This window comes from Labrus bergylta, chromosome 3, assembly GCF_963930695.1.
Source record: "Labrus bergylta chromosome 3, fLabBer1.1, whole genome shotgun sequence".
Lineage (NCBI taxonomy): Eukaryota > Metazoa > Chordata > Actinopteri > Labriformes > Labridae > Labrus > Labrus bergylta.
This window is the reverse complement of record NC_089197.1, coordinates 11,361,721-11,505,899: the sequence shown is the minus strand read 5'-3', so window position 1 is coordinate 11,505,899 and position 144,179 is coordinate 11,361,721. Positions and strand designations below refer to the sequence as shown.

The 144,179-nt window shown below is 39.6% G+C and overlaps 2 protein-coding genes across 2 annotated transcripts; both read right to left on the bottom strand.

The window, feature by feature from the left end:
* Positions 1-32,343: 32,343 nt before the first annotated feature.
* On the bottom strand, positions 32,344-83,913 carry lrrc4cb (leucine rich repeat containing 4C, genome duplicate b). Its single transcript, XM_065952662.1, has 2 exons — positions 82,882-83,913; positions 32,344-37,261 (listed from the first exon to the last, which is right to left on the bottom strand). Exon 2 carries the CDS (start codon positions 37,232-37,234, stop codon positions 35,339-35,341), a length of 1,896 nt encoding a protein of 631 aa, XP_065808734.1. The 5' UTR covers positions 37,235-37,261; positions 82,882-83,913; the 3' UTR covers positions 32,344-35,338.
* Positions 83,914-122,007: 38,094 nt separating this feature from the next.
* On the bottom strand, positions 122,008-137,026 carry apip (APAF1 interacting protein). The gene is made up of 8 exons (XM_020647630.3): positions 136,878-137,026; positions 131,279-131,347; positions 129,795-129,895; positions 127,631-127,679; positions 127,398-127,515; positions 126,779-126,914; positions 122,635-122,802; positions 122,008-122,496 (listed from the first exon to the last, which is right to left on the bottom strand). Exons 2-8 carry the CDS (start codon positions 131,342-131,344, stop codon positions 122,397-122,399), a joined length of 738 nt encoding a protein of 245 aa, XP_020503286.1. The 5' UTR covers positions 131,345-131,347; positions 136,878-137,026; the 3' UTR covers positions 122,008-122,396.
* Between the last annotated feature and the right edge of the window lie 7,153 nt (positions 137,027-144,179).

Below are 144,179 nucleotides of genomic sequence, written 5' to 3'. Positions count from 1 at the left end.
CTTTACCTCTCTCTGTCAGTCTCTCTCCATCACATCTCTTTATACTATTTTCTTTAAGAGTATATCTTCTTGTCCCCACAGTGGATGGTATTATATTACTTTTGGAATTGGTAGTCTCTTGACCAGCACAGCTGATCTGATGCAGAATGCAGCATGAATACCAAAGATGATGTGTGGTTAAAAAAAAAAAACTTACTGCCAATGAAAAAGGGCTTTCTGACAGCATGGTGTGAACATCTTTAAACTCCAGCTTTCACCAGGGGTTTGCATGAACCAAACATTTTTGGAACAATGAGAGAAAAAGCTGAAGGCTGTCTGTCATTTTGACTGGTTAGAACATGGAGGGCATGCTTATGATAGGGGATATTTCTGCACAGAATTACAATACTTACCATGCCAACAAATAACACACTGCAATTGTTTGCACAGTTGCATACAGTATCTGGCTGGAGAGGCTGCATCAGTCTGAATCCCTAGGGTGCCAGCTCACTTTCTCCACAACACACACACACACGCACGCACGCACGCACACACACACACACACACATTAAGGCAGGTGTGGAGTAAAAAAAGGAAGGGACTCAAGGGACCACTGTAGCCAACATTAACCCACATTCCAGCTTTACGGCTTTTTGTCCACAAATTAACTTTGCTTAATGTCTATAAGGTTCAGTAAAACTACAGCAAGGCAACTTATAATGTCTACGGTTCAAGTGTGTTTGTGCCCAGCACAGATTTATTGCATTTTAATCTGAGTTCGAGTAAACACCCCTATCCAGTAGGGCTGTGCGTCTTCACTGGTCTTACGATTTAATTTGTTTACAGTTATCCTGTCAATGATTTGAGTATTCGATTGGATATCATGATGAATACTCAGTTTTCTATATAACTGCACATGGCTACTTTTCCATCAATGAAGACAAGCAGTCAGATAAATACCAACTCCATTTTTGTACATTTACAAAGTGCTTCAGAAACCACAGTTAAAATAAATGTCTTTACATTGTAAAGCAAAATCAATTAATTATAAAGGTCCCGCCTCAGCCGGGAAATCCACAAGCAACCAGTATCAACAAGCAGTATCATAATGTAATGGCTTATAACATTATAATCAGGGCTTATAGTAAACAAGTAAACGGCTATTTGATGAAGATAAATGTTTCAACTATTAAAGGAAAAGCATACCCCTTGTCTCAAACAGAAACACATTTAATATTAGAGTTATATTAGTTTATTATTTTGAGGCTGGTTAAATTTTCCACTGCAGTCATAGATGTGACCTTGACGAAGAGGCAAGATCATCAATCCTATCGAACCCTCCTATCCTATCGAACATTCACTCCATCACAGAGGAAGGTATTTTACTTTTATATGAAGTTGTTAAATTGCTTCGGTCAGCAAGTCTGCAATGTATGAAAACTATTTAAACATATTGATCTAATTAGCTATGATGCATGTTATTATTAGAAGCCAGAGGTATAAAGTAGGCCCAGTAAAAATCAGCTCCATATTTAGAAGTCTACACAGTTTTGCATCAATCATGATAATCTAGTGTTATGAAATACATCATTCTGAAATAGCCTATTCTTCTCAATGAGCAGGCTTATGTTACTAAGGGTAGAATTTTGATTCTAATAATATGAACCTGTCAAAATGTCAGGGAGAAAGTCGAATGCAACCTCTGGCTTACAATTACAGTGATACTATCTCTATCAGTTGTTAAAAATATGATATGCGGGACGCTCGACAGCCTAGCAGTTATATCGCTTGTCACAGCGACTGTCAGCTGTCCTATCCAATAATAATGCCCCCCCCCCAAAAAAAACAAAAAAAAACAAAACAACAACAACAAAATCCTCCAAAAATATGATTTGCTGTAAACCTTGACTGTTGGTATTTCCAAACAGGCTCTGTGCTGACCTGTGTTTTTACTGTTGATAATACACTGACTCTACCTCATACCTCATATGGCCACACTTTACTTTAACTCAAAGCAACTTATCTGCCATCCCTTATTCATCTGCCATTCCTGACAAGGCTGCTTTGCAATCTCATATAACCTTGCATCTCGATTTCCCATATGCCTTCACACCAGATCTTTGATCTGCACACCATTTCCCATCACATTCTAGTGCTGTGTTCAATCTCCGTCGTGTTGAGACAATATAACAGTACAGACATACAGATGATTGCCTAACCCTACAGACGCAGCAGGCTATTGACTGTGTTTTAGGTCTGCATACCGACAAGCCTACATAATAGTTTCCTCTGTGTCTCTGCAGAGTGCTTTGATTCTTTCTGTAACATGCCTTAGGTCCCAACTGTATTTTTTGGAAAGACACTCATGCTCATGGGTAAATATCTAATAATGAAAATGCCAGAAGATTCTCAGCAAACAAAAAGAAGAGATGGAACATGAACAGCTTTGTACCAAAACATACATCTGCCTTGCCAAAAATCAAATCTGTTTTCCCCCAAAGTATTTTAATGCCATGCAAATTGTCAAAGTGCGCCTGCACTCCGTCGCATGACAAAAAGCATTATTTCCAGTTTCCCTCGCTGTCCTCTGAGTGCAATGAATGGAGCAGCCTTGTGAGTGAGTGACTCCCTGAGTTTCACACTTACCCGTTAAATCACATCTTCTGGCTTGGAGCTTACTCCACTCATCTCTTGGAAGTCAGCCATTTTCAACATTATATCCTTATCTTAGTTAGTGGAGCCCACCAGGAAAAGCTCAGACTGGCTCTTTTAGGCCATGGAGACTGCTGCAGTCAGATGTAAACTCCTCATTCATGAAGCTTTGACATCCTTTGGCTCCAAAATGTTTATTTCATCCCAATGTATTTTATTCTGCAAACTTATGCAAAATACTTTTCCTCCAATTTTGGACTGCGTCTCAGTACAGCCCTCTATTCCCTCGGCTGTTTAAAGTTAAGTAACAAACGGTTTCCAATGTCCCCAAACATAAAAGGCAAAAATGCTGAGTTTGGCTGACATTGTTGACTGAGGGAGAGCATCTCAGCAAAGTGCTGATTTTGTATCATTTAGAAAAAAACAATGATATATTTTCTTTACTTCAGAAGAGCAAAGCAAAAATCTACAAACTTTTTCATAATCCCTGATGTAAAGTCACAAGATTCAACAAACAAAGATTCAAATAATTACCCGCTAATGCATGTGGCTGAATGGAACATACCATCTAGCCACATGCTAGATGCTATATTTTTATACATTAAAAAAACATGAATATCTTCATAAACTAAGACAATACAAAATGCCTTCTGACATAAAGAAATGAAGGTAAAAAAGACTTTTAGTTTCTTCAAATTTGTCATATACAGTATCTAGCTTCTATCCAGAGGTACTTGTTGCGTTGCTGGCATTAAAGGAAGAATGTGACTTTTTGATCCAGTAGATGTCGCCCTTGAGCATCAGAATTAAACCAAAACTAACTGCTGTTTAGCGACACCTCCACTATTCTGAAGCCTCCGCTCTCCTCCAGCGGCAAACCTCCAACCCCTCTTCACTCACGTTCACATGAAGGAGTTATGAATTAGAACGCACCATAATTAAGCACCATTGCTGTAAGTGCAAGCAGTGGTCAGAATTGTCCTTTGCTCGAACTGCAATTGCCTGTGTCCTGCATTGTTGTGTTAGCAGGCTAATGTTAGCATTCTTTGGTTAACTCATAGCTGCATATTGCACATAAATTGACACAGAATGACCGTGATCTAAAGACACTTACGTGACATCCAAATAAGCAGTGAGTATTTTCTTCTTCTTTTCTCTCGTCCATGACTAAAACAGCTTTATACACAAGGCCGTCCCATGATGTAAACACGACTCTGACAACAGTAGAGCGGGTGGGACTCGAGCTTCTCACTCATTGTAGACAGTCATGACTCAGAGAGACATTTACACAGGATATACTTGATTTCTGCTGTGTTTATGAGTAAAATGTTGCACATTCATCCTTTAAGGACTAGTCATAAGCTGATGAATGCATTCTAATAAGTATTAAAAGCAAAATGCTAATTGCTATACAGCAAGCTGTACAGAGTCAGCAGGTCAATGAAATATAATATCATCCACGTAAAGATGAAGTTGTGATCCTCTCAATTTTAAGAGCTTGAAGTAAATAGTCTTTGTTTGATGGTGAATCAGACAACAAATCAAATCAGGAGTGTTACACTCTATTAAACTGATTTCATTAAAGTTATTTTTCATATATTTTTGCCCATCATGTCAAACACTCTTTGTTGTTAGTCCCAGCACTTCACATAGACTCTTTTCACACTGGCAGATGATTATAGTCAGTTTAAGTGTCCACTGTGTCCGTTTAGATTCTGTTTTTGGGTCCATCTGTTCTCTGTTATTAAACTCTGGAGATGTTGATACATTACAATGAAGTCTGATCCGCTGCAGTGTCCAGTCAATGAGTGTCTGTGAGAGCAGACGTCACAGAAGTCTCCTCACTCATCACACCTTGTCTTGTCTTTCTCCAAGATCCTCTCTCCCCTACAAACAACTTTTAGAGCTTTGGGACAATCTTTAACCTGGCGTGGTCAGGAACTACATCCAGTTTGAGCGAGGAGCGAGGAGACATTGTTTAAGAGACATGAAATGCACAAAAAATGATTCTCCTCATAATGTACAAAAAATGCAGAGCGCGCTGAAAAAAGATGCTGGGCACTGCACATTGTTTCTCTCTTCATGTGTTTCATTGGGCATAAGCAACATGACTATGTAAAGGAATCTTTAAACTGCAGAGGTGGCTAAGGTGCTGAATACATGTCAGGTTATTGAGTGAAATGTAATTTTTGCTTTGTATGAGAAAGTATGAAAGGTAGGCACGTACCGCTGAGCTTTATTTTTTTTATAAATTTGATATTAAATGTCACAACACCACTTTGGAAGGGAAGTGATTTGAAACATAAAGTGCATTAAGAGGTTAATCATGTACATGAGTTGTTAACAGATGTTCCTGTCAGATGACCTCTGGAGGTTTTAAATGGTGCAGCATTAATAAAAGGAACACAGGGAAAAAAGGCACAGAAATTGCACTGTTTGAAATGAAAAGATTCAGACGGCAGTAATGCATTGCAGTAATTAGTCAGCAGCAGCACAGCAGGTATGTATGCCTCTTCAAACCACAGCTGTCCCTTCTGCCTGTCTGTAAATGTGTCTTACATCACAAAGCAGCTGAGTCTCATCTGCAAACAGAGGAAAGTGTTAAGAAACATTTACTTCTGGGCCATTTGGACCAACGATTGACAGAGATTTTTTCGGATTTTTGTTTTATCCTGACAGTCTTTATTGTGTGAAGACAGATTGCTGTATCGGTGATTTATTAATGAAAATTGTGTTTTTAATTAACGTAACTGTGATAATACCAATGTTTCTTACGCAAACGTGTACACCACAGGAAAAAAAAGTGCTGTACAGAAGGAAGCATACAAACACAATCACAGAAAAGGGCACGCAAACATCCTCAGAAACAAATGACAGGCAGTTGTTATTGAGTCCAGAGTTAAAGGATTTGTAACTCAGACACATAGCGTTTAAAGTGGGTACTACTGTCCAAATTCAAAACATTATAGAGAGGTGTCTCCCCCTGAAATGAAGCTTCAGTGTTTAGCCAGCTCTCCATCTTGAAATCTTTCTTTGTTCTAACCTCTCTCCATTTTTCAAAAGCATCATCATATTTATCCTAGTTTTACCACGTTAAGGCCGTAGAGCTTATTATGAAAACAAGGCTTTTTAGGTCGGGTAGAATCAGTTCTATCTGAACCAGTTCGCTTGCCCACTTCTAACGCTGCGACGCCTGTTGGTTTGTCGTTTGCCTGGCAAACCGAGGGGCAGAACTGAAATGTGGGGGTGCCCTGAAACCGCCTACTTCTCTGTTCAAAATAAATACAGAGCAGGAAGGAGGACATACTGTCTGCTGCATTGTTGTCAGAGAAGATGGCACTTCAACATAGCATGATTCCTTAAAGTCTGGTGATATAGTCAGGTTATTATATGATTTTATTCAGTAGATATCTTACATATTGCTCCTTTAGGGTATAGAATTGTATTTTGAGTCATTGTACACATGCACTCTTTTTGTTCTAAGTACTTACAAGTGTGAGATAATCCAATTGAAAAAAATCAGGAACAAGTGCGGTATCAAGTACTATTTGCTTAAAGCTGCAGTCCCCAACTGTTGTTTTCATCTGAAGATAGACGGGGCTTAGCTCTGTGCCCCAAACAGAAGTGACAGACCGAATTACACACAGTAGCAATCACAGACTCTAAAATATTCCCTGCCTTTTTGACTTGAAAAGAGTACAACCATTCTCTGGTGTGGCATCAGAGAAACAGTTTGCATTTGCATATCAAATACATTGATTGTTCTAACATGCATTCTGTGTATGATACCACAGCAAACTGTAAGACTGAGGTTGATACTTCAATACTTTTCGATACCATTTGCGTAAAAATAATATGACCTCCATAATTTTTATGTTCAATAGTACCAAAAACAACCAAAGCTTAGAGAGAGAGAGCCATAGAGATAGCAGTGGTGGTTAAGCATCATTGATATAAAGCGGAGATGGCGAGCGCCACTACTACCACCAAAGTGGTGCATCATGGGGTTCTGAAGTTATTCTGCTCACTGGATGTGTCTCTGCTCTGCCCTCGATCACAATCAATACAGAGCTAACTGTTCTTACTCTTAGGTCATTTATTTTAGTCCTTCCAGCATCTCAAAAGTGTACAGGTTACATGAATGTCTGGACAGAAGAGGGGAGAGACAGCGCTGTTACCTGCATGTTTATAGTTCCAACCTGTGTACTCTTGAGTTTACCACCATGGCATGAACCCTGACAAATGTTTAATGTCCTAAAGAAGAAAATAGGAAAATACAGAGAGCTAAATCACTTTATTAATGATGTTTCAAAAAAAATTTAAAGTGATTTTTAGGAAAATGTTCCTTGAATAAAAGCAAATTTTAAGCATGCAGGGCAACTGAAACCAGACCTCATAGTCTCTACCTAGGGAAGCGGATGTTCCATGAGACAACTTTTCCTAGCAACCTAAGCACAAGTCAGACGCACTCTGCAATTCCCTTTAATGCACACAAGCCCTTAGGCCCTAACTATTTCGTTAAGTTTAACAAAAAAAAGAATTGTTAACTGTGTTACATGCGAGCTGCATCCTCCGGTCTTGAAGTGCAAAATCTTGAAGTTCGTCGAGTGTCCAGTTGAGGCTGGCTCCAGGAACACAGGAAGTGACTTACACACAACAGGCAAAAAAAACAAACAGTTTTACAGCATAAATTAACATGTTTACAGCCTGGTACAAAAAAAAAAAAACTAGGTCTGGTTAGTCATTGTCATCACTGGCACACACTGTACGGGGTCTGAACTTTTTAACGGCTCTGTTTTAATTTTATGAACCGTACATGTTATCCATAGTTAGGCACATAGCTGACCTGATTGACAGGTGGGTGGGATGTAACGGTTTGTCAAGAGGCTTAAAACCTGCCTCAGCTCCAGCTCTCAGTTTGTCGTTAGGTTGACTGAAAGTTAGATTGAGACAGGATTTCCAGCATGGCGGCTGCTGCTGATGACACTCTGGAGCCCCCTGCAGGAACAGATGGCTGATGTCACTCAGGCTTCGTCCAGTAATATTTACTGTCTATGGTAACATGCCATAATATTACTTCACTTTATAGAAGCATAATTACAACAGTCAAGTTGTCACCTAACTACTAATCAAATTAAAATAAGCTGCATGCATTACATGATTCTTCATTTTCCTTTTAATTAAATACCTCCTTGATGTCATATTTCTCGGATATTTCTTTTTTTGTATCATGACAAATTATTGTGACAGGTATTTTGCCTATAGGACTGTATATCCATGATATACTATGTAGCTACACGAAGGTCAAATGAACACAATGTTGAACCAGTCACTCTTACTCTCGACCCATGGCCACATTAAAGCAGAGTTTGAAAAGATACAGAAAAAATATCTTCAAAAAGCCTTTTGAGACGCCCAGTGCAAGGTCTTCTGCTTTAAGTGCTTTAAACTCATGCTCTATAAATATATTTCTAAGAGGCAACTCCTCACCTTGTTTTACCTTGAAGATTTGTACATTATGAGGAGAATCATTTGAGAGCAACATGCATGGTTCAGCCCACAGCGATGCCCTTAAATTGATTTTCACCTTCAGTCTGCGTCTAGCCGCCCGTGAGGACACTATTAACCTCTAATCACCATTGTGTTATACTCCGACCTCTAGTGAAGGTGCCCATTTAACATACATTAAGCACACTCCCCTCTTTAATGAACACATATATCTCTGTTTTATTTATCTTTGTCAAGTAAGGCAAGGTTATTTTTTTTTCTCAAGCCTGTTACTCATTCCAACAAACTTTTCTAAACAAAGTCCTCCTACGTAGATGTTCTTCCCCAGCCTGCATCTCTGCTCAGGAAATGTGGAACAGGGCAAAGGTGCAAAACTGTAAAACATGGTTCATCTGAGTACATTAAAAAAAATGTAATTGACTCAGAGGCTTTATAACATCAATTATTGGCATCATATCATTGTTAATTTGATGAAAATGTAAGCACATTTATTCCCCCTTTGTTTTATTGTTGGTAGCTTATAGAACAAGTTGAAGAGATCAGTGAAGATCTCCCCCGCACACTCTGAGGTATTGTACACTTTTAGTGGAGGGTGCCACCTCACAGTTCGCCACTCACATCATGATGCACTGCAGTTTTCTCTCAGATTTGGCAGAGGCAGTGGGGGATCCGGGCAGTTATGAAGGAGGTGGTGATTGATTGGACAATATTGGCTGTGTAGAATTACACCACTATAATATCCCTGAAGAGGGCGGACCTCAGCGCCGGCAGGAGGTACATACACTGTATCCTCTGCAGGATCTCCTCTGCATATGAAAGTGATGTTAACTACAAGTGAGAAAGGGTCTGCTGAGAATTTCAGAGGTCTGTGACTTCGTTAAATCCAGATACTTCTTGGATATTGAGAGACTTGACAGCAACATTTTAACTGGACGAGCAGGTCACACTTTTAGTATAGGGGAAACCATTAACCTATGTCTCTTGTGTTGCCTCAGATGACCTGTGCTGCAGCATCCCACTCACAGAACACCAGTGAGGTAAGCATCGCCAGGCAACTTGAGAGAAACAGCAAGTTTCTACCAAGAACAAACAAAAGAAAAAGCAGACACCTCTGTTAAATTCTGCCATATGGGAATGTGTCAATGTAAAAATAAGTTAATAGGCTGCATCCCTTATGTAATATAATGGTATTAGCTGGTGAATCCTGTAGCCAATCAGGATGCTTTTGTCGGGTGTATGAAAATTAAGTTTTGATGTCTGTTTAGCCACAGAGTTTTGTAGTTAGGACTTAATCCACACAGTTCTTTAGCTGTTGCGTCTGATTTAAATACACAATCTAAAGGCTTAACACGCGAACAAAGTTAAATATACCCCAGTGTTTCCCCAACATACAGCAGACGATACTCAGATGGGCCGCCCATGTTTATTTACCTTTTTTATCTGTATAATCTTCAATTTTCCGCCACATACGCAGATCACCTGACATCATCATACACCATGCATTTGTTGTATTGTGTATCTGTTATTTGCAAAATGTAACTGTGCTCTGGCCCGGTTAGTCCTGGAGCAGTGTGAGTGCATGCCAGCAGGGGAAAGGGGAGGAGGGGGGAGGGGGGCAATCGTGCTTGAGCACAGTACGAAACAACTTTGTCTAGTGCGAGTGTGCCCTAAAAAAATAGGGCATGGAGAGAGAAAGTCCATGCCATATCCCTTTCCAGAGGGGGGCTTGGTCAGACACAGCTCATTTGCATTTAAAGGTACAGACACAGAAGGACTGAAATAGAGGGGTTTACAGGCATGATAACATACAGGATCAGAGTGGATTCTTAGCAAAAAACTTCTAAGACATGTTTTGGGGACCTCTGTGACTTATTTAAAGTTGTTGAAAAGGACTGTATAATATCTGACCTTTAAGTAAAAATCCCATGTTCGTTTCAGCCATGCACACTAGGAACCCCCCCCATCCCCCGCACAGGCCATCGTCCTATGTATTTCTCCAGTCAATAAATGCAACTAAGGGTTTGCCTTAATGGAAAGATGTTTATTAACATCTAACTGGTAGATAATAATAATCACATACTACATTGTATCTACACTCCTAACTGATAACCGCATATTTATTGGCTCATAACAGCCAAACATAACATCAAAACATAACACCAAAGTCCAAATCAGCTGTTTCCATGTTGTTGTCGGACAATATCAGGATTAATTGAATATTTTACGTGACCTACCTTACCTGTAAACTCAATCTAAGTTTTTTAATGCTTTACCAGAGCCTAGAAATAGCTCTCAATATTACTTTTATGGTTTATATTGTTTGTCTCTTCAAATTCTTCATCTAGTTTTATTGTACTCCAGTCTCCCGGAGATCAACTTGGAACCGTAAAAACCTAATTTTAAGGCTTCAATTGAATTTCACTTAAGTTTTTCATGGTGATTATTTTGACTTCTTTACTTTAAGGTGGGATAATGTCAACAGACTGGAAACAAAGAGATACAGGTAGTGGGGTATGATATTGAATGTGGGTCCTATAGTCCCAGAGCACACTGATCATGATGCAGTAACATGTTTTTATTTTTGGGTACATGAGTCACCTTTAAGCATATGATTATAAATCTGATTTAAAGTGTTTAATTTGTCAAAGCACTTTGACTTTGGATCTCTTTTTATTTTTAACATAATTATCTGGGACCTCTAAAAAGTCTGAGTGACAGAGTCTTAATAATAATATTTTTCAAGGATGCTTGTAAGTCTTGTGCAGGTGTTGCCACTTCAGTCCAGCCTCTCGAACAAAAACAGCATGTTTTGAGTTATACTTAAAAATCACTTTAGAAAAAATCATCTTCTCCTCTAATTGCTAATTTTTTCATGTGCTCTGCTTAAAACCAAGCTTGTTATTTATGTGGGTTTTTTTTCAAGCTTTTATCACACAAGCTATGTTGATCCTTGTTGGATCCCTCTTCAGGTGTTAATTATGTTCTCACTGCAGGCAAACATTGTTCGTGGTAGCGCTTCCAAGTTAAAACATGGGGACTTTAAGCATAAGAGACTGAAGGCTTTTGAAAACCTTTATGGACACTTGTGGCGGTGTCATAGATTTCTGCACCTGTGGGGCTCAGACGGCACATTCAGCGGCGAGTCAAGTGAAGTGAAGTGCTTGTTAACTGGTTCCAACTTGCTGTATTATTTGCATACGAGCTCTTTGGAAACTGCAGTACGACATTTAATTAATTCTGTGGAGAAATCTCTCATATCGTGCACTTCAAGTTTGTAACTTTCATGTGCTGATTTGCATGAGAGAAAAAGGGAAAATCTCAGTTATGATGGCAAATGAAGTTCTGGTCCCATGCAGTCCAGAATACAACTGTAAAAAACATGAAAGCATGATTGCATTTTGATTATCATGACAAAACACTTAGCAAACAGCACACAATGTGAAAGAAACACATGATTACAAAGCACTTAACCGCTGCCTATGATTGGAAATGTAAAATGAAAGACATAATAATTATTACGTACAGTTTATCATCTCATTGCACATCAGCGGTGAAAGCAGCATGCCAGGCTGTTTTTACTTACACTAACTGGGTGCACCCTGATGTGTGCACCATGCTATGACAGTCAACCACTTGTGATGATTATTATCTCGCCAACAATGCCTCAGTACCCCGTGATTTCCTCCAATCTTTTTATCGGAACATGAGGACAAAGCATTTTAGAAACAAGGCTCAGTTAGGTGCAGGAGTGCGATTAAATAACCTTGATAAAAGATAATGATGACATACGTAGTTAGGAAATTTTAAAGTCAAAACACATGTATCAAACAGCCTAGAAACAATATCTGAAGCCTTTTAGAATGCATTATTTAGCTTGCATTAAACAAACAATGTAGTACACTTTCCTCTGCAAAGCATTGTTCGAGCTGCCGATGAGGGCAGTCAGATTTGTATAAAATCTATGATATAGCGTGAATATGGGTAAAGTGGGACACTTTTTAATCATGATTTATTTGTCAAATCCCCTCATATTATACTATTCTAAATAGCTTAAGAACTCTACTATACTATAGAGAAGACAAAATAGATAGATATTAAACACAGGACAGATGGCTCTTACTCAAACAAATATTGACCCGAAACAAAAATTTCCCTGGGACTATTGGCAAAGTGGGACACCTATAATTTGTAAACTGGGACACTTAAAACACATTCAGTTTTTTCAATTAAAAGCACAATAATAATATCAATAACAACAATTATCACTTTTAAAATAATTTGATATTAAAATCAAATAAGGAATCTTCATAAAAAATCTCAGATAATTAATTACACATGCTGAATTTAATAGCAAACACAGGCAGCAAACAGTCATCAGCCTATGGTGAACATAAACATCTGGTGTGGAGTCAAAGGAAGCAATGTGGAAAAGCGAGAAAACTTGTAGACCAAACTAGGATCCACAACTAATTCAAAGTTAAGTTTGATAGGACACACCAGCGGAAAAGCTTGAGACAAAATTAATTTGACTTTGTTTGATAGCCTAAGTCACTTATCGAAACAACCATGGCATCCTGACATTTTGTTTTATTTTGATTCTCTTCTGCCTCCTTGCCCTTCTTATTTCTACCATTGGATTCTAAAATATTATCATCATAGTAATCATTAGTATGTCACCCTGAAGTTGCTAAATTGACTATGTTAACCTATAGCAATTTATTTTTATATCTGTATGCTACTTTTGCATGTTAGCAGTTAGCAATTAGCATTAAAGTAAATACAAATTTAAGTAAATCATTCGTTTTACTTTTAAGACCTTAACATCATCCATCTCAAAATGCTATGTCATTGTTCTTTCCATCGCTGGTTCACTGCTAGCTTGTTGAATATGGTGTGCCACGCCCCAGGAAGGGATGTCATACCCACATAAACTTTATCTTTTAATCACATGCTTCCTTATGATTAGCTCAGTGTTGATTTTTTAGTTATGGATGTATTTACATGTAAAGATAAACATGATTAATCTTAACTGTCCCACTTTACCCATATTCACCCTATATATATAATTAATGAGTTGAACTGAGGGCTAGTGTTGTAGTCAAGACCACACTGACTGAGACCAAGACATACCCAAGACCAGAGTGCTCCGAGACAAGACCAAGACATTTAGGGATCAAGATTGAGTCAAGACCAAGTCCAAGGCAGGGCGATTCCGAGAAGAGACCAAGACCTTCAAAAACTTCCATTATCCTTCAAAGATGACGATATCGATGACAAAAATGTCAACACGATAACATTAAATTGACGGTGGCAGCTCAGTTAGCAGCCCCCTCACTAAACAGCATCAGAGACACTGATTTGATTCAGTGTTCTTCAAACAGGTTGTTTGTGAATCAGAGACCTCTGCAAAAATATAGCTCATTTTAAAACCCAATTATACAAACTAAATTCTTTGTCCAGATTCAAGCTAACCTGCTTTAAATAGGCCGAGCTAATGTTAGCAGTAGCTCAGGTTGCAGCCTCTCTAAATTAGCCATGTCTGCAGAAAACCACCAGAAAGTCACAGATTATATCTCATGATAAATTACTTCTCCTTCTTTTTTTTTATTAGTTTTACTTAGTATTTAAAAATGCAGCCAGAAAAACTGGATAGAACATTTTGGTGCAAAATTAATGATCTGGCTGGTTCCCTCACACATCTGTCATTGTCGGGACACAAGTCAAACTGGCAGCGTGAAGTTATATATCTTTATAAATGTGGAAATGATAGAATAATTATCACGTTCATATTTTTCAAAATTCCTAGTCCTGCACAAGAGACCATCAGTCCATCCCTGTACTTACAGACATGATTAAGAGCTGTGTCAAGAACAGTCACTACTAACAGTTTCTATTGTTAGACACTACTTAGCTTAACTCTTCCTGTAAGACTGCACAAATGTATATTTTATCCATAGTGGCTTCCCACAGGCTAAACGTTTTCCCTGTTCCCGTCTCACAGATGATGAAAATTGCTTCTTACTAAGATCTGCAGGAGTCGAGGTCAACTGAGAAATCATACAAGCAGATTCAGAACGTGATATTTTCTTGAATGCATTTCATGTTTGGATAATATTTCCTCCATTGTGCTCTTTGTCTATCAGTGTGTTGTTTTATTTGTTACGCCCCACCCTAAGGCAGCCCTATGGGGAGAACCATAATCCACATCCTGACCTAAATTAAATATAACAAACACCTTAAAACACTCAAAGGGGATTTATTATTCATAGACAAACAAAGAACTAAATCATCAAATCTACTTTAACAAAACACAACAGCACACATCCCTGACTGAGAGGCAACAGAACGCAGAAGTCTCCACTTCCAAAGTGTCTGCTTTAGAAGTCAACACTGTGTTTTTAAGCACCGAGGACAGGTGCAACCTGATGAGCAAGCAGGGAGGGGCTGGAGACTACAGGAGGGGAGAAGGGACAAACAGCACACGGACAACATACAGGGTGCGTTCGAATTGTCCCTCCTATCTCCTTTCACTATCCACTTTACCTTAACCCCGGAAGCATTTAAGTGGCGGCCATGATTAAGAGCCGTTAGAATTCTCTAAAAGTTAAGGAAAGGTGGGTCAATGCTTCCTTTATAACCTCCTTTAGCATAGGATAAACTGGACCATCCTTTACCAAAGGAGATGAGATATGCCGCCCCACAATTCCTTTCGGCCGCAACATTTAAAGCGAGTCGCGCATCCGACCGTTCACGGAAATGAACGATGATCGTAAAGTGACACAGATGATGTTTTATTCATGTTTAAGAATGCTGTGCAGTTGTACATTTGTATGTTTAAAACATTTTGTGTAGGTTATATCTTGCAGAAATGTAACATTTAATTTCATACAATCATATTTACTTTGATGTTGATTTCTAAGTGGACAGGAAGCTGATGGTTTCACTGTTGTTACCTGTAGCCTGGTAGTCTATATTGCTTTTATTTCAATCCCAACCTTGTGGTAATCAGGATTATTTCACCGGTAAGAAGGCACAGGGGAAAGTTTTTTAGATGCGTTTTTTGTAGTCCATTTTCAGAACATTGTAGTTTCAACACGGCAGACCCCACGTCATTAACCTCCGCCGGCCCGTCACATTTAATGACGTCGCCTAGTGAAAAATGCGGTCGGATTGTCGGAGCAACGAGATTGCCTTTCCCTAAGTCCTTTATGAATTCTCCTAACATCTTTCCTTGACCTCATGACGTTTTCGCGGGGTTAAGGTAAAGTGGATAGTGAAACGAGATAGGAGGGACAATTCGAACGCACCCACAGCCTTAACACACTTTTCAAACAATGACCAAATAATGTCACACCATCCTCAATCTATCATTTCAATACTACACGAATGTGGCATACTTCATTTAATAGTATGATATTATCCATTCATTGAATTAAAATGCAATTTGTTTTGTTTAAACCCTTCATAATCGTAATCATCTTCATCAACAGCTCCTTAAAAAAAAAATAATAATAATAATAATCTTGGCCGTGTGATTTCATCTACAGTCACAGGAAGCAAATATCTCAGTTTTGCTAATCTTAAACATTGTACCAAAATAATTAACTGGAGGACTACCAACCATCCATCAAAAAGATAACCAGACGCACACACACACACACACACACACACACACACACACACACACACACACACACACACATAGAGGGCAAAGGTCCCATAAATTACAATGCTGGTGTGTCTTTTGGACCAGTGGGGATGAACAAGGCACGCCTTTCAATTATGCTTCCTCCTCCCCCCTCCAGCAGCACACAGTGATTTCTCATGACTCAACATGAAGTGCCAAAAATGAAGAGTAAGGCTCTGAGTTGTTTTTCCTCTCACACAGGAGATCATCCCTGCTGTCAACTCACCTGCGTACTTTCTCCCACTGCTGCGTCATTCCCAAATATTGATATTTCTTTCTCCTTTTTTTACACATACAGAACATTTATACATTTAATCCACATCCATGTTCGTTTTCAACACTTTAGCAGCTTGTTCAGTAATAGATGATTAAGGTTATCAGTTGCTGGCAGTGTATGTGAGCCACAATAAGCAGTTTCACATATTTTCGACCTGCAGACATTTCCATAGAGTCTTTTTTTTATGAGGCAGCTCGATATAGAAAGGTAAACACACTTTATTTTTACAGAGTTTTCTCCTATATTTGTTGCAAATGCAAAATGTATAGATATACAGTGTGTCTAATAGGGATGCAACAATCCTCGATATAATATTGAACTGTTCATTATAGCATCCACGGTTGTTGTTTGGTTTTGTGTACAACTAGCCTCCATTGCGTTGTATTTCTCTCTGAATTGGCTCTGTTTGTGTGTGCCTGTGAGTCCACGCACTGGGATAAAGAAACCCCTTTCCCACGAGTTAATATCCAATCATTATGCGCTAAAATTGGGGGGTAGCTGACTGCAGCAGGCTGTAGCATTACTAACATGAATCTGCTGATTGTTACTGATACCCGCTGTTACCTGCATGATGCAGACGGGGTGAGAGTGAACAGAGAAGAGAGGAGGCAGTGTTTCAAACTAAGTGTACACAATTACATGTCAATGCTTTATGACCGGTTTCTTCTTCTGTTGTTTAGAAACAGAAACAGGTTGCTGTTCCTGTAAAAAAAATAGCTTAAAACTCAAGAGAATAGAATACCAAAAATAACACTCAGAAAAAAAGCCGAGGTACTTATTGAACTGTGGGCTTACTGCATTGTTGCATCGCTAGAGTCATGTAGGCCAACCCTACAAGGAAAAAGTGCCACAAAAGAAGAAGAATAAATTGCAATTTCACTGCTCATACTTTCTCTGGTGTCATGCATCAAATGTTTTGAAAAATTGTCATGAGTTTAAAGTCGCACCAAACTATTTTTATGGTAATCGATTCATCTTTCTTCCTTTGAATGATTAATCAATGTTTTTTTTTTGTCTGAAATGTCATCAGAAAGTTGTGAAAAATGCTCATCACTATTTCCACAGCCCAGAAATGTGCTCGCAAATCAGCATTTGTCAAATCAACAGTCCAAAAATCCAAGACTTTTCATTAACATACCTAGAGCATAAAAAATCTCACATTTTAAAAAGCTGGAACCAGAAAATTACCAAAATGATCAAAATACTTTCAAAATATGTTTCGAATGTTTTCCTTTTGACGGATTGATTAATTCACTGTTGCTTCAGCTCTGGAGGAATTGTGAAAAATGTCATTTTGAAATGCACAAACTCAGAGCAAATTCCGTCGAATTGGCCTGTAGGCTTGTCTGAAAAACATGAAAGATGTGATTTGTATTTCCATTTTTTTCCCTAGCAGTTATTGATTTTCATGCACCAGTGGTATCCACACACAAAAAAATTCCTGGTCCTTGGCTTGTTACCTTCCTCCCAACCAAATTTCATTAAGACTTCTTACAAACTGACAAACACATGGAAATGGAAACAGTTTGACATCCCAGTGGCAATAAAACAGAAGCACACCCAACCTGCCTGCTAATAACCATCCGCTTACTAACAAGTAACTATCTTACAGTGAAGCTTTAGCTCTGCTAAGTGAATTGTAGAATTGAAGCCACGGAGTATATTTGTTCCCAGACTCCTAAAGGGCCATGAATGCATCACAGTAGAGTTGTCCCAAGGTGATCACGCTCAAGCTCAGCTTTGCATGTGCACTTGGCAGGAAACAAAACCACTAAGAAAGCAGGGGAGATGTAATTTGTATGTATACAAATGTCAAAATGTCAAGGCATGTAATCCTTTCAAGAGGTGCTGAGGTCTTTGGTTAGAGCTTGGCTCCGCTCCAGACTTAAACACCACAAAAGTGCTTACTCCAAGTTCTGGAGGTGAGCCCTGAGTTGTGATCCCACTTACCTCTCTTCTCACTCTCCTGTGCACTCTCTCTCTCTCTCTTTGGCTTTGAAGGGATTATTTTGATATCAGTACGTATGGATTTACAGTAGGAGTGTACAGTACATCCTGAGTGGCATTTTCCATTTTATTTAATGCTGCAGCACAATTTAAAGCATGTTTTGCATGATGTTTTGGGGACTGTGGTGTAGGTTATAAAAGCTTGCAGTAAAAAGTCATATCACTGCAAATCCTCAACCCTTTTACCCATGATGCATTTCCCTCTTGATAGTTGGTTGCATCACTCACATACATCCAGGTGAATAGCTGAGTCATAGTAATGTGATCCAAGACATTGTACGGTAGACTGTTGAAAGCCTTTTTAAAGAGTATTTTTTCTCTCTAAATGTCAAAGTAAATATTAACATTTTTGAAAATGTTCTCAAAAGTGTGACATTCATATTTACTAAATGTGTTTTTTATGTCTAAGAAGAAGTAATGATGTTTTAAACGCACAGTATGTAAATTCAAACGATGATGTCGAGGCTGGTGTGGAATTGTGGAAGTGTTTCTCCCTGCTACCCACCCTGATGAAAATGGACTATGAGTTGACCGTAGTCAAGACGAACCGGTGAAACAGATCTGAGGAAGAGAATATGTTTAGCGATGATGTATCCAAGTATAATTTACAGCACGTTTTTATCACAGCAGCACATCCATATCTTTGACATAACATCCAATGTTTCCATGGCAACGATAAACATGTCGTGTCTGTCAAGGCAGCTCTGTCATGAGGTCGCCACAGCAAGACCATGTCCCGTTACAACGAGAATATTATGGATTTCTCTGGCTTTGATATCTGTTGGAAATATTTAAGGTAATATAAGTATTCAACAAAAAATGTATATTTCATAGATTTATTTAATTTTTGATGATTTAAATATTTTTGTGGAAACATTCTTATCATATTCTAGGCCTACATATTGTACGTTTGAATCAACATTAATTCAAGAAGAACGTTATTCTGTTTCACTTAATGTTCTATTTCATGAAGTTCCTATTGTGCTCAGACTGGAGGCTTTAAAGACAAATGTACATTTGTGATCACTACCGGAGGTGAAAATAGAAAATAAATTCCATCATATATTTAACAATTGCTTTCGTCTTTTCCTTGTGTTTGGAGTTTTAAATTTCCCCTCTAATAAATCCCTTTCGGTGTTTCAACCCACAGTTGTTCCTCCTTTTCAAAATATCCCTGATAAAGTGAACACTTGATTTGATATTCTATGTATTCCTCCACTGCCTTTTAAATATTCTGTCCAACGTCTGTCCTCCCACCACTCCTCTGTCTTCTTCTACTTACAGCAGCTGTTGCCTAGCAACAGCTCGTGGCTCCATTAGGATATTAATATTTACATAAAAACAATATTTGATAGTCTGTGAAAAGGCTATTAGATATATAGGTTGTACTGTGGAGTAATAAAGTGACATTTCAGTGTGTAGTGTCTGTCAAGGACATTACAAGTTCACCAAATGTACATTTCTATCAAAACCTAAATAGTCACCTTTTAAACTGTTTTTCACTGTGAATATATTACAATTCATTCAGCAATGTTGTAAAAAATGGTTGTAAAAAAAGTGATTGCAGCACTACATTTCTTAAATTAAACTGTCTTGGAAATAATGTACACTGTAAAATGTGTTGTTTTGTCTTTGTCTAGAAAATGGAGAAACACAAAGTAAAGTTTAATAAATGTTCCTAAGTAATAAAAGTTGACAGGATTCAGCAACAATATGTAACTTTTTTCCATTTTTTTCACAGTTTTAAAGTACAATAACATTAACTAACAGGGAGAATGGTGGCCATTCAATTTCCAGAGCACCTTGGTCACTTTGGCATCGTGCTGCGGTTCTCTATGGAGGAGTTTGTACGGCTCACACACCAGCCTTCTGCTAAAAAAGAAGCCTGTTAGCCCATATAGGTACTATTTGAGACAACGACTGACGCTATAAGACGGATGAGGACGGTGACAGATGACGCTAAGAAGGGAAAAAATAAGGGCGACAGAGCAAGAAGCTGGAACAGAGTAAATATTGGACATGCCTCACATTGGGGAGAGCTTCATGAAAAAGTAGCCAAGATAGCTATACCAATACACTGTTTTACAACAATGCAGTTGCACTCAGAGACCTGTGGTGGGCGCCAAATTGCAAAATCAAATCAACTTCGTAGATGCCCTGCAATCTTTTACACTGACTACTCAATGTTAAACTTTATAGAGGAAAATGCATACAAAGGCTCCTTTGGACTGCAAGATGTGTAGTGCTTTGTCGGAATTCAACTCTGCAGTGGGTTAAAAGTTTTATTCAACTATTATATAGATATAAAGTATGTTTGAGGAAAGTGTCCGGTTTGCTTTTGCAGGTCATATGGAGTAATATTGATGAAGTAAAGTCTTTTTAAAAACCAGTTAAACACTTCACAGTGAGCTTAAGATTATAATATCCGTAATTAACTAGCAACTTTGAAGAAGTTTTGTTCCCTATAGCGCCCCCTGTGACCATAAATGGTTATTGCAGGTGTTTTTTGGACCTCAGCGATGTTGTAAGTTCACTCTTAATTGTGTGAAAGTTGTGAAAACTCGTGATGTTTAACACATTTGAGTGTTTGAGATCATATATGTTGTGTTATCTTTTCTTACCCTCTTACCCTGGCAGACCAGCCGCATGCTGTCTCATGAGAAAACAAATCACTTACTGCTCTTCTCTTGAGCTTTGCCTTGGAATTTCGTAATATGACACCAAGTTTGTAAAAATGCAAATGCAAGGGCTTCTCTCAGTGGGCCACGGGCTCAATCACATCCCAGTTATGGCATTCGGAGAGAGATAGTGACTTAATTGACAGTTATTTTAATGGAAATCTTGGAGATTATTACTTTAAGTGTAATATGTGAAGCCAGATTGATCTGCTAAAAGGCTGATTCAGCCATGTTTTTTTTAACAACCCAAGAATAGTACAACGATTATTTTTATCTCGGCAATGTTCGACATCCAGTGAAGCTTTATATGGATATCATCTTGTCTTTACTGCTGTAATCCTCTCTTCTCCGTCCCACCTGCTGTGCTCTAGCTGTAGATTGTGGAGCACGCTCATCACAGCGTCACATTAGCTCTGTCCTCCGTCTGAACACTGGCTGCCTGTCAGTTCTTCAATAGATTTCTGAGATTTCATAGATTCCTCTAAAGTCTCGACAAGGATGGGCAATTTCTCCAATGTTTTTATTCCCTTAAAAGACCGCCTGTGATCTGAGATTGTCAGGCTGCCCCTCCCCCCCCCCCCCCCCCCTGGACATTTTAAATTCCTGGCATCAGTCTATGTACAGTAAAGGTGATTGGGCTTTTGCCATTAGGGCCAAATGAAGTCCTGCCAGGGGAGTGAAAAAACATCTTTAAACTCTTACATTAGAACAGATATTCAGAATTTTAATCCTTTTAATGTCCTTTGTGTCTTTCTCTTTTTTTTTAGTTTGAGCTTTTCTGCAGTTTTAATTAGAATCTCATTATTTCTTTTTTCATTTGGTTTGTCTTTCTGAGTGGTTTCCTGTGAATCTTTCATGTTCTAATTCCACCTTTGAACATTAACAATTTGGAAAAACATTGCATGATACAATATTAGTATTACTAATATTAATACTGAATAGTGACTTCCACAAATGGACTCCAGCATTCAGCACTGCAGCAGACTTTGCCTGTGCTCGGGGGGGTTGTAAGTCAGCGTTTGTGTTCTTCTGTTTCTAACCCAGCATGTGACCTTATTGGTATACAGCTTACTGAACCAATACTCAGCCATTTATCAAGTATGTAAGAGCAGGAGAGCTGATCAATAATTCATTTTGTCTTTGCAGTTATAACGATATAAGCAATTGGGGATCTGCGCGGTCTTTGCCGCTACATTAGCGCTCTTACACTGCAGGAGCCAGAGCGAGGAAGCAGCCTGTCATTTGAATGGCTGAACAGTCAGGTAGTCGGCTTCCAGCTCATCAAAGCATGGAAAAGGGCAGAGACTGTCGCTGACACTGCCAGCGGTCCCTGCCAACGCAGGTAACCACATGTTTAGCATAAGACACTTGTGGTGCATTTGAGCTCACAGCAGCAACAGACACACTCCTCTGACTATGTACGACTCTTAAAACCACAACACTAACGTCCAGGGCATTTGTTCAAATGCATACATAAGGCTGCAGACATGTTGGACAAGTAAAGGCTTATTCTAAAAAGAAAATGCTACATTTGTCATACCTCACAATACTGTTAAAAATCGATTAAAATAATGTACAATGTGAACGATGAGACAAAATATTACAGGAAGTGTCATGTGCATTTTATCCCATCTCTCCCCCTATCCCTTTCCAAGCCCGGCGCAGTCTAGGCCTGTGAAGGCTGTTTTGTCATGAGCCGGGGATCCGGCCGAAGATTTCTGCTTTTTATTAAGGCAGTTTTTTCTTAGCACTGTAACTTTTACTGCTTTGCTAAAGTGCTCATGATGGATAGGCCGGGTCTTTGTAATATAGCAATAAGTAAGGTCTTTTACCTGCTCTTTGTAAAATAACAATGAGTGAGGTCTTTTACCTGCTTTTTGTAACATAACAATGAGTATGGCCTTTTTACCTGCTCTTTTGTAAAGTGTCTCGAGATAACACTTGTTATGAGTTGATGCTATACAAATGAAAATTGATTGAAAATGTTTTGATTGATTGATGTGTTCGACGTTGAAGCTGAAAAAGAGAGGCGTAAGCAAGTGAAGATTTTGAAGTGCCACCGTCTTTGTTATTTCACGCAGTGGTGTTTTATGGATTCAGGCTGACATTCAACAGGTTAGAGTCAGATGTAATGACCTCAATTTTCAAAAAACGGGAATGAAAACATATTAAAGGGGACACAGAGTCACATGTTGAGAAAATTCAGTGTCTTTTAAAAGCTGCTTCAAACACAGACTCCACCTCTTGTTTATTTAAACAGATGGTCCTTGTTTCTGTTAGACAAGAAAGTAAGTTTGGGATTTGTTTTAAATTCATTTGATTAATTTCAATACAAATAAAAAAATATCTTTTGTAAGATGCTATCAGTGTCACTTAAAAAAAAAAAAAAGGAAAAATCATTTCTGTGCAATTACAAAAATAATTCTATTGGTAGAAATGCATATGTTTCTAACTTTAACCTAGCTTCAAACGTACCAGAAACAGGGCTAGTGGTTGGGGCGTGCTCCCGATGTACGGAGGCTATGGTCCTCCAAGCGGACGTCCTGGGTTTGAATCCGACCTGCGGCTCCTTTCCCCCAATTTCCGACTCCATCCACTGTCTTATCTCGCTATAATAAAGGCACAAAAATCCCAACAATAAATCTTTAAAAAAACCCTCTTACTAGCTTCACCCTGTTGTAGCCTGCCAATACCCACACCATAATTTAGGCTGTATTGGAGTCTTCATACTCATACTGGTTTTGGTATTTGAACATCTCCAAAGAAATTCCCATCACAGTTCATCAGGGCCAAAAGTGAAGGCCTAAAAAAAAGGTAGTTTTCTTTAAATATTAATTTGACATTTCAAGACAAAACAGAATAAAACTACAAATAGTCTTTACTTAGAAATGTTCTTTTGGCTGCATTGGTAACAGTTACTCACCCTCCCACCTCCATACACTGCTGTTATTTATCTGCACTCTTCCTCTGCAGCTTTCCCGACATGTCAACCTGGATGCACAGTGCACTTTAATGACAGTGCCAGCGCTGCTTGACACTCTGCCAGGGCTGCAACACCAGCACAATGAGACTTATTTCAGTCCTGCCTGTATACGCTACCCTGGATGTGTTTGTGTTTAATCTGCTTCTTGTGCACAACAGATGAGGTCCTGTAACGGTTTGTCCTTCGCCTAATGTGACAATCTTGTCTTGTAAAAGTCGCACCCAATTTTTCAGCACCAATTAACCAGGTCACACTGCTTCTGCTTGCTTGCTCTCTGTGAGATAAAGCAATTCTGATTTCAATACAAACCGGGGAAATAACTGTGCTCGATGGGCCATTTAACATTATGCATTGTTTGTTTCGTTGGCTTGCATATACAGATTGAGAAAGAGCTGACGTAAAATGTATATTTAGAATGTATTAAAAGTCACAAGAAATGAAGAAAGATTTGTAGGAAAACATTTGTAGCACAATATCTAACAATCTGTAAAAACTGTCATCTGTCTTCCCCCTCCTTTGGAGTTCACTTTGTGCTATCACTTAAAAGAGCTTAATAAATAAAATAATTATTTTTTCATCAGATGATTCTCAGCTTGTCAGAATTTGCCTGCTGGTGGTTTTTGTGGGAACAACCACACAGAGTACTACAGATTAAGGAAAGCAGATGTCTTCTTCCACCCCAAAGGGCAACATTGGCTGACATCAGCATGTCGTTTTATAAGCCGTCTCTCTCAAGGAGAGCTCGTTTCTGGAGCTGCAACACATATTTAAGATTTCCAGCCCACATGAGTCGAGCAGGCATGTTGAGCGTGTATCACATTCACGCAGAAACCACATGCCGCCCGCTGCTCCTGCCAGTTTGCTGCAATCCCACGTTTGGAATGTTTGCTGTAGCACCGGTTGCCTTGCAGTAGGTGGATGTTGATTTGCTTCTGTCAAGGCAACATGGAGCAATTCGTTTTGCCATGTAATTGCCCCTTCATAGAGACAACCATCATGACTGCATTTAGAGACCATATATGTTCCATTTATAGATCCCTGAGTTGTTTTTTTTACCCCTTCTCTGAGCAGCTTCTGTGACGATAACAGCAATAATGTACTCCATTTTTTTCAGATGTTAGTGAACAAACTTTCCCATGTAGCATACAAACGGTACACCTCAAACTCTTTGCTGTGACATGAGCCTTTTGAAGTCGGAATGCTGTCATCCTTTAATCTGTTTTTGTTTCTCACACAGTTTTTCAGCTGTTTGCTCCTGTCAGATATTGTGATAAATTATCCATTAACTAGCATATTAATCAAACCAAATAAAAAAAAGCATCTGGTAGCGCTCTCTCTCACACACACACAAACTACACACAGTAACAGAGTGAGCAATGAGGCCACATGAATGTTTTCCTCCACTCCTCTCCATAAAATCATAAGACACTTGGCTCCTTTTCTTATCCAGCCTGTGCAGACAAATGTCTGTAGCTTCTTTGGGCTTAAAAGCTGCCAAAACTGTGAGAGATGCCAAACTATACTGAGAGGAAACTATCAGAGCCCGGAAACACAATTTTAGGCCTTGGCCTACATCTGTTTCACTCTGACTCTCACTGATAGAACTTCAATAACCGAATACGGAACAAGATATTTTGTGAAAATGGCAGCGATAATATTTGAGAGATGCCGAGATGAATGATGTGGGTTTTTATGTTATTTAAACACGCAGAACTTCTCTCACTATAGGATATACTTGATTTCTATTATATTGTATATCATATATAATATCTATTATAAGTGTGAAAAATCGCATATTAAGCCTTTAAACCTGCATCTTTACTGATGGCCAGCAGTGGGAACTAGTTATTAAAAATAATTCAATTGCATTAAATAATACGGAAAAACTACTCCTCTCCTCCGAAATGTTTTTCCTCAGAAAACATTTTATTAATAAGTAATTAGTTTCAATCACTTGTTTAGATTCTCCCCCTCAAGAGATGTCAGTTTCGTTGATTTTGGTCCCATTTGGACTTAATCAACGATAGAGCGGAGTAAGCTTTAGGGCTTGGTTACCTGTGACAGCTCCTCACGGTGGCCTGCCAACCTGGATAGAGACATAATGATGAGTATTCACCCTGTTGTCCAATTTCACTCACTTCTGATTCCAAAGAACAAGATGGCGATGGCCAAAATGAAACTCTCCAGGCTGCAAAAGGGGTTCACAAAATAATTGTTACTTCAATGGTGGCAGTTTGCACGTCTGTTAAGCACTTTACATCACCTGAGAAAAAGGATGCATATTCCCCAAAACAGGGTCATTTGAAATCACATCAAAATAAGAGGTTTTACTGGGCTTGTAAGAGTCCCTCTGATTCTATAGTACTTATGTCCAACATCATTTTTCAAATATTTGTATCAGATACTGTAAAAGAGAGAGGGAGTGCAGAGAGCAGCCAAGCTCCTAAGCCTGATAACCCCCAAGATGCTGCAGTGACATGGTTAGTGCTTTAGGCAGAAGTTACCCTTTTTGGATGAGTTTTTCTCCATCAAAACCTTTTTGGTCAGTGCGTCCTACAGGTCTGCAACCTCTCCTCAACGTGTCCGCCTTTCATATGTGTTACAGGTGTTATTAGATGCTTGATTATAGACAACAGCAGTCAAGTGAGTAACCATCTGTTTCACAGCTTGCTCGTGGGCCGTTTAACCTAGGTCACACTCCTCTTAGATCTAGACTCCCTGAACAGAGCTTTTTCTTCAAGGGGACATTTGCACTTGTGACTAAATAGGCCTTAAACTCAGAGCATCTGGCTCGGGTGTTATTGTTCTTTTTAAACACAGTGGTACGCTGTGATGGCCCCATGCCTGGTCTGCTTGTGTGCTGAGTCAGTATCTGTATTCGGTGTGCATGTCTTCAGAGTCCCAGAGGAGCCTGGTTGCAGTGTTGGCCACATCTAGAGCACCTGAGCCCAGCTAGCATATATAAGTCCTGGCTTCAAGAGCAGCTCTTTCTTCCCTGCTAGTGCCTGAGACCCCCTTTGACATTGCTTTGCTTTTTCTTTTTTTCTCTGAACATCACCTCACTTTACACTTCACACACATTCCCATTTACACTACTGTTGTTTTGGATGGACACACCGGCATGCAAATTTACCTCTGTTTATTTTCTTCACGACAGTAAATAACGTGTTGGCCTTTTCATATCCTTTGCAGATATTCCCATGGGCTGGGTAATGACAATACATTTGAACAAAAGAGGAAGCAGCAGCAGGATAAAATATTTACATATTTTGTATCCTGTTATGCACTCTTGGATTGGAACGATGAATTCTGCATTTCTTCTTCTTGGACACTTTGGAGCGATGTTCAAGAAACACAGCTGTCGCTTTAAGGGGATTTCACTGACAACCTGACAAGGCGCTGTATGTGCAAGTACAAAGAGAATACTGTACCTTTGCCAGGTTTAACCCTCTAGTGTTGTAATTCTGCCCTAAAGTAGAATGGGGTGCCGTGTGAGATTTTAAAGTTTGATAAGACCTCAAACTGGACTCACTAAGTCTTTACCTGAACTATGAGGCAATGCCCAAACTAATACAGCAGTAGTTTTCTCTTGCTGTTTACTTTATGTAACATACTGTAGACCTGAGAACAGATCTCCTGTAGCATCATGCATTGGAAAAACACAGAGAAGCATTTTCACGAACAATGCTTCAAATTGTTTGAATGAAGAAGAAAATAAGAAAATAGCCTTTAAAAACTCCAGCAGTGCGAAACAGTTTGTGACAGAAATTACTCTTTGTTGCTTACTTTCATCCAAAGGAAAAAAACAGAAATAATTTTAACTTTCTTCTTCATTGATTGCTTTAACTTTCAGCAGGTTTTTCTGCAGATAAAAATGGCAGGCTCCCTTTCAGTGAAACATTGCTTTAGAGAAGCTGGAAATGTGTCCAAGGAGAAAAGTCATTTATGTTTATTGTTTGTGCGGTGTTGTCAGAGGATTACATGGAGCCAAGGTTAAGGAGGACATTAGGATTTATTGCATAGTGTAGAGATATTGTAGTCATACACTGACCTTTTAATATGAATCCAAATGCTTTAAGCAACATGCATGTTTCTAATTAGTACAGTGAATTTTGAGCACAATTTTGGAAGAAATCCAAATTAGAAATGTTTCCATTAACTGGTTCGGAGCCAATAAGGTAGATTCATTAACAGTCAAAGTTTCATCAGAACTCGGGGTTACATTATGGCTTCAATCTGGCAGAAACAAGAAAGGAGCAAAGTTTGCAAACTGGAAACATACAAACCTTCTTGGCCAACAAAACCATCTACCTGGGACAAATTGACAGAGGTGCTGATGCATTGCAAATTTGTTTCTGTTCTGCAATTTTCAATGATCTGTCATGTCAGCTCATGTCGGCCAATTTTTATGCTTTTTCAAATGTAAAACAATTTAAAGTTATAATTTGAATGCACCCATCAAAGGTCAGCCCATTTGAGCTTCCATACAAATTAAATGTGCTTTGCCAAGGATGTTCCCGTATCTCATTCAGCACATCTTTTTACAGAGCGAAAAAAAAACACTAAAATCGAGTGTCAAGTTTTTTGCAAATTGAGTTGTATGGAATTTTGAATTTTCCATTCAAATGTTTCCAATGCCATACTTCACAATACTTGTGTAAAACAGCTGTAGAACAACTTGTTCTTAGTATAGTGCGTTTTTTCCTCATAAAAGGTTAAATAATGTATTTATCAAATTTTCCAGCCTTGGTAGGAAAGAATGAAGAAGAATGTGTGATTTTTTGATCCAGTAGATGAGCACCAGTATTAAACCAAAACAAAATGCTATTTGGGGACACCTCTGCTATTCTGAAGCCTCCGCTCTCCCCCAGCGACACTCCTCCAAGCTCGGTGGCGGCGGACAAAATTGTCCTTTGCTCGAGCTACAATTGCCTGTGTCCTGCATTGTTGTGTCAGCAGGCTAATGTTAGCACACTTTGGTTTGCTCATAGCTTCATGTTGCACATAAATTGACACAGAATGACCGTAATCATTGATTAAAACAGCGTTATACGCAAGGTCGTCCTGTCCATGTAAACATGATGCAAACACGGCTCAGACAACAATACAGCTAGCGGGACTCCGGCGTCTCACTCATTGTAGACAGTCATGACTCAGAGAGACATAGACAAAGGATATACTTGATTTCTGCTGTATTTATGTGTAAAATGTTGCACATTCTTCCATTCATGTTTTTGTATACTTAATTTGACTGTGAAAGAGAAGTTCCAAATTCTACTGAGCGATGCTGGGACAAAAATGGTATCATATTAAAAATGCATCAGAATATGTATTTTAACCCTGCGACTTGTTTCACTCGCTCAGAGAGACAGATAAAAACACACCTCATTGAGGGATTGCACTGAGTTGCAAAAACTAGTGGAACAGATGTCAGGCTTTGTGTAAATGTTCAAGTATGTAGGCTATACAAGATTCTGTTCTTTCTGTTTACCTGTTCCCTGTAGCAACGCGGGCACACTAATGCAGTGTTGCTGTTTGCTGCTCTGTCTGAAAAGCCTTGGTTTTCCTTTCATCTGCTTTGAAAGTACACTCATGTCTTTGTGATGCTGACACTTGATGTGGTTGTGCATTAATGTACCATTGGAACCTCAAACATCCAAGGCTTGAATGATAAACAGCAGTTTTCAAAATTGCAGTGATGGTAAAAAAATAACCAAACTCAAAATAAAGAAAGAAAGAAAGAAAGAAAGAAATGCGTCCACATCTGATGTTCTGAGATGATTTCTACGTTTTAGATGACCAGTGCTTCATTCAGGCCCATGACTGTACCACAAACAGCAGCCCAGCCAGCCAGAGAGAAGCAGTTTGGGTTCTTTATGCTTTTCTTTCCTTTCTTCCCACATTGTCAGATTATACTCACAGAAAAATGGGGCTTGCTTTTTCTGGATGCAGCGCTGGAGCAGAGTATGACGTACCAACACTGACGCAAGACAAGCGTGCTGAAAAATAAGGGAATGTGAAATGATGTGCACATTCAATTTTAAACCTACACCTTGTCCCACAAATCATCTGAATCACCGCCTGTGGAGAATACCTCCATCTCCTACATACAGCATAAATATACTTTAACTGCCTGGAAAAATGGAGATTACTGTTCAGTCTCACAATTGAATCCAGCGTCATCTCATTGAAGCTAAGTACGTCACCTCCTGAATGAATTGATCAGTTAGAAAATGAATTAATGATCCCTTTGTTGGAATGGACAATCTAGGACTCTAGATTGACCATGCAAACCAATAAATGCGTGAATAAAGCCTTCACCAATTGCCTGAAAACATTTCGCTGGGCAGCCATTAAGTACTTTGTGGGTGAAATGAAGCAATCTCAAAGGCAATTGTGACTGTGGCCATTTTTTGGTCCTGGATGTCATAGTGACAAGCAGCCTCTTGAATGTAGAGTTGTAATTTTGACACGAATTGTGATTGTTTCCAGCAGAGATTCATTTTAATTTGTAGGTGCATTGACCAGCTGGTGACCGGAATCAAGATGACTTTTCACCCTCTTTGACTGTGATCGATGACCTACTAGTTCTTGCAAATATATTCAACTCTGGGCCGATCTCAGATTAACACACACTAGCTGAAGGTTTTATGCCAACAGAACAGCTTACATGTCGGCAGTGGGCGGACGTGATGGGCCCATAAGCAGAGACAAGAAAGCTTTGGCCTACTGAAGGAAAACCAAAGAACATTTCCCAGCACTTGCCCCTCTTGCTCATTAGTACCTCTACCAGATTTGTTTTTCATCTGCGCTGACCATTCGTATGTGTGCGCGATCTCTCTCTTTGTCTCTTGCTCCTCAAGAGCAGGGGAAACAGATCAATGCATATGGATCATTGATGGATAGAAAACTAGATCAAATCCATTTGCAGTCGCTAATACCGTTCACTAAGGCAGCGAAAAAAGAAAGATGCAGACATGTAAGAGACTGCAATCAGTCTCCAAATTTCAAAGCAAATGTTACAGTCTGCAATGGTAGTTATTTGATGGGTAATTAAGAGTTATTTCAGGAATCAGGGAAGCAGGTAAGACTTAAGCCACAAGACCTACATTGTACGATTTTAGGTGAAATTATACTTGATTTTTGAGTCGCACACCTCTTAAGTCTGGCCAAATCTCTGCACGCCATTAATTGGTGTTCACTGAGGCACAATGGGCTGATCAGCTGCTCCCATCCAGGCAGATCATTCTCTGGCATGTTTGGGTCGTACAACTGCACACACTCACACAGGGAGAGCAGAGCCACGAGCAGATTCCCAAAATTGTTTACTGTTTGTGTCTGCACAAACTGACAGACAGCGTCTGAAATCACCATGGCAACAGAACCTGTTAAATCTCTCATCCCTCCCTGCGGACCTCCAGCTGACGGGGAATAATTATTATGATTTAGCTGCTAGTAAGCTTGTGTTTAAAGCTGATTCATTGAGTGTGTGTGTGTGTGTGAGCAAATGGGAACATTTTTGTCAGTCTGTGTATTTGAGCCATGCATATGAGACAACTGAAATACACTGATCTGACTCCAGCATCTTTGGGAGTGCTCTATTGACGATTGTGAATGCTCCATCTCAATTGTACTCGTTCAGTTTGAGCTCTCATGAGGTTGAGCCCAACAATCCGGTCGTACAGTGTGAGCACACAAATTGTGAGCTTTGGTCGTGTGTTGTAACAATTCAGTCGTACAGTGTGAGATGACACCATGACTTTATCAACAATCCTACAGTGTCCACATGGCCTTTCCTGATAATGAGAGATGGTCATGTAACCTGGTGCAGTTTTGATTAATAAACATTACATAAATGAATATTGAATATTTGTTTAATAACCAGTTAGCTTACTTAATTCACTTTTTTATTTCCATTACAGTAAGTTTGCAAGAAATGTTTGTTTTTCTGCTGTCAATCATAATTATTTTAAGAAAGAAAAACAGAATCTGACAAACTCCGAATCGGCCTTGAAGTCAGACCTTGGAAATTGGAAATGGCCAAAGAAACTGCCAAAGAAATGGCCTAAGAAACTGCAATCTGGGCATGGCTCGTTAAATTGATTCAATATTTAATACATTTTGAAATTTGGATTGTGTCCTCTATTAGACTTGTCATTTTCTGCCTTCAGCAATTCTCTCCAATGTACTGTAAGGCTCTTTGTTCATCGTATGTAGTCAGTGGAGACAGGGTTTTTTGTGCGGTTGGTTATTAAAATTCTCAGGATTGCAGCCGAATGAATCAAATGATTCTCTCAGACAGATGGAGTGATTCAAATGCGATAAAAGAATCCAGCTTCCCGTGTTTAATACAAAAAAGATCACTTCCTTTTCCTCTTTTAGAGATCCACTTCCCTCCTTTGACCTCATAAAATAAGCGACATTGCATTTCTTCACAGTGTGTTCCTCTCAGTTCAGCATTCAGAGAGCTGCTTAGTAATCCTCTTTTCTTTGAATATTTCTATGCATGTGCAAACAGGACAAAGATGATAAAACTGTGACAACACCTCCGTGAATAAACCATTCTATTAAATCTAATGGAAAAAAAGAATTGCAATTTTTATTTGTATTCATGTACAGTATGAACTACAATCTCAGGTATCAATATTTGAACATCATCCTCAGAGAAATTAGTTGGACTCCTTACAAGCACAGTCTCTTGTGTTTTTTTTTTTCTTCTTTTTTGTTTTTTGTTTTTCGTCATTTTTTTTAACAATTGAAGCACATGTAAAATTATGATCTGAAGATTTTTTTTTTTGCATTATGTTTTTGAAAATATTTTTTTTTGTAGAAATTTATCCATTTGATGATTATTCTCTCCAAAAATGAGAGAGGATGTTCCCCACATACAGTAACCCTCCCCACCCCACCTCCCCCATACATAGACAGTTGGCAGAATAACACACAAGAATTTGATCACCTTGGCTTCGGGTTTTTGCACGAAAATCAAGCTCACTCTGCTGGTATTTCAAGTCCCACCTCCCGCAGCTCCATCTTAATTTCATTCTGGCATTCAAATATCTCGCCCGAATAAAGCCATCCTGCTCAATACCAAAACAGAGATATTCCATTCATTCTGAATCAACTCACAAACCTCATCCCCAAATATATATATATATATATATAAAAAATCTCAACCTTTTTTTCCACTGTAGCCAGCATCAACATTGAATCATTAAGCCACCAAAAGCATTGAAAAGGAATTGAGCATTGAAAAAGTAGTGGAAAGGGAAAGAATGGTTTACTCATTAAAGTCACCATTGATATTCTCGTCATTCAAGTCATTCAGTGACAGGCATACGCACAAAACGTTTCTGTCAGTTGTTGCTGCTCCACTTACAGCCTCGTCTTACATGATCACTGTTATATTTTGTATGTTTTGCTTTGACCGTCTTTGCTCAGCCCGCTATTTTTCATTGTACAAAATGAAAAAAAGTACATTTGAGAGACGAAGAACAGGAGTACAATTTTGTGTGTGACAACGCTCGAATGTGCTCGTGCTAAAAGCTATGGCGGCTGTCTTCACAGAGATGGAAATCAATAAGGCGAGGAGAACTACTGGACAGTAAAATTACAAAATGTTTCAGTCCATGTGGTGATTTATTTCATTTAAGCAACCGAAACAGTGCGCTTCTCCGCAAAGGTGACGTCATTCTTCTGTCCAGTCTCATCAAAACCCTTTGTTTCTATACATTCCACATGAGAGTGTTATTGATAAAGGTCCACATTTGTGAAATCGCCTATGGGAAATTAAAAAGGCCTGTTGCACAGAGACCAAAGCGACAGGCATATCCACCTCTTCTTACTTTCTGCACAAGGTCACTGTTTCCATGGCGACAGTCTGATGGCTAGTTTTGCCTCCTTATTCCTTATCTTTTTTTTCTCTCCTCTGCCTTCATATCTGCAATATCTCTGTTTGAAGACCCCTCATGACCGTTGTGAGCCTGGCTGCACCCCCTCCCCCCCCCCTCCTCCTCCTCACCCACTGTTCTTCACTTTTCATCCTTGCCTCCCCCTTCCTTAAGCCTCCCTCTTTGAAAGGACTAAATGAAAAAGCAGAGCGTAAACAGACTACAGGAGAGACAATTTTTTGATGGCCTATAAATGATGCAACATCAAAGTGTGTGTGTTTTCTCTGACAAAAATGAGACTGTGCAGGGGTCGCTTCAATATCAAAGGCCTCTATCCCCTGTTAGATGTTAGGCACACGGAGAGTGGAAAAGTCTCACGCTGTTTTGTTATCAGCTTTCCTCTGTTAGTCTGCAAATGAACTGCTGATACAGATTAATGAGCTATAACCCATCTCCCCTTATTTTGTTGCAGGATCCTCACTGCTTCACTGGCTATGTTAGCCCCGTCTGCGTTAGCCTGACAGGGTCACACTACATTACAAAGCAGCCTCATTTGCCTCTTTATCTGTATAACAGATGGACTATCAGCGACCAAGCCCGTGTGACCCTGGGGTGATGGCAAGGTAACGCGACACTGAGTGGACGTAGATCATTACTGGGTTAACAGGGAGGCTACGGACCGCAGCCTTATGCTCCCCTTCATTTTCTCAAGCAATATTCTGTAGTCTTGCGGCACATGCCGGCGGATAAAGCGAGACAAATGAGACATGGCGAGGGGTGAGGAACGTGCCCGAGCTAAGTGACAAGGAGGCAATCAAAGACACAGGGAGGACACGCAAGAAAAGGAGAGTGGAGATAAAGCAGAGGGAGGGTAGACAAGGATGATGGAGGATTCAGAGAGAGAGGAGGAGAAGGAGAAGGAGAGAAGCAGTAAAGGCAGAAGAGTATAGGGTAGGTAGGAGGAGTGGAAGCAAGAACTTAGTCTTAATTAAAAAGAGGGATGTATGGCTGTTTAGGAGCCACAGGGGAAATGCACATTTGCTCATTTGGCTGCTTTGCTCCTCAGGCATGCTGGCTTCACTGCGATATCATCCAGAGCAGTGTCATTAAAAGATCTCATTTGGGTTGAATGACAGCTAGAATATGATGGCAATGAGAACAAACCCAATTTGTGTTTTTTGTTTTTCATAAACCTCTGCCCAAAAAGGACAGGATATTTTTCCAGCAAAACGCATGTAAATGTTGATAAATAATACAGCAATGCCCTTCAACAGAGTATTATCTTTAAGAAAAATAATTATAATAAAAGCATTGCATTGATTTTTGTATTAAGTACTTGAGCTGCATGTGATGCATTCTATATTACCCTTTAGTAAACCATTCTTTCCCTTGTGCAGTATTACACAGATAGAGAGAAATAAAATGAGCTAAAAAGCTATCACAAATTGTTTTTCTTCATTTAGCCACTAGACATACTTTTAATAAATAATCTTTGTTTTTGTAAAGACACTTGTTTAAGTATCATATGTCGTCCCTTTGCCAAATGCTGTATTATCGACATTATTGACATCAACTGTGTCAAGTCAATGTCACTTTGATTTATTTTATTTTCATGTTTTGGTCCATTGTACTCCAAGTATGAAACTGCTGATACTGTATATTAAGTCAAATTCAAGATCAGATTTGGGTCTCTTGTACATTGTCTTTTGAGCAGGCTTGAATCAGTAAAGGTTCCTGTGTCGCTGAGCTGTGTATGGTACTGAGCATGGGAGGGTGGTGGTAAGTGCTCTTGTAGGTGTTGTAGTGGTTGTAGTGCTCTAGAGGGGGCAGAGATAGGTGTCTCTCCATGGCAGCGACACCTGCAAGCTCTTCTTCAACAGTGATAACCTCCATGGAGGAGGCAGGCCCATCAGGATCCTGCTGGTTATGCTGCTTCCTCATTTTGTAGAAAATAACCAGCAATACAGCAGCCATAAGCGTGATGGCCACAAAGCAGCCAATGATAATCTTGGTGGTTTTCATCACCTCATCCAGGCCATTGAGGGCTCCCTCGCCATCCAGATCAAGAACTGGAATGGTATAAGTCCGCTCTGTGGTCCTTGTGGAAACAGGAGTACCTTTTGTCGTTGATGATGATACCCAGCCAAATGGGGGAAGCGGCGTTTGGCTATCATCTCCTGGGGTCTCAATGGTCTCCACTGTGACTGTGGTAAAATAGGTCACCCCGCTGTTTTCCACAGAAGTGACGTTAAGCACAGCAGAGGCAGAAATGTTGCCTGCTGTGTTGCTTACCATACAAGTGTAAGTCCCAGTGTCCTGCATTGAGACGCTCGTAAAGTTCAGTGTCCCATCGTTGAGTACAGATAAACGCACCTTATAAGCCCCGTGTGTCACCAACGAACCATTTGGTGTCAGCCAGCTGATGGATGTCAGTGAGCTTGTACGACATTTAAGCTCTGCCCCCATGCCTTCAGTCACATTCAAGTCAGTTGGTGGCTCGACGATGACAGGAATATCACATTGGAAGTAGCTGTGATCCAATTCCCCAATATAGCGACCTTTAAAGGCTGTAGGAGCATGACAACGGGCGCAGCAGCTGGTGTTGGCAGGTACTGCCTCCTTCAGCCACCAGCTGAGCCACAAGATATCACAGTTGCAGTTCCAAGGGTTGTGGTGAAGGTGGACCCGCTCTAGGCGATGCAACGGGGTGAAGAGGTCATGTGGTAGAAAGGTCAGATTGTTGTGTGCCAGGTTGAGCTCCACAAGTGACTGAAGGTCATCAAAAGAATTCCTCTCAATAGTTTGGATCTGAGCATGCATCATCCACAGCTTCTGGAGGTTAGCTAATCCTGTAAAGGAGCTGGGCTTGATAACAGTGATCAGGTTTCCTGACATTTCGAGCTCTTCAAGCCTGACCAAAGGTAAGATATTTGGGATCTCCTTGAGGTTGCACATTCCCAGATTCAGGTAGCGCAAGTTGCTCAAGTCCTTAAAGGCCCCATCAGAAATATAGGAGAGACGTTTGAGCTCACCTAGATCCAGCCTTCGAAGCGAGGGGACTCGGTTGAAGGCATAAGATGGTATACTTTCAATAGGGTTGTTCCGTAACCACAATTCCTTCAGCTTGGACAGGTACTCAAATGCGCCATTGGGGATTGTCGTGAGCCGATTATCAAAGAGCTCCAAGGTGTTAAGACTGGCCAGTCCATTAAAAGCGCCAATTTCAATGCTGCGGATGTGATTCTTGCTCAGCTGGAGTATCTCCAGATGGCGCAGATGTTTGAAACTGTCTACTTTGATGACCTGGATTAGGTTGTCCTGTAGGTTCAGGTAGCGAGTGTTGGTGGAAATGCCATCGGGGACGTCCCGTAGACTGCGGCGGGTGCATATGACTTTACTGAACTGGTTACTGCATGAGCAAACAGAAGGACATGTCTGAGCACGAACCAGCCCAGCCACCACCAGGATCTGAAGGGCCAAGAGCAGCACAAAGAGGGGGTTGGACAGCGCCCCCTTCAGCCTACGACCTCTCATTGTCTGGCGCAGGAGGGAGGAGATCATTGTGTTCAGCATTCATAGTTCATCTGCTGGTTGTGTTCTCTGCAACAAGAAGAAAAAGGGAAAATAATATTTAGTATCTAATAGCAACGGATTGTTGGTGGTAAGCAAAAAAAAGTTTGTGTCAGTTTCTCATCTGTGCCCAGCAGCTGCTTTTGTACATTTTGGATTATTGTAAAATGGGATATTTTTGGCACTTTGATTATTGGTGAGATAAAACAAACCATTTGGAGATCAAAATTTGAGCTCAGGGAATTAAAGAATGGCAGTTTTCTAAGCATTTTAGTAATTATTATTGACACAACTACACAATAATAATCAAGCGATTAATTGATAATCAAAATGTGCATCTGTAGTAGAGTATCCAAGAGGATGCCAAAAGAACAAGAACAAGATTAATTAACAGCTTCAATTAATTGTCAGTAATGCCCATCTGTGGAATTTAACAAGCTTTTTGTTAACTCCCTAACCCTGGATTGTCCCAGATTTCCAGACTTCACAGAAGCTGATGCATCTACTCTAGAGACTGAAAATGAAAAACAAAAAATAAGCATCTGCCACCCGGTTGCGCAGGACCTGTGATTTCCTCATAAGCCACTTACTCATTGGAATCCTGACCCTGGATGTATTAAATACATGAAGCCCTATAGAAGTAGTGCAATCTGTTGATGTCATTTGGACCTATTTTTTGAGGGCAAGAAAAGTCCCTGACACCAAAGCACTACTCTCAGCAAGTGACCCTCTGCAATGCCTCTGAGTGCCAATGAGAGACTTGTACAGAGAACAATCCCTTGCTATCGACATGGCATATAGCTATCTAACCCATGAATAACTTCCACTGGCAATTAAAGAGAAAGATCAACTATCCTTGCCTAATTATGCTATAGCTTATCTTGATGTAAAACACAGCAATTTATCAAAAAAAGTCACTGATTAATGGTACTTGCTGATAACACAATAAGGGTTATCTCAACTTATTACCAAAATATTGTCTTCTTCTTGACACTTTTGATCTGTGATTAATTTCCTGTTGATTTATTGATTCACGATTAATGCTTGTTTTGGTCACAGCATTGCTTTTTACTATTTTATCAAAATCCAATTCATCATCACGTCAAAATCCCTGACATTGTGTGATTCTAGTGTGAGAAGAGGTCAGTTATTGTCCTTGCGCAACTTTAGCACAATTCATTAGTTCCCAAGTCAAGTGGCTAACAAGAATATCATTGCCCAGTTATCTTAGATTAGATTAGATTAGCTCATGCAGCCAAAGTGTTTAGGAATATGCTTGTGTGCTCAAGATAAAAATAGACCAAGACATTCATCCACATACAGTACAGCCTGTACCTCCCACATCCACACATCAGTTTTTACGTGTTGCTGTCAACTCTCATTATTTTCTGGCCACAAAGACGGTAACATAAAAATGTATCAATAGATACTACATATCAAAGATACCATGTATACTGTAAAGTTATAAAACATGGCAGCATTGGGTCATGCCCTGTTGTTAAGTAATGCAGACACCCGTCTTGGGTGCATTCAATGCCTTTGCCAAGAGCAAAGCACTCTTGCTGAGCGCAAAGAGCATTCCCCTCGCCCCCTGAGTCCTTAGTTTTAAGTATTCTCTGTCTCTTTTCAACTCTTCCAGCTCAAGTAATCCGTTAATCATCTCTCTCTGTCAACCTAAGAGCAAGAGGACAGAGTATATTATGACAGGTGTTTTCTAAACTGTGAAAATTGTTAACTGAGGCGGAAATGTTTTCCGTGGAGGAAGAGTAACTGACTTAATCAGTAGAAATGATTCTACATGTGGCTTGGGTTTGCACCAGCCCCTCTGCAACATCGTCAGTGATGTAGGCTGCTGAGAGACAAGCTTCTGCTGGGGAATTAGATTGAATGAAGCACCCTCCCCCCCCCCCCCCCCCCCCTCCGGCAGGAACACATTTTGTCTGGATTGATTTACAGCATTACAACAACCTCGTGCTTCCACCCAAAGAAAGGAAGTTCATTTTCAAGCATGACAGACACACTAGTAGAGATCATTAGCTGTACAGAAAATGTACAGCTGATGTACATGAGATGTAGGTCTCCCTAGCAGTATATAGTTTTGGCCATATGCATTTCTCATTTTAGAAATTTGAATACATTTAACCTCATTACATAAACGGATGGCAAATATTTTGAAAGACAAAATTAGCATCAAACATCATATTTTCCCTTTGCTGGTGCAACACAGTGTGGATTTATCCATCTATGCAAACTCCACATGTTATCATAGCCACTGAAAGCGGTAGCTGCTTACATCTAAAAATCCTGCCAGCCAAATAAAAAACACACCCAACCATTCGTTATTTTCAGCTACTGCACCGGCATCCACTGGCATTATGTCTGACACCACTGTGATTTGCCAAATTCATTTGTTATAATGAGTTTGTTGGGGGGAATGCTGGGGTAACATATGTCTCAATCAGAGGCTGCATAGCAAGGAGAGTGTTGTATAAAGCAGAGTGTTTCAGAGCACTTAACTTGCAATGTCAGAAGATTAGAGTCTTGTCAGTGTTGTGCAACGCTAGCAATGACGTTCTCCTCCGACTAGCAGAATGTGTTAGCTTTTACATTCCCAAACAACAGAGAAACAAACTTGGCATTCAACAACTTACAGTACAAAGGCCTGAATAACAGAAGGTTTATCAATCAAGAAACGAACACCTCTAAAAACACAAAGAATCTCAATTTGAAAATCTCATGATATAATTATGAGAAGGCTATGTCAACACTGCTCCAAACAAGTCCAATTTGAGGAGGATGAGACATCAGTGAGGATGAAACAAAACAAGAATGTTGCATTATTGAACAGCTTGTTTTGCAGTCACATTTTGATTTTAATATTTGTCAAAGCTTGTTGGCATATTTTGCATGTCTCCACAGAGATCTGACAATGAAACTGAACTGTTTTATTAACATTATTCCAACCTATTGACAAAAGGTCCAACATCTCAATTTTCACTTCAATTTTCTGACAGTAACGTTAAGCACAAAGCATGGCTATCTCATATGCGGCACCAGATTCTTATTATAGCGTTGTGTCATGATTTACGAATATTCAGAGAGACATTAACTATTTAAAAAAATTAAAGTATTCATGCAACTTTTATCTTATATTAAAAAAATAATAATAATAATAAAATTAGTTCCCTGCGGTTGGTTAAAATGCGGTAACACCACCAGATGGTGTTGTGATAGAACATTTTTCTGACCGCCATACAAACAAAAGAAGAAGAAAGCCCAAGTGTCAGGCTCCACAGCTGTAGTGTTACAGACTGTAACCAATTTGGCATCAACTAAAATAAAAATCTATTTGACTTAACTATGTTAAGTAAATTCTTTTAAAAAATACACATTTACTTAACGTCAAGTTAAAATTACAGCAATGCTAAATGAGTTAGCTCGTTAATGGGGATTTCCTATTATATGTTAGAATCAAGTGAACAAACTGAGATCTACATCCTGGTCCATGTGTTTCAAAAGTAACTTTTGAATATTAATTTGACTTGATATGCAAATTAGTAACTCCTCAACTGATAGTACTATTTTACACTCACTGCTTAATAAGCGCCTGAAAAGAAGGAGAAGTATATGATAAATTTGAGCTTGTATTTCTTGTCTTCCAACTACTCAAAGCGCTTTTACACCACATTTCAAACCTACTCATTCACACACTGATGACAGAGGTTACAATGTAAAGTGTCCATCAGCATTTACTAATCCCATTCTTACACATTTATACGCCTCCAACGCAGAAGTGGACAAAACTTGGGGTTAAGTGTCTTGCCTGAGAACACATCGGACATCAGGCTTAAGGAGCTGGGGATTGAACCCCTAACCTTTGGGTTAAGAGACGGCTGACTCTACCACTAAGCCATATCAGACCTAAATCCATAGTCTCATTAAATTAAATTAAAGACGATGTTAAACAGTGACGTCCCTGTAAAGAACAGCAAACAAAGAGGTCACACTTTTTGTAATAATTGGGGTTTGGAAAAAACCTCTCATCAAAAGTCACATGTTTATTAGAAACTGACTGATCTCAGCCATTTGCTGCTCATCCCATGAGTGTGAAATTGATAGAGTGGCTGATATGATATCTGGCATCCCTGTCAAAACAATAGAGAAAGAAGCCTGTGGCCTCTAAGAGGGCTGTGTGATGAACGGAATGTCATCTGGCTAATTCAGTTCACACATTACTGATTCATTACATTTGCATACGTTTGCAGCATGTCTTTTTTTTTTTTTTTTTTTTAACCTCGTTTGTGCTGATGTTGTAACCTCACGGGCCATCTGGGTCTTCCAAAGTCTGCTCAGACACAATATGGCTCAGAGACACAGATGGATAACAGGTTGGTTGTGTCTGTGTTTGACATAAGAGCTAATTCATGCATACGCATCTACAGTGTAGACAATGGATAGGGACCACTTCTATACTTATCAGACATCACAAGGCAAGAAAGTCTGTCAAAGGATAAGACTGTGGTGGGTTTCTAGATTGTAATTCTAGATTATTAAAATGGTTAATCTCTCAATTTCCCTACGTCCCACATGGCCACTTTAATGCCGCTGCTTTATTGAAAATAACTAGTTTGCGGATTCTGATGTTTTTTCTTTTACTCCTTTGTAATTCTTTGTGTGCATTTAGCCTGTTCAAATAAGATATATTATGGGATGCATTTAAATAGTTGTTAGTTGTTCCTCTTAAAATGTCACAGGAACATGTCTTACAAACTGCATGTCACTGATATTTCACAGAGACGCTGTGAGACGCCCATAATGTTGACACTTTCCCGTATGTTTGACTCTAAAAAACAAATCAGAGTTTGTCCAACAAGTGGCTTCTTCTCTGAATCAGCAACTAACCGGTTGATGTTTGTGAACAGGGTTGATATCGGCCCATACTGATGTTCAACATACATCATACATCGGTGTAAACTTACTCCATATTATTGCCATATATGGGGAGCCGGTAGCGCAGTGGATAGTACGCTCCATGTACTGAGGCTATAGTCTTCCAAACGGGCAGCCCAGGTTCAAATCCCACTTGTGGCTCCTTTCCAGCATGTTATTCCCCCCTGATTTACAACTCTATCCACTGTCACATCTCTACAATAAAGGCACTAAACCTGTACTGTAAAAAAAATATATATATATATTCCCATACAGCTCGAAGCTGCAGTTAACTTTCACACAATTCATACGTAAAGGGCAATGCTGTGGCCTATTCATGTTTTCATATGGAATAATGGTGCTAATACACGCTCATTGCTTGATTAAAGGATGGAGTGATTGTTTGGCATTGTAGGGTATGTTGATCCAACAGAAAATCCTAGAGTCATGACATCCTGGAGCTAATGATAGATGGTTTGGGGAATATCGAAATGAAGCTTATAGTTAAATAATTTAATTATAAAATGCAGAACATTGTGTGAAGCTCCAGCTTCTCAAACGTGACTTGATTTTATTGGTTTTTATTTCACTTTGTCAAATGTGATATTAAAACAGATATTTTTGGGTTCATTGACTGTTGAGCATTTAAGAAAATGGCTTTTTAACATGTCACCTTTGGCTGTACAATTGGTAATGTAATATTATGAAGAACACAATCGTCTTCATGATAAAAACGGTTAATGAATTGTTAATGAAACAAACAGAAGGTAATGCGGCTCAGACAAAAGCTGATTAAACTAACAAGTACAATGTCATTTTTCATTCTAATAAACAGCAGTCTTGCATTGAGGAAATTGTTATTTGTGGCCTGATAGGATGAATGAACTTTCATGCTCCAGTATAATTACAATGATGAAGAAAATAATCTGTTCAATTAAACAGCTGCATTTCCATAGAGTGGTCTTACAATACAGTATGTGCTTTGATTAAAAAAACAGAATTTGTATGTGCAGGCTGTATGCTGGACTTTTGTTTTGCTCTTTAGTCATTACCTCGTTAGTAGTCTACATGTATGTAAACATCTGAACCATAATTACTTCATTTGTTACGTCTGTAATTTGATTCCATGCCTGTGAACTCCCTTTTGTTTTGCACCAAGAAAAACTAAGACTTTAAATACAACACTTAAAAAATGCGACCTCTTTGTTGCACTGATTGAGCGTGATTGCATGCGTGTAAGCGTGTGTCTCGGGGGGGGTATCAGGGGGTGGCAGTGTTAAAATCTTGCACTTGGGCACATCATAACCAGCGGCCACCGCTGCTACTGTCTCATTCTGACATGCAGTCGGGGAGCGGGCCTCACTCTCTCCGGCTCTGCTACACCTGAAAAAAACAAAAAGGGCAATTCCCCTCCCCCATCTTGGCCTCAGTGCGCAGAGTGCTGGTGTGAGGGAAATAAATCTCGGTGGCTGCTGGTTGCTGCTGACTTATCAGCTGAAGTCTATTCTTTTAACGGGAACAGGAATGATGGCCTTTTTTTTGTTGACCGGACGAGCCCCAGAACAGCTAAAACAAAGTGTTTTTTTTTTTCCCCCTCTTCTTAGGCTCTTTGCGAAGGTGTTGTCCAAAATATATATTTTTTTAGTAGTCACAGACGTGCTTGTTGCAGCCAATTTTAAACTGTGCCTGTAGCTAAGGTAAAATCAGGATGATAAGAGTACTACTCTGTATCTCGTATGTGCAACATAATATAAGAACTGCAGAGATTTATCAACAACAAAAAAATCACCAACTAACGGGGACGGTGCCAGGATTTTATTTCTCCCAGTGCTGAGGTGGAGCTTTACTAATATTTTGGGGTGCTATGAAAAGTAAATTTTCATGAATGCATAGTTACTTTTTAAGTTCTCTCTTTTTTTTTTGTCTTCAAATAATAGCAGACATACGTGAGGGGTCTTAACCGGGACTAGACAGATTTGTGATGAGGCTATAGCGCCTCTAGGTTAAAAATAATTTTGTCAGATAGGCATAACTTCTGTGGGCTCTGTGAAATAGTGATTTTCTTTAAAAAAAACATATTCATATACTTTAAGGTTGAAAAATGATTCATATTCTTCGTTGATGAAAAGAAGTCATTTGCAGCCTCACTCGGTATATTGTCAAGTTAGAAGTGATTGTGTGATCACGTCTGTCATCTCCTCTAGCTGTTAACACCTGAAATATATTCCTATTTGCTTTGACTTTGTATCGTGTGGTGTGGTTGGGAGCATTGTTGTAGAAAAGATGCTTTGAAACAAAAGGCTTTTGGCAGAAGTCACATTTAGTGAGTGTTTGTAACAAGGTGTGTTGGCAGCGTGGCCTCTCTTTGCTCGGCTCTCCTCTGTGAGAAGAATGACAGGCTGCTGCTGCTGCAGTGCTCAGTGGTGTAGGTCACACACAGGAAAAAAAAAAAGATGAAAAGATGACGCAAACCATCTTTTCTGTGTGTGTTTATTTCTTTAGCTACTCCCTGTGACATAGTGGCATACCCAACGAAAAATGGAGAAACATAATTTCATCTCTGAATGAAACCAAATTTAAATAATTTCTCTGGCCTCGATGCCATCATTCAGGCTCAAGTGACGGCAGCCACAATATTTCATCTTCAAGGTAATGAATGTACTATGGGCATCCTGGCAAAAATTGCTGAAATTGAACAGTGTGGAGCCGCACTATTTCATTTTCAGTAGATGCAAGGTAACATATCCTGATTGTACGGGAGACAAAAGCCATGAAACGTTCTATCACGCCATGTTGAAAGGCGTCTGCACGGGGGGGGAGGGGGGGGGGGGCAAAAACAAACGTTTAAGCGAGGTCATGCTATGCTGGAGTGTTTTCTCTCATCTCTGTGAAGATAAAGTGCTTCATGAATGGCTGGCTGCCAAGGGCGTCAGTGTTAGGTGGAATGGATCTCAGCTATAGGGTACATAATGCTATGACAACTGCAAGGACACGAGTGAGAGTATGTGTTAATATTTCATATTTTCATATGCTACATTTTATGCAATTTCCGAGTCATTTTCTCCAGTTCAATAGAACATTGTACTAGAACAATGTAATTGGATTTCTCTCAATGCGCTCAAAGAATGGCTCCATTGGGTCTTTTTAATTTTAAAGCTGCGTTTATTGATTTCTTTGGACACTAGGGGGCACAAAAACAAGCTGACTGATATATTGACCCAAGCATACAGAAAATACTGTTTGCTTGCTATAAGATTGGAAACAATGAGCTCGAAGGGGCTGAAAAAGATTTTTGGAATTGCAGAGTCGGCCATAAATACTCGGTGATCTCTGCCCTGTCTAAGTGTTCGTTTTCATTTTTACAAAGAGTCGTTTCATTTAATGTTAGTTTAAAAATATATTGATACATTTTAAGGGTTGACATGGTTTATATTCCAAAGGTTTAAAGCCTCATAAAGAATATTTATAAAACTTGCACATTAATCCATTTTCCTCAACCATAAAGAATCCCCACAGCCATTTTACACAAAGTATTCCTGGTCATTTATTTCCCAAATTATTCTGATTCTTCTGCTGAGCTTGAGGATAAAAAAAAATGGATCAATTATGATCTTTGACAATTAGAGGAGGAAAGACAGCAATCACTTCCTCCTCATCATGGACCGTGAGAAAAGAGATGGTACGGTTGACCCTCCGACACTGAGCTTGACCTCTTCCATCCCCTCGGGGCAGCAGCGCTCCCAGATGGTACGATCATATTATTGAAAATCATCACAATTTTAGATGACCAGGCCTCATTTTCCTCCAGCCTGCGATGGAATTAGATTAAATTAAAAAGAGAGGCAAAATTGAAAGCAATCAAACTGCCATCTGGAGTTATGTTCATTCAGACAATCAAACCTATAGACACATTTTCATTTGCGATAAGGCAATAAGCTACAGTATGACGTTTGAAAGCAATACAATAGACATTACCGTTAATGAATCCCTTGTTTCTGGTGAGAAATGTAACGTTATTATCATCCATCCAGCCCATTTAACCCACACCATGACCATTCCAATCTTTACTATGAATTCTGTCAACTCTACTTTGTTTGCTCTTGTTTAATGAATGGCTTGGAAATGGCCATCACACTTTGACTCACTTGTGGTAAGTTGTTTAACAGTTAAATATGCAACATTTTAAACATTAATACAATAGAATATATCCTACCTGAATACATGTTTGAGTCATGAGTAAAAAAAAAAAAAATTGACATCTGGGTTTGTTGTTCTCAGCGCTGTGTTCACACTGACTGGACGACTTGTTTATGTTTTTCTCTGAGGCTCAACAACAAGTTTCTTACGTGCGTTTTTTTATCCCTCCATTACCAACCGTTAGCCCTACAACCACATGGGGGGTTAAATTGGGCTGCAGTAGCTCAGTCCGTATGGACTTGGGTCAGGAACCGAAAGGTCACCGGTTCAAGTCCCTGATGATGAGGAGGACGTGATTGCTTTTTTTCCTCCTCTAATTGTTCAAGTCCCGATGCGGATCATAATATGGAAGTTGGTCTGGTAGCTGGAGAGGTGCCAGGGAATTTCCCGAGCACTGCAGAGGTGCCCTTGAGCAAGGCACTGAATACCCAACAGCTCTGGTGTACTCGCTGTGTAGCAGCCCCACTCTCCACTAATGCATGACCAAAGGTCCTGTTTGTGCATGTGTGTATTTCAGTTCTATGTGTGTGTGAGAAGCATGTCTCTCAATAACAGAGGGTAAAAACAGAATTTCCCCTAAGGGATTAATAAAATAAATACAATTCAAAAATTCAGAGGTGCCGTATGTATTGGCGGAGTTTTGTTGCAAGTGTAGAAATGAAGGAGAACCTAAAGACTTTTCAAATTGCAGGGAGTACTTTGTTTGGTCTAAAATACTTTTAATAAAGAACTGAATCATCTTTGGGTTGCATATTTTAGAATAGAGATCAGTCCTACAAATAGCTGCACTCGACGCTGTGATGAGTGGGTTATGTTTTGGTCTGAGAGACAGGTGCTACAGTGCGTCACCTACTGGATTGAAATTAGCATATTGCACTAAAAAACTGGGCTGTAAAAGCCCTTGAAGTAAAGGTTTTAAGTGAAATGATTACTAAATAAAACACATTGCAGCTCTATGACCTAATGTATTTTTGATAAGCATGTATTTTTAAGATAACATAATAATGATTTACAAATACATTCATTTATAAAGCACTTTTAATCAATGTGCTATTTGCAAACATCTGTGGGAGTTGGGATTTGTTGAGTAGGTTTAGCTAGCGTCAAAGCAGGCCTGGGTGCAACATTTAGTTTTTTAAAGGAAAAGCACTTGTATTACCTCTTGTGTTATGGTGTTAAACATTATCGCATTATAGAAGTGTAGAGTTCCTGCATGCTATTTCATGTGCTTTAATTTCAAGGTAAGCAGAGGAAGGTTGCTATCTTGTGCCAATACCGGAGAGAGGGAGAGCGGGAGGGTAAGGAGACACCTTTCAAGTGATAATTCAATTCCTGTTCACGTATTACCTTATGCTGCCTCCATTATGATAATTGCATGGGCTAAATAATCTGCAGGGACCTCCATGTTCAAATGCACTCTGCTCTGCCAAGGCTCTGTCTGCTCTCTGCAAAGGGATTAAGACAGGATGCCCTGGGTGGCAGGCTGACTGAATGCGAGGGCGCTCTTAGTATTCGTGTCACTTGTGTAGCTAACCAATCTGCTCCTATGACTGCGTTTCCTAAAAAGAGATGTGCAAGATCGTCCAATCCTGCAGTGTTGAAGGTTATCACGGCAGAGTGGAGGCTATAGTTGGACTGAAACGCTGCACGGGGAAATCTGGTTGCATGGGGGGGAAATATTAGTAATTGGTTACACAGATAATGACTAATGCTCTCACTGCAAAAACCTGTTCTGTTTTGGTGATTTGAAAACTGTGAAAACACATTCATTGCATAAAGCAGGTGGCAGCTCAGGCTTAGGGAGGTGAGTACACACAGCCAGCAGCAGAGGCAGAATAATGAGCTGCACAGACCCCATAAGCTGCCTTCCTACACTAGTCAAACAGATCCCTGCTTTAGCTGAGGACTTGTGTGATGCGTGAAGTAGGTGAGCAAGCAGCTGTGCGCCAACGTTGCACTGCCAGCGTAAGATTCTGAACGAACTTGTGACACTCATCTTGTTTGAAAGGTTCATTATTAAATATTTAATTAAACAAAAAAAAAAAAAAAGGTTCCACAACCACCGTGATGCCCCTGTTACATTTTATGCCTCATCAGTGGGCCTCTGCTCTTTCCAAATGTGTTAACATATTAGGTAATTTCTTTCAGGTTCACAGGCTGTAGAGAGTGGGCCAGGGAGTCATGTTTTAATGATATCACACGTGAATTTCACATTTTTATGGTTGGGGATAAAAACTAGTTTAGAATGCAATTTGGAGAAGCCATTTATATTTCTGCCCTCCTGTGGCCTATCACTGGCATGTTGGTAATACCTCCAAAAGGCCAAAATGCTGCCATTCATTGTTCATATAGAGAAAGACAACAGTGCTGCATTAAAAAACGACACAATAGCTATGTAGCTTCAATGGCCAGTGTTGGCAGGTTGCCGCTCCCTGCAAAATGCAGAGTGCTCGAAGGGATTAGTTCACTGGAGTGTCCCCTGTTCAGTCACAGCTATTTGCCAATGAATTCTGGCCATTCTAGTTTGCAAATTGACTGAATAGAAGAAGTTGGAGGCGGTTCTCTCCTGAGCTTTTGTTGCTCACGTTGGGGTGACGGGATACTGACAACAGATGGCACCATACGTGGTGGAGTCTTTTGTTCTTTTGTTTAAGGTTGCTGCCCACCAGAGTGCCTCTGTCTCTCACTGGAAATCCGCCCTCTGGATTCTGCCCCTAAGACTATCAGTATGTGAGAAGTCATTAACACATACATACAGTACTAAAGCGTGTGATGCCAAAACCATGTGTCAAGTCTTTAATCCCTGTGTCGACACTGTAAAATGTAGATGCTGTCAACAAAGATTACATGTGTGAAAAAAACAATTTAAAGGTGTATGTGATGTGTAATTATTGTGACATGTGTGTTTTGTCTTGTTAAAAAAATAGGTGATGTTCATTTCTACAATGGTTGGAGCTTTGGCTGTGTTTTTTGTGAAAGTGCCTGGAAAGCTTTGAAAAGGTTTTTTTTTTTTCAGTTATTTGAAGATTGTATTTATACTTGAGCAGAAGTTACAGCAGAAATAAATCAAATAAATACTCCTACACACCCACAAACTTTTCAAATCAATACATGCAAACAGGTACAGCAAGAGTGAAAAGATGTAGGAAGATTATTCTTCACCAAATCCAATCCAAATAAAAACTAGTGAAACGATCAAGTATTGACTGGTCTGGGAAGAAAAACGAAAGTTGACAAGCCGCCCCTACTGCGGTGGCATCTCCCTTCAACAGCTGTGGGTTTGAATGCGAGCCGTCCTAAAAAGTCGAAATGTGTCTACTTTTAACATCATTTTCTATGTCACTCCACCTTTTAGAACAATGTGAAGGACTTCAGGAATAACCTGTGAAGTTTTACAGTCTGAAAAAACCTTAACTCAGTGAAATAACGGGGAGTGCACAACACATTACACACATTGCCTGTGCCGACTGAGATATTCTTCAGAGGTGGATCGAGACCAGACTTTAATAATCATAAGTCGTTCCTGTCCTGGCTAAGTGATTTGTAGGTGGTGCTCAGTGGTTAATCACCAGGTGATTGATGATCTCATATATAACGTGTTAATCGTGTAATCATCACTGACCAGCTGCATTAGCTAAAGAAAATTTGCTTAATAAATATCTACAGAAAGGTATTTCACAATGCAACTAGTCTGTGAGGACTCAAATCTGCAGTTAATGGATGAAGCTAGCCAGCTTGTAGATTGTGACAGCAACCTAGCTCTTTAAAAAAATGGAAAGGGATCTGTTATCTGTGGCTGTCGAAGCTCTGAAATAGTCTGCCAGTCATGACGTTTGAAGTGAGTGAAATGATTAGATGGCTGACCTGTTTCCCTACCTGCCCGCATACCTTCATGTGCACACAAGCTAATACTGGTATTAGTACTGGTAATAAGGTATAGTTAGTCACAGAATAGAATGGCAGAGAAAGGGAGTTAGCGATGGCAACCATCACTGCAATTATGTGCTTCACGCTTTATTTCCGTCTCCTCCTGCTCCATAAGTGAGACATTGCATGTGTGTTTGTTTTGGACAGCGTAGCTTTGACATTTTTCTGATTATATAGTGGCATATTCTCACTGGTTGTTGCAAAGTTTCCCACCCAGGCTTGAGCTAACATTGGCTTTTCTGGGGGCAGGCGGTAGTGAGTGTGTGGGGGGGGGGGAGAGGAGGTGGGTACTGAAGGGGGTTGTAGAAGCAATAAAAATAAATAAAAGCAAAGGAGAAACTCCTCCTGTCTTTCCTCGCCATGCCTGGAGCAGCGTCCTGACTTCTCCTGACTGTTAGCATTAATTTATAATGGTGAGCTTCTTTAATTTAAAACTGGACGCTACTGTCTCGATGCAACAGTGATGGATTACAAAGCTTGAGACGCCAGGTTGAGTTCAGATGTGTATCGACTCTGAGGCCGGGCTCCAGCTCTCATAATCTTGTTTGGAGTCTGAAAAAAGCTGAACAGAAAAAAAAAAAAAGAAGAACAATAGATGAAAGCTGAAAGAAAACCTAGCCTTTGTGTAGTTAATGGTCCTCACCGTATGAATTGGCCTATATAGTCTGAAAGCACACAGCATCTAGTTATGCTTCTATAAGTGTGCACCTGTGAGAATATAAGTAGGCTGTTCATGCATAATTGCTTTTATGCAAACATCAACTGAAAGCATTAAAATATGCACTAAGAAATACAATGCACTCACATGAATTAATATGCCATTCTGCTTTGTAAATGGAGCACAAGGAGACAAGATTTTTTTTTAAATATTGTTCAACTTCTAAAACATAAATACTCTGCAGCAAAATAAGGTCTAAGGTGGAACTGTTAATTACAATTTAAACTGTGAAATGAACACACATATACTCCCATTAGGATTATATTTAATCCTGCAGTAGCAACACACAGAGTAAGAATTGCGTACAGTAGAAGGCTTCATATCTTGCCAAAGGATTAAATGCAGGCTAAACCCTTCTTTCCCAAATCGCTTAACCGACTTGAAAAAAGTGATAACGATATGATACTCCTATTGATCCCTGCAGTGAAACTCTCTTTTTACTTTGCTCCCTCCAGGGAGGTCAGAGTGATGGGTCATCTTCACACAGCGCGTCCCCTGAGCTCTGCAGTGAGTCAGTGGGGAATCACTGACTTGCTCAAGGGCAGGACAAGAGCAACGTGCACATTACAAGCGCTTTCCTGTGTGCCTACAATGGGAGGCTCTGAAATGTCTCCTACTTAGAATATCTTCAAAAGAAATGTCCAACGTAAGACACAAAGCCTCGAGAAGTAGGAAAAGATTTTTTATTTGAAGGGGATGTAAGGAGAGTGCCATTAGGCTGTCCCACTTGTAAAGGCAATCTTTTCACCTATTTCTTATATAGAGCAGAAAGAACAATGGGTACTTTTCAACTACTCTTCTTGAACTTTATCCCTGCCAGGTTATGGGGGGTCTGAGGAGCGTGCCACCGAGGAGGTTTGGCAAAGCGTTTAAGTGTGTGAACGTGCATGTGTGTAATCTGACATTGATAGACACAGAGTCCGACTCAGACTCCTCTTATCCCAAAACTTTGAGAACTCCTGGGAAGAGCTTCATCTGTTTGTAACATGCAGAAAGCAGAACTCAGCTTTCACATCTCAGCAATGCAGTTGACTGTCTCTATGTGACGGACGTGCCTGTTTGTTTAGCTTGTAGTCTAACATCAGAGAGTTGTCTGAAATCGACGTCATCAAGGGGCGAGCTCAAGGCAAATTTACTGCATGTGCTGAATGTAGGCTGCCAAACCCAATCACAAGGTGTAAACTGTACCAGCATTCCGGAAATGGATTTCTTAATTGGCTGAACAGGACAGTGACAGATGCACAGATATAACATAAAGTGAAGAAATAAAGGACATTTATGCGTTTCTTTTGGAGTGGCGGGAGGTGTATGGTAGGGGAAACACTGGGTGATGTCACAGTGGCTACATCCATGGTGTGCCCTTCACCTCAGCTGGAGCTTGGCTTCTGTGCAGCATGAGTTACGGTTGCGATCTACCAGCTATACTAGCCAGCTTAGACAGAGAATGCGTGACATGGAAAACTCTGGGTTTAGGTTTAGTGTGCCTGAGTTACTCAATAAGCCTTCAAAGTACACACCTCTGAAGCCACTAGAGGTAGGAAGTGTCTTATAAAGAGCAATAGTAGAACCTTAGCAATGCTCCACTCTATGTATTTCGCTCGCCAACTGTTGATATTATAGGACATTATACATTCTTTTCATAATGCACTTAGTCCATCCCACTGCACAGATTCACAGGGAGAAAATTAAATTCCTTTCGACCAGATTACTATAATTATCTACCTCCACATGAAGGGTGAGCAGAGGATTAAGGCCTGTGTAAAAATAACCACTATCAAATATATTTGGACTCGATAAATGAAAGCCGTAGAGGAGACATTTTCTCAGCGGTGTGATTTAGATTTTTTTTATTTTCCTCCTCCCCTCCTCTTTTCTTTTTTTTTTTTTTTCTTTTTTTCCCTCTGTCTGTTAATCTGCTTTGATACTCCAGCAGCCAATGCATGACGCTCGGTGGGAGAGCGTCTTAAAGTCAGTCAGAAATCAAAGCAGAGGAAATGCAATTATACAAGTGGCAGTCAACAATTTAGAAAAAAGATGGATGAACACTGTAAACACGGTCTCTCATAAAGGCTTAGATCTACCAAGAGGATCACAAATCATCACTCTGAGCCATCTTGTTCTGCTCGCGCAAAGGTCGTTCGGTAGGCCTAGAATTTGTTGCAACACGGCCGTTATGGTCTTCTCTAACTTTGTGTTGCACATTGATGATGATAATGATGATCCTTATGTCTTAACAGGATGCTGTTGGTGGAAAATTGTATTATCTTTTATCATCTGCCAACTGCTGAGCTGACTAGCACCGGCTGTGCTAGGTACGGGGGTCGTGTTCGTTTTCTCGCCGCTGATGGCTGATTGATTGCTTCCATCCAGTGTTGACAGCTTACAGTAGGTAGTCTATCTTGTTTTTCTTTCATGTTAATGGCGAGAAGTCTCAGCTGGCATGCTAATAAACTGTTAAGGATTGGTGTTTCGCCAAGTAATGTTTTCAGCTCAAAAAATGTTTTCAGCTCAAAAAATGTGCCAGTCGGCTTGTCCTTGTTTTGTCCTTGGGTTTTTATTTTGTACGTTGTATTTTTTTTTAAGGTTTTACACTTCACAAGCAAATTATAATTCAAGACAACAACAGTAGTATATTGTTATACCACAATAAATCAAATACTAGTATCACCCTTGTGCAGAACACAGGATGACATTGAATAAGCTGCTTCCTGAGGCATTAAAAAAACAAACATTTTTCGTCATTTTAAAAGATGGCAATATGAATTTCATCCAGGAAACAGTCAATTCTGATGTAATTGTTGCATATTGAAACATTTTAGGGAGGAATTAACTTTGAGCACTCAAGCAGCAGCCTCCATCTAACATGTGAGCTTTCTTGTCTAACTTTCAAATCTCGCCAGCTGTTTTCCATTTAAAAAAAAAAATAAAACAAGGTCACTCATTTTACCTTTGTGAATCGTGCTGTGGTTGTAAATGTGCATTAAATCCGCTGCTCCACGCTCCACCCATCCTGCTGCACTGCATGTTTGTTTTCACAGTTGAACCTGTTAACCTTAGGCTCTAATCCGGAGTTAACATTACCCCGGGTTATCGTTACATGTTTGACACTGTTTATATTTAGTCGTGGTTCGCCTGAGGCGGAGCTGTCCGGACACTATGCTGCTTATTATTGTTCGTCTTCGGTTGCTATTGTTTTCTCCCCTTTCACAAACAATTATTCACGTCAGACGTTGAGCTTGTTTGACACCAGGCCGTGTATTTTTATTTGTTCACTAATGTGCACTTTATAGAGTCAATTATTACTGAATATGTGCACAAAATTACACGTTTATTTTGGCCCTAAGCGAATATCAGTCAGCCTATTGTGTTCAAGTTGTCCTACATATGAGGAATGTGTGAGACATTATGTAAATTTCCTGTGTGGCTTCATGAATCGATTATGTCTTTTCATACTAATGCTAGCTGAAACACATTTGTAAACATGAAAGCGTTGTGTTTATGGTTGTTTAATGTCAAATGTGCTGCAAGGGGAGGCTGCAGCTTCCTAATGTTGCAGCTTCTTTGGTTATCAGTACAAATATTCTGTTCATGCTCTTTTACAGTTCATTGAATGCTTTAACATGCATGTGTGTTTTACCCTTTTTTTCAGGCTGTCTACTCCTTTTTTCAAACGGTCTAAATGAAGCTGAAGGCGTCAAAGGTAAGATGATTTTGTCCAGCTGTTACACTTGTTCATCAAAATACCTCATAGTTGGGCTGATATGAACTCTGTTGGGTAAGAAGGTCTACCTACTTCCAACTAAATGAGATCAATCAATCAATCAATCTTACATAGTATCTCAAGAAACTTTACAAAAAGAGCACATGTGCGTCGTACTCTTAGTTATATTATTTACAAAGACCTGACATTAATGCAGCCTGAGCTCAGCACTAAGCAACATTTAGCAAAACTACAGTTACATGTATTTTTTATGTACTTATTATTTAAGTGAGTCAATACATAAAATAATCCTGATCCAAAAGAAGTTGCAGCATTGTGAAAATGTAAGGAGAAAGAAATACATCTTTGGCATCTAGTCATCTAGTCATGTTAAACAGCACCTGGCAGGATAGGAGGCAGCTGAATGGTTGCAGCACTTTGAGTCTAAGACAAATGTCTCCAAGGGGACAATGAAGTGTATCGACTTTATTACCGGTAATAAGACAAAAAGAAATGTTGGTTTTGTAAATATGCACTCATGCAGAATTTGATGCTTTCACATTTTATTTTATCACTTTGTTTTAAATACCTTTTTTTGAATTGGGGTTGTATCTTGCTGTCCTGTTAAACCCAAGATAAATGGCTGATTTTTATGAAACTACCCAAACACCCCTGGATGATGTTGCGTGACACTATAAGGTAATCCATTGCTACATGTTATTCTCCACCAATAATGTAACTTTTTTTTTAGACCAGCAATTGTAATACCTTGGGGCTAGCAGTAACTAGCTATGAAACAACATTGGCATAATATCACCTTTCTCAAATCATGACATTGTGAAAAAGCATTGGTAATGTATACATCTAACAAATAAGAAGCCAAAATATCTGTGTCAGGGTGCAGGTTGACCCTCTGGTAAGTTTGGGGCGTCCCCTGTACAGAGGCTAACCTCTGGTTTGAGTTTGAGCCTTGGTTCCTTTCCCCCATCATGTCATTCCCCACTCTCTCTTTCTACCAGACTTCCTACTTCGCAAAATAGATTATCTCGTCAATGCACACTACATGACAAGTTCATCAGCTATTGCACACATATATAAATCATGGTAGCTTTAAATAATGGAATACACATGACACAATGTATAGTGATACTGTCAACAAATGCATTTTTTATTTGGTACTTGTTGCATTCAGTGCCTTGGGGGCCTTGCGCCTTTCCCATCATGCACTGGGTGAGAACCATCCTAGACAGGTCACCAATATGTCACCGCGCTAACACATATAGACAGGCAAACACATTCACACCTACGGGCACTTCCACTTCATCTAACCTGCCGTGTTTGCACTGAGGGAGGAGAGAGGAGCCAATGGGACATAATGCAGACACAAGGCTCATATGTAGAGAAAAAAAAAATCCACCAAGAGCCTTTATATTTTCTCCCAAGGTGGCTAGAAAGATGAATCACTCAGCCATATGCTTGTAGTATTACATATATTTCCCCATATTTGTAGATTTTTGCCCTCACTCCATGGAATTTGAAGTTGTACACAGAGAGTACACACAGTACATTGTGTCACTCCATCTCACTTTGCATGTCTGCAGCTCCACTGCACCTTAATCCTCCAGCTTTTTCACTCTTCTTTTTTTTTTTTTTTTTTCCTCGAAGCACCTTTCTCCTTCCTCTCCCTCCTCGCTCCCCTGAGAACCGCTATCTGTCTACCCCTCTATCCCGGAGCCTTTCTCTGTCCCCGGCTCGTTCTCGACTCTCATCACTAAATAATTCCTTACAGAGGAAAATCTAATCAAATCTCAGGGAGAGTGAGAAAAAGCAGATGTGGGAAAGAAATTGTGTGTGTGAATCAGACTTGGAAAGGAGGAGAGGAGGAGGCGGGGGGGGGGGGGGGGGGGGGGGACTAAAAAAAGACAGAATCAGAAAGCAACATTGGCAGTTCAGTGTGTGTGTGTGTGTGTGAGGGGGTAAGAGTGAGGGAGAGAATTGCAAGTGCATTAGCAGTCAGAGCACTTAGTGTGAGGAATCCATTCATTATTCATTAGCTAATTCACCATGTATAGTAATTAAAATCAGGGCCTGCTCCAAAATGGAAAGAGCAATGATAGACCGGTTTTCTGTGTATAATATTTAGGAGGCTTGTTTTTCAGAACTCATGCTTCAGGTTTTTATAAATCGTGTTTATGTGTTTAAAGTGTGCAACTTGCTGTCAGGAGTCTTCTGGTGCGGTAAGCACATGGGGTGAGATCTTTCTGACACCGGAATGAATCCCAAATAGAATTATGCAAATGAGAACCATGACCTATAAATAAACAAGAAAGAGTTGCATATTTATCAAACTCTATATGCGGGGGAAATGGCTAATTAGTAGGATATACATCTAATAATCAAAGCTAAGGTTGCACATTTGCATACTTTCTAGAAAGATTTTCACTTGTTGTATTGCACCCGGTTTATAAATTCAGACAGACTGAGCCTGCAACTTAAACAGTGCACACAAACTCATCACTCCCTGTTTAAAAAAAAACAAACAGGGGCATATTCATTTGATCCTGGAAACGCCACAGGAGCAAAAAAAAAAATGTCATGTCAATTAATTACAAACTAAAATAGGCCGTGCTGATCATCCCCCTGTTCAGTCTGGGGAGAGAGAGAGAGAGAGAGAGAAAAAAAAAGGTGGTTGTTTGAGCTATATTTGAACAACAAAGTTGCTTGTTTTGGCCTTGTTCTGACAGCAGTGGGAAAGGTTGGAGTCAGAGTAATTCCGGAGTTTGTGTGTGTCTGTGATGTGCCTGTTTATTCCAACCAATAGACTAATTGTCTCCCTGGCAGGTGGTGCTGATCAATGGCTATAACCTCCAGCTTCTTTTTCTCCCATTATATCTGTTTACTACAGTTAAAAAATCTCTCTCTGGGTAGCTTGTGTGTGTGTGTGAGGGAGATATTATTCAGGCTCCTTATTTATAAAACAAGACAGATCGTGTGTGAGAATCAATCCTGGATCAGAGCAGAATACAGATGTGAAATGAGCACCATTTAAGAGACTTGAATCATTTCAACCACCTGCACCTACGAAATGTACCTTCATCTATAACTTAATGGCCTTATAATACAAAAGCAGCTTGCATTAAGTCAATATCACCCTCTGATTTCCGGCTTAGACGATACTTAAAACCAAACAGACATTAGCAAAGTCTACTGAACACCATTTCCGTTCACTACAGAGACACGAGCGTATATCCAGGTCATTAAAAGTTTTGCATTTTGCTGCTCTAAGCACTCAGCGTCTCGAAGGTCTTTTAGAAAACTAAAACTCCTGTTCAGCACAGAAAAGGATGCTTCTGCTCTCCTTGGTGTGCAGAGGCAGCAGCAGGTTTGAGCTAAACCTGGACATATAGCGTGAGCACCAACAAGCTAACATGACTGAACGAACTCCCACTGATGAATTCGTCCAACGCAAAGCGATCGGACATGAAAACATAAATTACTTAAGATGAAAATAACTGTCTGCAAGCCAAAGGCAGAGTGAACACTGGTATAGTCTTCCAAAGATAAAAAGCACTTAAGAATGAAGGGGCACAACAATACAGTCTGGACTCTTTTTTTTTTTTTTTTTTTTTTGGACAAAGTACTGATCATTTGTCTTTCAAGCTGCCGCCAATATAAACTGAAAAAAATCTCATCACATTTAGACACACAAAGTGTCTCCTTAAGAGGAGCATGTGGCTGACGTGTCAACAGAAAGCTGTATTTCACAGCATTACACCTTCTGCCGCCTAAGCTCGTCTCGCATCGATAACAGACAGAGAGTACAAACAAATCCTTTACGTCTGAACGAGTGACAGCAGTTTGTGTATGGCTGCATCATCCGGATCTGCATAATGGATCATTTACTATTCCAGTGATGACAGGTGTCGCACCTATTTCCCACTCCTGAACGGTTTCCAACCTTCGCCCCTGTTATTAATGTCACTGCCACCACCACATCTCGCCCTGAGGAGCAGCAGGGAAACAACGGTGTGTGTGAGTGTGTGTGTGTGTGTGTGTGTGTGTGTGTGTGTGTGTGTGTGTGTGTGTGTGTGTGTGAGAGAGAGGCTTCATGTGATCGCACACAGGCACTTTGAAATCCAAGTGGGCTCGTCTTTTCTTCACAATTTGTTTCAGATTTTGATTGTCAGACCAAACGTTTTCATCTTGTGTCTGACGATGTGATGATAAAAGGTCAAGACAGAAATCAAAGTAGAGGGACGAATCTCTGCAGCAAGTTTGATCCAAATCTATCCAGAGTCTCTCAGACACGTGATGCAACATTTTTTGCAAGCTTTCTTTAAAAACTCTGACATCATCTCTGTTAAATGCTCGGGTGCTTGTTACTTTATTTCTCCTAAGAAAATAAAACGGTCAATTTAACAGCTTCTCTGATGTCACCGTCCCAATATTAAAGCAGACAACCCTATGCTAATAATCAAGCTAGCATCTAGAAGCTAATGCTAGTTCTGCTCTAAAGGCAAAAAAAAAATATTCCAAGCAAAATGAGGTTCACACACATTTATAGAATAGTATACACAAGGGCTGCTGCAACGAAGGATTCTTTGGTTGTCTGTTGATGTTTGGTTTGGAAAGTCAAATTAGTAACAATGAAAGCTTGTAAAGCTAATCTTTAAAATGTTAAGATTACGTATGACGGAGCTTTATTGTCATTATGCTGATGTGCTACAACAGTTAGAAAAAAATGCAGTTGCACCCCATGAGTTAGATATAAGCTGACACTTCTAAACAAGAAGATGATAGTTTGGGTTGACCAAAAAGGTGCAAAAAATTGAGCAAGAAAAAAAACATAAAAACAATTTAAGAAACAGAGCAACACAATTCTCGTAGTCAAGGAGCTGGAAGAAATCAAAAGATAATCTGAGCACATTCCTCCAACATGATTATTGAAAGATTTGAATAGTTATAAGAGTAGCAGAAGATTTTCCTGTGTTCTGACTTCTGATTGCAGCTCTACACAGTGAACTCCATCTCTGACACAAAACGTTGAGGCCACACAAACGTTTAGAAATTTCTAGATAACAAAAAAAACGTGATGTTCACTTGACACAACTCGTCGTCCCATGTGAGGTTGAAATGTAAAACATACCATTTTAGATTTTTATGTTCACGTTACTGAAATGTAGAAAGCCAATATAGCCTTGTTATATATTAATACAAGCCCAGTTGATAACATAATGACCGTGCACTCAGCGTGTATTATGATGGACGGATCAACTTAAAGATTCTACTGTCAAAATGTTTTTTTGTTTTTTTAAATCTCCATTTGACTAGCAGTCGCTTTGTTTTTTTTGACACCTTGATTCAAAAAGCTTCTTTCTCTTTTTTAAACAAGAGTACAGAAAAGTAACATCACTGCCAGACAGTTTGAATTTTACATTTTCTGCCTAAGCTTATTTAGTATCAATAACCAAGAGTACAAACAAATCCTTTACGTCTGAACGAGTGACAGCAGTTTGTGTATGGCTGCATCATCTGGACCTGCATAATGGATCATTTACTATTCCAGTGATGACAGGTGTCGCACCTATTTCCCACTCCTGAGCGGTTTCCAACCTTCGCCCCTGTTATTAATGTCACTTCCACCACATTTTGAAGGTTTTTTTTTTTTTTTAAACAATAGTACAGAACAGTTACATCACTGCCGGGCAGTATGCATTTTACAGTTTCCAGATAAAATCCCAAAATATAGATAACAGACACAGTGTCTGCTGACAGCATTCTGTAACATGCATGCTCTGACAGTTTAAGGGACTTTTCACCTTCATGTACTGGAATCTCAGACCTAACATTTCCATCTTTGATTAAATATTGAAACATCCATTTCTCCATGGACATTGCCTGTGTGGACTTTCTATTCTAAATCTCTCGTTGCGTTTGATTGAACTCACTTCATCAAGGGGGAAGGAACAGATGATTTACTAAGCGTTTTGTATCAACAGCCAATCATTGTTCAGTTTTGTCACAGTTCATGTTCCATGTTCACAAACGCTTTTATCCTTCACATTCATTCTGAAGAGTGAGCTGTTTCTTTCAATTAACATATCCGGTCTTGTGTCACGATTTGTAAGTGGATGAAAGCGGACTAGCGGATGAGTGAATGAAAGATAGAGGGGAAGCGACAGATGTTGGCTGAAGTCGCTTGCTGCTCCTCTCTCTCTGCCCTGGTGTAAAAGTGGGTGTTCATCCCCTGAATACAGATGGCATTACACAAGCAATCCTCTAAACGGCTGAGACACGCTAACATGCTGGTGTCTGGGATGGCCTGCGTCTATCTGCAGCGCCTCTGCAATGCCAAACACCTTCGTTAATCGCACGGCAAAACGCCTCCGATTAGAGTATGGCTCAGAAGACATTTCATATTACCTTTGACTCCACAGTAAATGTGTCCCTTTGCTTTTTCTCTTTTCTGTGATGTCAGTGAAGAAGGGGACAAGCAGCTACTTCGGTAAAAAAACCGAGGCAACTCTTTGAAGCTGCCTGACGGTGGCCTCCACAGCAGGATTGATGCTTTTAAGAAAATATAGCTTGAATGCACAATAATCTTAATAAAATGTAAGTTTTTTTTAGTGTAGCATCTCTGCTCTGGTCTCCTCCCTCGTGCAGTGCTTGTAGATGGGCCTGAACGTATGACAATTAACCTTGAACCCCGCAAGGGGAAAGCGTAGGAAGGTGCCTGCAAGATTTTCAATAATTAAATTATCCCTCCTGTTGCACATTTCCGAGTCCACTGCCACATTCTCTGCCTCCATAGTTACTGATGGATCAGGTCTTTGTTGTGCAAATTTCTCTTCATTGTATCTTACCTCACAATGCAGAGCTCCTAATGAATATGCAATGACTTAATAATTAAATAAATCTGACATCCTAAGTGAGTAGTTATCCATTGTTCCACTACAGAATCAAGCAAAGGCAGCAGCACAGTAAGCACACATTTCAGGGTGAGCTGCATGTGTGAATGGAGACAGACACATTTTACCCATCGTCCTTACCCCGACTTTTTCCTGCCAGCCAGTTTGTAAAACTTTTTGCATGACGTCAGGGTGAGCCAATGTGTGAACAAAGCAGGAAATATTCAGGAAAATTCACTGCGAGCGAGTGGGCGGGGATGATGAAGTTCATATCACGACCAGCGCGATCTTCATGCCCATGATGAGGCAGTTTTATACTCTTCTCTCCTAGCGAGTTTGTTCCTTTCAACTCGGTCGTTGAAGCTGAGTGCTTCTAATTACATGTAGCATTGAAATAAAGGCAGGAAACTGTTACTTGGTCTGCCATCTTTGATATCCACAGCATCTTTTTTTATGTAACGTCTAACTTCCTTAAACCCTCTCCAGTCAGAAAGGAACACTTCCCCGCTGTGAGGGACATATAAGCAATATAAGCTGTGAATAAGCAATTTGGGAATATGCCAGGGGTAGACTGTCCTGAAATTATCTAGAATTTTCAGGAGTGCTCCTTGAAAACATCTTATGATTGTATGTCTGTGCATGACATCTAAAATCTGATGCACATTGATATTAAGGAGACTATATATGAGACCCTTCTCGTTTGAATTTTTAGCCAATGCTAATGCCTTTGATCTAAATATTTGATTATACTCTGTCTTAAAATGAAACTGTCTTAGTGGCACATTACTATTGAACACATAAGATGACCTGTTGCAGGAAATGGTCTAAAGCCTGTGCTACGTCATTGAACTGTATCCATGGTGCTGCTATTCTGACAGCTTGAATGTTTTGCTAATTTCGCTCCCTGTGAAGTAATTAAAGTGAATGTTTTCCACACCACTAATGGCGTCGCAGTCGGAATAGTGTGACAGTCGCAGTGGAAGTGTGAAAGAAAGTCAACACCAAATGAGACATAACTCAACCTGACCGAATACAACACTTCAGTGGAGAAAAAAGACTGGCGTGCAAACGGACAAATGATGACGTCTTTCTATCAAAAAGTGTGAAATGGGTAGTGGAAATGAGCAAAAGCCATGAATTGTCACCCACGTTTATTTTATTTTTTTGTTCAAATGACTTTGACATTTTATGTCAGACTGGATCCATGTAATACAAATCATCAGCTTCAACTCAATTATGTGATTTTTTTTCTTTCCTTGACCTTTTTATAAGCATCTTCAAAAACATTGAGGAAGTTGCTTCTAGTTTTCTGTCCCCACTGTTGATGGGTAAAAGATAACGTCATCTTTATCTCTTAGGCTAATGTACCACAGCCATAGACTGTATATAAAAGTGGACATCGCCTTGGGTTTCCAATGTGAAGTCAATATGGAAGTGCCTTAAACCTGGTACTTTTAAATGGCCAGCAGTGGGACACTCCACTGGGTGCAATTCACTGGGTGAATTGATGGTCAAGCAGGGTATGCTTTAAGGTGTGCATACCTGTTATGGACAAGTTGCTACCACAGTATCCTGTCAACAAGAGTAAAGAAGTTATATTGCAAAAATAGTCACCTCCGACTCCAAAAAAAAACAAAAGGGGGATTCACTAACCCTGGGGGTGGATACTTTCTTTTCATTTATACAGTCTAAATGCAAAGGTGCAAGTTTAAGCAGGAAGCTGGTCTTCATGACTCATTCATTCACATCGTGCTCTCTCTCTCTCTCTCTCTCTCTTTATCGCTCTGTTTCTTCCTGCTTCTTTAACCTGCTGATGAATGCTGTTCACCCCTTCAGATAAACCAGTCAGATTTCTCCACAATTTTCTTTAGCCAAACACCTTGCATGCTGTCGGCCCTCATCTCAGTCCAGAATGTTACGACCCTCATCCATCCAATTTACCTCCAGTTCATCACATCTATAAACTAGGTTGAGCTCTCAGAAGTACACCCCTCAGGACATCAAACATCCTTCCATTACCACCACTAACAACACCACCACCAGCAACAGTGTCTAGACAACATCTGGGGCATCCTATACCCCAGACGGCTTCACTAACTGCCTAAGAAACACAGGACGACATGTGATGGAGTTTATGTCATACATATAAAAATGTATGACATTTCTCAGCTTTAAAATGCACATTTTAGCTACAGGTTGATGATGGAGATTTAAACCCAGACCCTACTCATGAGCCTTTACCTCATAACAGGTCTAACAGATTCAGAATGAAGTTAAACTCTCTAATTCTTGGTTTGTTAATGTATTTGATTGATCTAAACCACAAAAAAGCAGAGGCTAGTTAGGGACCAGTGGCATGTGGCGCCATTTAGTTAAATGAGAAGTGACTGGAATAATGGTAAATCCAGAAGTATTTGTTAGAAGACTTTTGATATTTAGGGGGTCAAACTTGATAAATAGGGACTACATGCAAATGATTAATGGTAATGCATTGGTCCAAATATAAGACAGGGTAAAAAAATACATCCAAAAACGGTTTACGATCTAGCCCTTTAATGTCAATATACGCTCACAACAGGAAATGCGCTGCTTATCCGTAAAGCAAGGGTACCACTAAACACAGGCTAGTCGTTACTCACAACTACAGAGCCATGGGGGGTGAAAGCTAAAGAGAGACACGGTTATCGTCTTGAACAACCTGGCTCTGAAATACACTGAGTTCACTCACAACTGAGACAGAGTTATGATGCCATTTTTAAGTAAATGGTAATCAATACAGTAGAGTCATTAAACACCTGTCAGCCAGCTAAGAAATAAGGAGTTACAGAGCGTGAAGTTGGCCTATAATAAACACAAAAATAAACAACATCTTCAAAAAGCTAAGAGTCACTGAAACCATGGGCATAAAACGGCCACTTCAAAAGGATGAACAGGAGAGTGTGTCAGTATTTTACTAAGGTGCAGAACCTGCGTTCAGACTTTAGAAAACCTACTGTCTTTTCAGTGCTATATGATCAACATGAGGAAAAAAATACTCCTATCCCCTGGATCAGATGGGTAACACTGACCAAACACCTTTAAATTATTTAAAGCCAACATCTGTCACTGTACACAAGGAAGTGGATATATATCCTTAAGAAGACTGTCAATGATTTAATAATGAATTTATTCAATGTGACAATTTAATCTAAAAGATATTGAAACATGTTTTTATTAAACAGGGGATAAAAGCAACATCACACCTTGTTTTATTCAATATGATTTGTTTTTCATTAGTATTTGAAATTGTAATCTTTATAATAAAAAAAAAAAGATTTGATCTTCAGAAATTGTTTTCAAAAGATGAATCTTAAAAAATGGGTGTTTTCCAATGTTCAGTGTGGTCTTATATTTGGACCAATAAGGTAATGACTTGGGCAAAGGTTTCGGTCAGTGGCCCTTTTTGCTGTGAGCTGAGTTGACCCCCTCAAACTGATTTTGATGGCTCATCCAGCGCCGCAGAATAGCTGTTTTTAAAAATTCGAGAGTCATAAGCACTTAGCAATGACAGCTCAGTGAGTGGCACGTTCATTCATTCAGTCTGAGGAGTGTGTTGGCTCAGTCAGGTGAAGCAGAGGTTCGTGTTGATGTCTGAGTGAAGCAGAGAACTGCCAGTCACTCTCTGAACAACCTACTTGACAAAACACTCGTCTCAATCTAATGCCTATTGATCACCATGAGCAAGGCAAAATTGTGGGCCATGCTGGCATAGATCCACTCTGAGGGAAACAAACCATTACAGTACAACAACACAACAAACGCTGGAGGTGGCTGACTCCAAGTCTGCATCCAAATACACTCCTGTTGTGGTATTGGTGAGTTTTATTTCTTGGAATTGTATCATGTTTGAATAGAAAAATAATCCAGAAAATGGATGATGCAGTTTGCAAAGTAGAAGAGTCCAAAGTCTGAAGTGAAATTTGTATGAAGCAAAGAAACTTAGTTCTTAAGGTTATTATTCTGTGTACATGCAATACGTTTAATCTTAGAATAATGGAAGGGGTCCCTGTTAGCTGCAGTTGTTGTAATGACTAAATATAGCTGCCCTGTTTATGCACTGCATTATGTAATGCAGGTTTTGTCCTACATATTGTCGTGATTTAATATTGTCCTCTTCTCGTATGTTGGATGATTTTATCTGACCATTTCTTATGTAACGTTTTCTCACTTGTGAAAAATGTCTTAATATGACTTTTCTGAGGGGGTGGAGGATTGGGAGTGGAACCTGTGGTCGATGAGTGGAGGACTGTAGTCTCGATGGAGTTCCCGTTGTACAGACTGAGCAAAGTGCCACATTAATGTGAGTATACTGTCAAATAAACAGTTTCCACCAATGGTGATGCCAGAAAGCCTTAAAAATGGACTAAAACAGGGTCACCGGTGGCTGAGTGGTTAGGGTTTGGGCTTGGGCCCCATTTACAGAAGCTGTAGTCCGCAAAGCGGGCAGCCAAGGTTCAAATCCGACCTTTGGTTCCTTTGCCACATGTCATTCCCCACTCTCTCTGTTCCTGATTTCCGACTCCATCCACTGTCCTATCTCTACAATAAAGGCAGAAAAAAGCCCAAAATGAGCAGGTACACCAAAAGTTGCAATTCAATAATTTATTGGCTAAGTTTACTTATTTTTCTTTTCTCCTAAACGGAGGGCTTTGCAGCAGACATGTATGTTATGTCTTCCACCAGCCATTAATGTTGTAGAATTAAAAGAAGCCTTTTAAGGGGAACAGTGAAGTCCTAGCATGGAGAGTATTGAGCAAAATAAATGTAGGCTAACTAGTATATTCCTGCCACATATACTAGGCTCTTCATTAAAAAAAATAATTAAAGGTCACTCAAATTGGTTAAAACAAAAAAAAATAAAGCAGTCTCATTGTTAAAAGTCAGGTTTCTTCAACACTCTTCAGCAAACAGGACTTCAGGAGGAGCCTGAAGCTGAGCTGCTGCTAATGTTAGTTTAGCTGTAAGTTAAGATTCCTTCAGTGTACTGAGCCAGGCTACACAACACAAACAGGGATCACATTAAATCATGACAGAGTTTACAGTGTACAACTGTTATAGTAAATATTAACTTTCTTATCATACTCAAATGTTTAGGTATCTGTAACATGTAGGAAACGCTGGTCCCAGAACATCTTAAGATGTATATGGATGTGTTTTTGCAAAATTAGACTGCATACTGTACCCTCACAGTACAAACCTGCAAAACCATTGTCTGCAAATAATTTCCAAATAATAAAGTTACTGCACTATGAATTTCATATTTTTGTCAGTTACCAATTTTGCTGCCAATCGTAGACCAAGTATCTGTTCAAATAGATTCCAGGTGCACAAAGTCATTGAATTGTGAGTGTGACCTTCAGGTGAGGGATCAACTCTGGTGTAGATAAGACCCAGTTTAGTGTACGACCCTGATCTCTGAAAGGGAAAACTATTCTATAAATTGAAACCATTACAGTGATTGCCCACCCGCATTGTAATCTAAAAAAATGACTGTAGATTCCCATTTGGCTAATGTAAATGAGGTGCTTTTTAATTTGATTGTTAAATGGAGTCAAAGGTAATTTCCAGCTACGCTGAGCTGACTGTATTTATAATGGCTCAGACTGACAGTATTCTGTTTTTGGGTTAATGTTTTTTTTTAATTCTTTCTATTGACGTCATAGATTATTTCCTGTTCAGAAAGCAGACTGGATGCTATTTACACAGTACACCTTCTCAAATCAGTAAATCTAACATGATTCCATTGTTCTTTCTGTTTCCCCCCATGTCTTCACTTAAAAAAATCATTGAAGGTTGGAAGGTTAACAAGGTTTTCTCCCATCCTGCACACTGTTTACACACACAAACACACACACACACACAGGCACACACTCGGTTACACGTGTTCAGGTGTCTCATGGGGCCTCCTTGCGGTGTTGCACTTTCCACTGGATATGCTCAAACAGAATATATGAGCTCGAGGGCTTGGATGCGGGCCAGGCTCGTTGCCTCGATTTTGGGTCATAAACGCGGCCTCTGCCCAAGGACTGCAGGGCCTTTTAAAACAGGGCTCAGCTTGATTGGACACACTTCTGTTGCTCCGTCCCGACTGCTAGCAAGCCAGCTGATCAGAGAGGCTGAACAAAGCCGCTCTCTTACAAGCCACACTCTCAACCTCTCGTACAGTAAACAGAAAATATCTTTGCTGTCTTAGCTTCACCGCTTGCTTGCAGATGCCTTGAACCTCTTTGAGGACACTGGCACAATATTAAGTACCTGAAGAAATGCAAAAGTGTGGGATATGTGGAGCTACATTAGCTCATTGCAACAGAAAAATGCAATATCAGGATCAGTGATGGAAAGGATAAACACTGGCATTCATGTATCTGACGAGGAAAACTTGGATGATTATTTTAGGTTTAAGTTGGATATTTGAGTCATCCTGCACACGGCCTCGCTCACACTGGTGTTTTTGAACGTCTAATTTGTTCATGAATAATACAACGTGAACCATTTGGCTCATGAATATGAAATAGATGGAACCACAGGCTCTCCCCATAATCAACAGTCTACACACACAGTCCATCGTCAGCTCTCTAGCTCTGCAGCAGCATTTCCTCTGGTTGGTGCATTTAGCCAATCACTGCTGATCATAGCCTTAGCAGAATGTTAGCGTTGGTACAAACTGTCCGTGAATAATGTGTGAATACAGTGTCTTGCGTCGCCAAGGATATTAGTGGATCACACAAGCACTCTCCCTCGCCTTCTGTCTCTCTCTCCTGCATGCACTGACAAACGGTATTTACAGTGCGACAGCCCTAATTCCCCAGAACACCAAGTTTCTCTAACATGGAGCAAAAAAAAAAAAAAACATGATTGCAATGTTTTATTTACTGCAGTTGGATAAACAGTGCACTCGCTGTAGAGACAACAGTGAAACATGATGCGGAGTCGAACAGCTAATGCACCAGCAATGTCTGCCCATCCGTTTACCCCGCCTTAAGCCGCATGGCTCGGCTCCAAAATGGCCATATGCCCCTCAGCCCTGCTGCTCCACACAATATTAAATGACTCATGGTACATAGTCTACATGTCATCACCCGAAGATGACAAAACAGAACAAGGGGACACTGGCAGAAACTCTAGTGAGTAGGAATATCAATGCTTGCCTTGGTTAACTCATCGTTTCTATGAAAATGCATGACGGCAGCTGGTAAAACAGCCATTTTTTTAGCATCCTCAGGTCATATTTCCATTTTTTGTGATGAACTGGTAAAAGACATCATGCAAAAAGACTCATCACAATATCCAGAGCCATTAAATGGAGTCCTCAAAATGCTTATTTCGTCTGACCAACATTTTTGTAAACCCGCAAAAATTCCATTTTCAATAAAGCATGGTATTATGTTGCAACCAATGAATGCTTGGCACTTTTGGTCAGCTGGTAAAATAAGAGAAATCAATGTTTTTTGTTTGTCTAATTATGCCTCCATGCCAGCCAAAGCAATGGCTCGAAGCAGTTAGTTTTCAGGTTGACCTTCCGTCTGTTCATCTCTCTGAACATCCGTCCGTCTGCTCATCTCATTATTGTGCACGTGGTTTCTCATTTTTTGTTGCCATCGTTTATTCGGTGTCATAATTTGCTAATTAATGCTGGAGCTGAGGCGGGTTTTAAGCCACTAGACGAACAGTTGCATCGCGCCCACCTGTCAATGAGGTCAGCTACGTGCCTAACTATGGATAACAGAAAATCAAAACTAAGCCGTTTTTTGTACCTTGATGTAAACATGTTAATTTATGCTGTAAAAACGTATTTTTGCCTGTTCTGTGTATGATGATATGACTTCCGGTGATCCTTGAGCCAGCCTCAAGCAGACACTCGACGAACTACATGATTTTGCACATCCACAGTGGCTTAATTTTTCAAGATTGGAGGTTGCCACTTGATTACTTCACATTTTCCATCTACCAATAGTCCCCACATCCTGTCCAGTAAACTGAATATATTTGAACTACTGCCAATAAGTAGTGTATGACGATATCCCCTTGGGCTTAAAGTTTAAGACACAAATATCAAATACATAGAAATATCATAGGACGATAAGTGTGTGTGTGTACATCAACCACAAAATATTTAATATTACAAGTACATGTTTTGCTGCCATTTTTTTAAATAGAATCTGTTGGGAATACATTATGACAACAGCATGCTACTGTATCATTTCTGTTCCTTTTGGTTCACGTGAGAGGGTGCACGCTTCTCTCTGAGTTGGGTTGAACTTTTTTTTCCCCTTTAAAAGCATTTCCAAACCCATTATATTGACACAACAATATGTGGCAGCCGAGGCTCTTTCTTTTCCTTTTTTTTCTTTTCAGAAGCCTGAAAGTTGACATTTAGGAGAAGCCAAGTTTTCTTTTAAAACCGCAGTCGGTTTCTATTTTTAGAATCCGGCATAATGGAACTAAATTTTGTCTGACCTGGCTGTCCCTCTCGTTCGTACGCTGTCAGAGAGGAAAGAAAAAAGAAAAAAAAAAGACCGACTCTGCAGCCTGATGGAACGCTGAAACAATGTGTGTTTTTCTGTATCCAGGACAGTGATGCATCCTTATCCAATCAGACGGCAGGAGCTGCTAATTACAAACACTGCACCACAAGTGGTAGGTAGGTTAGGCAAGCAGTGCTACAGTCTCTAACATTATTAACTGGCCCTTATCATTCGTCGTTTTCATTACTGAGGTGTGAAAGAGGTAAAGACTTGGGACTCCCCCTCTGTTTGTGTCCGTGTTCCCCGCCTGGATAATTAAAGTCCGAGCAGCAGGTGCTGGTTTCGCGTGCTTGCAAATTTGAGCTTCAGCTGTGTGTTCTCGGGACATTTCAAAGAAACGCACAATGCTCGACTGAGTTTCAAGCGTTAGAACGAATAAGGGAGAGGCTTTTACCGTTTCATGTTTTCTTTAGAGCTCGGTCTTCATCTTATGATTACTCTTATTATTGATGTGAAGATTACTCTCTTGATCGATGAATTGTTGGAAGAAAAGAGTGAAATCCCAGAAACATCCAAACAAAAAACACACATTTATGTATTTAAAAAGATGTGAGAAGTAGATACAGGATAACTTTTGTGAGTTTTGAGAAGAAATTTACTATAAGACTTGTCAATCTGCAGAATTCTCCGTTCATACTGATGAAATTCTCGATTTCGCAGATTGTATCTATTTATTAAACTATTTATTCAATCACTTCATACAAGCATTATTACATCATGCACACAATTTAGGATACAAATGATGTGACAGGGTTTGAAGTTGTCTTCCTTTTTGTGTTTTCTGCAGCCAGCCAGTAAAATTACGATGAATGGAGTATCACTTGTAGCGTTGAATAATTACATGGTCTAAATAGTGCTGTCTTTTTTCATAAATGATTTTCTTAGTCTGAATAATCTACAGATGTATCCTATTTTCATATTGGGACAACTGATATCTTAATGTTTTGGGCTTTTTATAATTCATGGCACTATTCAGTTAGATATGAAGTACTCTACAGTCTAGTCAGTAGTGGGAGAGCATTCTTACATCATTTTGTAGGAAATAACTTTTATTTTATGATATGAGCTACAATGTGCATACAACTGCACATGAAAAACATAACAAATAGGGGCACTTTCAAGCAGCAATCTCCTATCTTGAAAAATGAAGCCAATGCGGAAGTGCACAATCCTCCAGGAACACCGGAAGTCACATACACATGACTGGCAAAAAAAACAATTTTTACAGCATAGATAAACATGTTTCCAGCTTGGCACAAACAACAAAATTGTCAACGCTGTCAATGTCATCACTGGCACACACTGTCGGGGGGTGAATATTTAAAAAAAAGCTCTGTTTTGATTTTATGAATGATACGTGTTGTCCATAGTAAGTTGCGTAGCTGACATGAGTGGCAGGTGGGCGTGATGTAACGACTCGTCAAGAGGTTTAAAACCCACCTCAGCTCCAGCTCCCAGCCTGTCGTTAGTTTGACTGAGAGGATTTCCAACATGGCGGCTGCTGCGGATGAGCCTCCGGAGCCCCCTGCAGGAACAGATGGGTGACGTCACTCAGGCTTCGACCATTAATATTTACAGTCAATGGGCACTATTTAAGTATTTTGTATTATGATTAAAAGTTACAATTTCCACCAACCCACTATCATAGAAGTTCAAAATTTACAATCAGACTACAAACTAATTCAGTGTAGCCTTTGAATGTTCTCGTGCAGGATGGAGTTTATGCACTACTAACATTTAAGGTGTTGCACCAGAAGAGATAGCTTCAACGTAGGCATATGTTACAACGTCATTCACCTAATGTGAGCTATACACCTATAGCTCACATTAGGTGTAAAGTCCTCCATTAAACACAGTTGCCATGGTGATCGTTTTAAAAGCTAGGACAACTTGAAAGGAGAGGAGGAGCAGAGGGTTTGACCGACTGTAGCTGTTGCAGAACAAAACATTTTCTCTGTAATTACAACAAATCCTGTTCAAACGACTGTTTGCTGTCCAAAGTGCATTTTCCGAGATAGATTACATCCCCTGGATATGTATGATGACTTTGTTTTGTATAACCACTGTTGTTTTCCCTTAGTGGAGATAGTTTCATCTGTACAAAAGGGGAATACTGCGAATGATCTTTTCTTTTCATTAAACATTTCACCTCTTTATGTCACATCTTCTTTACATATTTAACACTAGCTGCAGATTGTCATAGACTTTGGTTATCACCTTATCATAATACTTTGTCATATTTTACATGATGCTGTTTGTGGACTGATGGAAGTTAACAGAAGTTATTTTCAGCCGTTGGTCTCTTAAGAGATGTTAGGCACAAGACGCAACACTAACAAACACTGCACTGAGATAAATGCTTTTGACTTTCTCACATGAAGACAAAACATCAATTTCTGCAACGATATTTGGTTAGTTTTGACTTTGCACTGTACTAGTGGTGCAACCAAATCCTGACATAACTTAATTTGCAAAGATACTAATTTTTTACTTAACTAGGCCCATTAGGTTGAAAGTCTTTTTAAGGTCAGCAACAGGGGTTCCTAAATGTGATTCTGGCAACACTCAGAAAGAGATCTGCTGCATGACAGTGAGTTGGACATTTTTGTTATGTCAAACTGTGCTGCAACTGTCCTTTAAGTATCTGGTACTTGGCTAAAATTTTAATAGATTTAATAGCAAATGAAAGGGACTTTTAAAAAATATATATTGTTATTGTTATGAAATTATTGTTATTGAGGATACTAGACACACAAACAAAAGAATTGATCATAAAAGCTTTTCTCTTGCTGTTCCTTTGAAATCAAAGGACAAAATGCTCCTGTGGCAAACAATGACGTTCACCAATAATGTATTGGTGCATGGCAACAAGGGAACAAGATGTTCTAACAACCTTGCTGAAGCCCAGAAAACACTGTGGTTAAAGAAAAGTGTTGTCATAAAGAGGAAATTTGTAGCAGAGGCACTCTGAGCCACACACTAAAGAGGCAATCGTGTCAGCTTTACAAGATTCTCTTCTCGGTTTAGTAGTGTTTGACTTGGCGCCAGTTTCCGGGGTTTCATCTTTGCCAATTAAGCCAATCTAACGTATTCCAGCATCTAGAATTTGAACTGTTTGCCAAAGCATTAATGAACTAGATATTAATTCTTACACTGATCCGGTGGCTCCCTTCATTGTATCATGAGTCACTGTTCTTTGTAAGCTGCAACATGAAAGTCCACACATGCATGCCTCTTAGCAATGTTAAGAAAATGACATCAAAGCCATCAGAGAATAAAGTGAACTGGCAGGAGATAAAATGTATATTAATATGTGGGGAATTCGATAAATAGAGGGAAGCTGGAGAGACGGAGAAAGAAAGGGAGGCATTGAACATGACAGAGATAGAGACTCATCATGACTATCATCACTTTTCTTATTATCCCTAATTCTCTAAGGGAATATCTCAGTAAGGCGGAGTAAATTTAAGGCTGATAAGCAGACAATGAGGTTTGCCCGGGCTTTGAGGCAAAGCCTTTCCAAGGGCTTGCTTTCACCTACACTAGGTTTGTACTTGACACATCAAATGGCAGCACACTCACATGGCTCTCTTTGGTGTCGATTGGACTCTGCTGTGTGGTTGTGTTCTGGAGCCGCATAGGCAGGTTGGTGGGTGGTTTACAATATAGAATCATTGTGCTGCACGTTTAAGCAGCCTGTGGTCCTTGCAGGGAAAGGATTTCTTTCTCTTTTTCTTTGCCATCTGTGAGTCTCTAATTAGGGCTTAAAGTCAAACCACAAAAAAGTTTACGGGAGAATAGTTAACATCGGGACTTCCTCCAGGAAATTCCTCATCCTCATGAAGCTGTTTTTTATTCAAAGAGAATGTAGAAAAATCATGGCATGAATTGAAGGTGTACAGTTTTGTTTTTTTTGCTATGGTTGCAAGATTGCCTCTACGAATGCTTGAGAACTCTGTCTCAGTTGGAAGAGACTGAAATATCTCATCAGTCAATTGGATGGATTGACATTTTGTCAACATCAAACTTTCACTCCAACATGCCGTGTGGGTCCTAACAATAACTAGACTAACTTGGTACAGATATCCTCTTTGCCATAGAGATGATTCCTAATGCAACATTTCTGGGGAGGACATTTCTACATACTTCAATAGAATGGTATTTTTTTCCTGTAGAAATGAATGGTTTCCAGATTATGAATCCTACCTTTTTGAACTTTTGACTTTTCCTCGAGCATTATCATGAGCTTTATAACTGTGGATTATGTGTAATGCCTTGACAACTACACAGATGACTAAGCATACTGTATAATGCAGACAGTCCTGCTTTGCCAAGAATGAACTGCCCTTAGCGCAAAACTGAAGGCTGATTTTTTTTTTTTCTATCTTTGCAGGTACCAATTTACCTGACAGTAGCACAAGTTTAAGCTTTACTGTCCGTAGTGCTGCTCATCACTTTGCTGAGATAATTAGCTAAAATGAGAGTTGACCATGCTGCGCATTGTCCCTGCTACAAACTGTCATCCTAGCGTTGCTACTGTGAGCTTTTAAGTTTGTTGCATTTTGTCTGTGTAGGTTCTCAGTCATCCAGGTCATGGTAAATCCAAAGCTCGCAACTGGACTGGTTGAAGCTCTTGAAGACGTTTCACCTCTCCTCCAATGGGCTTCTTCAGTTCTAAACTTTCTGGTGGACGGAGCTAGAAATGTAAGCCTCTGTGGATCATTAGTATGCTAATGTTGCATTTTGTTTTTTAGCACACCATAACCCAATGCCCTTTAATATAGCCTTAAAGGGATGCTAGCATGGTTTTACTGTGGTCTCTTGGTTAATGGCTGTTAATGGTTTTAAATTATATGTGGTTAAACATTGCATCTCTTGGAGAAATGTGTTCTTCTCCCCTCTGGTTGGAGGTACAGGCTGCTGAGGCCCAAGAGCAACAGATACACAGTTTTGTATGTTCCTTGTGCAATTAATGCCCTTCATTTTCTTTAAATGTTGACTGCACTTTCCAGCAGCACTACAGCACTTTATTTTTTTACTGCTACCATTACAGTGGAATTTTTAACGAACAGTTACGATTTTCTTTTCGTGGTTGTAATTCCATCAGGTTGTGTTGCACTGTCCTCTGTCTTTTTATATGTTGTGTTTTACCCACTGCTGTAAATCAAATTTACCAGGCACAGGGACAACAAAGGTCTGAGCTGAACTATATGTTGACTTCAGTTAAAGCTGTTTGTATCCCAATAATGTAGACCCTAGGCCTAGGGCTGTGTTCTAATGTATTCTTTGGACTGGAGCTTCATCCGTCATCAGTATTGAAGACTGATCTTATACTGTGACCATTTTTCCTTTAGAAAGAAGGAGAAAGACATTTCCTAAGAATGGCACAAAAGGACAACAGGTTGCGGATATTTATGTGCATTTGTCTTGACAGAGTGATAGAGTACACTAAAAAATCAGTAGTGTCCCTGAAAAGGTTAATTTATCTGTTGATTTGGACCACAGACTAGGTTTAGTTGCTTTAACAACGTTGATGTGGATAGCTTTTGATGTTAAAACTAAGCATCAGATTGTCTCCTGCAACATGACTTTCTCCGTCCATTCATATCCTCATTATGTTCCAAACTGCTGCTAGCTTCATATTCTGGCTTCATATTTGACTGTTTGGAACATACTGACCATACAGATGGACAGAGGAAAAACAGATTATGCCGCACGAGTTTTGAAGTCTCGACAGACATTTTGATACTTTTTCCCTCCATTACTCTGTTTTTTTATTTTTCATTTATTTAATCGTTGTACCAGCTGTGAAGCCAAGCTGCTGTCCTCCGTGACGGAGTTAAGAGTCACCTTTATCCTACACTGGGGCGCTGTTTGATTTTCCACCAAAGGTTAATGATTCAATTATCATCCAAGATGAAAAGAAGTAGCACTAGGTGGTGAAATATACTATTATATGAAATCACTTACTGCCCTTGATTTGAAATTAAATTTTCTGGATATTATATGGTTATAGTCGTATATCTTTAACTCACCTTGAGTCATTTTCTTGTTTGTGTTTGCGAGATAAAAAGCTCCTGAAACTCAAACTTCCAGATATCAACAGATTTTTTTAAAGAAACGATCAAGATTCAGATAAAAATGCTTTTGAATTTCAACTTGAACAACTTAATATTTAAACTTGTTTTATTGACATACTGCATAACATATTAGGTGTAAAATTACAGCGACCACATTTTGTCATACATTAGGTAATATTAAGTTTGGTTAATTGTAGAGCCAGACCGATTAATCGCTCAGCTGGTACTATCGGCTGATAATAGCATATCAAGTGACTATCGGCTACCTTTATCGCAGATATATTGTGCCGATATGACTGGATTGATTCACCATTCAAATAGCATTTCATTTTAGCATCATCATATGGATTACTACAACATTATCTCTCTCCAGAGTGCCAAGCGGGGATGCACGTACATGCACAGTTAGATAACTGCATTTGAGAGATCAATGCAAAAAATGTGTACGTCTATATTTATCTATCTATACAGATCGAACAGAAATAAAAGAAAGATATTGGCCAATTTATCCATATCTGATTTTTTTTTCTCTCCCCTATGTTGCTATCAGCCCCAAAAATCCCAAATCGATCGGGCCCTTTTTAGTAACAGAAATTGTAATAATAAAACAATCAATACAAGATAGTAAAATCAAAGAGGAAGACTATTATTCAGTATCAAATCTCTTGTTTTTCCATATTATTTACATTTCACTGAAAGTCCATTTGTTGATTTTCAGGTCAAAAGACAGTTGGGTCAAATATTTACGTTTTCTGAGTTGTCTGGGTAACGTTGAGTTGTTGTTTCTGGGACATTTGTGTAACTATTTACCAGCATGTGTCTAAGACTTGATTTACAATATGCTATAGCCATACTTTCAATGTAAAGCCAAATGTAGCTTTAACTTGGAAGTGTAAACACCTTTTGAGGCAACTTGCTATTGTGTTACATGTTTGTATTTTTCTAATAGATTTTCTGAATTCATGATTATACCTATTCCAAATGTATTTACTATTTTGCTTACAAAAGAAAGTGATTAAGTTACCAACAGCTTTGTTTGATTCTGAACTCAGAGTGTTTTATCGACTTGAGATCAGATGCGAAACCCAACCAGCATCCTACACTTTCTCAGGAATAACTCCCATGATGCACAGCTTTCCGAGCTTTCCTGTGAACTGTGGCAACATGCTGTGCATGCCTTCAATTTTATTCACATTCACTGTAAAGACTATCTTAAAATGGTACAAAAAGGCAGTGAAAGTGTTGTATAAATGGCGTGATTGCCTTTAGGACATTGCTTACTGTGATTATGCATTCTTGGGAGCAGTGGGCGGTACTCAGCTGTGTCTCACATCACAGCACCACTATACCTATAATCACAGAAAATAATGTTGACTGGAGCATTATTGCTAAAGTGTGGATGTGTAGGTTGTTGGGAATCTGTAGAGGAATCTATAAAGGGCATTATGGCATTTGCAGAATAAGGCTGGTTGCAGAAGTGGCAGAAACTCAGCACCCATAGCCTTAACATACTCTCCCTATCAGACCCTCTCACTGGATTTGATGGCTGGTTTTAGCTGCAGGCCACAGCAGACACATAGTACACAGCACAGATGGTGAAATAAGGCACCAACGGCTGCAGTCAAAACAGTGAATGTGTCATGATGACATTTGTGCCATAAGTTATGATTTTTTGGAGGCATCTACGCTGTCAGTCTAGATAAGACACACAGCGGTAATGAACAGGGGTAGGCACACACAGGCAGAGTCAGCCTCTTCATACATCACTACATTAATATTTGTTGATTTAGAAATGCCGACTTGTGAATGACACAGAGCAGGATTCGCTGAATAATCCCCTTTCTGGTGCACAAAGGCATAACTTAAGCTGCCACAGTGAATACTAAGTCTCTCCAGCCTGGCATGCATTGGTCTCTTTCACACCCGAGCAGTTCAACTCGTTCAGATGGGCCCCGTTTCTTGACTCGACACAAACACATGTTTCGCGGAGGTACTACTGGAAAGATACGACGCGCTATCTATCAAAATGGAGCCGGCTGGAAGTCGCTCTAATCTCAAGCTGCTTCCCACTCGCTTGTTTCTTTTTGTCACACAGACACATACAGGACGTATACATGCAGAAAAGCACACAACAGCTTCTGTTTTAGTTCAGATAAAAAAAAAAAAAGCACACGCCTGGATGGACTGAGTTGTTATCCTGACACAACCTCAGCTGTAATTTATCGCCACTCCTAACACCAATACCCATATCACACAGAGAAGTATGCAGAAGGCCGAGGCGACAGTATAAATTGATGAAACAACAAAACGGTGCCCCCGTATGGTAAAGCATATCCCTCAAAAACACTGACTGCCCCCATCAATCACCTAAAGCATAAGTGCAATAGAGAAGATAGTGATTTGAAAATGAATCAGCATTTTTGCAGATAACAGGTCGAAATCCAAGGCTTTCAAAAATGGACATTTATCTACACAAGTACATATTTCCGGAAATAAAGATCCACTGCAGTTTAACGAACACCATCATTATATAAGAAGGGTTTAGACGTGTCAGAAGGTTACTCAGTCATCACTAAACAGAAAGAAGAAGCTGAAAACTGAGGAAAATATTTGGATCATTGGACACAGACACACTTTCAATAAACTGGATGAAAGATGTTTACAAAGGTATAGCTAAAGCACTTAATGACATGTACATGTCTTCAAATACTGGCAGTAGCATCACAACCTGACACTGAACATACTGGAATTCTAAGCTCAAATCAGGATCTGTTTTTTCTTGTCACTCTGAAATCAGGCTGACACTTGGCTGCAGCAAAACTGAACTCTGTTTGACCGATAACCCGAGGAGTGTAGGAAATAAATAATGAATCCTTTTCCTGACTGAGAAGGTCACTTAGCATTTTGAAGAAAAAAAAAGAAACGGTTTATTCTAGGGTTGTATCCAACTCTTAATTTTTTGCGATTCAGATTCGACTATTCTTTACGTTTCAACTCATTATTCCCTTATGGTCAGTCTAGCTCCAAACCAAACCTATACCATTTTGGACGAGACGTTAAACAACATTAGCAAACTACTTTCCTTGTTACAACACTATCGCTTTGGCCTTTATAACTGAACCAGATGAATGATAGTAGTCAGCTAAAGAGAAAGTTGGGGATTGCAGGCACCCCGAGATCACAGGAGAAACAATGTTTTAAACATAAAAAGGGCTTCCTTCAATGTTTTCATCAGCTTTGATTTCAGGTTCTGTTTGTTTTGGAGTGGATTAGACCTCTGCGGATATTTGGGCTACCACTAATAACCTTGTAAACAAAATATAATGAAGAAGTCATAACCTCAAAACAAGCCTGGCGTGTACAAACAAGCCGGCAGCAGCTCAGCGCCCCTCCTGACTCCTGTTTTAATGAATATTATTAGGGACTCTGATTTTGACATGAAACTGCTTAATTCACTGTTTCTAGTGTTTATGATCACGGGGCACTTTTGTTTTTGGAAGGTGGATGTCTCTGTGAATAATTTGTTTTTTTGGTGAAAACCTTGGGAACAATGTCTACTACAGAGTCATTTAGAGGCTGTCGCTGTTTTACGTACGATGACACGGCCACAAAACGAAAGAGCAGAGATCGAATAATCGAAACGCAAATTGACTCAAGGCCTTCTCCAATGATAATTCTATGGCCGTTGTTTGTTCCACAGAGGTGTTTTGCTGTTCCCCGAAATTACTCAGTAATTAACATCCCATTTTGCTTTGTGTGCTGTGTAAAATCTTAGGCAGAGCTCATTTCCTATTACTTTGGCTCCTGTGGCTCAAATAAAAATAAAAAAAGCAGTGACTTATAAGGAGGGCAGATTGATGATGATGATTGGAGGGTGTTGCTACGGTGATAATGGCATGAAAAATATGTAGAAGCTACAAACAAAGAACAGGTGCATGTAATCGCCTTATGTGAGATTTGTGCATTATTTTGAGGAGACAGCTAAAACAGACACTGCATTTTAAATGAGCTCACTACACATGTGTGTCTGAGGTGTTGGAGGCAGTTTGAACTGGAGATATTTAGGGAGCAATATTATGAAGGAATTGCATCTCGTAATGCTCTTATTATAGGTAAATTACCTCCTATTCGTAGCAGAACAAAAGCAGTTCCGTGAAGTGGAAATATCCTGGATGGTTAGATGAGTCACCGTCCACCCTGTTCTGAACCAGTGGTTGAGTACACGGGTGTCACGCATGAAAAGAAATGTATTCGCCCAAGTGCTTATTTCCCACAGTGAAGGCTTCTGTCAGAGCTGTTCTGGTGAGTGGTCCTGGCACGGTTCACATCCATTCAGGCCCTCATCAGACAGGTAAGTGCCAAAACCTACCACGCCTGTCAGGGTGATCACATTCCTTCTGCTTTGTGTTTCTGTCCTGCTGACCCAGGAATATTACAAGGTGACAAATTCAAAATCCACAGGACATGACAGGTCTCCGAGCTGCATGGAAATCATGTTTACAAGTCCGGCAGCAATGGTTACCAGTTTTAAAACAAGCAGAGCGACATGCTTATTTTACAAACACTGTTGCTGACCAGCTTTTTAAGTTTTAATAGTGTTGCTGTGTGGGAAAGTATGATTTCTTTGACTACAAAAAAAAAGTAGAATTTTGTGACCGATAAATTTGCTTTTCATTCCTTAGTGTCTCCCCAATGATTCAATTAAATGTCAGAAACTTGGGAAAAATGTTTATCACAATTCCACAGAGGCAAAATTGACATCTTCAAATAGCTTCTTCTGGAAAATAAATTGTTAAAAAACCAAAGACTTTTCTGTCACATCATTACAAAGAAAAACAAATCCTCACATTTGAGAAGCTGGAACCAGCAAATGTTTCACACATTTACTTGAAAAATCACTAAACAATTTATGGGTAATAAAGAAAACAAAAAAAACATGGGCTCATCTTTCTTTACTTTCCTTGCAGCATTAATCACATTCATTTATTTGAGCTCGAGTTTTTTTCAGAATCTGAGCGCTTAGTGTAGCAGCTCAGGTGGCTCAGGTTGACCCAATGCCCTATTGAGACACTTATTGGTGTGTGGCCTTAATGTCTGCAGTAACCAGCCCGGTACAGTGCTCTGAAATAGACCTAGGACCTAATGTAATGACAGTTTGGAGATTTAAATGTAAATCTAACCGCTAAAGGGCAGCAGGAAATGAATAATAAAACAGCAGTTTATTAAAGGTTCCAATATGCTGTATATTTGTTTTAAAATACACCATATGTTGGTCAGAGCACCGATATTAACTTAATTTAGGACAACTTAACTCTGCACTGTCAGACATTTTACCGATACTAAGAAATAATGGCTGATGTGTAACAGACACTATCCTTCCCACTATTCACTGAACCTTTTGCTGAAATGTCTGTGTAGAATTTAATTCCCAACCCAATCAAGCAGGCAATAGGTGAAATATAATGGGTAGATTTAATCTTATAGGTTCAAAAATTCTAACCAACCCTGAATGCCAGACCTATTCTCAAACCCTCCAACCGTGTCCTTCATTTTACAGGCAGGTAGTAAAATTGCCAGATGTGAATATGAAAGTGTTCACTTGAGGACAAAACTGGTCCAGGTTTAAGTGTAAAATGCTTTTTGGCTGCAGCAGAACTGAGCAATTTCAGATGTGATGTCTGCTCCAAAATGTAGCTCCCTCTGCCCACTTCAGCCAACACACAAGTATTTTCAGCATCAGGGCATTTCAGCACCTCCCACTGATGGACAGCTCCTATTCACATTCTTTTTCAAAAGGCAAAAGCAACAACTGTAGATCTCTTTTTTAAAATGCTTCCTATATCCTTCTTGTGTGCCTTCTCAAGCTGTGGTAGAGGGGACATGACAACCTCATTTCTGTGTATCACCCTTGGGTGGCATTGCTGGGGGGGTTTGCAGACATACTGGGTCAACATGCAGGAAGAAGCAAATAGGGAGAGATAGAGAGGGGGGGGGGGGGGGGGGGGGTGGTGCACGAGGTGTGTGCATGAGCATTTTCTGTAAACTAAAGCTTGACCTGAAGATTCTTCTGTGCCACATTTCCAACTCAAAGCGCCCTTCCTGTGAGCCAGCGTGCCCACCTGGCCAATCCGGCGCTCTTTTTGCTGCAAACGTGTATGCTGAGAATACCTGAACTGAATTTGAATTACCATATGACGTAGGCCCTTTTCTAGCAGTAGTGTCCTGCTGGCAACAGGGACTACCACAGACCATACAGTCCTCCAGCAAGCGCTCAAACACACAATTTGTTGCACCAGTCACCCCCTTACACCTCCTCAACCCCCTTTCTGCTCCTGTCTATCTTTATCTCCATCTATATCTGTCTCCATATATCTCCCACACACATTCAGACACTCACACACGCGCTCACACACGGGGAGAGGATGCGACAGATATCATAGTCTAACTATAAAGAGGAAAAGGGACATATCAAAAAAGAGAAAAGTATATTTCTGTGCATTGAAGTCTGTGAGCCAAGCGCGTATCACAAGCGGTTAAACGGCAATGAATAATCGCTCAACATGGGACTATACAGCAGAAATTCACGCCAAATTGGCTCAAATGGACTGAATTAAATGAAATACTTACGCATTTTCTCGAATCAAAGGTATCGGGGTTGAGAGCAGTGAAGGAAAAACCAGCAGGGCCCCGGTCCCCGTATTTAAGATTTGCAGTACGACCGAGGCACAAATCTCCATGTGAAAAGGAGGCTGCTGCAGTCCGCGTCTCTCTCGATCACAAGTCAAGATGCTCGCCTGCGAAAAAACGCCAAACATTCAGAAAGAGTTGCGTGGATGTGCGGTGCGGGCACCATTCCCTCGGATGTAATGAGCGCCGATGAAAACCCCCTCAGAGGAACCAGCAGTGTAACCCCCCTGGACTTGGAAGATATTCCTCTGGAGTGAGGAGGAGGAAATCCTGCAGAGTTTTTGATGGTGGTGGTGGGGGGGTGGGGGGGGGGGGGATCAAGTCTGTATCAGGCCCCCAAACCAGTCACAGTCCAGATTTTTGACTCCCACCGGTGGTCTCCCTCAAAATCGAACCAAAAGAACAAACCAAAGTGGACAAATATCTGGTGGATTTTTGGTGTTTTTGCGAGTATTTCCCCCTCCTTAAAAACAAATGAACAGGATCAGAAGACAGACATGACATTTAACAATTACCTATTTAAAGCATTGTTAAGGTCAGTGTAGAAAGAGGGTGCACAAGCGTCCTACAAAAAAAAACCCGGAGAACGCCTATTGGATAAAAATTAAGTATATCCGTCCCACTGCAACCATCACACGCGTCGCATCAGGACGAGCGGATTGCCATAGGCTGCTCTAAAAATCGCAGAGCATATGGCACATACAGTATCTTCAACCAAGTAGAAAGGGAAGAATCCTCGGGATGCTATATCCCCCAAAAAGCAATCCGTTTGTATTGATTACATAAACGCAGCTATTAGTAATAATTCCTCCTGTCAGGGAGCGTGTGTCCGATCCGGGTGGTGTGGCAGCAGCAGCGGCATCGTCCGTGTGTTGCAAATAAAGCGGGTTTTTGCCACCGGCTCCTAATGGTTCCCCCGCTCGCTGCAGTCCATGACTTGAATAGCGAGCACGTTGAAATCACGGTCTCCAGGCACAGATCTGCAAGCGCGCGCGCTTCTGGTTGCGCGTGTGGCTACGTGTAGGTACTGTAGGCGCGCGCGTGCGTAGGCGTGAGCGTGCTCCCGCAAACGCCCAGGGACCACTTTAACTTTGACCACTTTGCCTGCGCGTCCATCTGCCCATTTAAATCACCCAGCGGTCGTTAATTATCAGGGATCAATAGCGTTAACGCATAAAGCCCATATCTGATGTCTCTGAGTGTGTGTGTGTTTGTGCGTGTGTTTGTGCGCGTGCGGGGATGACTCAATTGTTGATGAGGTATGGTTGCCACCTACAGGCGTTAGTCTCTCTCTAGTCATCCAAAACAGACCATTTCCACACACTGCATCCACAAATAAATCCACATTCAACATGTCGAGGTTTTTCAGATCTCCCTGCACAGATAGAATAAGTCCACCATATAAAAATCAGCTGAAAAGAAATTACGATTAATGCTTAAGGCATGCACTATTATGTCAACCTGCTATTTCCAACAAGCATGTTCACCTGCAGCCAAATAATTCATTTTACCAATACTGTCAGAGGTGGACAAAAGTAACCTAGGCAACCTCTGTGTGGCTGAAACCTGCTTACTGGTTTTCCCTGCTGGTCATAGAAAAGAGAAGCTTTATCCAGTGCAAAGACAAGTGTGGCAGACAAATAAGAAAAGTTATTTGCATAGCACTTTTTAAAAGACAACAAAGTGCTTTCAATAAAATTACAATAATAAAGGAAAACAATAAAATAATTGATGGGTAAAATGTGAGGTAGGCGGGTAAAACTCAAACACATGGACAGTACAAATAGAAAATTCAGAGTTTGCTAAAATGTAAAATAAATCATACTAAAAGATGTTTAGACAAAAGCCTGTTCATCAAAATGCCTTTTTTTTTTAAAGATAAGACAGGAGGAGTGGTGACTTTGAGACCTGCAGATAGACAAGTGAGTGTGCATTCTTTTAATCTGAGACCAACAGCGCGTCTCATTGGATGACATAATGGAGCAAAGTGGGTTTTGTGACAGAGTGGCTCCTGGTCACCAGGGTCATGCTGCTTTATGAGATGGAGAAAGACAGACAGAGAATAAGAGGGACCAAAGATGAATATAAATCAGTCATAATGGTAATGCATTACATGTTTTGATTGTATAAAACATCTAATGGGAGCAGTGTGAGAGCCTGTGAAGTACCCAGAGCGAGTGATTACAGATAATCTGCAGAAGTGTGATAGGAAACACCTGGGTCTGTTATTAGGGAAACGTAAAACAATGAACACAGATGTTACCATGCTGAGCAGGAGGGTCACTGAATTAATGTGATGAATGAGAATGATCTGAAACATAATAATATAGCCATGACAGTTACCAGATATCAATGCCTTTTATATGTATGGAATATTTTAGGGATTATGTTTAAAATAATGCTTCCAACCACCACCATCTTTAACCCACAACTGCTCTCAATATATTTTTAATTAATCCCTTTTGACGTAAAATATCAGAAACTAGAGCTCAATATCAGAATTCCCCAAAGCTCGAGATGATTTTTATCAAAATATTAGTTCAGTCTGGCCAGCGGAGAATATAAAAGTAGATATGGAAAACCAGCAAACCGAAATGCAAATAATTTACCAGTAACATTTCTGGCACTTTTTAAGAGAGATCATAACTCGAGTAACATAACAGTTTTCCAAGGCTTCAATGGTCATTGTAAAAAAGCCTAAATTGCTCACCCAGAGGGTGAAAACAGGTTAAACAGGCACGCCTGCTGTTGCGATAGTGTTTTCAGACATTGTCTGTCCGTTTGTGCAGGCACAATGCAAGTGCAAGTGTGCGCAGTCGTACGACCTCCAAATATCAGTCATGCCAGAAAGTTATCACACCTGTCGGAAGCAGCTGATCGTTCCATGATCAGCCCTCATGTCTCAAATGTACACTGTACGACTAACGAGGCGTGATCAGGCCAAAATTCGACCCCCCATTTCAAAATCAGTCGTACGATGATCAGGTCTTAATCTGCGTTAAATCATACAGTGTACACCCCCGGCTTTAGATAACCGAAAAATGGAAATTATTGAAATTACCTGGAATTTTGATGTGCTGTTGGTGCAACATGAGTCAAGGAGGACCAACACATTTCTTTAAAACCAGCGATGTCTTTACCAAATTGCATTGCAAGTTGCTGGGACATTTCCCTCAAAACCACAAACATCAAATCTTCTGGTGGTACTATGAAACCCACCAGGCCTGAGAATTTCAGAGACATTTGGCAGTTCTATTCAACTGAGTCTTGGTGAAAAAGCCTACAGTAATCAATATTCTTTGTGTTTCAAGAAAGCAGCTTGGCGCAGCTGCGATTTCTGTTGTTTGTTTTGGCAGCAGCCCGGTTGTTTGAGGTAGTTTTTGGCCTAAAACAATTGAAGGAGTTTTTTAAAAGCTTTCTCCTCTGCCTACACTTATAATGCAAATAAGCTACCAAGATTTGTGACTTATAGCCAAAACCAAGCTAGAAACAGCAGAAAAAACAATAAAGTGTCCAAATATTGGTACAGAGGTTGCTCTTTAAAGACGGAAATATTTACCCTTTTTGGCCGTTTAGGTTTTCAACTAAACTCATGCCAGCCAGAGCAGAAAAAGAAGAAAGGCAGAGGAGCAAGGCAGAAGCTGTTAGCACACAATGTATTCTGGTTTCTGAACACACCAAGGAATTTTTTGCTTCAATTTTCTACCATCAACCTTGATTGGACGTCCATTTGAAACATGGCAAACAGTCCTTGTAATGTAGGCGTTTAGATCTTTACAATCTGTTACTCCAGTTCAAACCAAGTAGCAGACCAACAGACTGATATTTACATCCCTTCAACTGCACAGCTTGCATTGCTGAACTGACTTCAGTGATTAATGGGTTTTCAAAATTCAACTGCAGATTAAATTTTCTTTTGAACGACTCATCAATTAATCAAAATACTGTACAGTTAAAGATCTCAACATCTTACTGTAACCAGTTTTTCCCTCTCAGTTTGTTATCTATTAATACAATACTCCCATTCAAAGACATGATGTTATCTGTATAGAGATAAACAGTGACTGCCCTTTTTTTTGGCTGCTTTGGTTCCAGATATAAATTTCCCCATTCAAATCCTCCATCGACATTTTAGAAAAATTGTTATACCAATAATTTAAATCCTGGAGCCAAGCCACCCAGCCACCTGTATACGCGTGACTATAAAACATTTGATTCAGCTCAAAAACACATTTGGAAAAAGGCAACAAGACTGGGTACATAATTATCCAAGGAATGAACTTCACATCCCACAATCCATTGCAATTATAATTCAATGTAGTTTGTGTATGTATAGTGTGTTGAATTTCTGGAAACTCCAGTTGTAGCAGCCAACAGCCGAAGTTCCCGGGGCATGTAAACATTTCCATGGTAACATCGGGCTCAGCCAATCAGAGAGGTTGCTGTGAGACTATGGATTGTTGGTAGTAGTTCTTTTCCCCAAGAATGTGAATAATCCATGTTTAAAAAAAAAAACAAGGTTGATATCATACAAACGTGTGTCTTCTACAGGAGCATATACCTTCATTTCATGCTCAGGTTGCTGGTGGTAAGTCTACCTTGGATGGTTATGACATTGTGGCTAATAATGAAATCCATTATGGAGAAAATGAATGGGATTGTTTACTTCCAGAAGCACACTGTTGAGCACTTTAATAATCCTCCTACACTAGTGTTTTCTTTTCAGCTGCATATAAAACTTTATGAAAGACAAAGGTTTTTGATATGCAATGGACTTTATTTCTAAAAATCCGAGTTTTATGTACAGCTGTGATGAAAAGTGTGTGTGGGAGGTTTATTGTAGAGACCTTAGAAATTTGATTTCTGTCTGAATCCAAGTCTCCACTAAAGCTCAGCTGCCCTTGAGTGTGTTTTGTTAAAACTCTCTATTGAGAGTCCTCCAAACAAAAATCATCAATATAGAGAGAAAGACGTATTATATGTGAGCAGGTCTGCAGTGACGAACAAAGTTGGTCAAAATGTCCTGATTTCATGGACAACAATTTATTTTTTCATTTTTTAAAATCCTCTCTTTTCATCCGATTAAATTCAAGTTTTAGTGCCTTGAACTGGAAAATTCCCCACATTCTCAAAGAACATTATCGTGCTTTTCCACACATCTGTGAAAGTCAGAACTCTCTTCCTCTCATGCATAACTAAAAGGGTATCTTGTCAAAACACAAGCCAATTTCACATAGATTAAATATAATCCTGCTTTCAGAGGCTAAATCAGTGGAAATCTCATCTGAGTGAGTTTTCATCGCCTTGGATGGAGTCTGTTCCAGGTGTACAGAGCAGAACCTCTGTAGGTTTCACATTACATACACTGAGGCCTAATTGGACTTTACTGCATGAAGATTTTTCATACTCTGCACTTATATTAATGAGATAACAGTTACATAACAGAAAAAAAGACTTTCACAGTCTCTCCTACAAACACTACAGATGCATTTGATGTATTTCCTGTAATCAGCATTTTTTTCACGCTTTGATGAAATATGAATTTTAATTCCTCGACATCTCCTGAGCAGGAAAATTAAAAATAAAAGCGCACAGAACAAGGGGAGGGGATACACAGCCTGCGTTGCTGTAAACGGAAGCCTCAGCAGATCTGCACCATCAAATCAACGTCAACCGCATGCTGCTTCAACAAAGCACTCCCTCATTACAATGTTTGTCATACAAGGACAATATAAATATACTGTATGTCTTATTTAGCCCCATTTGAAGCCATACAACAGCAATACTCAGTGTCACTGCCAAAGATTTTCAGCCCACAAATGACTTCTGGGTGGTAAAAGATTTTTGACAGCTTGACAGCTTCCATTACGTCTTTTTCAATGCAAGAGGCAAAGTTGGAAATGGTTTGGACCAGGCTTTTATTTCTTTACTTTTTCCATCAAATATGCTAGCTTGAAGCTTGTATGATGGACTGAATCTTTGTGCATTCATGTAACATTTTTGACGAGATGACCGTAAAAATCGAGTGACTAAAGATGCACTTCTAATACCTTTTTTTTTTTCATCCAAAAGTGGGCTGCGTCCTACATACCCGTGCAACCAATATACCAAAATGTGCCCACACTCAATTGCTTCACTGCACAATATATCCATAGCAATGCAGTCCATGCTTGTGGCGCCACATTTTGAAAAAAGAACCCCAACCAGAATTTACATTTTTAGACAGTTCAAATCCATTATCACCCCTTTACCTTTTACTGAAGATTGTTTCATTTTTAATAAAGATGGAAATGGAAATAAGAGGAGCAAAGTGTACTGTTTCATACTGAAACATTTAGAAGTGACACAAAACCGGTCTTCCCAGGATCCTGCAACTCGCTGTAAATCGGTGTGGGCTGTGGGTCCAACAACTATCAGTGTTGCAGTGTAGGCTGAGAGCTCATATACCGCATGGGTAGCTAGCAGGAATGCAAATGCCTCATGGCTTAAAAAAACAGATGGTACTAGACACAGCTGAACAGAAACATCACGTTTGCTGAACGCAATGGAAATCCTCACGCAGGAACCCAGTTTAAACCCTTTTTCCCTCTGGGTGACTCCAAGAGACAGGCTGAGTCTTATACACTGGTGTGACTAATATTCCTGAATTTACAGTCATTTGAAAGCAGTGTGATGGATGGATGGATGTCGACTTTATTCAATGAGACGAATGAGCAGAAAACAGTTCAAATGATCAACAAATGTCCAGATTTCTCATTCTGTACTTTGGTCTTCTAAATGCAAATGCAGGCGGATGAATTTTAGCTCTGAAGCATTTTTTTTTTTTTTTTTTTGTCAAAGGCTTTTTTCATGATTGACAAAAAACACAATATCTATCATAACTTTTTCTATTCTCCGCTGAAAGGCTTGAGACGTGGTAAATATGAGTGAGAATATTGAAAAGTCTGCGCTGCTTTGTGCTCCATTCAGATGTTGGAGGGAAAGGTTCTTCTTCACTGACTTATTCAGACATCTTGGCTCAAAAGCATGTGAGACAAATTGAAGGACACACATGGGGAAAGCTATATTAAAAGTGTTTAACAAATTATGGGCAGAGATGGCTTCAGTTGATTCTTTTTATCTGTCATTTTGGTCTGTCGCCACTTTTCTGTCAAAATGGATTCCCATCAGCCTATTGGGATGGTTGGATCTACTGCTGTGGTAGCACATGTCCCAGACTGCTTTCTGGGACAAACTTCAAGAAGCCGTGCTGGGGAAGAAAAGATGGAAGAGAAAATACGGTGGAGAGAGAGATAGATAGATAGATAGAAGAGAGAGAGGATCCCCTAGCACGACAGAGCCTCTTCAATTATTCAAATGGCCGCTGTCCCTCTGCACTTGTTCTCTCTGCTTGGTTTGAATATTAAAATGGCCGCCCCCAAAGAGACAGATATCCAGAAGATGAAGCCCACGCAGAGAGCAAAGGCTGAGTGCGCTTGACTCCTTTGCATCCCCATCACAGCAGTCGATGAACGGGAGACTATCTGTGCAACTGACTGCATGACTTTGAAGAGGGAAGTATTCCTGTCACGTTTGGCCTAAATACCATTAAAGACAGGCTGAGGGACTGCGCTATGAGCATCTAGAGGAGCACGGTACCTGTATCTCAACAGGCTGGGAAGGCCCACTCCTCTCTGAAGTGCGCTGTGGGCTTGCTCTCCAAAGTATGATGAGATCGTGTGACATAATTTACTATGAGAGATTATAATCCTTCTCCATTTACCTTGAAAGATTGCTTGAATTTGGGCACCTTTTTGTGGTAAGATTGTGGTCATATAATTCTAATAAATAATTATAAACGTAGGGCATAAAGTCCCCTCATTCTTGTCCGATGAGAGCGGCTGTAACGCAGGGGTAGAGCAGTCTGGTCATAAATGTTAGGGAGGGCTGATATGGAATAAAACTATAGTATTTATATGAAGTACTTTAATCAAAGTGGCCATAAAGCAATATGAAATCCTCAGTAGTGAAGTTTTAAAGTCCTTCATTTGAAACCTTCAGCATTAATGCTTCGATCAGTATTTGATTTTTGCACATTATAGGACTGTGTTATAAAAGATTTCTCTCAAATCTGGTGAGCAAAATGCACTTTTAATATCACATTTCTTAATCTAAAAAATGGACCGTGTCCTCTATACCAGAGCTTTCAACATACTAGTATAAAATGTGGAGACATGCAGCGTCATGACCTCATATGCAGCTGCCACCATCACGCAGTACAAGCCCCCTGGCGTGATTGAAAAATTGCCACCCTTCATAATGAATAGCAAGCAGCTGCTTAGTTTAGCAAAACATGCTAGGATACATAACGCGGACAAGGCTGGTTGCACCATTATTTAACAGCCTTTCTTCTCATAATGTCATAGTCATGCATTTAAAGAAAACAGTGGTATATTGTTAAGTACATAAACCTGGTGGCGTGCTAATTATGGAAGAGACTACTCACTCGAAGACAACAAGTGACCATTGGCGGTGGACAGCGCGACTCTAGGCAAATTAGTTGCAGGCTGTGATTCTCGACTATCAACATTACAGTAGGCTGAGAGCTCAGCTACCAACTCCCCATGGTGAAAACAGATAGTACTAGGAAGGGCACGCAGCTGCATAGAAACTTCACGTGGTGGACTTATTTGCTGAACGCAATGGAAATTGGCACGCAGGAAAAGAGTTTACCCGCTGTGAGACCCACAAAAAAAGACGATTATATACTGGTGCAATTTATGTTCCGGGTTTTACATAAGCGATGAATTAGTGTGAAGGACAAATGTTCCCATTGAAGGCATTGCAGTGGTACAGATTAAAGCAATAAAAGAATACTAAGCTTTTCCTCAAATGATGTATTATAGACCCAAGTGAAAATATTATCTTTTATTACCACTCATAATCCAGGAGACATGTTTGGTACTGTCTGTATATTTTGTTATTAGCATTTAATTTCCTGACTATCACTACATTAAATGGTAAATGGACTTGAGCTTGTGTAGTGCTTTTCTTGTCTTCTGACTCCTCAAAGCGCTATTACACCACAGTCACACCTACTCGTTCAAACCCATTCACACCAGAAGTAACTAATCCCATTCATACACATTTATAAGCTGCAGCAGGAGCAATTATGTATTTAGTGTCTTGCCCAAGGACACAATGGGCATGTTGTTGCAGGAGCTGGGGATCGAACCCTCAACCTTCCGGTTGAGAGATGACAAACTAAACCAACTGAGCCACAGCCGCCCCAATAGAGACGTTCAATCCTTGTGTTCACCTATCAATGTGTCCAAGAGACTGAGCTGGGACCTATTACACCAGGACGTTAGACTTGCTAAATTTTGATTTATTAATGGTATTAAATGAAGTTCTTATAATAGGAAAACAACAAGAATACTCTTAGGTCTAAGCAACAATAAGAAACCAGCAGGTTTTTAGTGCACATTGATGTTAAGTGTCTGTACCTCTATAGGAGTAAAACACTGTTAATCAAAAAGATAGGTGGATGGGAGTGTGTCTGTACAGATTAGTCCCAAATTGGTCCCCACTGATTAATTCAAAGAATGGGGCAAATTTTCTGCCAGAATGACATGCAGTACGAAGAGAGGAGTCATGGTGTCTGCTTAATTGCCTGAATGAACAACAATTTGGCTCTTGGATGGTTGGATGACTTTCTGCATATCATGCATTTTGGTCAGTCTTCCAGTTTGATAGTTTAATGGTCGGGTAGTCCCTCAAGGCTGCTGTGAAATAAATCTGTTCCGACCTGAACTGGGCTTTTTTTTAACATTACTAGTAGTTGTACAATTTATTTGGTTACATTTCTTTTTCAGTTTTGATCAAAACTGCTGGGATGCTAACCTGAAATGAACTGCAGAAAAATACAGAATGTTCTCTTAATTCTGCAGCTTTCTAAAGCCTCATAATTTCTATTTGTCTTACTTTCATTTCATCAGAGGGTCACACAAAATAACACCGTCTAACTGCCAAATTTCACATAGTCCGGACGTGCTGCGTTCTGTTGCTCTGTTCCATTGACGCACGCCATGCCCCATTAGGTCTGTTTCTGGCGACTGAGCACAGCCATGATCATCTGTACACACGATTTCACAAGATCACCGGAGAACTACAAGATCACACGGGAATAAAGAGAACAACGTGCAAACAACAGGTTTGTCTATCGTTGGTCGCTTTGTTGTTCGTTTGATGCCTGTTTGGATGTAATGTTAAATAAAGAGATGGGATATACCATTGGGAGTCAGTACATTGTGTTTTATTTTGAAATTGCGTTTCTGTGTCTGTTTTCCTGTCTGTTCTTCTCGGGCTTGACGCGTGCTTGCAGCGAGCTTAGCGGAAAAAGGACTCGGCGCATATTTGAAACAGAGCAGAGCGGAGTGGCGCTATACTGGCAGGATCAGGAGACCAACTAAAGCGCATTCGGTGGAAACAGGAGCATTGAATCGAGTGGGAGCGAACAACGCTGACTTACCGCGGCAGTTATTCCCCTTTTGTAGAACACGGTTGTCTTGTCACCTTGGAGTTTGAAGCTTTCATTCAGCATTAAAAATAACTGGTGGTGTCTGTCTGAGAGTGTGAAAGTGGTTGGAAAATTTCCCAAAGGTGCTCATGGGTTGAAATTGGGTGACAGTCAATGTCCCCACATTGCCTTTACAGAAGCGTTTCAATTCTGTATTCTTCGCTCATTTATTCATGTCACCTCTCTATATATGGATGCAGAGTCTTCAGGAGGGCAGGGAGCTGTATACTACCGTAAAAGTAATTTGTTATTTTTGTGCGTGTGACTCAATCAACACTCCCCAAGAGACACCACCAAGGCTTTTTTCTGTTCTTTTCTATTTCAGAGTTGTTGTTTTTTTTTTTACTTCATTGTTTGTTGTTAGTACTCAGTGATCACAGTAAGCTGCGTAGGAAGATGAACTTTAATGGACCGTGTTTCCTCTCATTACTGCAGTTCCAGATAATTGAAGTGGCATTTCTGCATATGCATATTACACTAAAGCCCCTTTGTGGATTAAAGAGAAAAAAAAAAAAAAAACTCAAATGGCGAAATGGCTGCAATGGCTGTAAATGTTTCAGCTCTGATGTAAATGTGAAAGGTTTCTAATTACTACTTCAGTGTTTCACTAGTGTCACAATCAGACTATCTGGAGTACGTGTGCAGTTCACATGAGCATGATGAGCATATCTTGAATATTTTTTCCTTTCTTACAAAGGCTCCAGAGTAATCTGTATGTAGGTCAGAGAGAATCATCTCTTTACATGCTTTGCCATTAACGTGGGGCACAGCTTCCATATTGACTTTTTGACCTTCCTATGCTTGGCTTCAAAAGCCTTATTCCAGCTGATCATTTCTTTTATGCATTGAATGAAATTGAAGTGAAGATAAGGGGCCAACCTGAATAAGAATATATCTGTACATCAAGCCTTGACAGCTTAAGTCAAAACTCTTCTCACAGTACCTATGCTCTGTGAATTAATGATATTGACAGCGAGGCATGATTCAGAGGAAAATATTTAACCATTAACTTCCACTTTGGTTATACATTTAGAAATATTGGACTCTTTGGCCTTCCATGTGAGTACTTTACTAACAATGGAAACTTTGATGCAAATTATTCTGAAATTAAGCTCTACAATGAACAAAAAGTGAGGATTAAGAAGAACTTCTCTTAACTCCTTTCAAACATGCACTCTTGTACATTTTTTTAGAAAATTTCAGGACCGACTGCCCCTGAAATCTTCTTGCGTTGCCTCTTTATTTAGCCTGTACAGCTCACAGTGGGAGACTTTCCTAGTTGGACGTTCAGGATGCCGGACATCAGACGTGGACATCCAAATGGCAAAAGAAACGTCAGAGTCCGAATCTATTATACAAATTTAGCTTTTATGTCAACGCCACCTGTTGTTTGAAATAGTCACAGTGTCAACAAATGAGTGAAAAATAATATAATGCCAAGCAGAAAAGAGTAAGAAGCGTATCTGCGAAACCATCAATCAGTCAATCAATCTTTATTTGTACAGCACCAATTTATAAGAAATGTTATCTCAAGACACTTTACAAAAAGCAGGTAAAAGACCTTAATCATTGTTCTATTATCTAGAAAGACCCAACATTAATCCATCATGAGCACTGAGCAACATTTAGCAAAGTTACAGTGGCAAGAAAAAACTCCTTTTAAGAGGCTTGGGCAAAACTAGACTCATGATGAACAGCCATCTGCTGAAACTGTGCTGGGCTTGAAGAATGGGATAGAAGGAGATGCAGAAAGAAGGATACAAACAGAGGGGGGTGGGGGTCCATAGCAGCAGGTCGTCCCCACCAACGATCCAGAGAAACCTTGGAGAAAAGAGAGCTCAGGAGCTCCCAGGAAAATATGACACACCAAGTGCTGACCACAGAATCCCTTTTGCTCCTGGTTAGTTTTCCTGAATATATCCTGCTGCTAACCTCGACTTCACAAGAAAATATTACTACAGGGATAGCGGGAATAAGCCAGGGAGATACATTTAGCCGTCTGCATTCACACATGCAGCTCACCCTGACAATTTAGGGAGTTTTGTGTATGTGTAAAAAAAACATTGAACCATGAAGCCCTTTAAATAAGTTTTTAAACCAAATGTAAAGTCCAGAGAAACAAAGAATAAGTCAAGGCTGCTCCCACATCTATGCCAATATTGGTAATTCAGGATGTAGTAAAGGAAGTGATGATCCAGAGGCAAACCATTATCGCTGACTTTTATATTCACTTTAAATGTGGCAATATCTAACTTTTAAGTCTGCCTGTTGAGTTTCTACATGAAGCCAAAGGCCATTATGGGAAATCTTGTGATGTTTTTGACCCATTGTGAAGAGAAAGCACCATAAAGAATAAAAAAAAGTGAGGATAAAATAATATCAAGGGCCTTCCAGATTGTTATGGCTGCAGATAAACTATAAAGACTTATTTAAATCTGTTTCCCCTTCCATGCCAATATGAAAATGTTGGCATAGAGTCAAATACTCTCTCCTCTTTGTTGAACGCTGCTGTTCAATGGGCCTTGTTTCTACAGAATACATTATTTTGATTAATTACACCGGGTCCCAACTCGATTTGAATGACCTCCAAAAAGAGCAAACCAACTCCTGGTCTTGTGACTTCCTGCGCAGGCCTACATTTCTGTAAAGCATCATAATGAGCTTCATTAGCATAAACATGAAGACGGAGGAAGGCTTCTAAAAATGTGCTGAGGTGCTTCTATCATGTAGCTTCCTCGACAGTTTTACCACGCCATATGAGCCTCAAGCAGGGCTCAATGCATGGAGATGGTGATTAATGCAAATGCTTTAGGCAGTGAGGAGTGCACAGGGACAGCAGTTAAGGTAAATTTAGTGTGTCCTGTTATTTTGACATAAACGCTGCAGCGTGTCACGATAAAGCAAAGCAGATCCCGCTGAGTTATGATGCTTCCCTGTGTGCTCAGCTCACACAGGCAGCGAAAAACCACTAAACGAGCTCATTACATGCTCGCTGTCATATTTAATCTACAGAGTGCACTCCCAAGCCTGATGTATAAAACATTTTTACAGCAAGGAATGCTCTCAATGGTTAAAGGTATTAGAAATGATAACGGAAAGCGGTTTAGTTATACTTCAAATGATTTGATAGGTACTGGATTTCAGATACGTGATACGATATATGTGTACATATATCAGTCTGGTAGGTTTTATTATTATGCCTTCACTGGTTGGAGAAGTCCAATATCCAGTATCATTCACAAGGAGGAAATTTCCTTCCAGAGTCATTAGAGTCAAAGGCCCATGTGTATTTGTCACAGTAAGGGCGGAGCCGTAGGTTAAGATACTGCCGGTGCTCCTGCGGTGGCAGTTCAATGTCTTTCTTAATCAGAATGGACACTGGGTGTCGTAAAGCACCCAAAGCAGTGACCTTCCATTTGTAGGATTGCCTCTAACAACCCAGAGCCAGTCTCCTGCAACATCGATCACTCACCCATGTGTCGAATTCAGAATCATATCTTTCAGCAAAAATCATCCTGAATGCCAGACACATTTGTAAAATCAATGTTTAGGGAAAAAGGAATACATCTAGCGCGCTTTCCCGATAAAATTGTCTCCTTTACAAGAGCGTTTTTCTCTCCTTTGAAATCCTATAAAATGGTTGATGGGTGACATATATGATCAGGTGGTTGCATTAATCAATACATGGGATCTGATGTTACAGTCTTTTGTGCCATAATCCTGCAGCAGGAGCCTGGTTCAGATGTCAGAAGAAGGATATACTCAGCTACAAACGGCGGCTGCAACATAAATCTATGTGACAATCAAACGGGCGGCGCGATTCATCGTGTAACCAACTAATCTAACTGCTCCATTCACCAGCCAACTAATTTGATTAATAGAGGTTGCGTCTCCTGGGTAACTCTAACCCTTCTTGATCAGTATTTCTCTCCGTCGGCCGGTAGGTGAGGTTTGTGGAATGACTAAAGACCACCTGGAGGCCTCTTCACAAATCAATACCAACCTCATAGTCGACGTTATCTCCTAAGGAGGGGAGTTAAGATTGATTGTCGTTAAGCACTTTACAGGATGGAAAGAGGATGAGGACGGATCATAAAACGCCCACGCACCACCTACCCATCTCTCTCAGCGGCAACAGAGTGCAGCCAATCGATAAGAGCAGGATCAGCGAAAAAATAAAGAAATAAAAAAACAGGGGGGAGAAATAAATATCTAAATAAACAGAGAAGCAAGAGTAAAAAAGAGTATTTCATAGGAATAACATCCAAACCGCGACGGGTAAAATTGATGAAAAAGCACATTTAAGGATCTATGGGAGGAAAAAAACTTGTTTGAAATGCTGTTAAGTAAATTCTAACTGATCCTTTTAGGATCGATTTGGCACTTTTATCAGTTCATGTAACCAGCTGAGAGAAAACAGGTGATAGGCCATGGCTCGCTGTAGAGCTAACTTGTGTGTAGTTCTGACATTAAAAAGAGGAAATGTCCGGTCTTCAAATTAAATAAATGTGGCCTTCTGCCTGCAGATTAATAAGGGCAAAGGGGGAGGATAAATCACTCAGGTGGTTACAAAATGATTATTAGAAAGCATGAGAAGGATTATGATATCAAACTGAAGATAGTTCTGTACACACTTTAAATCTGAGGACCTCAGACGTCAGGTTAATTCAATATAGTGACATTTAGTCTATTTAACTACATATTTCTGTCAATTTGCACAATTTCCATTACTTTTTCTTGACATTTCTGCTCATTTGTTTTCTGCATCGGTTGTTTTAAGTGGCTGGAATTATTCACATTAGTAATTGAGAGTTTTATTTGAGGAATATACTGTATGTCTCACTTTGCTGAAACACCTGAAGAGTCAAGATTACATAACCGCACCACCTGATACTCCTCCTGCAGTCGCTGTGCATCACTCCTCACACATCCCCAGTAAACACAACTGTTTAAATACTCCTTCTCTCAGTCATGATCTCAAGCTGATATTTAATTAGGTGTCATCTTGGAAGGGAGCCAGCTGAGTTCTAAGTCAGTCCCAGTCACGGCTGCGTATCAGTCATTTATTTACATACAGATTTTAATTTCATGACGCTGATGTTTTCATTAAGCCAGAGCAACGGCTTACTCCACTTGGTACATTAATATTTATTATATCAGGCAAGTCGTTTTCAACTTCCTCGCTCATGACTTTGTTAAATAAAACGAGGTGATGCTGATTTAAAAACCATGTCACAGCATACAGATGCAAACTGTGAAACATTTCTTACCAACAGGGGCTGTATCCATTTACTTTTCTAATTAAGTATTCCACTAAGAAAGAAAGCACTTCATTCAGTCTAGAGCATTTCATCAATGAAAGAAAACTCTAATCATAGAAATCTGATCACCACTTTGCAATAATAGGATGAAGAGGATTCAGTTATGGGATGTTAAACATTCACATTAAAATAAAAAATTCTTTCTCGTTTGTCTTGTAAATTAATTGTCTGATTTTAGTCTGATTTTTTTTAGCTCCTAAGGGTCCCTTAGAAGTACTAATGCTGACAATTAAAAAGACACAATACAGAGAAAAGTTTGATTCTTGGACAAAAATAAGGCACCGATGTGTACCTGCCCCCTGTAGAATATTTGATAAAACCTTTGTCGATATTTCTAGGTATGTGCGTAATAGGCAAACCAAACAACTAAATTCAGCTCCCTCTCTAGTCAGTGCCATGTTACTTGTCAGTTGAACTGATTATTGTTATTTTTATGAGTTCTGTCCTGCAATGCCGGTGAAATGCTGTCAACACTGTAATGCAACCTCCCGCCACAAGCAAGGGGTAAGGCTCCCGTAGCTACAGCCATACTGCAATAGTTCTCTACTACCTGGATGTAAACAAGCAGTGAACGGTGAGCATCATATAGAGATTAAACTGGCATTCAACCACTTTAACAAAACAATGTGTAACCAGCAGGCATTTGGATGCTAACCTCATAAGGGACCGGAGGCTGGTAGTGCTAGCAATAACATGAGCAATACTCTGCAAACCAGTTTGACATTGATTACATATAGACACTAAGATCCTGTGTCAGCCATATTGGATACATTTAGCTACATTTTGGCTGATTTTGGAGTGTTTTTCCGAACTTGATTTTTGAATTTAAATTTGCATTGAATCAACAACAGAATAAGTTGCTAAAAACATCCCTCAATTTTTCAGACTGGTTCTTACTTCCTTAATGGACAGCTGTTCTACTTTTTGTTATTTTTAAATTAAATTCGAAGTCTTTTTGATATCAAGCTATCAAGACTCAATTTTCAAGACTTTGATTTGTGCTCTGGGAAATTGTGATTGGCCTTTATCACAACTTCCAGATGCTTTAGAGTAAACAAGTAGTTCACTGATTGTAAAATATCTGAAAATAACTGTAATCTCCATCCCTATAAGTCAGTTAGTCATACAATAATTTGTAATACTGAAAGGCTAAAAAAAACAGTGTGATTATGAAAAAAGCTTCCATGAGGTTTTGTGTGTTTTGCTGTTTTCCGCTGTTTCTCCTCTGCACTGCCTCGTGTAGAAGACAAACAGTCCTTTGAATGAATAAATCCACAGATTTAATATTTCATCACCTCAGGATGCAATGAGATGCCTCTAATGTAAAATGTGGATGCTTGCCATTCTGTTTCCCTTATTATCAAGTGATTATTCCAACTCTTTGGACGCACAGTCAAACCTGTGGTCAGATGCTTTTGCTGTTTTTCAGAATGTCCTCACCAGAAAAATAGCAGTTCTGGTTGTTGGACCTAAGAAGTAAAGAGGAAGACTGATTCTGATTCTGATTCTGATAAATGTCAATGTTAATATTCTTCTTTAGGATTCAGTGGCTGTGGATGTTCAGTTTTGTTTTGCTACAAATAAGCCATAGACTAATCATGGTGTTTTTCTTCTTTAAGGATTATCGAATGTTATTTTGTTTAAAAGCATGCCATTTATTTTTCTGTCAGTGTGGTCAATAAATGTGTTCTGTAGCCGACACCTTCTTTTATTGTGCCTAATAGAGGTGGGAAAGTAAATTGTTTTATATAAAAGTCGAGATTCTTCTTTTCTAAGATTTAAAATTGATTCATAACGTCCAAAAATCTTAGGCTAGCTCTTTGGGCTAATCAGTCACTCCCTGCTAAGTGCTAAGGCTAGCGTTTTATCTCATTAGAATGCCAAATAGAGCAACAAGAAATTCATCCAGTCATCTGTGATCCTGAAGTATGTACTAATTCTATAATAAATAGACTTTGAATCCATGGATCATTGAATCCAGAATCGTTTTGAATCGAAAATCGATTCTGAAATTAATTGTGACCCCAAGAATTTAAATGGAATTGAATCGTGAGACACCCAAAGATACCCAGCACGAGTGCCTATGTCTCCTCCTCGCTACAGTAACAGCAGCTACCCGTGCGTAACACTGTGATCCTGGATTAGCACCTTCCTTTTCGAAGGTGTAAAATACAGACACCGTCACAATCAACACAATTTTTCTAGGCTTGTTCTAAATTAACTTGTTTGCTTTTTCTCCTCCCAGTATTTTGCACACTCGGGTAGAAAGGCCCCATATTGGATATTCATTAAGGCAAACGCACTTAATGGACAATGCGTGTCGTCTTCCACATTTAAAGACGCAATCCTCAGTGCGCACTGTTAGTACATCAGTTTGCACATTGGTTTGCGGGTGATATCAACATAATACACGTTTCAACACACGCAAGCCTTCCACAGTCCACACACTGCTTCAGGCATGCTGCCTTCTACGCACTCAGCACCATTCCACCTCCTGCATATATTTATTGTGTAAATGAGAAACATCTGGATACTGAGCCTGGACAGCCATCACACCATCATGACATATCCTCATATTCAGTCGTTGTGCAGACATGATTAAACCAACAAGTTGAAGCCAGTGGTCGCCGATCAAACTTCTGTTTAAGAAGATCCTAGAGATAGGCAGACTGCTCATTGACCTTAACCCTGTGTCATAATCAAGAAATCAGTGTGAGTCCTGTAAACATATAAACAGGGCGGTGAAACTCATGCGTGGATGTTTTGGCACTGCAGGAGGACTACATTATTGCAGCAGCAACATGCTGCCACTCAACAAACCAACAAACATGTTGTCTAACCGCCCTTTCATTCAATATGACTCTCCACTGGAAACCTTTGACCTGACTGCTCATTCCTCTGTATTTTCATTCATGAGGTGGTTTGCTTCGACCGTTGATTGTTCAATGTGGGCGTGTTGATGGCGGAATACGAGGCTGATCCATGCGCACATATTCCCAGGTGGATTGTGATTGGTAAAGGAGGTTTTTTCGTGTACTGCTTGCAGTCCAACTATTATCATCCACAAACATTTCAGCTGGCATCGGATGCACCCAGAAAAACAATCCATGTGGAGAGTGAAAGGGGCACAACAGGATTGTAATGAAATTCTGGAACTTATCAGCAGTCATCTAATAATGATTTGACTTAAATGTCTAAACAGATATCTGGTGCAGCTTACAACCGGATTCTGAAAAATCAAAAGTTATGTTGTACATGGCACTTAAAAGAAGTCAACACTGACTGCTTCAACAAAGGAGGCAAATTCTGATATCTGGGATCAAATTATGTGTTTGGGGGTGCAAGCGGCCCAGTGGTTGGTTTGCGTGCCCCATGTTCAGGGGCTGTGGTCCTCGGAGAGGGCGACCGGGGTTTGAGTCCGACCTGTGGCTGCTTTCCCGTGTGTCGTTCCCTCTCTTTCTCTCTCTTCCTTTCGCTTCCTCTCTCTCGCTCTCTCTGATTTCTGACTCTGTTCACTTCCCTGTCACTCCAATGAAGGCACAAAAACCCCCAAATTAAACAAAAAAGAAAATGTGTTTGTTAGAAGTTTTTCAAGTTTCAAAGTCGTGCCAATTGACTCATCTACAGAAACAGCACATGTTGAATAATTTAACATTACTAGACCACTTTTGCTGGAGCTTCTCATGGTCATATTATCACTTCTTCTTCTTCAATTACATTTACAATTAGCTGTAAATTCTGCTAGTGAGAGGAAAATATCAAACACATCAAAAATAACAGGTTTGACATTTGACAAACTGAGAACTGTAAAGTGACTATAAAGACCATTTAATGCACATTTCCCTGAAAGCAAAACCCAGACACAGTTAAAACAATGATAACAAAGTGAATAACACTGCTGCTTCAGAGCCAAACAATAACAGAAGTCGTCTTGACAGTTTGACAGTGCTTAGGAGGGTAATGTACAAAAGCTTTCAAGACTATAAAGTACCAGAATACTGGCCATTTTCACTTTTTTTATTCAAAGACAGAAGGATCCTAAATATTTTAGACAGTCATTGTCCTGAACTCGTCTAAACTCAACAGTATTAAACTCAGTCAAGAGCGTACGCTTCCACGGATAAATTCACGACAGATTACAGTCAAATACTGTAACTGTGATGCAGATCTCATTGTGACTCACTATTTTTAACTTTTCTATTCTCATGCCGGAAGGAACATTTAAATATGCTAATACATGTTTTTCCGCCTTAATGGCACTCACTTTTTGAAACGTCTGCTTCCACTTGGCAGCATCTTTGAGTCACAGAAGAAGAGTGAGAACGGAGCCGAGCGTGCCCTACATCTGTCTGCATTTGTTCATGAAAGTGGTCAGGATGAGGACAAGAGTGCGGCCCTGCAGGCAGACGGTGCTAGGTGGTGATGTTGTAGGTGTAAATGGAGCCGTGTTCTGCTGAAAGAGTAAGGCTGTGTGTGTGTGTGCTTCTCTCATCCATCATCTTTGAGGCAGTGTGTGTCTGTCTATGCGGCCGAGGCAGAGACGGAGGATGCTCTCCAGCCGGGGGCCCAGGAGATGGGCTGAAGGGAGGCTGACAGATGACAGATGAGGTGCCGTCATGGTTTCCTAAGAGCTCAGTAAGACCTGTCTTATGGCGGCACGTCTAAATTATTACTTCAGCTTTGTGAGGCGTTTGTAGCGCTCAGCTCAGTCTCGTGTTATTCCAAGGAGGGTTCAGACCTTCAAGAGCTTTGTGATTTTTTTTCTTTTTTTTTTTATCATTCACCATCTGCGGGAAGTAAAATAATCACCTGCACATCTCTTGCTGTTTTAGGCAATTACTTTTTGAAATATACAATGCTTTAATTTTGTAAAGAAAAAAGAAGTAACAATAGGACCCTGCTGTCCAGTTTTTTTTATTCTGGTTCTAATCATTTTATAAAAATTACAAAACACAAAAGAGTTGAGAGAATATTATAGCCATATTGATCACATGCATTTTGTGAATCATTTTTGTTTTTTCATCTATTTCTCACTCTAGATTCACATACGTAATAGTCGCCCAAGAAGTCACTTACACACCGACTCAAAAATGACCATAAATAACATAAATAAACATGTTTACAGCCCAGTAAAAAAAAAAACTGTGTTTATGTGAAATGGTCTTTATCGGCACACACTGTACAGGGTGTACATTTTTGTCTTTACTCATCCATTTTAATTTTATGAAGGATAAGACTTATCAAACTGCAAGCGGGCGGCTGTGGCTCACTTGGTAGAATCTTCGTCTCTCAACTGGAAGTTCGGGGGCTCGATTCCCATCTCCTGCAGCCACATGTCCGATGTGTCCTTGGGCAAGACACCTAACCCCAAAGTGCTCCCACTGCTTCGGCGGTGTATGCATGTGTATGAATGGGATAAGTTACTTCTGATGGTCACTTCACAACCTCTGCTATCAGAGTGTGACCTGCGGTGTAAAAGCGCTTTGAGTAGTCACAAGACTAGAAAAACGCTATACAAGCTTTTTGTAAGGGGGCTTAAGGCCTGCCTCAATTTCATCTTTAAGCCTGATTCAGAGCAGACTTTGGTCAGTCCAATGATCAGGAAGCCAGAAGCGATCCACAGCTTCATTTTCACTGCAGAGCTGCAATGACGTCTCAGATGTTGTTTAACTCCCACTCACATTGCTGTAGAGTATGTAAGCATGTGTGTTTCATGATTCAGTGTGCACTCTTTTATTGTCAAAGTCTCACACTTTTATATTACCCTACCTACCAGAACCACATAATACAGCCAGGAAAGCTACTTGCCGTTTCCTAGATTAATACTCTGACCAATATGAGGCTACTTGTAGTTTTCATTATTTTAGTTCAAATAACGACGTGTGAAATCTGGACTTAGTTTGTGGAGAATTAAAATGCAAAACTAAATTACTTTTCTAGAGTGTTTACATGCTCATGAACAGCTGGTCGCAGGCAATCCCTGCTATTATAGGACACTTGACACAAACAAGCTCAATGATGAATCCTGCTACAGACTCATTAATTCAAGAGTTTAAAAAAAAAAGAAAAATCATGGGTGGAGTGTGATCTGCTCCGCATCCACAGGGAACAGATCACACTCCAGATCTTGCTGTGAGCGGGTATAGCAAGGCCCACCAGCGCCCCCCCCCCCCAAATGCTTCTGTGTTTGACTGGGGCCCTAGAAAGCGTAACTGGCAGGGAGGCTGACAGAGAACGTGAAGTAGACACATGTCTCTGCCAGACACCTAGGGCTAATGCTGAGTGGGAGCTTTGGCATGCCAAGTTGGTGTGGCGGAAAGTAGGGCAAACAATGCAATCCAAAAACACTACAAAGTGGACATTTTTCTTTTGAGCTGAAATTACACAAATGAAATGTGTCTACAGGATTTGCATATATTTGCAAGTGAAGTAGCAACAAGGAGTCATTGTAACAGAAAGAGCTGCTTCTCTGCAGACCCGTGGCACATTTGTGCATTTGCAAGCGCAAAACAAAATACAGCCATAATTTCTCTGTGACTGTACAACATGTTTTTATAATAGTGTAAAAGAGCAATCTTGGAGACAATGTTGTTAACCTTTGTTACATTCAATATTGTTTTCACCGGCTGCATAAATCTGTGAAAACTTGAATCAGAAAGAATAAGAGTATTATTCCCTTGTTTAAAGGGTGTAATACAGAGATGTCCTTCACCCCCACACTCCTTTTGTTCAGGATCTTTTCTCTGCCTCGTTGTGTTAGTCAACCCTATTGTGAAAATGTGACTTCATCATTTTCATTAATTACCCTCACTTAGGCTCAGACAATGGAATGAAGATACAGCGCTGAAACCTCTCTGTTGTTTCGTAGAACACGTCTTTGTTTGAGAAAGTTTTTCACTTCATTTTTGTCAGCAAGCTTTATATTCTCACACTTCTCAATATTAAAGGGACACTCCTCCTCATTTTATATCAAGGATTCCAGTTTGTTATTCTGGTTTCGATAGTGTGAGAGCATGTCCTTTTTAAAAACCGGGAATAGGTGTGATGAAAATATACTTGATTTATCTTTCATGAACCGCCCCCTCTCCATTATCCCTGCATTGCAACTGTTGTTACACTGACAACTGAGGGAGATCATTTATGAGGCTGTAAGGAACTTTTGTTTTAATATTGATTAATCTACTAAATACTAATCATAGACTGTAAATATGAATGGATGAAGCCTGAGTGACGTCACCCATCTCTTCCTGCAGGGGGCTCCAGAGGCTCATCAGCAGCAGTCGCCATGTTGGAAATCCTGTCTCAGCCTAACTTTCAGTCAACCTAACAACAGGCTGAGAGCTGGAGCTGAGGCGGGTTTTAAACCCAGTGTTTCCCCTACCGGGGCTGTAGACATAGACCAGCTGTAGTTCTCCTCGCTCTACTACCGGGATGTAAACAAGCAAAGTGAAAAGAGAGCATCTCATAGGAGCAGCGTGGTTTGTCAGTATTTTGATCTAAAAAATTGAAATGAAAATGGATGTCGGCTGTGTCAGGTTAAACTGCTTGTATCAACAAGAGCAATGCGTAATCACATTTACGTAGCAAAGGAGTGTGGATGTTAAGCTGCAGGGAGGTTGAAACTGTATGAAATGGAGTCAAGCAGAGAAACCAGCAATTGTTTTGTTTCATCTTTTTCAAAGTGATTACACATGTAAGAAACATACATATGAATTTTGTATTTATTCTTCAGGAGATTATTACATTCAGAAATATTACATCTTAAGCAGCATTCATTCTGACTGAACTTTAAACACAAGAATACAATTTGATCAGCTCGTATGATGTTTTGTCAAGCAGTTGCCTAGTGATGCGTCTAGCAGACGTGATGCATTGTTGATGACAAATATCTATCTCTAAAGCAGCTTTATTTTCCACTGTGTTCACCTGCTAGCTGCTTTGTCTGCTCTTTGTTTGGTGCAGGAAGCTTACAGTGAGTTTATCAGCAGCCTGTCACTGAAAACAGCTGCCTGCTGTCACTGAAATGGGATTTTATGAGAAGTAGGTGAGAGTGAACCAAAGCAGGGATGTTTTTCTGCCTTTTTAATCATAACAGTGGGGGGAAAGAACAGACTTCAGTGATAATGTCATGGGTACAAGCAATACCTTTCACAGTAAAGGCAGTCATTGTGTCTGTTTGTAGCATACAATAAGACTATAGTTTATATTAAATAAATCCCTGATAAGACAAAAATCATTGTTTAAATGTCTTTTTATTTCTTAAAAATATTTTGATTGACATATTTTAATGACAATATAATCCAAAAAAAAATGAAAACCCATAACTCAACTGATGGATATAAGCATCCCCCCCCCCCACACACACACACACACACACACACACACACACACACTAACTGAGAGGAGGTATACAGATTAAGGAGACTGCATCTAAACCCTGTGCCAAGGACACAAAAGCATACATATCATTATTCATGTTCCACATGTTGTTGCTAAATTCAAGCTGTCTGCAATGGAAATGACAAAAAGTAAAACCTAGAAAATGAAAGAATGTCTTTGTATTGATTGAATAATCATTTCAGATCTACTCTGTATTAAGGGAGATGGTTTAAATGAGAAACGTTAACTGACAAATGCAGTTGGCAATGTCGACCATAAATAGCAAACATCCATCACCCTGATAGAAATTGCTGCGTTCTTACTTTTTGTACTGTTTCAGTGCAAATGCATAAAATCACGAGGACAATAGGGATTTAGTGTTCTCTTTCAGTCCCCACTTACTGATATGAAAATCCCCACTGCAACACAAAAACGACGCAGAGAGGGCTGAAATTAGACTGAACAGCGGTCAATTCAGGTGATCCCCCCCCCCCCCCCCCCCAAAAAAAAAACAACAACAATAAAACAGATGATTTCCTGATAAAAACTGGGACGTCAATAAGGACAGCATATTTTTTGAATACCCTGGTGTCTGATAAAAGAGGCCAACAAAGCATTTGTTAAGATTACTTTTGAGGCATTATTGGATTGTAACAGTTGGAAATAGCCAGAAAAAGTTCAGAGGGAGGGGATGAAACGCAGCGAATAAAAAGGCTTTGTGCCGAGATCAAATGCTGGTCACTGTGATAAGGGTATCAGGTTTAGTTAATGGCAATGGCTTCCAAACTTTATCTGCAGCCCCCCCCCCCCCCCCCTTTGGAAGATGAAATGTTTTCAAGCCCCCTCCACCCCTCAACATACACTTTGGCACATGACCATATCATCATCATCATCATCATCAACCTTTATTTAATTTCTCGGAGAGATCATTGAGATCATCATTTACGATGATGCCAAGAAAACATACATAAATGATAAACAACGAGAAATTAGATAAACCTACTACAGAAAATAAAATCAATAAGAGCAATAAGAACAATAAAATATATACACTAAAATAATTTAAAAGCTTAAAATTACTACAGGCGGTTAATAATAATATTTCTAAAGTGTCCATAAGGGATAAAAGTGCTCAAATTCTGTTATAAAATGTTCCAGGGGTTTGCAGCACTAACACTAAAAGCAGTTTTCCCCAGGTCAGTCCTGGCATGAGGAACCTGGAGAACCAGCCTCTCTCTCTCTCAAAAATGGACCAGCGTTCAGATGTAACAAGGAGGTGATATATGGAAGCTTTCCAGAAATGGCTTCATAGATAAAAAGATGCCAGTGGTAATTGCATCTCACAGTGAGGGAGGGCCAACCAACTTTATTATGAAGAATGCAGTGGTGAGTCATGTAGCTATCACCGGTAATGGATCTAAGCGCAGAATGGTGAACAGCATCTCAGGGCTTCAGCGTAGTGGAAGAGGCATGCTTATAGAACACATCACCATAATCCAAAACTGGGAGAAAAACTGCTTCAATTATCCTTTTCCGATAGAACATAGGGAAATGTGATTTATTTCTATAAAGGTAACCAACCTTTTGTCGTAGTTTGACAGTAAGATTATCAATGTGAAGTTTGAATGTTAGTCTGTCATCTACCCATATACCGAGATAGCTTTATAGTCTTTAACTCTCTCGATAATGGATCCTAGCAGGGTGGTAATGTCTACATATATGAAAACACAACATTAGACACGTCTTTAACTAAATGAAAATCTTATCTTTACAATTTATTTATTTTTTAAACGTACTTAATTGCATCTTCAGAACTGAAAAAAATAACACTGCAGCATGAAACTTTTAAGAGTCTAACATGTAATAGCTGTGATTGCCTTCAGCAGATTTTTCTCATCTCCTTCTCTCTCTTTCTCACTCGCTCTCTCTCTCGCTCTCTCTCTTTTATTGCCCACCTTTGTACAGGTAAAGCCAGTCTGAGATATGACTCATACTTTCTAGTCTTTGTTTTAGTAGTTGAAATAATGTCTTTGGCGTAGAATCATGCCATACTGAGGGCCTGAGGGCTCTTCGTGTTTGTGTAAGCTGTGGAGAGCAGACCAGGAGGAGCTCTGAGAGGTACAGGGGGGCAATGGCGTGCAGTGATTTGAAGGTGAGGAAGAGGATATCTTGTGTGATGTGAGACCGGTATCCGGTGAAGGTGGATTAGGGGTGTGTGTGGGGGGGGATGTTCTGCCAGGGCTTGACAGATATTCACAAAATTGACACAGAATTGTTTCGCTGGCAATGCAGAACTTTGTGCATTGTTTTATTTAGCCTTGCCACACCCCAATATCATAACCCCCCCCCCCCCCCCCCCCCCCAACATGGGCAGTTTGGAAATCACTGATTAATGTTATGTAGCGCTATGAGGTGAGATGCAAGTTTTATGTGTTATTATTAACATACATTGAATTCAAAAGATCTGTTCACACACATTTTGACAGTATACCATCTTTAAAGGAGTGAAGACTCACTAGTAACCACCCCATTTTCCTCATGACGGCGCTTTGTGAGGCAGCAGCTCTATGGCAACAACTCTGATTTTCTATGGCAACAACTCTGATTTTGATTTCAGCTCAGTTATGACTCAGTGTTGTATGAAATGAAAAAAGACCCTTTTCATAACTGAATTATTCATATTTATAACCTAAGTAGTTTTACCATTATAAAGTCTTGTTTCATTTGTCGTCCTGCTGTTAAGCTCTTTCATTCTGAGTTTAGCTTTCGAAGTTCAATGCTTTTGTGAATTAAAAAAAATATATATATGATTGAAAGATGAGGAAATCTGTGATACTGAGACTTCCCCATGTGCTCTTGGTGGTTTAACTGTGACGGGATACTCAGTGGTGAAATAACTTACAGCATTATTCATACTACTCCACAAGCTTCAATTAGCAACAACAAGGCACCAGCAGAGGGCATCAAAAAATCATCATGTTCCCAGCCAACCATTTGTAGGGCACCTCCTCCAGCTACATTTAACAAGAACTCAGAGGATGCAGCAGGGACGTCCTGAAAGACGAAGGAAGCTGTGGGGCAGCCGCATGCTTATGGGATCTGGGAATGTGACAGCTAAGCTGGCCAAACATATTGCTGTCATGTCGCACAGCAGAACCCTAGTGAAGCTGTCAGCTCGCTGGAACCTAAATGTACCAGCCGAGAACGACTGGACAGGGCTGGCTGTCTCCAAAGCTTTGACTTCAGATGCAATCACAGTCTGCGTTCTATAAACTGTTTGAGATGAGGAGTAAAATCACTCACGCTGCTGCTTTTTCCTCTGATTGCATCTGGGATAAACCATTTCACCTTTGAGGTTCAAAAGTATTGTTGTAATGCAGTCATCCAATCATATCACCAGAGAAAACAACCCCCATTCCTCAGATGTCAGGAAAAAAAAAACAGGCTTTGATAATAACATATGTGTAAGACAATGCAGCGTCCCATCTCCTTGGCTCACACTTCATTTAATCCAGATGTGGAAGTAACTAGATTAGAGGCAGGTCTGCCAGATCTCTACTGGATGTATCCAATCACATTATGTATGAAATATACTGCAGGAATATTAATTATTTTGCCTGTGATAGCGGAGATGTGCTGCAGCAGCTGTATCTAGGCACTCTGTCTTGTGGCTGCTTCTGGAGGCAGGGAAGTGTGCCAAGAAGGAACTAAGTCCCTTGCAAATCCATTCACTGGGAATGGTTGTCATCCCTCCAATCCATTCAAATTTGATTTGGCAAAAAGTAGTTTGCATGACAGAACCTTGAGCTCCAATTGGGCGAGGTGGTGAGGGGGAGGTGAATGACGCACACGCCCTGGAAGCTAAATGAGTAAGGAGGAGGATTCCCAGGGCTCATACAATATACTTGGTTAGTGAATCTAATAATTCATTTTGAAATGGCAGTTTATGCAGTGAGGTTATAGCCAAATAGATCACTCCACAGTGTACAGTAGATACACGCTGGTGGGTGGTGCCTCATAGCAGGAAGGCCAAACCATCCGCCTGTGTGCTGCCTCTCTGAATGCATCTACTTGTCTTCTCTCTGTGTCTTCATGGGAAAAGTTGTATTTTAGTATTGGTTCATCTGTGTTTAGCATAAATGACCATACTCATCAGTGGCTAAGAGAATGTTTTCCAAAATGTTCAAGGACAAGGTGAAGTCTTTAAATAGTTAGGTTTTTGTCAATTAACTTATCAAGTAATCTCATTTCAGTAACCTTAAGCTGCTTAACCCGAACTGTAGCCTAAACAATGGCTCAAGGGAGGACAGACGGAGCGAGCGACCGGCTGAGTAACATAGTGAAGCATCAAGAAGACAAACATCCAGATTTGTTTTTTTCTCCACGGTGGAGATCATGGAGGATCAATAAGACTTAACAACCAACAAGAAACACCAGAAAAAACACAATTCTAAATGATGATAGTGTTCTCATTTGCACATCAATAACGTTTGTTGCACCAATGAGCGAGTGTTACCCGACATGTTTGACAAATTAACTAAAAATTTCAGGGCATCTGCAAGCCAGATAGTTATATACTGAGGCTTGGTTACACTTTTTTGTTGCTCATTCAGACATAGCGCCAGCTTTTCTTACAAGTGATTAACATAAAAAAAGCTGAATGGCTTAGTCAAAACAAATAATCTACATGGTTAGGAAGGTGAAAACATTAAAGGTGCACTGTGGAGTTTTGGTAGAGAAAAGGGAAAGTTGGAGAAATGTTCAGATTCTGTGGTATATGTTCATAACTATATACACAAACTGTCCTCGGAGGAAAATGTGGTCCCCGGTACACTGTTTGAAGATAAAATACTAGGCGAGAAGTTATGGTGGGGGGCCCAAAACAGTGAAACCGTAACTCTCCTGGTAGCTTTTTTTTTTTTTTTTTTAGCTCCAAACAGTGCTCCAGGGACCCATTTTTCATTTGAGTAAAGTTTGTGTATTTAGTTAAAAGAAAATATAGCTTAGAGTTGTTTCTCTTCTCCAACTTTCAAATGTCACTACCAAATCTACATAGTGGACCTTTGACTTAAAATTTCAAGCTTTTCTTTTCACACAGGACTCGAACATCGCCGATCTGAGTGAAGGTCTTCTGATGTTTGGCACGTCTCTCGCCATTGATCATTGGCTAAAATGGTATTTAACAGTCATTCTTTCACTATGAGAGCAGTTTCACCGAGCATCTTATATCACTGCAGATGAGGAGTTATTTGAAGTGTACTGTGCATGTTTGAGTGAGACATTCAGGGTCGTGACAAAGCATCAGTATTTGACAACTTGGGAATGAGATGCAGCAAGAAAATGATTAATGCCAAAAAACTCAACCAAGTCAGGTTTAAAGTAAAATATTGTTTGACGTGCTTGTTGGACCAATATATATTGAATCTTTAAACTCATGTTGTTGAAAATATAATTTATGCATGCAAGGTTTCAAATACAACTGTTGAATCTCCAATCAGCCATTGCAAATTAGTCAGTACTAAAATATTTCAAAGCTAACAGGAACAACAACAACAGAGAGTGACAATGCTGTTATTGTGATTTGTCAACCCCCAAGTGTCAAAACACCCTTTTTCCTGCCGTATGCATAATTTGATTACATATCATAACACCTACACACACTCTTACAGTCATTTAAAAGCTATATGTGACACTGCTGGATGTTCTAAAGCTATGTTTCATAGGTTTACAATAATGCAATATCTCACTCTCTTTTCCTATCAATACAAATTCATCTGCACCAACAAATAATTGTTTTTTGTTTCTAACGATATGTAACAAGGTCCAGAGAAATTACGTATTTCGTCCCTTGTTTGAGGGAGTTGACAGGGGCTGGTTGAATAATGCATAACTCTGTCTTTTACAGTGCAATGCTATGTGTATTTACTTTGCATGCTGATGAGTAGCCTACATCAGTTGTAAGATAGTCTATCTGCAGCCCGAGTTCCCATGTGGTTTTAAATGTGAATGCAGCAAAGAATACAAATAAGGAGAATACCCTCTGAAACCTCCTGTTTGAGTTCTCAACGGACAAACTGGAGAGACTGGTCAGGGGGAGTTAATAATAATGGTTAGAAATGGGCGACTTACTGCGATGACAGAGACTATATTGCTCTTCACATATATACTGTATAGTGGAATGAAAAATCATAGGGGGGATATAAGATAAAGAAGATCGAACGATAGAAACATGCCGTTGAACAAACAATGTGAAAACAATAGCTTAAAGGTGAAATAGCATATTATATCAATGCAACATGAATGCATTTTCAGAGTGTAGAGACAGTTTAGAATATCATGTTGAAGCTCCGACATGATTTATGAATAATGCTTCTTGAATGCAGGGAATAAAAAAGGTATTATCTGGAGTATAATGTCTCTCAAGCACCTATCTATACGAAAAGTGTGTAATGAATTTGCTTTACTGTATTTGTCTGCATGGAAATGTCAAAAGACATGGAATTACATTTTTTTACATTGGACGAAAAATGTACACTTGTCATCTACAATGGCAAATAGGACCTAATGAAAAAATCACTGGGGGTTTGTGGGATTTTTGTCTTAATTTTTCCGAATAATGTAGCGCCTTATGCTTGCAATTAAATGGTGCAATATCGAGTTTTGGTAGAGAAATATGAAATTTGGAGCAATTTACAGATTTTGTGGTATATGTTCATAACTCTAAACACAAACTGTCCTCAGAGGAAAATGTGGTCCCTGTAACACTGTTTGAAGATAAAATGCTACACGAGAAGTTATGGTGGGGGGTCCGCAACAGTGAAACTGTAACTCTCTTGGTAGCTTTTTAGCTCCGTTCCGTGTTCCAGAGACCCATTTTTTCCTTAGAGTAAAGTTTTTGTATTTAGTTCAGAAAATATAGCATAGAATTGTTTAACTAGATCACATTACATTAAATTTACATGTAGTACGAAGATACTTGCATGCTAACAAAACAAGGCAGCACAAGTTGTTTTGGTTTCATGCTCGTGCTCAAGGGTGACATCAGCTGGATCAAAAAATCACATATTCTGCCTTTAATGTTAAAGATATCAATAATAATGGAACTAACCGTTGTCATAAGCATCCCTCTATGTAGGCATAATTAACTCGTCAAATTTTACATTCAGAATTAATTACCTTCTTCACCTTCTTTATATTTGTGATCACATTTTACATAAATACTTTTTAGTGCCTTTAGCTTTCAGAAAGACATTTGAAGCTTGTTGTTAGCCTAAAGTTGGCTAGGCAAAGTTTTTCTGCGTACCAATAATTTCTGAACAAATGGCAGATGTGGGACAGCTTTAATCCCAGCTAATCAGAGCATGTATAGGACCTACCTGTATGCACTGTTCTCTTGCTTCAGTTCATACAGTAAGATGTCAAAAAGAAGCTCGGTTAAATGTAGGTTGTCGTTTGCACTGCCGGTAAAGCATGGCAGATTTAGTGAGAAGACTTCCAGGTAAACTCAAGGCTAGAAATGAATCTTCACCAGATGTCACAACTACTAAAACAAAGACAAGAAAATATGACGAGTCATGTCTTGCCCCCCCAGCTGTACAACAGTGAGTAATGAAGAGAGCCACACTCATTTATTTTGCCAAATCCTACCTGTGTGAGATGAGTTTTCTGTGGTTGTCAGATCACAGATCAAAGCTGGACATCGAAAATGAAGTAAGAGTGGCAGTCTCACAGCTGCACCACAGACTGGAGACAACGATATGTAGCACAAAACAAGCCTGCAATAGTCATTTAAATTATTACTGGGCTTAAGATATACAAACTTAAATATAAAAAATGATACAAAATCCTTAAAATCTGGGATTAGTGTATGCCAATATATGTTGATGTGTCGCTGTGTATGGTAATGTATCACAACTGTGGGCGGCTGTGGCTCAGTTGGTAGAGTCGGTCATCTCTCGACCGGAAGGTTAGGGGTTCGATTTCCAGCTCCTTCAACCTTATGTCCGATGTGTCCTTGGGCAAGACACTTAATCTCAAATTGCTCCAGCTTCTTAGTCGGCAGTGTATGAATGTGTATGAATTTGATTAGTTACTTCTGTGACCACAGTTCTGACTTCGCTCCCATGGAACATAAAGGATGTGAGAGGATGCATTACATGAATTTATGATCATAATGCATTTAATCTTTGTCAGGTTCTGCACATTTTCCATCGGGCGTCTATGCTTTCAAGGACAATTCAGCATCATAACGTTGCTATAGGAGCTCATGATACAGTGGCTGATACAGGCCTATACAGTATATTGACCTGTCAGATTTAGATTAACTGCAGCTACTGTAATCCAGGCTTTTACCCTCCCATCAACATGTTTCTTCACGGATGTAGTGCTGCAGAACAGGGTCGGGTTATTTAGTGGCATTTCTTCATGGGAATGAGTATTGCAGACTCGGCTTTCAGACTGCAGATTGGAGATTCAGAGTAAAAATTAATTTCCTCTTCTGAAGTCTGCTGGATCAACATAATTTATGACTTTTGCTTGTCTGGGGCCTGGTTGTCACTTGGAAATGAAGATTCAGAGGAATTACTCTCAATCAATGATAAGTCTGGCTCCTAATCTGTCACATATCCTCTCTATCCTGTACATTCAGCCTCCTCTGATTGGCTCTCGAATGAAGTAGAGATACGTTACATGTAATTAAAGTTAAAGGCCGATATGGGCACACATTTGCACATAAAAAGGTAATATTAGTTCAGATTTGTTATTGATGATCTCTCTTGTCTAATTCATGCGTTTGAGAATCTGTTTGGAGCCCTGGGGAATAAAGAAAGGCCCGAGCTGAGATGAAAACCAAAGCCCCAGTGAGAGCTGTGTTCTTTAAAGTTATAATGAACTGCACATGTTTGAAGTCAGACACGCACGGCTCCTCAAAGACGACTAAACTCTTGTATAAAACACTTCTCTATGAATGCAGCCAGATAGCAAAGTACTCATAGGAAGGTAGCTCTTGTTAATTTGATCATCACACCGTTTTATTTTTGAGCTAATCTCAAGGTATCAAAAATAAATGACCGTCCAGTGATGCTTGATTCACGGCCTGATGAGTTGTATGATTCCTTTGCAGTACTTGGCTTTTAGTAACAGAAACATGTATCTTTTTAATTGTAAGACACACAAACAACTGAATTTGCATTTTATTTGTCATAGATGTGACACCCAGAGTGTTTCGGTGTCCTATGGTGATGTAACAACTCAACTTGCCCGATTTCTCATAACCTGATTGTTCTGGGCTGTGGTGTGTTGTGGTTGTCCTGTGTTTTCTCTCCCCTCCCTTGTGTGGCTTAAAGGTTGGTGCTCCGCCCATCTCTCCGGAAGAGAGTGGGCTCACCTGACTATGGTTGGTTGGCATCATGTTCTGCATGCGGCAGGAGAAAATGAAAAGTGTGGCCAGTGTTTGTGTGTGTGTGTGTGTGTGGGGGGGGGGGGAGGGGTTCATTTTTTTATTAAATTTGAGATGTAAATAGACTTTTTTGGGTGGAAGTGGATTGATGCTCCATACATCTCTATCTTCAAAGTCAGAGAAAGCGAGAAACAAAGTGAGGCCAAGTTGAAAAGAGTACGAGAAAAAGAGCTGCTGCTGGTCTGATAAGTTTACTGAGGAGGGTGGTTCACAGAGGGATTTGGCAGACATCAGACTGGTTTTGGCTTTCAGCGGACAAGAGCAAAAAGAAAGTCAATTATTCAGAAACCTGTGGCAGCACAGACTGTGGCAGGAACCCTTTTTGTTTGTATCACTACAGCTCACATTAGCTACAGCCAATTGGCTTGATTTATATTACTTGCTAAGCTAATTTAGCCAGCAATCTAGTTAGATAATGTGCCTTGGAGCTAGGTCAATTTAACCTGATAGAGAGTCTTTAACCTGACCCAGCAGCTCTTTGCACAAGAATTCTCTTCATTTGGTTTGGTAAGTAAACCTGGTGGCTGAGACGCAGTCTGCCTTAGTTACTCAGATCACTAATGTGTTCTCTCTGTGTCTGCACTATGTTAAATGAATTAAAATTAATGTTGCACTTGTCAATGTTTGGTGATCTTTAGTCTATCTAATCACACATGCTCATCCGTAAAGATTGATTTATGGATATACATTCACCAAGGGTACACTGCAGCTACAGTTTAACATGCAAACAGGAATCTGAATTAATATGTTTAATCTTTCATCATTAGTAATGGGGTAGTGCAATGGATGTCTTCTCGTCTAATCCTCCAAATCATTTTTTTCTCATTTCAGTTAAAGGCAGGATGTTCTGAGAATTTCACAATACTTCCTGGACAACTGACAATCAAGTGATTCACTCAAACAATGTTTGACCTAGATTTCTTTGTCCCCTCCCATGTCTGAGTCACTGCAGCAATTTGTTTCTTAACTGTCAAACCTGAATTCCTGAACAGCAGTTAACTCCCCTTCAAAATAGTCTGCATATACAGTGGACATAGCCATTGTAACTTCCATTTATGGAATACAGCTTGTCGATTAGATGTTGTCATTTTGCAGTCAAATCTTGGGGATATTGATCCAAATATTTCTGGACAAAAAGGGTGAATTAGACTGTAAAGCTTCCATCCTTACAGGTCACAAGGTAGTGACTTATTCATCTCAGGTACTCCCACCTAACAGGGTTGTCACAGTACCACCTTTTTAAACCTTAAGATACTATTAAACAAAACAAATGATATTAATTCAGATTTTGATATAATGATAATGATATTTTAAGAGATTTTGGTCTGAAGTGTGCTTTTTCTCTTCTTCGTCTGGTTACACTGTGTCTACTGAAAATGTTGACGTAGTAAACACTAACCATTGGGTATTTTCTACTAATATGCCACATTTCATGGTCTAAATTCACAAACAAGTATACTAATGGATATGACCATCGGCATAAGATTTTGTTTCTTTTTAAATCCACATTTACGGATCGTGACCAAAAAACTGCAGGATATTCTGCAGAGAACCTACTAAGGGTATTGTCTATGCAAGACATGAATTTAAGTAGTGGCAAGGTTGTGGAACGAAAATCACTTTTCAGGCTCTTTTTCATAGTTCACCTTGTGGCCTCTGTGTCCACTTCTTCTAAATCCATTTTTATATCGTATTGCTTTTGACCAGTAGGGGGCAGAATGACTTCAAAACAAACTCAGAATCATATTTTAGTTAATATGTCATGAACTTATTTTCATGGTTAACGTGCAAACAAATTATCGTCTAAGAGATTTAGTTAACATGGAAGTACATTCAGTAGGCAACTCATTGATGTCCAGTGGGTCCTGTCCTTCTTGCTTCAGTGAGTCATTCTCCTTTCTTAGTCACTGAAGTGGTCTGTTTCGTGTTTTCATCCATTGAAGTAGTGAACACTTGTCTTGTCAGAGCATGCTGATGGAAACCTATTGTTTGGGGCTTTATATGGGGGATTAAAGTGATTAAACCAGTGAGGCTAAAGGTAACATTACTACTATTACTACAGCTGAAAGCAGTTTCAGTGTGCTGCACGTCTGCATTTCCAACAGGCTTTGAATTTGAATACAACTGACCGTAAAGGAAATTCTTCCTTGTATGGATATTTAATGGTCCCAGTGATAATCCCACTATTCTGTTGGATGTGTGGCTTTTGGCTGTTCTGCAAAATAGTTTGCTGTAAAAAAAATAAATGCATGCATGTTGGTCAATGACACAGATGTTGCTGACTCATGTGCAGTCTGTTAATAATCACAAACAGGTGGGTACAATGAATGGCCTTACATAGCGAGTCTTTTTACGCCAATCATTTATCGTCATTAAAATAAATAACATTCTCCCTGGTGAGGATCAAAGTACAAAACATCCTTAATTCCTTTAGGGCAAGTAGAACCATTATTTCAATGTAATGTATCCCTGTGACTGTGCGGGCTGAGGACATGCAGTACCATCTGACTGCCATGTTCTGGTTTCCAATCCACCACTTAAATCATGCAGGCTCCTCTCGTTTTCCTATTCCTGTCACGCTTGTGTTAGAAACTACCTAATGAAGGCAAATGCCAAAAAAGAACAGAATGTAATACAGGAGTGCTATAAGAATGTCAAAATGTAAAAGTGTGTTTTGTTTTTTTTAAAGGTCGACTGAGAACACACGAGTGAGCTTCAGATGTTTTTTTTTTTTTTTCCTTGTGTGGATTTGAGTGTGATAGCAGAGCAGCTGACACACACACACACACACACACACACACACACACACACACACACACACACACACACACACACACACACACACACACACACACACACACTCAGATGACTGGGGTCTGAGCGTCAATAACATTAATAAATATCACCATTTGGCCTGTCATAGGGCTTTTACTGAAGCTCAAAATCATAAACACATTTACACTTTAATCAATATCATAAAAAATATGGCGCAGCAATGAGTGTTCCTTTTTCTCCAGAGACATGGGTGCCAAACACGTTAATACAACTTGAATGTAATTTATGGGTCGAGCGGCGCCACTACAGCTCTTGAACTGTTCAACATCCTTCAAGTGATTGAAAAGGCTGCGGAAAATAAGTTTTTTGGGCAATGGTTGTAATGAGATGCCCTGCGCAGACGCTGATTATGTGTTCCAAAAGGGACTGCTAATAGCTGTCGTGATGAAGGAGAAGAGGATCAAAAACAGCGATGTGATTTTGTGTCTTTCCGGGGCGACATGCTGTGCATTTTAAGTTTTAAGAACAAACAAATGGAAATAAGCTTTTTTCAGGGAGTTCAAACCGAAACGCAAATAGGGAGCAAAAATGATGAAGACAAGTTGTCTCAGAGCACCTGTCGTACAGCGAGTTAAGGGTTTGCCAGAACAAGAGATTACAACAGGGGATTGGAGTGTGGCCGGGCAGTCACTACAGATAGAAGTGTAGAAGGAGAAAAAGTACCAAGAGACAGTTTTATTTTGCACTTTTATGCCATCTTGATTCAAGTATGCTTTGAGAGGAATATGAGTCTTTTACTGGTGTTAACTTGTGCTAAACCTTGTATAAGTCATCTGTTAGCTATGTAACCTTCAGGAGAGGACAAGCGTTTCTGTAACTTGTTGCATTCATTTAAGATTAAATAACATGTGCCTTTCCTGGTCAGTAGATGGCGCTTTCTGTTGTGCTTTCTGACAAAACAAAACGCTCTTTCTGTACCTGTTTGAGCCCTGCTGTAGACTTAATTATGTAGCCTAAGCAGGCTGTCCTTTTTGTAGTAGTCAGTCGGTAGTAGTTCTTGTTAACTAAAGATTGAAACAAAAGAAACTCGAGGGAATAAGTCCCCCCCCACACACACACAGTTTTATACACAAACTTAGTTTACACTGAGAAGTAACCACCAAACTGCATTTTAGATACTAGAAGATAACCTACTTACTTGAGTTAGCTGCAAAGTTTTTTTTCTTTAATACTTCACCTCATGCATTGATATCATCCATGCATGTTTGCTGGCAGTGTACTCCGTTCCTGCCTTTAGTTGTGTATGCAGCAAATATGACCATATACTGTATGCTGTGTAACTATCTATTTGGAGATGTAATAGTAAAAATATATACTTTTTTTTAAAGATTCATTTTTTGGCTTTTTGTGCCTTTATTCGAGAGTTGGAAATCAGTGGTTGACCACTGGTTATTAGAGCCCAAAATGTTTGATACTTGTTAAGATATTTTTATACAAACAAGACATTTGTATTTTAATCCTCGTTTTGTTTAAATAATTAAAAAAAAAAAATTTAAATAGAAACTTGGTTACTTAGGTGTGGGAACACAGGCCCCAATGTGAGATAGACTCTGCTTTAACTCAATGGATCCCAACTCTTTTTTGGCTCGTGACCCCACTTTGACTTCACACAACTCTGGCGACACAAGACGTCCAGAACACGTAGAGCTTTCTGCTGAAATTAATTCGTATTCAATCATGTTATAGTTTTTCGACTGTGTTCCAGTAAACATTCATTGTAGACCTCATTAAAGTATTTTCCTGTATATTATTGTGGACGGATGAAGAAAGGCTGAGATGACAGACAGACAGAGACTCCACAAGTTTCTTGTTTTGACACTGGCTACGGCCCACAGGAGCTTGTGTTAAATATATTTTAATATACAATATGTCTTATTGATCAATAAATGCAACATTTAAGGCAAACACATTTGATTTCCATGTGACCCCAAGGTTGGATAAGCCTGCCCTAACTAAACTTCTCGAAGGTCTTGAGTTTAGGATCAGGGACTGTTTTGGATAAAGATGTGATAATGAATAGCCGTACAAGTACGGAGGGACACTGAATTTTGTGCTAAGCCCTTGACAAAGGACATAATATTAAACCCAAGGAAACTCATTATTACTGAGGTATAAAAAGTAGACTGATCAGTATTCTTTTTTCTTTCACTCAGCCATATTGGGGAGAAAAATGTCCGTGCACAGCTGGTACAACACATTGCTCAAACTCCCGCCATCCCCAAACCCCCCCTCACCTGAGCCTTGGAGTCTTCTTTGTCTTCATATTTCATTCATAATGTGTCTGCTGCTGAACTTTGCAGGCTGACAGGTAATACATATTAATAAAGATGCATAATGGAATGAATATTGGATATATAATACAAACAATATTTGGTTTGGGGTGCTGGGCCAAAGTCTGACATTGAAAATACTTAATACTCCAGTACGTATGAAGAACTTTACAGAAAAAAATCTGAGAACAAACCCTTTTTTTTTTTGTTCGGCGTAGAGAAAAATAGGTTCTATAACGCACAATCTACATTTCATCAACTTTAATGATTGAAGCAAAGGCAGTTTATCACAATTACAGGTTCAATTGAGATGCACAGTATGCTCATGTCTGACATACACAGAGACCTTGATTCCTGCAGTCAAACTTGAATAGGAAGGCGTTTGAACCCGAAGACCTTTTACTTGACTGCCACTCACTCATGAGTTGTCCCACAGTGCTTTGCAGCGTACCTCCAGGTGCTTCCGGATCACAGGCATTCAATCTCCTTCAACCCCGAATCTGCCCTTACCATCACATTTCATTGAATTTGAAGCAGACCGGCGTGAAAGGCAAATGATTACAATCAGCCCCCCCCGACTGAACTCCACTGACCTTTCTGCAACAAATGTCTCTTTCAAAAAGCACCAGTGAATGTCAGACTATTCCCTTTTCTTCCGTTGGAAGGGCTGAGGGGTCCAGTCCACACTGCTTCATCTGGACGGAGATGTCAAACAGGTAGTCGTAGCATTCACACCTACAAAATGCAACAGGATTGTTAGCCTTATAGCAGAAGTATTAACCTTATGTTTGTTAAATAGGTTGTAAATTAAAAAAAAACAGTTGTATATTCTAAGTCACAGAGAAGTCTGAGGTAGAAGAGGTTGACGCTTACATGGTCTTGGCTTTTTCCCACGTCTCTCCCCAGACGTAGACACCGTGACGGCGGACAAGGACAGCACATGAGTCTGGGTATTCCTCCATTGCCAAAGCCATCCGGTCTTTAAGGTCCTTCTCCTCTGGTGTGTTTTCAATAATGGGCACAACCAGAGTGTCATCATACCTGTGTACAGTCAAGGAAGAAACTCAAAATGAAATGTATACTTATTACCTTTGGAGGCTTTAACTTTTGACATCAGATTGCTGTCAGATGGAGACTTGCCTGTTCTCAAAGCTCGACACAGCCGTCCACTGTGCAGTCTTACCTGATTGGCAGTTAATCAGGCACAACAGAGCTCAACTTTCGCCCACTTTTTTTGGCAGCTCTGGTTCAGGAAGTATATTTTCCCATTGAAATCCTCCGTTTACATTTCACAAAATCTTTATATTAAGAGATTTAAACCTATAACCAAGACAATCAGCTACCACTATACTCGTGACAATAGTACATTTTATTCGGAGCCAAAGCGACATTGAAAAACTGAGGCAAAGTTACGACACTTTCAACATCATTTTCGCCCGCAGTCAAGGAAATACCCATCCCACAATCCTTTGTGAATGATATGGCTTCTTCTTAAATGTGACAATTATTGTTGTTATAGTGTTTATACAGTTAATACAAGTGTTTAACGATGTTGTAGTTTGTGTTGGATGAATATATAAACACATTCACTGCTGAATAACAAGGTTATTAGTACACCCTGTCTTAGCTATATAATTAGCTAGCCTGCGAGCGAAACTATCCGTTCGCGTTCACTGCCGAGGGGTGGGAAATATTGCCATGGTTATAGCGAGGACTACCAATCAGAAACGTCGCTGTGACACTCTATGGTTGCGGGTAGTGTAGTTCTTTTCCCCAATATTTGGGAATAAACCATGTTTCCTTAAAATGAGATTGATATTATACAAACTTGTGACTCCTACAGGAGCATACTGTACACCACTGTTTCACTCCAACAGGTAGCTCGCAAGTCTACCCGTGGAGAGTTATGACTTTATGGCGAATCTGCTATGGAGAAAATGAATGTGATTTTTACTTCAGGAACCTCACTGTTGAACACTATACTGAACATGGAGGGAGTATTATAGCCCCAAAATATAGCCCATTTCCTGATTCCAAATTCTTGATTCTTTGTTTTCTTTCTTCTTCCAGTCAATGACATTGAAGTGAAGTAACTTTGTTTTTTTTTAAATAATTCAGGCAACTTAAAGTCATCACCAACCTTTACATTTCCCTGCCGTGTTCCACCTGAATTATGGATCAAAATAATATCATTCAAGTAATCATTTTGCTGCTATTTCACTCTCGACGGCCCTGTTCCTTAGCTCTAACCAGAGAGGATCATTGAACCCTCTGGCATTGTTTTTCTTGTTTTTTCTGCTTCTCCAATCTGGAACTCGTACATTGTTGTGTCTTTGAACTGTTAAATGTTATTCCCATCAGGCTTTTCAATTAATGCCAACTTGTCAAGTGGAACCCTTAAATGAAACGAGGCAATTCAGAATCACTAAAAGCATTATTTGACTATGTGCCTGAATAAAACTGAAGTATAATTCATAAACGATATTTGAATGCGAATTGCTGAAACAGAAAAATTGTCATGGAGCCTGTGTTGGACAGAACAGTTCTGTAGAAGCCACACACATGTTGCAGCCTGTGATTTGCATCAGGATTATTGAGAAAATGAAGGCAAGACAGGGCACATTTCAGTACAAAGAGATCGTAGCAACATTAACTAAAAAGTGATGACATCATCCTCTTTGTGTGGTTGATTTGGTATTCAAGGTTCGCCTTTTCTAAGCCTTAATGAAAGTAATGAGTCATCCTGTTACTATTATATTCATATATATGTTATAGTCAGACTGATTTGTGAACTACTGCCAGAACTGTTTCTTGACCTATGGATCTACAGGTAATTTAGATGGCTGCACTGGATACAGGACTGTATGGTTTGGGAGACTGACCTCCTGGGTAAATGAGCCACACATACAAATACATGGCAAAAATACAAAAAACATTATTCACTTAAAGTGCTGGCTTAAGTCTTATCACTGAGCATAAACTTTTATTTTAAAAAACTGATGTGGCATGAAAGAGGAGACAGTTCTGAGAAAGAGCCAAACACACCCAAAGTAGTAAAAAGAAAAAAACACACAAAAGTAATTTTTTTTTAGAGCCGCGAAATCGCTTTTTAGTTTAAATTATAATTTTGTCTTCCAACGACCAGGGAAACAAAATAATCAGAATTTAACAAAACTGTTCTGCATGCCGTATAACGCTTGTTTTGTCCGTAGGTTTTGTCACATGTGGTAAATGTGTCTCTAAAAGTGTTTCTTGTCACCATATTCTGTAAATATTAATTAAAGCCTGAGTGACGTCACCCATCTGTTTCTGCAGGGGGCTCTGGAGGCTCATCGGCAGCAGCCGCCATGTTGGAAATGCTGACTCAGCCTAAGGGTCTTTTTCAAACCAGCCACTCCACACTCTCCCTACCCACTACCCCTCCGTTTGGGCGTCCTCGCGGAGGGTCCGCCATATTAAGTCCGTCCCAAACCAATTAACTGGGAGTGGTAGTGGGTTATAAAACCCTCCACCAGCGAGTCTGCACCGATGCCGACTTTCAGATCACGTTTAACGCCTATTGTGTCCGGTCGTCACGGATGAAGCAACCTGTGAGTTTCAAACACTGCTCCAACTAAGATAGACATTTAATATCGTCATACAGACGTTAACAACTTAAAATGTTTATTGTATTGAGGAGAAAACACATGTTTATTTATTGTGAAGTGTTTTATATTTACAGGGACTGTTGCAAAAACAAAAGAATATTAAATCATGTTGAACACAACTTTTCGCTGTTAATATTTATTTCTTATTTTTCTACTTTTGATGTCTTTGTGAAATCTCAATTCAACAACAAAAAAAATACACTTTTTGCTGCTCTGATGTTCAACAATAGTCTCCTTGTATTTGCAGTAATTTAGGACACCCTGATCTAAAAATTACAATAAATTAACTTCAATTATAAATTACAATAAACAATGTAGGCTCAATCTAATAGTTTTGTTATAAGTCTGCACTAATATAACTTACTAAAGAAGAAGAAGAAGAATAATCTAGGCTACATAAATATTTTTACAGAATGCATTACCTACAAAAAAAAGCCGTTCCCACAAGATGCAACTGAGAAACCATGGTAACACACAGTTCCCGTTTCCACCTGAGAGAGGGAAGTTTTTCCCAAAGCCTGCCGCTGTATTTCTACCCTACACCTTGATGAAGAGGACTTAATTCAGCTGCGAGTGTGACTTCTAATGGAGTGCACTCTGTCACGGAGGGGGAGGGTGTAGGGGTTGGTTTGAATAAGGGCCTAACTTTTAGTCCCTATGTATAGAGGCTGTAGTCCTTCAAGTGGGCGGCCCAGGTTTAAATCCAACCTGTGGCTCCTTTCCCGCATGTCATTCCCCTCTCTCTCTTTGCCTGATTTCTGACTCCAACCACCGTCCTATCTCTAAATAAAAAGGCATAAAAAGCCCAAAAATAAACCTTAAGAAGAAAAAGAATTGTGATTATGATTTTTGCCATCATCAAAACAGCCCTGTTATTTGTTTTACATAATACACACATTTTAAAAGATTCCTTTTGGTTTCACAAAAAATAATAATAGTGGTACTTCTTTGTTTTTTTTGCAATTAAAAAAAGCTTTATAAATAAAGATTAGTACTTTTACTAATAAAAGTAGTACTTAACCACAAGGCCGTGCCTCCTACAGTGGCTGCTTCTCACTATTTTTATTAGGCTACATTATTTAAAATGCTTGGAAAAAAAGTTCAGGTCAACTTTTAGGGCTTGGCCTTCAAACTCTGAATCCTGCTACTGAAGCTCTGTTAAAGAGTGAAAGAGGGTTTGATGATAAAGATGAGCTCAAGCAGGATCCTGCGTGAGGACCATCATCCCTGCTCAGATGGAGCTCCGTATTTTCCATTCAACATCTGATACATTCATAAACAAACTTTACAAGCCTCCGCTCTAATGTGAGAGGAAAATACTTGGAAGACTTTTTGGACTCGACTAGTCCTTGCTGCCTGATTACACATACCGATAGTTAGTGCCTGAGGTGCCCTTACGGATCCCCTTGATCATCTCCTGGTGTGTTATCCTGAACTCTTTGCCAGGATACAGCAGCGTTGCCATGACAGCAGCCTTGGAGTGGGTGTGTATAACTGCCTGTGCTCCTGTAGTTTAGTAAAGAAAAGGCAGTTTTGTTTGAGTGCTGGCGACTTAACATGTTTTTCTCAATTGGTTATTTAAAAGAAATAAATTAAAGTGTAACATATTTGATTTATTGTATTATTAACGGGTTCTAGGTGAAAAGGTTTCTACACCATTAAAGGAGACAAACTAAACAAACCTTCTCCTGGTTTAAGAGATGAGAGTGATGTCTTTACATATGATTTTGACCTTAATCATAGTGAATCAAAAGTATCTCATGATCTGAACCTTGTCTTCTTCTTTTTAACACATTTATCTTATTCATATTTAACGAGAATCAATATTTCAACAACTTGAGAGTCAACATGGAAGTCATTTAGTAAAGGACTTCACTTAGCTGGCGCTTTCATCCAAAGCGACGTACATCAGAGAGTAAGTACAACACAAGCAAGGATCTAGAAGGAGGAAACAACGTCACAGTGCACAAGTGCATTGGAGTGACTCACCTCTCATGGTATAGGCGTTCATAAAAAGCGGTGTGCACTGGCTCTTCTTGAAGTTCTTCCAGGCAGGAGGACAGCTGATGTCCTTCTCCTCCACGTCACACACAAACATATCTTCTGGCTTCGAAACACAAACATTACAGCGGTGTGATTTAAAACATAGCCAGGAACGTTCTGCTCAATCAGAAGTGATCTCAACAGAGCAACATTTCACTCTGTGGGTAAAACAAGCTCACCTGGATTCTCTCTTTTTGGACGCCTGATGGTGCGATGTAGATTTGATCTCTGTGAGGCATACAACATGGTATGAATTAATATGAAGCACAACAACAGAGGTCCAGGTCTTGTTAAAGCAATCCCAACAGTTATTTTAAAAAGTAATGACGTTTCATGGCAATAAAATGCTGAAATGTGTTTTTTCATTTTTTGTCTTCACTTACAAGAAAATATTCATATTATTTAGTGAGTTTAAACTATTTAACTGCGTCTACAAAACATCTTAAAGGAAGAATGTGTGACTTTTTGATCCAGTAGATGTTGCCCTTGAGCACCAGCATGAAACCTCTTAAAGATCTATTAAGACCTATTAAAATGTTACATTCTGCAGCCTTGACAAAAAATAAAAAACCTTTAAAGAAAGCCTGACAGTGGCCCATGTACAGAGGCTACAGTCCACAGTGACCCTGGGTTGGAATCTGACCTTGGACCTTTTGCTGCATGTCACCCTCCCACTCTCTCCTCCGAACATTTCCTGTCTCTTTTCAGCTGTCCTATCCAAAAAAAAAGTTTAAAAATTGCCAAAAATATATCTTGTAAAAAAAACAAAACCTAGTTTTCATTTTTAACAAAGCCCCCTATGATCTACTCGGAAGCTTTGCAATGGTCATATCTTTTACCTAAATGTTGAGAGCTTTAACAGCCCCCATAGAAAGTAGTGAATAGAGCCGTGCTACTCTTCTTTATCTTGCAGTAAAAACAGCATAAAGAGGAGTATAAAGAAGTAGCCTATTGATTTTTTTTTGTGGAGGGTTTGGTGAGGCCGCCTCGGGCTCTGAGTCATTTCGGAGTCGAATAGAAAAAAAGGCTTCAAAAGTTTGAATTCAGACCTACACTCAGAAAATAAAAATACACTCGTTGGATTTTTTTCCCTCAAATATCTGAAAAAGCTTTTGTCTATTCTGATTACTTCATGTATTACAATTTCTCATCAGCTTTCTTTTAGCAGGAGTAAACACATCATTGTAGAGGCTTTGTATTAATAGAAACACAGCTTCATGGTTCATGAGCTCACAAATTGGTGTACTTTTAAAAAAAAAAATACTGTACCAACAGCCACAATACCAGTACATGTGACTATTTATGTTTAAGAATAAGAACATTATGTTGGCCATATTCTGTCCATAGCCTACTTAAGTAAAGGTTTCACAAATAAGATGTACTTAAGCCTTTTGGCACATCATTACCATGTAATTATAGGTGTCATCAGGGATCAGGAAGGATAGTGTAAGAAGGCAGCCACATAGCTCTGACCTCAATGACAGCTCTATCTCTAAAGCTTTGGTGGAAATAATGTGCACAGTAGGCCTGGGTATCTTTGGGTGTCTCATGATTTGATTCGATTTTGATTCTTTGCGTCACGGTTCGATTCAGAATCTATTTCCGATTAAGACCTTTTTCTCAGTATTTCAACTTCAATATAAAAATCGTCTGTGTTTGTTGGCCCTTATAATTCATACACTAGAAAATAGTTACCGTTCTGTTTAAAAAAATTCTAAGGAGAAATACTCTGCTGGGCTCGAGAACTGCTTATTTTCTATCGGACTCTGAAGGTATAATTGTACAAGATGAAAAGAAATTCTCCCCTAAATTTATTTGGAGCAAGATTTCCTTGAATGATATTCCAGCGAACTTGGTGGAAGCCATTAACTTTGATTTTTATCTTCTTCTTCCCCCCCCCCTGCCGACTTAAATAAATGTCTGCCATTCCCCGTTTCTAACGCGGATCTGCTAATGGGGTGGTGCCTCCTTTGAAGCCGTCATCCGCAACAACAAAGTTCAAAGATGTTTGTAATAACCTGTCAAAGCCTTCAGTTTGAATTCGGTTTCATTATGGAAAATCTCTGGCCTTCTGTCATCACCACAGATTTGCACACATTGTCAAAATTGATAGAAGTGACCTCACATCAGCCTCACTGCAAAAAAGATCGGCTTAAAAAGTTCCACAACAGCATTCAGTATTTGGAGTGAATATATTCTTCAGAAAAAGTTAGATGAAAGGGGTCCAATGAGCCTTTAAGCTGGGACAGATATATTCACAGTTAAGGGATTGAGTTTTTGTTGATCCTAAACATTATTATACATACCTACATATTAGATATATACATACAGTACAGTACATACCCTCGTTTAAGACTGATCCCTCCGCCCGTCCCCGTCACCCATCCCAGCTGGTAGAAGAGTCGGCATAACTCGGGGATGAGTACACGAGGATGCTCCTTCTCCTGTGGCAAACACAAAACTGTTACACAAGTTATCATAGCTCAACATGCTTTAAATACATCAGAGTATAAAAAGCACTTCGAGCACATCCTTAGCTGCTAAGTAGTGCGCTTTTAATGCTGCTGATTTCCCCACTCCTGCTGTGTCACTGTTATTAAAATGGCAGACTGCCTTCAATGTAACTCATGCAGACATTTTCCACCACAGTCGAGGACAAGTTGTGAGTTAAAGAAACCCACTTCAGATATTGTCTTTGTTTCATGATGTCAACAAACCCCATGAAAAGATCAAAACCTATTTCTCTGTGCAAATTCGCTCATTGTACTCTCAAACCACCTGAGGGACATTTAGTTTCTTGTTTACCATGAACACACACCGCTGTTTGTTTAGACCAAGCAGCAACCTCAAGTGTGGAAAAATGAAGCCACTAAGTGCAAAGTCCTGCAGTTCTTTAAGTGTTCGCTTGAGGCTGGCTCCAAGAGCCCCGCAAGTCAAATACACACTCATTCAAAAAAGCCGTTTTTACAGCATAAATTAACATGTTTACAGCCTGGTACAAAAAAAAAACAAATAGGTGTGATTAGTTATTATCATCATAGGCACGCTATGAACAGGGTAGATATCTATTTTTTTTTTAAAAGGCTCTGTTTTGATTTTGTGAATGATATATGTTATCCATAGTAAGTAGCGTAGCTGACATGATTGACAGGTGGGTGCGATGGAACGGTTTTTCATAAGGCTTAAAACCCGCCTCAGCTCCAGCTCTCAGCCTAACTTTCAGACAACCTAATGATAGGTTGAGACACCATTTCCAGCATGGCGGCTGCCGCCAATGAGCCTCCAGAGCCCTCCTGCAGTAACAGATGGGTGATGTCACTCAGGCCATTAATATAACAGTCTAAGGTTTTGACCCATCCAATACTCACAAGAGCACAAAACCTCTATTACTGCTGAAATCATTCATAGTCCTTAAAACACCAGTTTTCGTTTTTTGAGTTATTCAGGCCCTAGTCTGTGGGAAATTTGGGACCAGTTAACAAGTTGTGTTTGAATTAGGAACTCTTGAGGCAATCAAGTCTTTGTAATGACTATCAGACTTTTTATGAGATTTGTTGACAATCAGATCACATATAGAATACCATAAAGTCATATGATGTCATATATTTGTGTGCACTGTGTTTGAATTCACTCTTTATCAGAACAGTAACATTAGAATGGAAACTTGAAATTATTTCTAAACGTTATGGAGGCATAACAAGAAATAAAAGGCTTCTTAAAACCCCATAAAATATTGCTCACTTTGGCAGCAGCTGTCGCATTCAGGTGTGTTTATACTAGCATCTTTTCATTGAACTGTTCTCATGTTTCTGTCATGTGAGGCTTGCCTGTTTCTCCGCGGCCTCTTGACCTCCATCTTGGCAGCCGTTGCTGGTGCCACACAAAGATGACATCTCCTGTGAGGAAAACATCGAGCAAATTTAGAGACAATTCACACCGCCAGCGAAAAGAAGATGTCTGGCACATGGTTGCAGTAACATTGATTTGGGAGTCACATGAGACTGGCTTAGCGCGCTTAGGTCACAATGAACGAGCGGCTTGACAGCGCCTCACTTTCTTATGTTGATTTAGGATGTTGAAATCAGATGATGTTAAGATAACACCGGGGGAGAATAAAAGAGAAGTGATTTACAGTTCCAACTAATTCCTCTCCTTCCTTCTCCTCCCACACGTCAGTTACGGAGAAGCCGCGCATTCCTTAGATGGAGGAGCAGATACGCAGCGCTGCTCAACAACCTCAGATCCTGCTATTGATTTAAAACTTCTATTTATACCGACGGTTACACAATGGAAAAACCTTGAAGATTTGGCTGTTAGAAGGAAGTTAGAGCTTCCTATTCTTTCCATTGCAACAAGTGAATTAGAAGGTTTACCTCTGAGGAGAAAATACATGAGTTTTTCATTTTGTTGGGATTCAGGGAGTGAGTTTCTACAGGAGGGGTCACTTTGGTCTATGGATGTTTTAACTGGCTTAGTTTTAAATATACTGTAAAAAAAAAAAAAAAAAAAAAGATATTATAATGCTTAGGCCCGAGGACATGTCAGGCAGACACTGTAGGAAAAACTACCAAAGTAAAAGGGACATTTCAAACCTACAGCCTATTGAGATTATAACCAATTAACCTGGTTAACCTTCATTACTTTATATAGTGGATGTAACAGGACAAAAAACTGAGAGAGGCCCCGGCCCTGCCAACAATGCCACCATGGCCATAAAAAAAAAAAGCACTTTTTTCACCACTATGACCTTAATTTTCCATGCCATGTTCGATATGGAATAGAAATATACAACATGAAGAGTTATATGCAAATCCCTGTCGTTATGTGGCCTACAAAGGAGCTTTTCTGTTTCTATAATTGGGATACTATGTCAACAATAAAAGTCCAATCACTGCTTTTTATCGAACACGAGCGCAGCCTATCACTACTGACTTAAGCTTAAATGAGCTTGATGTCATATTAAGTCATACTTGTGATGGACTGTCAGCAGTTTACAGGGACAGATTGTGCAGCAGGAAACTAAACACACAGACACTTGGAGCCATCCTCTTGGCAGAAAACCTGGTCAATGTTGACACGTAATAGGTTTGCGTTAGCCTGTGTTAGCTTACAGTAAACACTGACTGCTTTAATGGGAACATGAGCTAATGTTAATACAAGTCGACCTTGAGAAGCCAGAAGGTTCTTCTGTAAGACCACAGGGTTATTCTTTTAGTTTTACAAACATTACTACTTAGTCAACTGTCACTTTTCTTTAAACAGTGTACAGCGAAGTATTAGAAAATGACTTAAACAAAACCTTACTGTCCTTATGACCAGTTACTTGTTTGCAAAAGATAAAGATATAAAGTTAAAGATTTTCTGCTGTGATCTAGAAGCAGTGATGAAACATTTTTCAAATATGTTTCACACTAATTATTAAAAAAAAAAGATGCACAAAGCTATAAAAGTTGTAATTTACTATTGTTTATTTATGAGGAATTGATTATGCCCATACTGTTTTGAATATTTGAAGCTTTTAGAAATACTTGTCAAACACATCAAGCTATAAGAGAAGTTGAAAAAGTAGTCACTGGCAGTATTCACCACTTTGTTGATATTTTAGTGTCGCAGGTTAGCGGGTGAATAATAATCATTTGATACAATTTTCCAAAGTAATTTTTGGATTGTATTGGAAATTCTTTGTTGTCCCAGAGGAGCAATTTGGTTTGCAACAGAGGTCCTTACAGGCAATCACAAAAACAGCTCAAAGACATAAAACATACATAAAAAACACAACTACCATGGATATCATCATGATGGATGTAAGTGAGATAAGAGACACAAAGACCAACAGTCCATAGCATAAGAGAAACCACTCTTTACTTTGTGTTCATGGCTTCTTGAGGATATTTGACGTCCTGTTTTAAACAACTGAACTTTGTTTCCTGCTAAAACTTGAAGCTCTGGGAACACTTGGCATGTCAGCACGCATTCTTAATTGAGCAATAATGTGTCGTCTAAGGATGAGTATGCAAATTTCTACAGCAACAAAAGACTACAATCACTCACTCATTTCATTTCATTTCCTTGAGAGACTCTCTTATTGCAAGCTGTGGGGATTAAATGGAACCAACAGCTAGAGTCTGGGTACAGAATGGGGAAGAAAAAAAACATCCAAGCTTTCTTTTTACTGGTTGATTAAATGTTTTCTTACATGGTGCAATTGGTCTCCGTGATTAGATAAAATACTTCACTTTTTTCAATAAACATGTCACTTACTGCAAACGTAGTGTATCCTATTGGTAGTAAGTGTTTGGTTTAGTTTACAGTCCTCACATCACAATATAGAGCCAGTCTCTGCCATGTGTACAATACAAGTGGTCTTAATAATGCAAAGATAAATACAAGTCTTAATCTTTCTAAGTAATTTTAGGCTTACAGAGGTGAACATAAGCGGAAGTTGATGAAATGTATCATCTATTGCTTAATTCATTTGCACACTCTAGCTGTTTTCACATATGCACTCTTGAAAATATCGAGATACTTTCAGGAGGACTGCTCCGGATATTCTCCTGACCTGGCTGTTCACATGTGCATCTCACAGTGGGAGACTATCACTAGGGCTGATGAAGCAACCGAGTCCACTACATGTATTCAACACTATAATTAGAATATTTGCCTTTATATCAAAGCTACGTGAAGTTCGACAGAATCACTATATCAACAAAAGGAGTGGAGAAGAACATACTGGTGAACAGAAAACATAATGCAGCAGATTAAACATGCACAAATACTAGGGTTCTGGCAGGAGAAACTCTGGGTAAAATCAGATTGAAAAATGTGGCTGTGTTTGCGTTCACACATGAAGCTCCTCCTGCAAGTATCAGGAGTCTTCTGGAAGTGTGAAAACCCTATATGGTACAATTTTGTTTTTCTTTGTGATTAGTGTGTTGACGCTGCTCCAAAAATACTTAACATGCCACTCGGTCTAACAATCAGGTACAAAAATCCTCCGAGGCTGGAGAGCGGTGCTATTTATGATTCAAACTAAAGACCACGTGGGGTCATTTCATTTCATCCAGCTGCCCTGGGATTCAGGTTGTGTGCCTGTCATGTTTGTTGATCTTGAAAAGGGCCTGAGGGCTGAAATGTCAACTAATGGAAGATAAATGCACACACAGGGCCGGGCTGAGGAGTACTTTCTTTTTTCTTACTTTGAGTCAGATGCCTGTCAGTCAAATCTTCTGCTACAGGACTGATGTTAGGAATAATTCGAAAAAAAATCGATATGACAAACTTTAATAGTCGACCTAGCTTCTGTGATTAGACACAAACACTGCATGTGATTAATGCATAGGGTGAGTAACTGTAAAAGATGTGTCCTAATATATGTTAACCTCCGTCTTTTGGCAATGAATTCATTATGGTACATTAGACAAACATAAACATTCACATTCAAAAGTGCTTTTTTTTTCTGGTTCAACCAAAAAGGCGATAATGAATGTTTCTTAAAGATTAGTAACTAATGATATCATACTATTAAAGAAATGGGTTGTACTAAATGACACCTGTGTAGCTTGTGTTTGTAACAGAGGAAGAACAGGCTGGATGTTGTGTTCATGTCATATGAGGATCTTTTAAACGTCCCTCATGTGAACCACACAAGCACTGGGGACAAAGCTTTCTGTTTTTATGACCCTAAATTGTGGAATTAACTACCCTTTGACATCAGAACAGAAATCTGTGTGTGTGTTTTTAAACGTAAACTGGAGACCTTATTTGCCTGGATTTTCACTTTTTTCCTTCATTATTGTTTCTACATTTCTTTTGTCTTAGTCCACTTTTTATTGTGTTATTAATTTACTGACATGTTTCCTGTTTGATAGACTTTATAAATGTGTTCATTATTTTATTAAATTGATATGTTTTTAAATAAATGTTATCCTTTTTTATTATTGTAGGCTATTACTTTCCCTTATTCTTTGAATCTCTTTCTTTCAATTTCTGTTCTTTTGTGAAGCACTTCGGGCTGCTTGTGTTTATGTATGAAAGGAGCTTTAGAAATAAAGCTTAGGAGGAGGAGGCGTTAGTCCAGGTCTGTAAGTAATGAGTTCCCACAGCTCAAAAATGATGTAACATCTTAGTAACTAATAGCTTGTACCCTTAGCTAAACGGCTCAATGTGTCAATTTGACACAGTTTGTGTTTACTTTAATAAATCAATACATTGATTTAAAAAAAAAAGAATTGATTATTTGATTAAATTAATACAGGAAATAGTTTTAGTTTTATTTCATGAAGTGTCCAAAATTCACTGGTCCAAGTGTCTTAAATAAAGAGATTTTCTATTGTTTTTTTTGCCATTAAGTAAATGAAAAGTCATGAAGTTTGAGCTTTTGATTTGACAAAAGGAGCAGCTTTAGGGTGTCTCTGTTTCAAGCTGTGTGCCTGGCAGCTGAATTGCACTTGAAATAAAGTGCACATCAAAGCATCAAACCTTTTAACAGGATACAGAAAACATCACTCCACGTCTGAAGTCTTTACACTCGCTCCGTGTCTCTCAAATGACTACATTTTTTTAAAATACCTCTCTTGGTCTATAAAGCACTGAATGGTGTATTTCTGACCTTTTGTTACTTTATGAACCGACTGGACCACTCAGGCCGTCTGGGACAGCTCTGCTTTCTGTCCCCAGAGTCAGAACTAAAACATTAAAAATGATGCTCATCAGGAACAAACTCTCAGAAAAGTGCAAGACTGCTGAAACTCCCTCTTCACATGTTGACAGCTGCCTTTTATTAAAATAATTTAGGCCCATTTTATTCCCAATCTAAACAGCCATTTTAACTCTGACACTGCACTGTAACTGCAACCCTATACTTTGAAACAGTTTAATAATTATTTAGCTTTTGATTTGTGACGTTTATCTTTTACTTCTGTATTAATAGTTTTTAGCTTTTGTCACGTTAATTCTTAAATTGTTTGTTTGTTGTACGAACTTTGCAATGCCCTCTTCTTTTTAATGTCTCATTTTCTCTTTGTTATGATGCTTCTAACATCTTGAGTGAAACTCTTTGAATTGCCTTGTTGCTGAAACTGGCTGCACAGATGGATGTGTGAGACAAAGGCACCTTTCTTTAGCCTGCTGAAGTTACACCTTGGTGGAGCAGTCACCAAAAGTGTGTTAAATGTAACGTATTGAATGAGTAATTTGCGCTCATAAATGATACACTTGCCTCGGTGTTTTTTTGGCATTAAAAGGTTGCATGTTACGTTATTAAACTACAGGTGTAGTCCTGTCTGTGCAGGTTACATTGACTCATCTACAACAGCTGTGTTTTACATGGAGCAGCAAGAGCAACTTATCTATCGCAAACTTACGGCAAATAAATGCAACACTTTCCCTCACTAATTACAGAAATAAACACAGAGCACGACGACTTACCTTGCGTATGTTGTGAAATCCGTCTTTGGTTGAATTAAAAACTGTTAAGACGTCAAAGAGCCTTTACTGCCGCTTCTCTCCTGCGTCATCAACGTACGGCGCGCTTCTCTCCTGCGTCACCAACGCGCGACGTGCAAACAGGATTTGATGTTTCTTTCTTTCGCAAACTTTTGATGGTAATTTTGCTGATAAATTATCGTCGTCTTGTTGTCAGGTCATTCTCGACTTCACAGCACACGAAGGCTACCGAATCAAACCGAAACACCGTGTAATAATGTAACACGTCCACTGTAAAAAATAAACTTTATTTAAAAGTACTGACATCAGCATCTACAGAAACTATTGAAAGTGCAGCACTCAAATGCATAATGGTCCTAGTCAAGGTTATTAAATGACTATATCAATAAAATTAAGAGATGGTTGATTGAAGTGGAGCTTTTGTGGCTTTATACTATACATACTTTATAGGCCCAAATTGATTCAACAATTCATCGTATTTTAGAGAATTTAAGTTTTATTCTTTCTGCAGACTATTTAAAATCCTTATCTGAAAAGTATGCTTTTTATTTTTATACATACAGTTTATTTTGGAATTGATTGAAAAAAAAATGTAATCTCCATTTCGTCTTTTTCTTTGTTTGTTCTCTTATGGATAAGCTATATTTCACAGTTAGATCATCTCTCACTTCCTTTTTTCTCTCTCTTTGATTAATCAATATTTATTTCACACATTTTACACATCAGCCTACTTTAAAATGACGAGTAACTTTTAAAGCCTTTAATTTGTTCACGTCAAAACAACGATAACTATCCAAATGAAATCAATTGCAAGCGGTGTCAATTGAGTATAGATGTCTGAACACTTTAGGAAGATTATTATCGTCTTAATCTTTGAGACTCCGCTGTGTCTGAGTGTTTTAACATCACCCTCTGTCAGTCCCTTACTTAAAATTTGGTGAAGAAAAATGCATTAATATACCACCAGCTTCATTTTGAAAAAGATTTCCCCTGTCAGGCAACATCAAATCAAAACACTGCATCTCTTTTCAATAATATGATCATAGCCTAGTGGATTCATTTAATTCAAATTAGGCTAGTCAGTGGCTGTCAATTTTGCAGTACAGCATCTAAAATGTTTTCTTAAAGTAAATTCTGCCTAATATGATGCCTCTATTGATAGGAAAGATAGGAAACCCTATGTTTAAACTTGCTGTTGTGGATGCACTCTACATCAGTGATATGTAAGTGTGTTTTTTAGTTTTTGTTCAAAGGAGTTCAAGAAGAATCTTTCATAAGAACCTCTACATCTAGTTTGGACTTGCTGTCTGTCAGGTTGAAAGAGCCCTATCTGGGATCGATCTGCAGTTGCACCACACAGCCGCTCCTCCTCACTGTTTGCCTTTGTTTCCTGCTGAACAGACTCCAAGTCCTGTGGAGTGTGGGAAGGGTTGCCTGCGAAGAGTTTTCGCTGGAAGTTCCCGTTTTGGCCAATCTTTATTCTGGCAGATATCAGTGAGAATCTGCTTTCTGTCAGAGTGTTCCAAGAGTGGGAGTAAAGTGTCACCAAATTCTCCAGTTGCAACTTCGGCACAAACACAGCCAGTGAAATCATGTGGCAGTTTGACTTTAACTGTTTTACAACTACATGGAAATCATGCACATCCCATGTCTTCTCATCTGGGGACATCATTAGTTTGCCGTAGGCTTTTTATTACAGAAGCTATTGGATAATGCAATGAAATTTGATACAGACACTGATTATAAAAGGAAATCATGTAAATGTTGATTTAAGATAAATATATTTTGAAGAAAGGTCGTCTTGAGGAAGGCATAACACTTATCCAGTTGTTACCAATATGATAGCTTTTTGAGGTTCCTCATGGGGTAATAACAACATTGTTTACTAAGAGAAACCATGTAAAAATCATTGCAAACAATAAAGAGTATCAAGGAGTTGTACGTGCCACTTTGCTGCTTATAATTGTGGGTTCTATTTGAAACAAATTTGACATATTACAGCACTTTAAATTGGCCTTTCCCAGGTATCAAGCATCCCTCAAACCTGTGGGGGCATAATTATCCTAGAACTTGAAAGGAGTGGCACCTTTTGAACGTGTTGCCGGTCATGTTGTGATTTTGCCGTATCAGGTTTTGTCAGCATGTCAGAAGCTGGTGGAAATGAATCCTGCCCAGTCAGATCTTGGGAGGAGACATCCGTGCCTTTGTCTCCTTCTTCTTCCCTACACTCTCACACCTTTGCACCTAAAAGAAAATGCACGCAGCTCTGTCATGAACATCTACGGATTTAATGGTATTGATGTTGATGATATTGATCATAATATTGATAATGATGATGATGATATTTAGGATGGTTTTGATGCTTATTTGGACTCTCAACAACAGCTGTTGATGTTGGTCGCTTTGGACAAAGGCGTGTGCTCAATGAATTATAGAATACACCCAAACATGAAACTCCATGGAGACGTAAACATTGGGTGTGTCACAAACGCTTCTCTGGCTGAATACTGTAGGTGACAAGATGCTCAGGAAATCGGTTTCTGTATTTTCTTTGGTGTGACTAATAGAACTTGTTTTTTCTATTAGAATTCAGGACATTCACAATATTTTGACAAAAGAAACCAGTGGTAACAAAGGATAATAAGGAAAAATCATAAAAACATTTCACACGGCTGAACACACATGAAGCAAATGATGACACTCACATCACTCAGATTCACTCAAATTGGGTCTTACTTTAGTTGTACTCTCTAATCAAGGGGAATAATCGTGTTACACACATGTTTACTTTTCTAGATCACTTTTGTGAAACGCTGCTCAGTGATTACCAACAACAGAATTAAACCAGTACCTGCTAACTGCAAACCATTTAAACGGTGTCCTTCACTGTGAGGGAAAAACAGAGTTGTATGAATCTCTCACTGTCTCTTTTGTTTCCTCACAGTTGACTGATTAAATTAATTTTAAACTCTAACTTTGTTTTCGCATGCTTACAGGAAGAATGTGCGATTCTCTGATCCAGTAGATGTCGCCCTTGAGCACCAGCATGAAACCAAAACAAACTGCTGTTTGGGGACACCTCCGCTATTCTGAAGCCTCCGCTCTCCTGCAGCGACACACCTCCAACCTCTCTTCACTCCAATTCACATGAAGGAGTGATCAATTAGAACGCACTATAATTAAGCACCATTAAGCGCAAGCTGGGGACAAAATCGTCCTTTGCTCGAGCTGCAATTTCCTGTTTCCTGCATTGTTGTGTTAGCAGGCTAAACACACTTTGGTAGCTTCATGTTGTCTGGTAGTCAGTTTACACACAAATTGACACAGAATGACTGAAATCTAAAGACACTTAAAGAGGTCATATTATGCCCTTTTTGGGGTTCGTATATTTAATCTATGTACCTACTAAAGTACGTTCACAATAGCTAAAGTTTGAAAAAAGTGTCTGTTTTCATGAACTGCCGCTCCATGCACCGGCTCACTTCTGACTCTCTCTCTAAGGCTCTGAAGTGCCCACGTTCAGAGTCCAAGTCTGATCTGATTGGTCGGCCTGTCGGCTCTGCCGTAATTGGTCAGTTGCTCAGCCACTCTGGCTCCGAGGGCCGGGGAGCAAAAACATTAGCACCTTAGCACTACTGTGCTACCGCAGGCTACGGCATATCGTGGGTGTGCCACAGAAGTTAACGGGCATACAACATGAGCTGCTGGGCTTGCCACAACGAGCCAATGGGCTTAGATCAGTGATCTCACACTGACAAGACGTCACACTGACAATTTTTTTTCGAGGGGGGCTAGAACCGAACGGTACATGCAGCTAATGCTGCAGCAGCAGGAGGACGTAGGAGAAGCCGCGTTTCTGCGGACTTTGAATTTTTGCACATAGATGTGCCTAAACATGCACAGGACACTTGGAAAACACACTAAAGACCATATAAAACCAGAAAAAGCATAACATGGGTAATGAAGTAATGAAAAGATGCTTCACAATCTTTTTTTCTCACAACTATTTCCTGTTTTTGTAGCTACCTTATGAGCATCATCATTGTATGCTTCCTTGGTAAATGTTTTCAGGAGGCTCACCAGTACCAGTACGATCTACTACCTCATGAACTAAAGAGATTTCAGACGAACCATTTATCCAGTTATGAAGGAAGGAGGAGTGGTGGCAGGGGAGAGGAGAAGCAGATTATTTTTTTTTATCTGTTTGGTAGATATGACAGATACAATATCATGCTAAAGGGTTTTTGATTCGATTTTAAAAGATTTTGTGTATTGGTTGATATTATGAGCATTTTTCCCTTTGTATTGAGGAGCCTTATCACTTTCTGTTCTATGTTTGCATTGAAAGTGAAGGTGCAATTGAGCAGTGCAGATATTTTCAACATAGCCTAGTAGTAGTAGTAGTGATTTTCAATTGTGCAGTGACTTTAAAAAAGTGGTAAAATTTGGTTTTAAATCACATGAAATTGGGAAATCATTGCAGCAGTATGTGAACCAAGATCTTTCATTTGTTTTGAATTTTTATTTCATTTTGACTTTTTGTTTTCAATGTCAATAAAAAAAATTTAATATGGGATACATGTCAGGGTCGAGAGCCAAAAGGGCCGGAAAAAGTATATCATATAATTAATTAATTAACTACAAAAGTTTTAAAGAGGAACAACTAAAAACATCCACTACAGATAAACGAGCCTCCACAGTGAGTTTCCAGTATTTCTTTGGTTTTCATTAATGATAACAACTTTGATGTTAACAATATTTAACATTGCATGCAGTCAGAATAATTTGAGAGAACAGCGACACAATCTCTTTCCAAAATTCTGGTAAATGTCGTAATTTCATTTCAGTTGAAGAAATACTTTATCTCCCTCCCTGTCTGAGTTTGTAAATCCTTTTACATCATATTAAAATGGTCAGAGTTTCATAATCACCAAGGACTAAATAATGCAGATTCTCCTCCCTAAAACCACAGCAATGAACATCACTATTCCAGCTTTTTCTGAGTCTGATGAATGTTAACTCATGCTAACTGAAGTGGATATTTGTCCACAGTAGATGATAAATGCTTTAACAAGTTTCTTTTGATTTTTCAATAGATGTGAGAGCTGCAGGTTGCTGGGCTCTGTTGCCTTGGGATTCTGCAGACGGGAACAATGGCGGCTGCTATGAAACAAGAGATAACAGTGAGGAGGATGGAGGATGGAGGGGGGAGTCTGCTACAATGGCTGCTAATTGCCTCGCACATGCCCAGTGGACCTGCCCTTGAAAGACCCTATGTTCTGCTGCTTAGCAAGTGTTTATCCATTCATTCGTTTGATTACACATGAGCACAGAGAAAATCTAGGGTTATGTTTTAGAGTGTTTCTGTAGTCGCTCGAGAAGAAAATAAATAAAAATGAACATATAAATGGATCCTTTTAAAATTCAACATCTTGCCAGCAGAGCTTGTGCTCAGCATTCAAAATTCATGTTGTTACACTTTCCAAGACTTAAATGCACTTGAATATTTTTGCAAGAAAATCCTCCTAACACCGGCGGCTACATATTCACAGGTTTTATTAAAAAGGCTTGCTTTAAAAAAAAATAAAGAAATAAAGAAAAAAAAGTTCAACTGAAGGGAAAAAAGCGGCTCCAGGTCCAAATATCACAAAATGTTAAGGAGAAACCTGCCCTGAAATGAGAGTTCAGTCATTATTGATTCACCCGCACGTTAGTTGAAAAGGCATTGAAGTTTGCAGGATGATGAAACACACGGCCAGTTAGCATTCATAGATACATGTCAGACACACAGCATCTTCAAGGTATTCAAATTATTTTACTCCTCCAAACTCCTGAATACAATTTCAAGCAAAAAGTGAGCAATTTTGCTTCAATTGCAGCGATATCATTTAAGGAATAATAGACGTATTGTTCGACCTGGACAAATATAAAGGTGATTTGACTCCACATGTTTAGCCTGAAATGTTTAGCCTTCGTCATAATATATTATATAGACTGTCTTCTGTAAACTACTTACTCACTGCTCCACCGCACAGTGAAAACTATTTCAATACTGAATCACTAGCGGTGTCTAGCCAGTGAAAGCTGACTGTTGCACTCTTGTGAATGTACGTCTTGGTCTCATGTTGAGCCTTGGGGTTGTTCTGGTTTTTGCATCTTGGCTGATCTTCTGTAAAATTCCATTCTTAAAAGCATCATAAATGGACCATTTTCTGGGTGTGGAGTTCAAGTCTGGACAAGTGCCGTCCCACCCACATGCTGAGTAATTAATGATGACTGTCACAAATCCATGCACACCGCAGATAGCCCGAGGCTATGGCTCTGCGGTGACGCATTCGGTTTTCGTCACCTATACCGACACATTAAAACAGTAACAAATAATACACAGACTTCCTGGAGGGGAGAATGAACCTGAGCTGTGTAAAGATCTTCCTTGTTGGATCTTCCTTGTGAGGTCCAAAGATTGCATACAAATGTGTGGCATGTGTCCAAAGTACCGCACATAACTCATAGAGTCTCTGTGGGATGTCAAGCTGTTTCCCAAGAGTTGCTCTTGTCATCCAAGAAACCTGTGCCTTCTTGAATTTGGTTCCTCTTATTGAAATGAAAAGTTTCACCGCGTTACTCATAATTAAACCGCTGGTTGACCTTCATCATTTATAAATTGTTACATTTCTTAATGTATTTTGTGTGTTTCTTCCCTTTCTGATCCCGACGTGTCGACCTGTAATCTCTCTCCAACAAAGACCACAATGACTGGCCACGTTGTGTTTTATTATGGCCGATCTCTCTCTTTGTACGAAGCTGTCAGCTCATAAATAAGATGTAAGATCATATACGATAGGATTGGATCAGATTAACCTTCATTGATCCCACAGTGGGGACAACAAAGCAACCCACAGTACACACATGATCAGATGATCAGATAGAGAATGATGTAAACACTTTCTTGATACGGTTGCCCAACAAGTCGGACATGTTATTGCACAATGTTTTTTTCACATATTGCACATAAGGGATTACAGGTGAGCACAGGCATGTAGCACGTAATCTTTTTGATTTATGTAACATCTTACTTAAGACACTAGATAGGAATATCATTTCATGTCAACACTATTTCACTTTTTTTAAACACAATTCATCAGTAGTTGTTCTCCATTGGGTTGTTCATTTATCTTATTTATTTTCTTGGGTTGTACAGTATACTGTAAGAATGTAAATACCTTCACCAACTGTCATGTAGGGTCAATCATATCTGTTAAGTTATTATAATAATAATATATA

What these genes read in the sequence shown, in the direction of transcription:
- lrrc4cb (XM_065952662.1), bottom strand. Translation starts at nt 37,234, where the DNA reads ATGCTGAACACAATGATCTCCTCCCTCCTGCGCCAGACAATGAGAGGT.
- apip (XM_020647630.3), bottom strand. Translation starts at nt 131,344, where the DNA reads ATGTCATCTTTGTGTGGCACCAGCAACGGCTGCCAAGATGGAGGTCAA. An exon ending in GGGATCAGTCTTAAACGAGG is followed by an intron (nt 127,680 to 129,794) that starts GTATGTACTGTA and finishes TATGCCTCACAG; the next exon opens with AGATCAAATCTACATCGCAC. An exon ending in ACCTCAGGCACTAACTATCG is followed by an intron (nt 122,803 to 126,778) that starts GTATGTGTAATC and finishes GACTGTACACAG; the next exon opens with GTATGATGACACTCTGGTTG.